General features: G+C 44.3%; 1 protein-coding gene across 1 annotated transcript; it reads left to right on the top strand.

Moving 5' to 3' along the window:
• Positions 1-32135: 32135 nt before the first annotated feature.
• Positions 32136-102539, top strand: LOC126188014 (facilitated trehalose transporter Tret1-like). The gene is made up of 5 exons (XM_049929431.1): positions 32136-32229; positions 37910-38295; positions 70969-71178; positions 92093-92551; positions 98592-102539. The coding sequence occupies exons 1-5, from the start codon at positions 32148-32150 to the stop codon at positions 98937-98939; spliced, it is 1485 nt and encodes a 494-aa protein (XP_049785388.1). The 5' UTR covers positions 32136-32147; the 3' UTR covers positions 98940-102539.
• Positions 102540-144179: the final 41640 nt, after the last annotated feature.

The following is a 144179-nucleotide window of genomic DNA, read 5'->3' as shown; positions in this document are numbered from 1 at the left end:
CCAGTAGTATGTCACATAGCTCCGAATAAATCGTGACATTAAATTAACCAAAGTAATACGAGTAACGAGTGAACAAATGGAATACCACAGGCTAACACAAGAATGCCTAAATGCATGTCATACCTTCCCACCGTGAGACAGACGCAGTTCCGAGGGGAGAGACGAGAACAGAAGCCGAGAGCAGAACCGTGTTAAGCTAGAAGGCCCTACGATAAGGGACGGACACCCACGTCGCCAGCTAACCACCAAGACCACCCCCCAGCCCATGTTAAAAGCTAGAGCCCTCCAGAAGAACAGTATAGATCTTACGATAACACTAAAAGGACCACACGAGCTGCAAGTTTTAGCGTGAGACTTTTTCGCGTCTCTGTTACGTTGCAAACTTTAAAAACATTGCCTCATCACGAAAAGTATAACATTTCTCTTTGTATAGACAGAATTTTTGTAGGTGAAGCTTAAGGTTAACATTGAGACCCTGATTGGTCAGATGAAAACACAGCCAGATAGTTTTTTTTCTAAACCAACTTCGGTAAATTGTAGTAAGGAGAAGTTAGGAGAGAGTTGCTTCCGAGACGGCGAGCTGTATGGAGCTGCGCCGGCCGCCGCCCCCTGACGAACACTGACAAGGTAATGAACGCACGCGATGCTGCATTTTTGAGCGCATAAGGCTTCACTCAGAACTGCAGAAGTCTCATCTGTTACATCCCCTTTTTACGTAATACTAGTGTCGATCGTCAATTGAAGCTCATAGTATTCACATTTGCTACGTAAGTTAAAATCTGAAACGCGATGATTTTTCTGTTATACAATTATTGAGAAGCCACATCAGCCACTGTAATTTACGAAAAGTCAGATAAGTAATTAAAGATAATTGAGGGTCACTGTAGACCATTTTGATAGTTTTCTCTTTTGTGAAACTTAATTTAAACCTAGATTATAGATGTGATATGGCATAGGTCATCCTTCGATTCATTGTAGAATTTGGAAACCCATTCAGGGAATATTCGTTCACATTTTTGTTGAACGCAGTTGGTTTTTATCATCCTGTATTAAAACATTTCCTTTTATCAAATGGTTCAAATGGCTCTGAGCACTATGGAACTCAACTGCTGTGGTCATCAGTCCCCTAGAACTTAGAACTAACTAAACCTAACTAACCTAAGGACATCACACACATCCATGCCCAAGGCAGGATTCGAACCTGTGACCGTAGCAGCAGCGCAGCTCCGGACTGGAACGCCTTTTATCAATAGTGCAATTTATAAACAATGTTTTGTGAGTAGAATGAAATTTCCAATGGTAAACTTAACTGCTTTTCAACGTTATTTTACCAGCTAACTAAAAATAGGAAAGCCTTGAACCCCTTCCACTAAATTTAGTTAGTATTAAGATTCTTTTACAGGGAGTGCAGTGGAGCTGACGCTGAAATCATTAAGTATTTGGTTATATCATCGCTAGTCTCACTGAACTCTTCTGAACTCTACATGTCATGTGTGGTCTGGCGTCTCCTTACCAGCAACAGGTCCCAGGTTCAAACTAGTCAAGTCCCTAAAAAACACGCTCAGAGCGACGTTGCGCGAAAGTGGTAGGGAGACACGACATAGAACAACAGACACCACGCTGAATGTTAGAGTGTGTTCAAGAGACTAGCGCCATTCCGTAGAGTGTTCAGTAGAAGAGTGGACTGATGCTATATGTATCTGCCTTAATAGTGTGAGGTGGTATACTCTAAAGGTGTTTGGACGAAATTGCTATATTATTCTACTCATAAGCAAAAATTCCTAACGTCAGAGCGTGCAAGAGGAAGGCTATCAGCGGCGTGGTGATGCAGCTGTAAACAGCAATAAGACTGTTACATCTGCTTTGGCTATTGATCGTGGTGTTTACTTCCTCGTAAGATGTCGCTGTTTCTTCGTGTGCGTTTTCATGCAGAAGGACGCGCGTGGGAACTCAATGTATCAAGTAACGAAAATATTCAAAAACCGCTACTAGTACTATTGATAAGCACAAGTGACATGGGAAATGAGATCGAGGGTACGTAAGTTTCCGACTTAAAAGACGTATAAAATCGGTAAATTTCCCGAGAGACAGCCTCCCGGCTGCGGCTAGTTGATTTATAAGCAATTCGAGTGGCGGATGTACATCGACAATACTTCTTTATCGAGGAACAGCTTGGTCACTTCCTAGGACACCAGAATAGTCTCCATACAAACATAAAATTCACGATGGAAGTAAAAAAAGGACTGAAAACTACTCTTTCTAGATGTGCTGGTTACAGGACATGGGTAGGAACCTAGTGCATATAACGACCAACACAAACATGTAGCTATACATGCATAAGCCGTCAAATCATCAAAAAGAGGAATATTCAATAAACACTAGACAAATATGTGAGATACAACACCTAGAGAATTTTCTGATGGGCAGTGAGAGCTCCACCCACTGCATAACTCCATAAGAAGCGGCACATCAGAGGAGGAAGATGTTGGGGATAGCCTTTGCCTTTCGTGACCAACGGTGATCGTGTATAGGGGAAGGTAGCTTATAGTCAACACCATTCCTGTTCTGCCCGTAAGTGAGTGTTAAGTGTCCTCCGCCTGTGGGGGGTGGGGACCTACCTCAGTTGTGGGCTCTGAGACACATTTAAAAAAATCTACCAGCATGATGGGTGTCATAGGAAAGGTTGTAGGAGTGATGATTGTCATGTCGGAACTGAGAGGGGGAAATTAGGATCCTGTGAGTCCATCGTCAAAAAACTGATAGCGAGCTTAGATTTTTCAGGCAAGTATTTAACAACAATTCGTAATAAAGTGTTTCACATGTCACAATGCAGGATAGGACATGTGAAAATGACTGAACCACTGCTTGTGACCACCGAAATTTCGTTTGATAATCGATGTACTGAAATACGGGGTGGTTAAATTAAGCTTTCCCTATTTAACACGTTATAAACGGAAACTAATTACCGTACAAGTGCCAAAATTGGTAGCGTTATTGTCAAGGATATGAGGAAGATAAATAATGCGTAATCAACTCCAAATACTTTTAATCTGCTACTACGGTACATCATATCATTACGAACCCGTACCATTAGTGCTACAAAAGGGTCTCAGTACGACGCCTGTCAGTGTCCAGAAGAGTTTGAAATAGCAGGATTGCATTTTACACAGAAGAACGAAGCATGTCGTTAGGTATGCTGGCTGTCTCTCTCGATATGCTGCTCTTCAGATCAGGAAATGTTTGAATGTTCCACTGGTAAACCCTGTCCTGCAGGTAGCCCCACAAACAGAAATCATAGGGAGCGATATCAAGTTATCGTGCCAGCCAAGCATTTGGAAACGATCGGCTGATAATTCGATCGTTTCCAAATGTGATTCGGAGAAACAGGTCAGTTTCACGATCAACGTACGGTGCGACTCCATCTTGCATGAAAACTGTTGAGTTCAATGCGTCTTCTCCTATAGGATGGGAGGACATGCTGGCGATCTCAGTAACGCTGGTCAGTTACACTCCTTGTCTTTTGGTCCTTCAGGGCCAACTTGTTCAAAAAAGAATGGATCAATGATGAAAGTAGCCGTGGAGCCGCACCATACGGTGACACGTTCACCACACAGAGGAACTTCATGCACAGTGACTGGAAGTGAAGATCCCCACACCTGGAAATTCTGTGTGTTCATCTCACCCGTTAGAGAAAAATGAGCTTCATAGAATGGTCCAGGGCCAGCCCTCATTAACTTCAATCCTTGCGAGATAGTGGAGAGCGAAGTCAACACATCGTTGTGCCTCCTGTGGTGCAAACTGCTGCACGATATGGACCTTGTACGTATACCATTTGAGAATGGTCAACGTACCCAACTGCGGTGACAAAGCACGCGCACTGTTTGACGATCGGGAATTGCCCGCGGCGTTGTTTGCCATAGCAACAGTAATTGCATCAGCCACCTGTGGTGCAACCGATCGTTGGACTCGTCCCGGACCGACACCCATTTCTCCAGTTGATTCGAACTTCATCAAGCTCCGCAGAGCAGGTGGAGAAATAGGACCCTTCCATATTCCTTTCAGCCGGCGATATTCTCTAAGTGCAGCTGCAGCATTACTGTAGTTTTGATAATACAGCTTCACCAACAATGCCCTGCTCCGGTTCTCCAAGCTCCTGTTGACACGTCAACAAGTGCACTGCGACTTGTCAGGTGTGAGAGACTATGAATCACGAAGGCTCATCATGTTACCTGGTGGCCACTGTTGGAACAGGACGGTGGGGTTTTGACGCATGGAAATCATGCTCCCTTACTCTGGGCATTAATGCTACCATGTTTGGTACTCGTACGGTAATTAGTTTCCGTGTTATAGCTTATTAAATTGGGGAAGTTTAATTATAACCACCCAGTATGCAGGTGGCTTAACTCCACAGGTATAGGGCAGTCTGGAATACTTTGTGAGCATGTCTGAGAATAAATCCGAATAGTCATGCTGCACAGTCATCTATCTATCAACATTTGTACGCTAATATACAGTAACGATGCCTTTGTCAATAAATTCGTATGTATGACCCGGGTGTTAAGTCTACGATAGTTATGTCTGTCCTCCCGCCGGAGGTTCGAGTCCTCCCTCGGGCATGGGTGTGTGTGTGTTGTTCTTAGCATAAGTTAGTTTAAGTAGTGTGTAAGTCTAGGGACCGATGACCTCAGCAGTTTGGTCCCATAGGAATTCACACACATTTGAACATTTGAGTTATGCCTGTAAAAATACGTAGGGAACGTGTAGCATACGGCTCGAATGTACTAACACAAATTCAACTGATGAACTCCAGCTTGGCCGTCTGAATATAAGACGCCACTGCATTGGCTGGATTTAAAAACAGTGTGAAAGTATCTAAAATACGAAGAAAGGACGGCCTCCCTGTCGTTAAGTGTGGCACGTATGTTAAATAGCGGCCTCTCCTCGATTCTGATCGACTTGACGACCAGTATGTTAAATCATTTCGTGAAAATGGCGAAGTCGGAAAACACTAGTGAGATGTTTGGCGGTGAGGTAATGTTTTTATAGTAGTTAGCCAGACCCCCAGAAGTTACTTTTTCTGTAATAATCGTGTCCGTTTTCTTCAAGCTCTGGTATATAGTCTGGTCTGTCGTGCAGGAACGTACATAATACAAATAAAAGACGCGATAGGGTTTTAATTGTAATTACGTCCTTTATTCCTCGACTGATACGTGATTATGACGAAATGAAGGTAGGTTTTACCCACTGGGCAGAGCGAAACGATACCCATCTGCTGCGAATACGGACATCCATAATTTTTCGGACGCAATACACCTATAAATGGTAATCGGTAATGTTAATCTGTCGGAATATGAAGTTATTGCGGTTAGTGTTCCGACATGTGCAATGAAAATGGCGTGGGCGGTACTTCATATGGTCGTAAAGAAAGCGATTGTGTGTTTTTCTTTTTAATAGAAAGTTCCTCGTAAGAGGTAAGTTGACGTTACATACAACTGCTCCAATAAATTTTCTATCGCAGAACAGCAAACGCAAGCGGATTCACCTGCAGTCGACAGACGATATAGTGCTCACAGGTAAACATCTTAGGGAAAAAATCATGTTTCTCTTCTTTGTGCTGTAGAGTGACTAGTTGTCTCTCTTTGTTCTGTAGTCCACCGGCCTGCTACGTACTCTTGGCGAGAGATCAGGGCCTTCGGCTGCTGGGTGGCTGGGACATCTGCTTGCATCGCCTATGGCAGTGGACGGTTCTTCCAGCCGGTTCTTTTATGTTTCATAATCGCTAGCACCATATACCTTTACACTGGTAAAGCATGACCTGCCATGGTGTACACACAACATCCTCTTCAATTATAGCTTGTTGTGGAACTTAGAAGAATGATAGTGGTTTTTTTTTCGACATGTGAGTTGTATTGCATGAAAACACGTTCAGAGATGACCAAATTTCCCTGGAATTACAACACAAGAGTCTGTTGCTTTTGCAAATGGTGACCTTCACATGTCGGTAGAGGCGAGATTTGGAGCAAATATGTGTGCTGTCAGCACGCAGATCGCGTCTGTATTCGATGCAACGGTGAAATCTTACATTGTTGTCTACTAACATTAGGGAGATCTATTACAAGGCAAGCTCTGACGACTTGTTTCCATGTTTTGTAAACGCCAGCGCCATATAACGTTGCATTGGTAAAATGCATGTGCCATAGTGTGAAAAACAATGACCTTCTTTTGAAATATAGCTTGTTGTTGCTGAATGTAAAATGATTGTGTTTTTCCGACATGTGAACAGACACCTTGAAAGACTGTATTTCCTAATGCTATTTCACATTACTGAAATGTTTGTAATAACCAAGTGCATGACAGTTTATTTACATACACTGATTTGAATGCCAGGAACGCTCTCAAACCATGTAATTTTGTCCATCAAACTGAAAGAAACGGGTTAATATAGATGTTTCGTTAGACTGTATGTTCTTTTTTCTTCAGAGTTTAAATTCTCGCTTTCTCTTTACTCCGATGAAATTTCGAAATAACTAGGAATTGTGCAGTTATCTGTAGTTTTCACAGCAAAATTGTGGAAGGTTTTTCCATTTTGCATAGGGTGGACATGTATAGGAGAGGTGCGGTAAGTTAATACATCTGTCAGAAGTGTTGCTAAAGAGCTTCGACCTCTACAGATCTGTAATCAAAGGCAGTGCTGTAGTCGTTTTATTCGCACTATTGGATACCACAAAAATAACGGGACGTGGGGAGAGAGAGAGAGAGAGAGAGAGAGAGAGAGAGAGAGATAAGGGGAGAGAGGTGTGACTTGTATCCTGCAGTCGAATGTAAAAATGACTGTATAGGAGAACATACTTGCAGCTGCGGCCCATCTCTGTTGGTATTATACACTCCTGGAAATGGAAAAAAGAACACATTGACACCGGTGTGTCAGACCCACCATACTTGCTCCGGACACTGCGAGAGTGCTGTACAAGCAATGATCACACGCACGGCACAGCGGACACACCAGGAACCGCGGTGTTGGCCGTCGAATGGCGCTAATTGCTCAACACGTGGGGCGTGAGGTCTCCACAGTACATCGATGTTGTCGCCAGTGGTCGGCGGAAGGTGCACGTGCCCGTCGACCTGGGACCGGACCGGACCGCAGCGACGCACGGATGCACGCCAAGACCGTAGGATCCTACGCAGTGCCGTAGGGGACCGCACCGCCACTTCCCAGCAAAATAGGGACACTGTTGCTCCTGGGGTATCGGCGAGGACCATTCGCAACCGTCTCCATGAAGCTGGGCTACGGTCCCGCACACCGTTAGGCCGTCTTCCGCTCACGCCCCAACATCGTGCAGCCCGCCTCCAGTGGTGTCGCGACAGGCGTGAATGGAGGGACGAATGGAGACGTGTCGTCTTCAGCGATGAGAGTCGCTTCTGCCTTGGTGCCAATGATGGTCGTATGCGTGTTTGGCGCCGTGCAGGTGAGCGCCACAATCACGACTGCATACGACCGAGGCACACAGGGCCAACACCCGGCATCATGGTGTGGGGAGCGATCTCCTACACTGGCCGTACACCACTGGTGATCGTCGAGGGGACACTGAATAGTGCACGGTACATCCAAACCGTCATCGAACCCATCGTTCTACCATTCCTAGACCGGCAAGGGAACTTGCTGTTCCAACAGGACAATGCACGTCCGCATGTATCCCGTGCCACCCAACGTGCTCTAGAAGGTGTAAGTCAACTACCCTGGCCAGCAAGATCTCCGGATCTGTCCCCCATTGAGCATGTTTGGGACTGGATGAAGCGTCGTCTCACGCGGTCTGCACGTCCAGCACGAACGCTGGTCCAACTGAGGCACCAGGTGGAAATGGCATGGCAAGCCGTTCCACAGGACTACATCCAGCATCTCTACGATCGTCTCCATGGGAGAATAGCAGCCTGCATTGCTGCGAAAGGTGGATATACACTGTACTAGTGCCGACATTGTGCATGCTCTGTTGCCTGTGTCTATGTGCCTGTGGTTCTGTCAGTGTGATCATGTGATGTATCTGACCCCAGGAATGTGTCAATAAAGTTTCCCCTTCCTGGGACAATGAATTCACGGTGTTCTTATTTCAATTTCCAGGAGTGTATTTTGGTGTCAGTTTTGTGGTATTTGTGTTTTTACAGTGATTATTCTCAATTCCCAGTACGTGTGCTGCATTAAGACTCATTGCTTACGAGTGCTGTTTTTTTTTTTTTCACGATAATTTCGACGTGTCTTTAGAACAGTGAAGCATTTTCCATCAGTTGTGGTAGCCTGTGTTGGACTGCCTACACTTCAGTGATAGTTACCTGGCCTATCCCCTCTTATTACGTATCAATGCACAAGATTCGCAGTAGCTACACCAAGGTGACCTCTTGGGGGCATCGGAAGGGGGCGAAGATGTTGAGAAATAAAGATAGCACCGTTTCTAGCACCAGGGATTGCTGTCAGAACTAGATTACCTTGTAGTGAAATTGAAGTAGATAGTCACTGCGAAATAGTATGGATAGAGGTTATACTTGACAATCGGGCTAAACTGTTAATTGGATCGTTTTAACGACCTCCCGACTCAGAAGATACAGTTGCTGAAAAGTTCAAAGAAAACTTCAGTCTCACTTCAAATAGGTACCCCACTCACAAAATTACAGTCGGTGGTGACTTCAATCTACCCTCGATACGCTGGAAAAATTAAACGTTCAAACCCGGTGGCAGGCAAAAAACGTCATCCGAAATAGTACTGAATACTTTCTCAGAAAATAATTTTGAACAATTAGTTCATGAGCCAACTCGAAGCGTAAGTAGATGAGAAAACATACTTGACCTCTTAGCAACAAATAATCTTGGATACATAGGGAGTATCAAGACGAATACAGGGATTAGCGACCACAAGGCAGTTGCTGCTAGGCTGAATACCTTAACATCGGCAACCATTAAAAAGAAACGCAAAGTACATCTTTTTAAAAAAGCTTATAAAAATGCTCTTAACGCATTTTTAAGAGACGGTCTCCACTCCTTCCAACTGATCACGCAAGCGTAGGAAAGATGCAGTACGATTTCATAGAGATATTATCGACGGTAATTGAGAGATATATCTCTCCCGAATAGGCCATGAAGGCCCAACGGTCCCGAGCGACCGCCATATCATCCTCAGCCCACAGGTGCCACTGGATGTGGATATGGAGGGGCGTGTGGTCAGCACACAGCTCTCCCGCCCGTATGTCAGTTTCCGAGACCGGAGCCGCGACTCCTCAATCACGTAGCTCCTCAGCTTGCCTCACAAGGTCTGAGTGCACCGCGCTTGCCAACATCCAAAGGCTAGCCCAGCCCGGCAGCGCTGATCTGATGCCTCAAATGGTTCAAATGGCTCTGAGCACTATGCGACTTAACTTCTGAGGTCATCAGTCGCCTAGAACTTAGAACTAATTAAAGCTAACTAACCTAAGGACATTACACACATCCATGCCCGAGCCAGGATTCGAACCTGCGACCGTAGCGGTCGCTCGGCTCCAGACTGTAGGGTGATCTGACGGGTACCGGTGTTACCACTGCGGCAAGGCCGTTGGCTGAGAGATATATAACGCATAAATTAGTAAGTGATGGTACTGATCCCCCACGGTACACAACACGGGTCAGATCGCTGTTGCAGAAGCAACGAAAAAAGCATGCCAAATTTAAAAGAACCCAAAATCCCTAAGATTGACAAAGTTTTGCAGAAGTTCGAAATATAGCGCGTACTTCAATGCGAGATACTTTTAATAATATCCACAACGAAACACTGTCTCGGAATGTGGCACAAAACCCAAAGAGATTCTGGTCATACATAAAGCACACTAGTGGCAAGACGCAATCAATATCTTGACTGTGCGATAACATCGGTGAAGTCACTGATGACGGTGCCACTAAAGCAGAGTTATTAAACACGGTTTTCCGAAACTCCTTCACCAAAGAAAACGAAGTAAATATTCCTGGATTCCAATCAAGAACAACTACCAAGATGAGAAACATAGAAGTAGATATGCTCGGTGTAGCAAAGTAGCTTAAATCACTTAATAAAGGCAGATTGTATACCAGTCAGGTTCCTTTCAGAATATGCTGATACAATAGCTCCATATTTATCAATTATATAAAACCGCTCGCTCACAGAAAGATTCATACCTAAAGACTGGAAAATTACTGAAGTCACACCAATACCCAAAGAGGTAAATCGGAGTAATCCACTGAATTACATGCCCATATCACTAACGGCGATTTGCAGTAGGGTTTTGGATCATATACTGCGTTCGAACATTATGAATTAATGTGGGTAGAGCAAATAAAGACCGCAATTCTTTGACAGAACACTTACCAGGTGCAACAGGTCTACTAAAGACACTGCTTACACCACGCTTGCCCACCCTATTCTGGAGTATTGATGTGCGGTGTGGGATCCGCATCAGGTGTGACTGACGGATGACATCGAAAAAGTTCAAAGAACGGCGGGGCGTTTTGTGCTATGGCGAAATATGGGAGATAATGCCACAGACATGATACGTGAATTGGAGTGGCAATCATTAAAACAAAGGCGTTTTTCGTTGCGACGGGATCTTCTCACGAAATTTCAATCACCAGTTTTCCCCTCCTACTGCGAAAGCATTCCGTTGGCACTCATCTACATAGGGAGTAATGATCATCACGATAAAATGAGAGAAATCAGGGCTCATTCAGAAAAATTTAAGTGCTCGGTTTTCCCGCGCCCCGTTTGGGAGTGGAACAGTAGAGAGACAGCTTGAAGATGGTTCACTGAACCCTCTGCCAGGCACTTTATTGTGAATAGCAGAGTAATCACGTAGATGTAGATGTAGATGGCTGCAGGCTGTTTGTCGAGTAGGGCACACAGCAATGCAGCGGGAGGCTTATGTAGCGACCTCCAATGTCAGACAGCCAGACACACATGCAGTCAGTAAAAATGGAATGGCGGTGGGCACTCAAAGCCGTCTCCTACACTATGGGCCGACAGGTCATTACAGAAACACGAACAGCTGCAGCTCAGCCAATATTCTCTATAAGTTGTGAAATGCATCTTCAGTCCACCCCCCTGTGCATCACCATTATTTGCTGAAAAGTAGTATCCCTACAATCGTCCATTTTCACCTTCATTCCTCATGTAGATGGTTATGATCACAATCCTCAGCTTATTAAACGCCGAGCGAAGTGGCGCAGTGGTTATCATACTGGATTCACGTTCGGAAGGACGAAAGTTCAACCCCGCGTCCGGCCATTCTGATTTAAGTTTTCCGCTATTTCCCTAAATCGCTTGAGGCAAATGCCAGGATGGTTTCTTTGAAACGATGTGGTCAACTTTCTTCCCTTATCTGATGGGACTGATGACATCGCTGTTTGGTCCCATCGCTCAAATTAATCTACCAACTTATTAAACTGCTTTCTGTCCAGCACCAACATCTCGTTCGATGGACACATTTCCCGTCAAAAATAAAGGTAGTATCTTCCACTCCAGCCTTTTTCCCGCCAATTCACAAGTGGAGCAGAGAGATTTATTTCGATTTGTAGGTAAATGGATCATCCTACGTAGAGTTACTGTTTATTTTGAGTATGTCTGCTACAAGTTTCAAGTGGTATTGTGATATGTGGAATATACATACATACATTTTTATAATATGTATGGATTCGTTAACATATCGAGATATAACTTCTAAATAACATTAAAAACCTTTTAAATTTCAGAATTTCTAACGATAGGTAGGAGGAATAATGGGGTGCAAGGAGTGGCTCATAGGCACTTGACGACGTGCATATATTAAAAATGAAATTATTGAACAGAAGCAATAAATAGGTGTGCAGTCCTAAAGCATCGATTGCACACCCACCAGCACAGCGCCACGAAACGGCATCAGAAACGCGCCGAATCACGCGCCAATGGAATAAGCAGGCAGTGCCACACCTCCAGGGAGATAGAGTTCAGCGCCCCTTGTCAACGCTGACTTGACAAGCCGCTCATTGGTGGGAGGGCCCAGTTAGGTCGCAGACTTCGAGAGCATCAGCACTGTGTAATAGAAAGACAATACTTAGCCTGTGTGCTAAGAATAGTAATAGAACGTAAATGCAATTGCACGTAGGAGCCACATGGAAGCACACTAAGCCACCTCATAAAAAGCAGTTACGTTTTTTCTTTCTTTTTAGAAATAAAGTGTTCTATTAATTTGAAAGTGTTATGTAAAGACCATTTTTGATTCCTGCCACCGGCCGTCACAATTTCTCTCCTTCTTTGTTTGTGTCGGAGCTGTCTCCCACAGTAAGCGACACAACATTAGGTATACACGAACTCGAGTTATAAGGAGGTAGAAATTAGGTCATTTTTTCCATACTGTGTTCATGAAAATCATGGCAAGGACGGAACTTGCGTCGACAGATTGCTTTTTTTCCATACGTTTCACCATGAGGCAAATCAAAATAATCTACAACTGTCATTTTACAATAAATCGGCAAACTGAAAGATGAGGGGCTCCCTCTCGGAAGATAGTAGGGTTATATCTGTAAACTACACCCAAGAAACGTTTTACGAAATGGCATTTTTGCTTTGGTAGCTTTTCAAAGTTAATACTGCCAAATGAAAAGGGAAATCCTAAGAAATGCTCGAAGAAGCAAGCTTTTTCGTAAATATTTTAAATCAACCATAAAAAGTACGAAGTAAAATGACTCTTCCACTCTTCCGGTGGGACCGATCACTGCCTTGCAACGGAACCACAAAAGGATCTCGAGGCAACGGTCAGTCATTATAAAAGTAGTAGACACTAGTCAGACAAGGAGTTTAGAGACGGTTGCGGTGTTGAAGAGGGAGCAGTCGTCTAGGCACGGCGAAGAAGAGTAGTCCAGCACGTCAAGTGACTGATATTTCACCAAAGGTCACGGCGGATAAAATACGTACTATCAGCGTATTTCATTCCAGACAAATCGCGAGTGCCAAAAACATGGATCTCCGAGGTCACGCAGGCACTAGCAGTTTTCCATGCCACGGTGTCAAGGACTTTCCTTGAGTGCCTCGATTACAGAAAAACGTCGCCGTCAGAGTCCACTGCCGTGAGCAGCAGATGACAAAGGTCGCAGTCAACTGTCACTGATTAGCACTGCAGTCAGTCACTCAGTGGACGTCAACAACTTGCGATTAGTCAGACCATCCTTATCCACATTCAGTCAGATTTTGATAAGATTTCGAGTGGTGGAAAAACAGGCAGCTTACTTTAAATGCTCGAATGAAAAATTTGAAACGGGACATTATGTACCGTTTCATTATTATCATTTTGATGCTGCTTGCATACACACAATGTTGACTTTTTTGTTGTGTATCTAACTGCTCAGCGGACCAATGGTCTTTGAAGAAGGAATGGACGGACTTGTTAGATATTCATTGGTACACAACCTTTCCGATACCTGTGTTTCTCTTCTCTGAACCCCTCAATGTATGGAAATGAGAGTATCGTAAGTCTGAATGGTTACAAGGGGCAACTACACATGCATGAGTGGTATAGAAACATTGCCAACCTAACTTCATGGGAAAGTTTAGCAGAGAATAGGAGCCAGAGGACGAAACATGGATATAGGATAGGTTCGAATTTTGTCATGCTGTAGTTGCCCACAGCCACCAGGTCTCTATCTCACACCACTTCTCTGAACGCGAAATCATTTCTCAGCATTCACTATGACAGGCATTCGGTCCCCGATGCGATAAGAGAGCTTAGGCTCTGTAAGAGCGCCTTGCTTGGTTTGTGGATTCAGGAGTCGGAATGTGTTATTTAGCTGTAAAGAAACAATACCTTTTCTTTCAAAGTTTTTGATGTCAGGGAGGTGAGGCAAGGTCACCTAATTGTCATTATGTTTGTAAATTCTCTGGGAAGATTGTAATCCGATGATGACCCCTTTGCGAGAGTTTGGGCCACCAGTATATGCCCAAGTATCACTTTCCTCAGGAGGACCAGTATTTGAATAAGGTTCAAAAAAATCGATCGTTTTATTTTTGTCTTAAAAATTTCTCTGTAGTTTTCAGAACAAGAAAAAGTTTACGTTGAGAAAGTTGCACGTAATAAAGTCCCAAAATTAAGGAATTTAAAAGTATCTGCTCACATGACGACGCCCTCACCTCACACAGACAGCTCTAATAAAAACATAATTTTGTTCAAGTTTTTTATGATTTTCTAGGCTGTAATGTCCTAGTGATACAAGATTATTAGTGAGGTAATTATATGGTGGAACTGCAAAACACCAATGAGAGTTTTAACAACTGTACTTGGGAACGGATACCAAAAACTTTTCTGGTAAGACAAAATACTTTGAACATTAGTGTGCTTGATGCTGTGATATGTTTGAGCGACGGTGCAGTGTCAAGGTTAAAGATTGCCAAATTCATGGGAATGACTTTTGGACTAAATATGCAAACAACTTTAATTGCCATTGACCACAGGAGATTCTACGAAATAGAGCCACCAAAGAAGAAGGAATGAGAAGAAGAAGAAGAAGAAGAAGAAGAAGAAATCTGAAAATGAATATGGAGAGAGAACAACACCAGAAAGAAAATAAATATAGATCTTGGATCCAATAGTGTTATGTAGCGTAGGTAGAAAAACCAGTTTTAACTTTGACTTGTATTTCCCAGAAATTCACTTTTTAATGTTCTGGTACACATTCGCTGAAAACAGTTTAAAGACAGAGAGCCGTAATTTTGTATGCTGCCTTAAAACATACTTAACTAAAAGGCACATTATTCTTATGCTTTAAATTTGCAACTTAAAGACTTTTTAAATAAAAACTATGGGTTAATTACTGAAATTTCTGATAATCATCATTAAAAATTATTTAATGACAGCAACATCTTCTTAAATGTCTGCTTTAAACGTAAAGGAGTAAAGAACTTCCAGAATAAAATTACGCTTTTACTTTGTTTCTGTTTCGAAATATGTATACCTACGACATACATAAATAATTAACGTACTTTATTTCGCTTGAAACACAAATTACAATTCAGAAAAAATTGTGAGAGCAAAAGCTGTGGTTCATACATCAAACTTTTCCCAAAAGATCTGTTAAAAGAAGGTAAGCGTTACCTGCGCTTACAACTCTTAGTCCAAGAGGTACACCGTTTAGAAAACTGACAAATGCTTCAAGATCTACCCATATGTTCAAGAACCAATACCCTTAAGCATATCGGGTTAATATGTTGTTAATATTGGGTTATAGATGGTTCACGTAGGGCTCTGAGTGAGTGGTATCAATTTCTAAATGTGTTTTCTTTGACGCTAGCATGTCCACCTTTGGCTACTACCACCCTATGTGTTCATGGGTCCACAACTGACGAGCTGTGGTACTTTCTGCGTTTAGTTGGTCTCACGAGGTTGAGTGCACCTCGTACCAGTCCTCCTACCAACGAAAAAATCCCTAGCAGTACCGGGAATCGAATCCGGGTCCTCCCCATGGCAGTCAGCCTCGCCGACCACTCAGCTGAAGCGGACTTTCGCAAAGAAGCCATCACTAAAATGAGCTCAAATGCACAGGCAAAATTTACACGATATCTAATATGCGTATGGTATATCATATATATATCATATATACCATACGCATATTAGATATCGTGTAAATTTTGCCTGTGCATTTGAGCTCATTTTAGTGATGGCTTCTTTGCGAAAGTCCGCTTCAGCTGAGTGGTCGGCGAGGCTGACTGCCATGGGGAGGACCCGGATTCGATTCCCGGTACTGCTAGGGTTTTTATCGTTGGTAGGAAGACTGGTACGAGGTACACTCAACCTCGTGAGACCAACTGAGTAGCTACTCGACCGATCAGTAGCGGATCCAACGTCAAGAAACCCGACAAAGACCAGGAGAGCAGTGCGCTGACCGCATGCCACTCCATACCGCATCAAATGACGCCGAGGGTGACACGGCGGTCGGTCAAGCACAGTTAGGCTATCTTGAGCCAGAGGGTGCGATATATTTTACTTCTACTTGCATTTCTGATTGAGCAGACATTAAAGCGAATATTTCGGCATCAGCAGTGTTAGGGATATATGTTGCACTGTGATGCAAATGGTAATATCTAGGAATCACAAAGTCGACACGTCTTTCGTACTGTATCAGCCAAACACCTATGTAATTATGTCTCAAATAATCGTTACATATACCCCGTCAGTAATCAATACTTCTAATACGGTTTTACGAGAAGTATATCCTGTTGGCGAACAGTGCTTCACATCCGCTGAATGAGCAAACAACACTTACGACGTGCATACTTATGTGGAGAGTGATGACTACGTATATATGCCATGTGCTTAAATCTGATGTTACTCTGTTCCAGCACAAATCTACTCCTATTTAAATTAAATTTCGAAGTAGCAACTGCGCGCCTTATAGCATCCGAACGGCTTACTAATCAATAGAATCAGGAGTTTTTAAAAAGTTGGAAGTATGTAGCTGGACCATTAAATGGAGGGTAGAGGAAATTCGTTGTTGTTAAATGTCTTAATGAATAATGTAATATTATCCAAACTTTGTGATATACCAATAAATCACAACAACAGGGCGACGCTGTAATCGCTGACAGCAGTCAGGCGGGGCGTGTGTAGGCTGCCACGAAACTGGGCAGTCGCTCCGTCGGCCTGTAAGTGAGTGCCTATGGGGGGTAGGGGGGGCTTTGTCATTATTTCAAACGGTCATCACCTCTTGTTCTTGTGACCGATTTCTAACTCTTGTTCTTGTGACCGATTTCTACTATCGTAGAATCTTTGCCGCTCGCACTGCTACTGCGGTCCGCCAAAATATGGAATTACGATCTTTGCCGCTCGAAGCGTGAATACAGGTTTTGCTTCTGCATGGGTACTCTATAACATATTGAACACAGACGCATATAATTAAAAATTGGAAAATTGTGGTAAGATCTAATGAGACCAAACTGCTGACGTCATCGGTCCCTAAGCTTAATCTAACTTACACTAACTTACGCTAAGGACAACACACACACACCCATGCCCGAGGGAGGACTCAAACCTCTGACGGGGGGAGCCGCGCGAACCGTGACAGGACGCCTAGACCGCGCGGCTACTCCGCGCGGCGCATATAAGTACCGTTACAATAAATAACGGTGAATATTCAACCCATATCAATGAAAATTTCCGCTGTTACTCTAATAGGTTAAGACGATAAAACTACCGTGACGACTACGAAATTAAATTGAAAACAAATTACAGATAAATTTGCTGAATGTGTACATCTTAGCACGACATGTGTTAGGTACCGATGTACTGCCTATCAGTGGCATATGAAAATTTATGCTGGACCAGGACTCGAATCCAAATTTCCCGCTTATCGCGAACCGTCGGCTTAATCACTTCCGCTGTCTGTACGTATCTGCGGGACTGATCCAAACTTCCATATGTAACACTGTTTGAATCTCGGTAACACAGTCCCCTTACACTCATTGCTTAATGCTCACAACTTTACTCTGCATTCCCTCACCAGTGAGAACGATGCCATGGTGGCCACAAGACGATAATGTCATACATCTAAATACGTTATAGTCTCGTCTTCAGTGATACGGAACTGTAGAGCAAAGCAGGGGGCATTAAGTGACGAATGTAGGGGACTGTGATATCAGGATGCAGACAGTGTGACATATGGAAGTTTGGATCAGTCCCGGAGACACGCAGGGACAGCCAAAGTGGTTAAGCCGACCGCTCGCGATATGGGAGAAATTTAGATTCGAATCCTGGCCTAGCATAAATTTTCATCTGCCACTAATAGGCAGCACATGTGTACCTAACACAGGTGATGCCAAGATATTCACACTCGGCAAATTTATTTTTAATCTTTTTTTTCAAATCTTTGCGAATAGCGCATCTACCTTTGTCCACCACCAGCCCTAGTGCTCATGGATTTACTATTGGGAAGCTATAGTATCCTCCAGTGTGTAGTTTGTTGAATTCTGTGGACCAGTACACAAATCCCGTGTAACATACTAACCGTAGTCTGTTCTCTTTCCTGAATAACAATGTACAGCAGAACTAAATGATCACTTTTTAGAAACTCTGTAATTGTGTCCCATTCCAAAGCATAAGTTTGAATTTTGGCTCAAAGATGCCTACAGCCTACCTCTGTAACGGTGCAAAAGTGTGGCGCCCTGCGACGTCACTCTCTGGCTCGAAGATACTTCAAGCAGAAAGCAGTCGATACGCGCAGAAAAAATGCCAGAGCTCAGAAGGTCACGTGATGTGTAAAATGGGTTAATGGTGTCACACTGATACCAAATGTAACCATTGTTCTGCCCAATGCCACCCACCGTGGACGTGTCACTCGATAGGAAGGTCCTCAGAGCCTCTCTTACATTTTACACTTTCTTAAGACACCTCTGCGATGGAGGTCAGAACCGCAACGCCCAGCGTTAAAATCAAGCGATTTTCTTACGGATGCCCAAGGAAAACATTTCAGACACACCGCCGCTCAGAATTGACACTAAAAGGCCTCAAGCGGTGGCATAAAGGGCGTCTATAAAACCACCGGGCGTTTCACCTCTTCTCTATGGACATAGTAGGGCTGAATCCCCATTGAATGTGATAGCACCCCTTTAGAGGGCAGCGCTACTGCTATTTTTGCTTGGAGTACAGTTTGGAACCACTTGGGACCGTTGAAAACTATTCGACGAAATTTGAACGAAATTGGAAGCAGCAAAGGGTCATTATGCTTTCTCAGTCCTCCTGTTTCATGCTCTCTCAGCACAATCGCATTGAAGCGAGACATTGACACATGTGTTATGAAACGTCCCCTTTGAAAATTTATACAGGACTGTGCTTAAACTGACACACAATATTTTTTTTTAGCGCAACGCAATCTGACTTTCAAAAATCCCTACAAAAGAATGGCCCTGACTAACATTAATCTATACCTTTCACAAATTACTTACCTCACCAAAAATCTCCGTTACTCGAACTACTGCAATACAGCGAGCGCCACTACTGCCAGCTAAATAACAGATTCAAACTACGGAAGGCACTAACTACTAGTAGGCATAGTTAGCAAATGAAAGATTTTAATAGAGAACAAACATTGTATTTACCTTAATATTCATAATATACGAGGGCAGTTCAATAAGTAATGCAACACATTTTTTTTCTGAAACAGGGGTTGTTTTATTCAGCATTGAAATACACCAAGTTATTCCCCAATCTTTTAGCTACACAACACTATTTTTCAACGTAATCTCCATTCAATGCTACGGCCTTACGCCACCTTGAAATGAGGGCCTGTATGCCTGCACGGTACTATTCCACTGGTCGATGTCGGAGCCAACGTCGTACTGCATCAATAACTTCTTCATCATCCGCGTAGTGCCTCCCACGGATTGCGTCCTTCATTGGGCCAAACATATGGAAATGCGACGGTGCGAGATCGGAGCTGTAGGGTGCATGAGGAAGAACAGTCCACTGCAGTTTTGTGAGCTCCTCTCGGGTGCGAAGACTTGTGTGAGGTCTTGCGTTGTCATGAAGAAGGAGAAGTTCGTTCAGATTTTTGTGCCTACGAACACGCTGAAGTCGTTTCTTCAATTTCTGAAGAGTAGCACAATACACTTCAGAGTTGATCGTTTGACCATGGGGAAGGACATCGAACAGAATAACCCCTTCAGCGTCCCAGAAGACTGTAACCATGACTTTACCGGCTGAGGGTATGGCTTTAAACTTTTTCTTGGTAGGGGAGTGGGTGTGGCGCCACTCCATTGATTGCCGTTTTGTTTCAGGTTCGAAGTGATGAACCGATGTTTCATCGCCTGTAACAATCTTTGACAAGAAATTGTCACCCTCAGCCACATGACGAGCAAGCAATTCCGCACAGATGGTTCTCCTTTGCTCTTTATGGTGTTCGGTTAGACAACGAGGGACCCAGCGGGAACAAACCTTTGAATATCCCAACTGGTGAACAATTGTGACAGCACTACCAACAGAGATGTCAAGTTGAGCACTGAGTTGTTTGATGGTGATCCGTCGATCATCTCGAACGAGTGTGTTCGCACGCTCCGCCATTGCAGGAGTCACAGCTGTGCACGGCCGGCCCGCACGCGGGAGATCAGACAGTCTTGCTTGACCTTGCGGCGATGATGACACACGCTTTGCCCAATGACTCACCGTGCTTTTGTCCACTGCCAGATCACCGTAGACATTCTGCAAGCGCCTATGAATATCTGAGATGCCCTGGTTTTCCGCCAAAAGAAACTCGATCACTGCCCGTTGTTTGCAACGCACATCCGTTACAGACGCCATTTTAACAGCTCCGTACAGCGTTGCCACCTGTCGGAAGTCAATGAAACTATACGAGACGAAGCGGGAATGTTTGAAAATATTCCACAAGAAATTTCCGGTTTTTTCAACCAAAATTGGCCGAGAAAAAAAATGTGTTGCATTACTTATTGAACTGCCCTCGTATATAGCAGTTCATAACATCCATTCTTACAAATATCAAAACTCCGCCATTTCTCTCCCCACATCCACCACTGCTGGCGGCTCACCTCCAACTGCGCAACGCTACGCGCTGTTCACATCCAGTTGCCCAACACTACAATGGCAGACAACAATGCAAACTAGCCACAGACTGCACACAGCACAGCCAGTGATTTTCATACAGAGCGCTACGTAACGTTGCCAATAAGAAAACATAAACAGCCTACTTACAGTATGAATAAAACGTCAAAAGTACCCTTTAAGACCACCCACTTTGTAAAAAGCGTACCCGCCCACAATTCTTGAGAATTTTAAAAATGTCGCTTTGCAGAGAAAACCTGCGAAGTAGCCCAAGTGCCTGCAGGTAGGCAACCTCTTGGCACACTTCTGAGGCCAGTTGCCTGCCTGCAGGTTCTGTCCATTTTCAAGAAATGTGGACAGGTGCGGTTTCGCCAACTGGGTGGCCTTATAGGGACCCTTTGCCACTTCGTTCATGTAAGTGTCAATGTCACATTCCTCCATGATCATGACACAGGAAAGTGTGAAACAGGAGCACTAAAAAACCATAATGACCCTTAGCTGCTTCGGATCACGTTCAAATTTCGTCGAATGGTTTTAAAAGGTCCCTAGTGGTTGCACCATCTACACTAAGCAAATATTACGGTCGGACTGCACTCCAAAGGGGTGACATCACGTTCAATGGTGTTGCCAGCCCGCGATGTTCATCGAGAAGGGTTGAATCGCCCAGCAGGTGTCAACAGTGCCAAAGGTTGTTAAGCATGTCGTCCTTTTGCTCATCGCACTCCAAACTGTCATTTTAGACCGCGAAATATGTGGGGATGAACGTCCCGAGGAAAGGAGTGGTTTCATTGACGCCTTTTATTCCAACACCTGAGGCCTTTTCGTTTAGATTTTGAGCGGCCGTGTGTCTGAATGTTTTCTGCGGTCCACTATAAGAAAACCGCGTGATTTCAATGCTGGGTGTCGCGATTATGACCTCCATCACATATAGGTCAAAAGAAGGAGTGAAATGTTGGTAAGAGCAGCTGTGACCTTCCTTACGTGTGACATGCCCACGGTGGCGTTGGGTAGAATTGTTGTGAAATTTGGTGCCCGAGGTCCACGAGAAAGACATGCCGTGGCGCGTACGTCGCAGCAAGCGACTCTTACGAGTACCAGCAGCTGCCTCTGGCGGGGAGCGAGTAACTATTTCAGAGGACTTTAATTTATTCTTGGCTGCGTGTTTAAATAATGCAATTTCTTGATAGTACACGACAAAATTATGACCTTCAGTGGCTACCTTTCCAATTAAATACTGATTTCCCGTACGCCCTGCAGGGAACCGAGCTTTCACGAAGTGTGGCGAACAAGCCGACTAGTGTGACGTCACAAGTTCGTTACATGGCCCGTGTACCTCGTTGGCCCCGATCGGTGCCAATGTGACATCATCGCCGGCCAGTGAGGCCGAGCGGTTCTAGGCGCTTCAGTCAGGAACCGCGTGACCGGTACGGTCGCAGGCTCAAATCCTGCCTCAGGCATGGATGAGTGTGATGTCCTTAGGTTAGTTAGGTTTAAGTAGTTCTAAGTTCTAGGGAACTGATAACCTCAGATGTTAAGTCCCATAGTGCTCAGAGCCATTTGAACCTTTTTTTGTGACATCATCAACACACTTTACACGTCAGATGAACTTCTGAGCTCGTGGCCTTTTTTCCGCATGTGTCGACATTTTATTGTATGAAGCGTCGTCGAGTCCGAAGGTTAAGTTGCAAGGCACCACGCATTTGCATCATTATAGAGGAAATTTTTTAAAAGAATCATTGTCTTTCGGGACGTGCCATACAGACATCTCAAGCATTAAATGTAAGTTATGACGACACGAACATAAAGACAACATAACACTCAGTCCCCGAGCGGAGAAAATCTCCGATCCGGTTGGGAATCGAACGCGATACTATTCGATTAGCAGACCGCCGCGCAGACCGCGCAGCTAACGAGGCGCACCAGAGGAAGGTTTTAGGCACCTTCGAGCCAAAATTTAAACTTATGCTTTGGAAAGGGAGACAATTACGGAGTTTCGAAAAACTGATCCTTTAATCCTGTTCCGCAGTGTATTTGAAGTTCCCGTTCATGGTTGTACGCACTTAGTATGGGCTTCACCCGTACCCGCGATGCCTGTTCATCGTACCAACCCGTCAGTGAGGACCAGGGAGTAGTTTGGGTAGGATTTAAACTTAATTTAGTGAGGTTTCGCTGTGAGTATGCGTCTATCTTAGTAAACCACCGCCCCGCGTGCTCATGTATTCACGGTTAGCAAGCAATAGTTCCCCCATTATGCAGTACATTTAAGGCTGAGTATGCCAATCAGCTAGATGCTATCCAAACAATATTCTCGTCCACGTTACGCAGTTTTTGAGAGCCTTTTGATGTAGATACATATTTTGATATGTGCGTCACTTACCAACCAGTACATTCGCCCTTTGCTCAGCTTGCTGCTCATAGCTAGTAGCACATGCGGTTCCCCGTTGTGTTCAAGTGTGCGAACATGAGCGTGATGTAAGGATTCGAGTCAGTCGCTGGTAACCAATTATGAGGCCAATTACTCTATTACGATTTTTGTACCCCTCATTGTGGAAGGAATGTACGTGTTTCAAGCCGTTATTGTCTAATCCTTGATCTTCAGAAAGAATTTCGATTACAAATGAAACAGAAATCCTGTTGTCCAAGCAAATGATTTCTCATCTCTTAAGCCACTGCTAGTCCCGGGGAAACCATTTTTCTCCCTAGAGATCAATACGTTTATATTGTAGAGACTGATGATTTGCAATGTACTGGGCGGAAACAGGAATCAACTGTGTAGGAAAACCTAGACGCCTTTCTTTCCCTGATAGCTCGCTTTCAATTGCATTTTGCGTTGTGTTATTAACTGTTATTCCTTTTAAATGCTGTGCTGATTTATGATGAGCCATTAAATTGTGCACTTCAAAATGCAGCAATTTTATAGTAAGACCTGGTAATAAGTTCATCCGATCTTACGATCTCCGCTAGGAAAGCTTGTCACCAAAGAGAAACAAAACCATAATACACCCGACCCGTTTCAGACAGAGAACTTCAGAAAACGAAAACTCGTAGTATTCTGTGCACACAGATATCAGCTAATCACAGTTGGAAAAGGTAAACTCACACCAATACCTGGATGTTTCACTTTATAGGACTATGAAATGGAACGATCACATTACCTCAGTCGTAGGTAAAAAAAAAAGCTGGTGACAGAATTCGGTTCAATCTAGATTATGCTCCGCAAGCCACATAATGGTGCTTGGCGGAGGGTACTTCACGTGCCACTAACTGATCTCTCCTACTCTGTTCCACTCGCGAATGGCGGGTGGAAAGAATAACAATCGGTAAGCCTCTGTTTTGGCTCTAATTTCTCGAATTTCGAATTTTCTAGTCGTGGTTATTACGTGAGATGTATGTGGGAGACAGTAATTTGCTGTCGACTCTTCCCAGAAATTCTCTAGAATCTTCAATAGTAAACCTCTTCGCGATGCAGAACGCTTCTCTTGTAACGTCTGCCAACGGAGTATGTTGAGCATATCGATCGGCAACGCCCTCTCGCCGACTAAACGATCCCGTGACGAAACGCAGCGCTCTTCGTCGAATTTTCTCTATCAGTCCTACCTGGTAAGGCTTCTATGTTGATGAACAATACTTATAAGCTATTTCGTTCGTGGATGGGTTAAATTTCCTTAGGATTCTTCCTATGAATCTCAACCTGGCATCTGCTTTTCCCACTACTTGTTTTATGTGATCATTTCAGTTAAGGTCGCTCTGGCAGTTACTCCTGTTTCCATCAGTTTCTTGTCAATGTGTCCTGTACAGTAGTGACTTTCTTTTTCAGTGTACAGATATGCACAATACTTTACATTTATATATATGAACAGGGTCAACTGCCAGAGTCTGCACCATTCATCAATCCTCTGAAGGTCATTTTGCAAGTCGATCCTATCTTCTAGCATTGTTGCTTCCTTGTAGACAATCGCATCATCTGCGAACACACTTAAAGAGCTTTCGACGCTTTCTAATACATAATTTATATACATTGTAGATAGTAACGGCCGGCCGCTGTGACCGAGTGGTTCTAGGCGCTTCATTCCGGAACTGCGCTGCTGCTAAGGTCGCAGGTTGGAATCCTGCCTCGGGCAGGGATGTGTGTGATGTAGTTAGGCTAGTTAGGTTTAAGTAGTTCTAAGTCTATGGGATTGATGACCTCAGATGTTAAGACCCATAGTGCTTAGAGCCACTTAGATAGTAACGGTCCTGTCACTCCGTTGGGGTACTCTGCAAATTATCTTTACATCTGACGATTTTGTTCTGTATTAGCGACGAGTTGAATTCTATCTGCTAGAAAATCCCGAATCCAGTCGCAAATCTGGTCCGACACTCGATAAGCAACTGCTTTTTTTCACTAAACGGGAGTGCTGGACGGTGTCAAATGGCTTCCTGAAGTCAAGGAACACGGTATCAACCTGAGCGCCGTTGTTTACTGCTCTGCGGATCTAGTGGAGGAACAGAGCGAGATGAGTTTCGGAGGATCTCTGTTTGCCGTTTGTTATCATAGAGAAGATTTTCGTTCTCCGAAACGTCATAATTCTTGAGCATAAAAGATGTTCCATAATTGTAAAACAGATTAACGTCAACGATGAACGTCTATAATTATATGAATCTGTCGTACGGCCCTTCTTGAACACGGGAATGACCTGCGCTTTTTTCCAGTTGCTGGGTACCCTTCGTTGCTCCAGCGATCTACGACAAATTGCTGCCAAAAGGGGAGCAAGTTCTTTCAAATAATCTTTGTAGAGTCTTATAGGTATCTCATCGGATCCTAATGCCTTTCCACTACTAAGCTATTATAGTTGTTTCTCTATTTCAGGATCGGTTATCTCAATATTTGCCATTTCGACGATCGTACGATGATTGAAAAGAGGGATTGTGTTATGATCTTCCACGGGGAAACAATTTCGGAAGACCAAATTCATTATTTCGGCCATCTCTCTGTTACCTTCCGTTTTGGTGACATAGTAGAACGTTGCTCAACTGTGTGGGAGTAGTAAAAAATAGGGCTAATAGGGACTAGTGAACGTATATAGAGAGAGGTAGCAAAAATGGCTCTGAGCACTATGGGACTTACCGAGCGGGGTGGCGCAGTGGTTAGACACTGGACTCGCATTCGGGAGGACGACGGTTCAATCCCGCGTCCGGCCGTCCTGATTTAGGTTTTCCGTGATTTCCCTAAATCACTCCAGGCAAATGCCGGGATGGTTCCTCTAAAAGGGCACGGCCGACTTCCTTCCCAATCCTTCCCTAATCCGATGAGACCGATGACCACGCTGTCTGGTCTCCTTCCCCAAACCAACCAACCAACCACTATGGGACTTAACATCTGAGGTCATCAGTCCCTTAGAACTTAGAACTACTTAAAGCTAACTAAACTAAGGACATCACACACATCCATGCCCGAGGCAGAGTTCGAACCTGCGACCGTAGCAGCAGCGCGGTTCCGGACTGAACCGTTCGGCCACACCGGCCGGCCAGAGGTGCAGTAACAATGGTCACAGGTTTTTTTGACCCTTGGGAAAGTGTCGCAGAGATGCTGAACAAACTGAACTGGCAAACAATTAAAAATATATGCACACTATCCCGAGAAAGCCTACTTACAACGACTCAAGAAGCGGCTTTAGATGGTGACTCTAGGAATATACTAATCCCTTGGCATCGCTTCGTAGCGATCGTAAAGATTAGACTAATCACACCGCGCACAGTCTCATTGAAACAATCATTCGTCCAGTGCTCCACACGTGCATGGAACGAAAACAGATCCTAATAAGTTGCGCCGTGGGACGCACTCCCTGCCATGCATTCCCTTGTGGTGTGCATAGTATGGCTGTAAATGAAGATGTAGACCTTCTCCATATGATAGACAGCAGTTACCGCCTTACGCTTGTGCTTACCCAACATCTCTGGACACAGATAGCAAAGCTGCCCGGACCACGCCATTCAACGCTTGGAGAATGCAAAATATCCCTTTGATTTAGTCGCGATGCACGGAGGTACACGTCAACGGAATGGTCCAAAAACAAACAAACAATAAAAAGAATAGGGGTTAACGTCATCAGAGATGGAGCAAACTAGCTCGAATTGGAGACAAATCCACGTGGCTCAGTTGTAAGAGAATAGACTCGTATTCTGTTCTAATCCATGTTCTGCCACCCAGATTTAGGTATTCAATGATTTTCCTAAACAGTTTGGCAACACCCTTGGTACCACCCAGTCACCTTATATGAGCATGTTACAAAAGTAGCTGTCTGAAACTTCGCCACACATTCCGCCTTGCGGCTGCTCTAGCTGTTGGAGGAAGGCAAACAATACTTGAGAGGTGACGAAGGGGTTGCCTGAACTTCAGGCGCTAGGGCAGCCACGACATTCAATATGTGTCGAAGTTTCAGAGAGGTACACTTGTAGCATGCTCATTAAGGTGCATCGGTGGTACACAGGGTGTTGCTGAACTGGTGGAGGCGGGGGTGTCTTAGTGGGACCCTTTGCCGTTTTATCCGTCCCTGGAGGGAGCGGAAAAGCAGGAAACCTTTATCTGCCACGGATCACGTGCAAATTGCGTCGAATGGTTTTAATGGTCTCCAGTGGTTCCATCCTGTACACCAACCAAGAACCGAAGTCGTGTTGTTCTCCAAAGGTGTCGGATTACGTTTAATGGAGATTCAGTCCCACAACATCTTTGCAGAAGGGTTGAAACGTCCGAAGGAATCAGCAATATCAAACGTTGTCAAGAACGTCTTCCTGTTGCTCGTTGCACTGTGGACTGCTGTTTTCTACGGCGAAATGTGTGGCCATCAACGGCCCAGGGAAAGTAGTGGTTTCGTTGACACGTTTTATCGCATCCCCTGAGGCCTTTTCGCGCCTTTGGTGAACGGTGATGAGTCCGAAACGTTTTCCTCGGCCACTCATAAGGAAAACGCGCGATTAGAGTGCTGTTTGTGGCGGTTCTAACCTCCATCGCAGAGGCGGCGAAAGAATGAGTGAAATGTGGGCTGTGACGACCTTCCCGTCGGATAACACATCCATGGCTCTTCTGGGCATAATTGTGGTGATGTCTGGTGCCAATGCGACGTCATTAACCCACCTTACACGTCACATCAACTTCTACGCTGTTGCCTTTCTGTCAAATATGTCGACATATTGCTGTGGGAGTGTCGTCGAGTCCGAGTGTGAAGGCGCTACTCTTATGCACTATTAGAGAGGAAGTTTGTATGCATCTCTGAGCCAAATGTCGAGCCTGTGCGTCAAAACGGGACACAATTAGGGGGTTTCAAAAAACTGATCCTTTAATTCTGTTCCACAGTGTAGATAACGGTGTTCGCACCACGAGAATTGATTTACAGAAACATTTGTATCATTTATGTACGTTAAAACATACGCATCCCCTGAGGCCTTTTCGCGCCTATGGTGAGCGGCCGAGCAAGATAGGACTTTTCCTGTATGTAACTCTACAGAACACTTGCGGTCCGAATGCACTCGCCTCAAACCGGCGCAGCCCGACCATCCCGATTTAGGTTTTCCGTGATCTCTTTAAATCGCTTAAGGCTTGTGCCCCGTCTATAATGGCCTCGTTGTCGACGATACGTTAAAGACTAGTCTCCTCCTCCAATAAAACATAGTTTTTTAAATAAATGTGTTTTTGTGGTGCACAAACGAATTAATCGGTTTATAATCATAAACCTAAGACAATATAAAAACAGTTGGTTAAAAAACCTTTCAGCGTTTCCTCGATTCAGCTCGGTACAACACATTAGACTTGTGGACTGAAGTTTTCTGTAAGACTGTTCTGGTTGCTTCTTCATAAGGTTTTGATAGAAATCTTTACCTGCCAATTTCTATTCTCTCTTAAATTTGCGAGATATTACTAAACTTTCTCCCAAATCGTGACAACTTTTGAAAACTCAATCTTAGATATCGGCGCTAACCTTGAATATAAATATCTCACGTGTGCTAGAGATATTTCTTCCCTAATGTTCTTTAAATGTTGTTTTGAAAAAACCAACTGAGATGTCACAGCTGTCTACTGATTCTCTACAATCTCTTAATCTCCTTTTCCGTTTAGTTCTATGAACTAAACTCCTTCCGAAGCCGCTTGTTTCATTGCAGTATTCGATCACTCACCGCGACGCTCGCTGGTAGGCTTCAAGCTTGGTACCGTCTCCTTAAAAAAAAATGCTTATATGGCCCATACCACCTTATTTTGGCATGACTCACACTTATTAACCTCAGTATGATAATATTATTTCTTAGCTTATAAACCGATGCTGAAAATTAAACCATTCATCAGCTTCCATAGTTAAAGACAAATACAATTGTCTTGCGACAGAAATTCAGCAGCTATATCACTCAACTTATTGCAAATAGATGAGTGATGCTTCCGCTTTATGCCACACACTGGGTGCGTCCACTGTTTCTCAGCAAACCCGAGAAAACCCAAGTAGCCCATATTTTCCGCTGGTCCATATTAACACTTGTTTCCCTAAGTGCAAGGTGAACAAGTTCCTCTTAGGTCACCATGAGCAATTATTCAAAAATTGTACCACCATTTTACCAATTCGTCAACGGTTTGGCAGCTGGTAATGCCGTTTACTTAGCTTGCATTTATTGTAAATCTCTCGCCTAGCGCAAAGTCCCAAGTAAGTGGAAAAAAGATCATATGACTCCATTGATCGTGACCGGACCAAATATCTCACGAAATTATCGTGAAACGAAAAAACTACAAAGAACGAAACTTGTCTAGCTTGAAGGGGGAAACCAGATGGCGCTATGGTTGGCCTGCTAGATGGCGCTGTTATAGGTCACACGGATATCAACTGCGTTTGTTTAAATAGCAACCCCCATTTTTTATTACATATTCGTGTAGTACGCAAAGAAATATGAATGTTTTAGTTGGACCACTTTTTTCGCTTTGTGATACATGGCACTGTAATAGTCACAAACATATGGCTCACAATTTTAGACGAACAGTTGGTAACAGGTAGGTTTTTTAAACTAAAATACAGAACGTAGGTAAGTTTGAACATTTTGTTTCGGTTGTTCCAATGTGACGCATGTGCCTTTGTGACTTATCACTTCTGAGAACGCATGCTGTTACAGCATGATTACCTGTAAATACCACATTAATGCAATAAATGATCAAAATGATGTCCGTCAACCTCAATGCATTTGGCAATACGTGTAACGACATTCCTCTCAACAGCGAGTAGTTCGCCTTCCGTAATGTTCGCACATGCAATGATAATGCCCTGACGCATGTTGTCAAGCGTTTACGGTGGATCACGATAGCAAATATCCTCCAACTTTCCCCACAGAAAGAAATCCGGGGACGTCAGATCCGGTGAACATGCGGGCTATGGTGTGGTGCTTCGACGACCAATCCACCTGTCATGAAATATGCTATTCAGTACCGCTTCAACAGAGCTCGAGCTATGTGCCGGACATCCATCATGTTGGAAGTACATCGCCATTCTGTCATGCAGTGAAACATCTTGTAGTAACATCGATAGAACATTACGTAGGAAATCAGCATACATTGCACCATTTAGATTGCCATCGATAAAATGGGGGCCAATTATCCTTCCTCCCATAATGCCGCACCATACAGGTACATTAACCCGCCAAGGTCGCTGATGTTCCACTTGTCGCAGCCATCTGCTACTGATGTGCGGGTTAGCCGCGACAGCAGCTAAAACACCTACTTGGCCATCATCATTTGTTACAGGTTATGGTTGACGTTTCACATGTGGCTCAACACTTCCTGTTTCCTTAAATAACGTAACTATCGGGCAAACGGTCCGGACACTTGGATGATGTCGTCCAGGATACCGAGCAACATACATAGCACACACCCGTTGGGCATTTTGACCACAATAGCCATACATCAACACGATATCGACCTTTTCCGCAATTGGTAAACGGTCCATTTTAACACGGGTAATGTATCACGAAGCAAATACCGTCCGCTCTGGCGGAATGTTACGTTATACCACGTACTTATACGTTTGTTACAGCGCAATCCATCACAAAGCGAAAAAAGTGGTCCAACTAAAACATTCATATTTCTTTACGTACTACACGAATATGTAATAAAAAATGGGGGTTCTTATTTTAAAAAACGCAGTTGATATCCGTTTGACCTATGGCAGCGCCATCTAGCTGGCCAGCTATCGCGCCATCTGCTTTCCCCCTTCAAGCTAGACGAGTTTTGTTTTTTGTAGCTTTTTCGTTTGATACTTATTTCGTGAGATATTTGGCCCGGTCACTGTCCATGGACCACCCTGCATACTTTAAATTATCTTTCGGACAGGATAAGTGGCAGATGCGACTGTTTGCTGGTGATTCTGTGATGTACGGGAAGGAGTCTTCGTGGAGTGACTGTTGGAGGACACAAGGTAACTTAGACGAAATGTCTGGTTGGTGTGAGGAATGCTAGTTATCTCTAAATGTGGGAAAATGTGAGTTAATGCAGACGAGTAAGAAAAACAAACCTATAAGTTTCGAGTACAGCACTAGCAGCGTGCCACGTGACGCAGTCACGCCGTATAATATCTAGACGTAGCGTTGCAAAGCAATATGAAATGGAATGGGCATGTAAAGTTTGTAGTAGGGGAGGCGAATGGTCGTCTGAGGTTTATTGGGAGAATTTTTAGGAAAGGTGGTTCATTTTCAAATGGGACCGCATATAGGACATTAGTGCGATCCATTGGTGAGTGTCTGGGTTCGAGTGTCTGGGATCCATACCACGTCAGATTAACGGAAGACATCGAAGCAATTCGGAGGGAAGCTTCTACATTTGTTACCAGTAGGTTCGAACAACACGCAAGTATAACAGAAATGCTTCGAGAAAGCGGACGAGACTCACTGGAGGGTAGGCGACGTTCTTTTCAAAAATTTAGAGAATCAGCATTTGAAGTTGACTGCTGCAGAACGGTCTACTTCAGCCAACGTACTTTTCGCGTAAGGGCCATGAAGATAAGATTAGAGAGATTATGGCTCGTACGGAAGCATAGAGAAAGTAATTTCTCCCTCTCTGTATTGCCGAATCGTATAGTAAAGGAAATGACTAGTAGTTGTATATCTAGAGCAGTATACTAGTAGATGTAGGTCGTCGCACTCGGCTAATAGCGGCCTTCTCGCCGCGCTTTTGGACTAGCGCAGGTCGCCAGGCAACAAACGACCCACAGACATTGTTCCTCTTGAAACTCTTTAATTCATACGCTGTATCAAAATTTCAGCTTACAACAACATGGGTTCTGCGGCGAAGGACTCGTCACGTTCTCTATTTTGAACGTGCTCGAAAAGTTCGACGCACGTAAAATTGTTTGAAATACGCAGGTGGCGCCATTTTCGCAAAGAATGCTGTTATCGTGGCAGTCATATGTTTTGCACAGCTCTTTCCGGATCGGACCAGCTGTGAGGCGATATCTGTGGGCAGGCCGGCCACGGTCGACTCACACTCCGCCCCGCGGTGACGACACGTACCCGAGGCCAGTAGTGGCAGATAAGGCGGGCACGCAATGTAGGCCTTCCAGTCGCACAGCGGGCTCACCACCGGCGCCATGGGGCAACCTCAGCACCAGGAGCAGCAGCAGGGGCCGCGCACCGGGTCCCGGCGGCTGCAGTATGCCGCCGCCTTCTCAGGTACGCCTCACCACATTACTAATCACCGCTTTACTTGCGAAGGTGGCTCGTATTAATCATTGCAGAAGATAGGATTAATTACTGAGCTAGTGGCACATGTTGCTGATAAAGTCGTCACTCCCAGAATTACGCACACAATATATCGTAGATCCCTAGAACGAAACAGCTGCACTATTCGATCAAAAGTATCTGAACGCTTCTCTGTGGACGTTATTATGCGGTGTTTCCAACCTCAACTCCTGATATAACAGATCCTATGTGGAGGAATGATAGCTCATTCTTCCTCAAGAGCTGAAGTTAATAATGTTGCATACTGGGGTCTGGAATATCTAAGTACCTCAATGATTTTCTATTGGTTTCAGGTCGGGACTCTGGACGGAACAGACTAGCTCAAGACTGCTGTTGTCCACAGACCATGACCTGTTTATGAAAGATGCCTTGTAGGGCTGATGCAGCTTGTCATCGTCTCCGATCTGCTCCTCTACAGCATGCAGAGCACAATGCTGTAAATTAGTTGGTGTTCTACCGCATTTAGCTTTTTCTTAAGCGCAATAAGTGGACCCCACTATAGCCACAGAAAACGCCCCACAGTTCTCCATATTTCACTGTTGCCACTATACACGATGGCATGTAATGTTCCCAAACCATTCACCAAACCCAAACCCATCCATCGGACTGCCACATGGTACAGCGTGAATTATTGCTCCAAATCACTCGTTTCCATTCATCAACTGCCCAGACACGTCGATCTTTACACCATCTCAAGCGCTGCTTAGCATTGACTACAGAAATATGTAGCATAAGAAAACTGGTCGACCATTCTCACTGATCACAGAAATTGCACTGGTAGCATTTTGGAACTGCCGTGTGAGTCCTTCCGGTGATTCCATGCGATTCTTTGTCCAACCACCTTCCGCAGTGCTCTACAGTCCCTGGTCTGAGGTCTGCCTGGGTCTTGGTTTAGCTGTGATTGTTCTTCTGCGTTTCCACTTCACGGTCGCATCTCCAAGTGTCGGCTTGGGCAGCCTTAGAAGGGTTGAAGTGTTCCTGACGAATCTGTTATTCATATGACGTCCATCACTAGTCCACGTTGGAAGTCCCTTACCTCTCCTCACCGACCCATTCTGCCGTTACCGCTTGTCTAGCGACAACTTAACACTCCCTCCCAATCCTCCACGCCCCCCCCCCCCCCCCCCCGGTTACCTTTTTTATACTGGCGGGATCCGATTCTCATGACATGTAGTGGTCAATTCCGCATTACATAGGGTGTCCGGTTACTTTTGATCCCATATCATATCTCCAGTGGACCCGACTGGACAGCCGCGCGCGTGTAACCACGCCACTTGCGGGTTCCGGGCAGGCGAGCCGATCCCGGTACTAGCCCTCGCGGCGGACTGACGACGAAAGGCGAAGTATCGACCTGCCTGGCAGTGTCCCACATCTGACTAGGTAAATACCGGACTGGTGCCTATTTTCCGCCTCAATTGCACGATTCACAAACATTTACAAGGCGTTCGACTCTTTCCCATGAATAACACTACACGCAGACAATTGACGTATACAAATTCCGTCCCGAGGAGGGAAGGGCGGAGAGGGGGAAGAGGTGGTACAGGCGTGGTGACAGGGAGGGCATACAACCACCGTCTAACTCGTTTCAGTGTTGTTACTGGTTTGACGCGGCCTGCCACGAATTGCTCTCCTGTGCCAACATCTTCATCAGAGTAGCACTTGCAGCCTACGGCCTCAATTATTTGGATGTATTCCAATTTGGCCGGCCGGGGTGGTCGAGCGCTTCTAGGCCCTACAGTCTGGAACCGCGCGACCGCTACGGTCGCAGGCTCGTATCCTGCGTCGGGCATGGATGTGTGTGATGTCCTTAGGTTAGTTAGGTTTAAGTAGTTCTAAGTTCTACCGAACTGATGACCTCAGAAGTTAAGTGCCATAGTGCTCAGAGCCATTTCAAAAATGGTTCAAATGGCTCTGAGCACTATGGGACTCAACATCTTAGATCATAAGTCCCCTAGAACTTAGAACTACTTAAACCTAACTAACCTAAGGACATCACACACACCCATGCCCGAGGAAGGATTCGAACCTGCGACCGTAGCAGTCCCGCGGTTCCGGACTGCAGCGCCAGAACCGCTAGACCACCGCGGCCGGCCTCAGAGCCATTTGAACCACCTGTTCTCTTCTGTTCTGGTTTTCCCATAGTCCATGTTTCACTACCATACAATACTGTCCTCCAAGCGTACATTCTCAGAAATTTCTTCCTCAAATTAAGTCCTATGTTTGATACTAGTAAACCTCTCTTGATCAGGATTGCCCATTTTGCCAGTAATAGTCTGCTTTTGATGTCCACCTTGCTCATCCGTCATTGGTCATTTGGCTTCCTAAATACTAAACTAATCTCTTCCCTAACAGGCCATGAAGGCCCAACGGTACCGACCGGCCGCCGTGTCATCCTCAGGCCACAGGCGTCACTGGATGCGGATATGGAGAGGCATGTGGTCAGCACACCGCTCTCCCCCTGTATGTCAGTTTCCGAGACCGGAGCCGCTACTTCTCAATCTAGTAGCTCCTCAGTTTGCCTTGCAATGACTTAGAACACCCCGTTTGCCATCAGCGCTCGGCAGACCGGATGGCCACCCATCCAAGTGCATGTGGCTTCCTAGGAAGTAGAATTCCTTAACTTCATCTACTTCGTGACTATCAATCCTGATAAGTTTCTCGCTGTTCTCATTTCTGCTACTTCGCATTACTTTCGTCTTTCTCCGATTTACTATCAGTCCATATTCTGTATTCATTGGACTGTTCATTCCATTCAGCAATCATGTAATTCTTCTTCACTTCCATTCCGGATAGCAGTGTCAACAGCGAATCGTATCACTGATATCCTTTCACATCTAATTGTAATTCCACTCCTGAGCCTTTTATTTCCATCACAGGTTCTTCGACGTAAAAATTGAACAGTAGGGGCGAAAGACTACATCCCTGTCTTACACCCTTTTCATCGAGCACTTCGTTTTTGGAGGTCTACTCTTATTATTCCTTCTTGGTTCTTGTAAACTTTGTATATAACCCCTCTCTCCCTATAGCTTCGCTTTATTTTTCTAATAATTTCGAACGTTTTGCACAATTTAAAAATATTTTTCTCAGGTCAACAAATCCTATGAAGGTGTCTTGATTTTTCTTGAGTCTTGCCCCTATTATCAACCGAAACGTCAAATTGCCTCTCTGGTGCTTTTGCTTTCCTTAAAGCCAAACGTCGTCATATAACACACACCAAAACGTATAGTAAACATGCGGGATGGCGATCCGTGTAGGTAAGGTATACAAACAAAAGAAGAAGATGAAGAAGAAGAAGAAGAAGAAGAAGAAGAGAGGAGTAGTTGGAAAATCGCTCAGGTCACACCCTTCTAAGAGAAGGCTCACAGAACTGATCCAGAAAACTACCGCCCAGAATCCTTCGCATCCACATATTGTAGAATCTTTGAACATATGCTGATATAAACGTAACTGTGTATCCGGAACAGAATTACCTGCTCCAGGCCAACCACCATGGATTCCGAAAACAAAAGTCGCGCTTCCCTCACATAGCATCCTAAAAACCATACATACAAGCGTTCATAGTAGGTGCAATATTTATCGACTTCCGAAAATCATTTGACTGAGTGCCACACCTACGCTTCTTATCAAAAGTACGATAGTAACCACGAAGGGTCTATCCCATCCCTCATAACTACGATAAGCACATACTCGTCCAAATCGTATTTAAGCTTCTCCACTGATAACCAATATGGTATATTAATGATATCATCTACATCTAGTGATTACTCTGCTATTCACAATAAAGTGCCTGGCAGAGGGTTCAATGAACCACCTTCAAGCTGTCTCTGCCGGCCGCTGTGGTCTAGCGGTTCTAGGCGCTCAGTCCGGAGCCGCGCGACTGCTACGGCCGCAGGTTCGAATCCTGCCTCGCGCATGGATGTGTGTGATGTCCTTAGGTTAGTTAGGTTTAAGTAGTTCTAAGTTCTAGGGGACTGATGACCATAGATGTTAAGTCCCATAGTGCTCAGAGCCATTTGAACCAAGCTGTCTCTCTACCGTTCCATTCTCGAACAGCGCGCGGAAAAAACGAGCACTTATATTTTTCTGTGCGAGCCCTGATTTCTCTTATTTTATTGTGATGATCATTTCTCCCTATGCAGGTGGGTGCCAACAGAATGTTTTCACAATCGGAGGAGAAAACTGGTGATTGAAATTTCATGAAAGATCCCGTTGCAACGAAAAACGCCTTTGTTTCAATGATTGCCACTCCAATTCACATATCATCTCTGTGACATTATCTCCCCTACTTCACGATGATACAAAACGAGCTGCCCTTATTTGTACTTTTTTGATGTCATCCTGATGCGGATCCCACCCCGCACAGCAATACTCCAGATCTGGACGGACAAGCGTGGTATAAGCAGTCTCTTTAGTAGACCTGTTGCACCTTCTAAGTGTTCTACGAATAAATCGCAGTGTTTGGTTTGCTCTACCCAAAATATTATCTATGTGATCGTTGCAATTTATGTTAGTTGTAATTGTAATCCCTAAGTATTTAGTTGAATTTACAGCCTTCAGATTTGTGTGACTTATCGCGTAATCGAAATTTAGCTGATTTCTTTTAGGACTCATGTGAATAACTTCGCACTTTTCCTTATTCAGGGTCAATTGCCACTTTTCGCACCATACAGATATCTTATCTAAATCATTTTGCAAGTCTTTTTGATCATCTGATGACTTAACAAGACGGTAAATGACAGCATCATCTGCAAACAATCTAAGACGGCTACTCAGATTGTCTCCTATGTCGTTAATGTAGATCAGGAAGAATAGAGGGCCTATAACACTTCCTTGGGGAACGCCGGGTATTAATTCTGTTTTACTCGATGACTTTCCGTCTATTACTAAGAACTGTGACCTTTCTGACAGGATATCACGAATCCAGTCGGACAACAGAGGCGATACTCCGTAGGCACGCAGTTTGGTTAGAAGACGCTTGTGAGGAACGGCGTCGAAAGCCTTGTGGAAATCTAAAAATATCGACTCAATGTGATATCCCCTGTTGATAACACTTATTACTTCATGAGTATAAAGAGCTAGTTGTGTTTCACAAGAACGATATTTTCTGAATCCGTGCTGACTATGTGTCAATAAATCGTTTTCTTCGAGGTACTTCATAATATTCGAATATAGTATACGTACCAAAAAACTCCTGCAAATCGACGTTAGTGATACACGGCTGTAATTCAGCGGATTACTCCTACTTCCCTTTTTGGGTATTGGTGTGACTTGAGCAATTTTCCAATCTTTAGGTACGGATCTTTCTGTGAGCGAGTGGTTGTATATAATTGTTAAATATGGAGCTATTTTATTAGCATACTCTGAGAGGAACCTGACTGGTATACAAACTGTACCTGAGGCCTTGCCTTTATCAAGTGATTTAAGCTGCTTCTTTACTCCGAGGATATCTAGCTAGTATGGTGTCTTGGAATCTTCTTCCAAAGACGCAATTACAAAGTTTGAAGAGCACGCAGTTTCGTTGAAAATAGCTGTACCGATTGCCAGATTTTCGCTCTGTATCGCCAGAGAGAGCCACGTAAGCGCTGTAGCTGGTGTTGTTGTGTGCCGGCAGCGACGCTGGGCTACCTGTCGTTCGGCGCGTTCGCCGGCTGGGCGGCGCCGGTGCTGCCGCGGCTCATCTCCAACTCGTCGCACATCCCCACCACGGAGGACGAGGCCTCGTGGATCGTGGCGTCCAGCTCGCTGACCATGGTCTTCCCCATGCTCTTCATCGGCCACCTGGTGGACCTGCTGGGCCGCAAGCGCATGCTGCTGTACAGCGCCGGGCCGCACCTGGCGCTCTGGGCCATCCAGATCTTCGCCACGCAGCCCTGGGAGCTCATCGTGTCGCGCGTCGTCGGCGCCATCTCGCAGTGCATCATCATCGTCGCCTCGCCCTGCTACCTCGTCGAGATCGCCGAGCTCGAGATCCGAGGCACGCTGGTCACCCTCTACCAGGTGGGAGTCCTACTCTAGCCAAGTGTCTGTCCGCTGCTTCTCACGAGGGCACCATCAAATGTGTTCACCACGGATTTTGATGAGTCTTAATTATGTTGTAGAGGGACCCGTGCTGAGTATCTGGCTAGCGGATTTTCATGCAACGGTCCTTTGTTTACGAGAAAATTGCAGCACTTTTTTGCGAATCAAATGGTTCAAAATGGTTCAAATGGCTCTGAGCACTATGGGACTTAACATCGAAGGCCATCAGTCCCCTAGAACTTAGAACTACTTAAACCTAACTAACCTATGGACATTACAAACATCCATGCCCGAGGCAGGATTCGAACCTGCGACCGTAGCAGTCGCGCGGTTCCGGACTGAAGCGCCTAGAACCGCTCGGCCACCGCGGCCGGCTTTTGCGAATCCCCGTATCTGAGACGTTAATCATATTTTGACTAAGCGAGCGTAGCCCGGGGGCTAAGGTTCAAGGCTGTCATGCTGTTAGAACAGGTTCAATTCCTGAACAAGTGCTTTCCCTCCAGTTTCATCGTATAGAATACCATTAACTAGTTTCTGTATCCGAAAATTACCTCGAGCAATTAAACAGAGAACTGACTCGTGGAGATAACATCTTGGACCTACTGATAACAAACAGACCAGAACTTTTCGACTCTGTAAGCGCAGAACAGGGAATCAGTGATCATAAGGCCGTTGTAGCATCCCTGAATATGGAAGTAAATAGGAATATAAAAAAGGGAGGAAGGTTTATCTGTTTAGCAAGAGTAATAGGAGGCAGATTTCAGACTAACTAACAGATGAAAACGGAAATTTCTGTTCCGACACTGACAATGTTGAGTGTTTATGGAAAAAGTTCAAGGCAATCGTAAAATGCGTTTTAGACAGGTACGCGCCGAGTAAAACTGTGGGAGACGGGAAAAACCCACCGTGGTTCAACAATAAAGTTAGGAAATTACTCCGAAATCAAAGAAAGCTTCACTGCAAATTTAAACGCAGCCAAAACCTCTCAGACAAATAGAAGCTAAATGATGTCAAAGTTAGCGTAATGAGGGCTATGCGTAAAGCTTTCAATGAATTCGAAAGAAAAATTCTATGTACCGACTTGACAGAAAATCCTAGGAAGTTCTGGTCTTACGTTAAATCAGTATCTGGATCGAAATAGCATATCCAGACACTCTGGGATGATAATGGCATTGAAACAGAGGATGACATGCGTAAAGCTGAAATACTTAACACCTTTTTCCAAAGCTGTTTCACAGAGGAAGGCCGCACTGCAGTTCCTTCTCTAAATCCTTGCACGAACGAAAAAATAGCTGACACCGAAATAAGTGTCCAAGGAATAGAAAAGCAACTGAAATCACTCAACAGAGGAAAGTCCACTGCACCTGACGGGATATCAATTCGAACCTACCCAGAGTACGCGAAAGAACTTGCCCCCCCCCCCCCCCCCCCCTTCTAACAGCCGTGTACCGCAAGTCTCTAGAGGAACGGAAGGTTCCAAATGATTGGAAAAGAGCACAGGTAGTTCCAGTTTTCAAGAAGAGTCGTCGAGCAGATGCGCAAAACTATAGGCCTATATCTCTGACATCGATCTGTTGTAGAATCTTAGAATATGTTCTTTGCTCGCGTATCATGCCATTTCTGGAAACCCAGAATCTACTCTGTAGCAATCAACATGGATTCCGGAAACAGCGATCATGTGACACCCAACTCGCTTTATTTGTTCTTGAGACCCAGAAAATATTAGATACAGGCTCCCAGGTAGATGCCATTTTCCTTGACTTCCGGAAGGCGTTCGATAGAGTTCCGCACTGTCGCCTGATAAACAAAGTAGAGCCTACGGAATATCAGACCAGCTGTGTGGCTGGATTGAAGAGTTTTTAGCAAACAGAACACAGCATGTTGTTATCGATGGAGAGACGTCTACAGACGTTAAAGTAACCTCTGGCGTGCCGCGGGGGAGTGTTATGGGACCATTACTTTTCACAATATACACTCCTGGAAATTGAAATAAGAACACCGTGAATTCATTTTCCCAGGAAGGGGAAACTTTATTGACACATTCCTGGGGTCAGATACATCACATGATCACACTGACAGAACCACAGGCACATAGACACAGGCAACAGAGCATGCACAATGTCGGCACTAGTACAGTGTATATCCACCTTTCGCAGCAATGCAGGCTGCTATTCTCCCATGGAGACGATCGTAGAGATGCTGGATGTAGTCCTGTGGAACGGCTTGCCATGCCATTTCCACCTGGCGCCTCAGTTGGACCAGCGTTCGTGCTGGACGTGCAGACCGTGTGAGACGACGCTTCATCCAATCCCAAACATGCTCAATGGGGGACAGATCCGGAGATCTTGCTGGCCAGGGTAGTTGACTTACACCTTCTAGAGCACGTTGGGTGGCACGGGATACATGCGGACGTGCATTGTCCTGTTGGAACAGCAAGTTCCCTTGCCGGTCTAGGAATGGTAAAACGATGGGTTCGATGACGGTTTGGATGTACCGTGCACTATTCAGTGTCCCCTCGACGATCACCAGTGGTGTACGGCCAGTGTAGGAGATCGCTCCCCACACCATGATGCCGGGTGTTGGCCCTGTGTGCCTCGGTCGTATGCAGTCCTGATTGTGGCGCTCACCTGCACGGCGCCAAACACGCATACGACCATCATTGGCACCAAGGCAGAAGCGACTCTCATCGCTGAAGACGACACGTCTCCATTCGTCCCTCCATTCACGCCTGTCGCGACATCACTGGAGGCGGGCTACACGATGTTGGGGCATGAGCGGAAGACGGCCTAACGGTGTGCGGGACCGTAGCCCAGCTTCATGGAGACGGTTGCGAATGGTCCTCGCCGATACCCCAGGAGCAACAGTGTCCCTAATTTGCTGGGAAGTGGCGGTGCGGTCCCCTACGGCACTGCGTAGGATCCTACGGTCTTGGCGTGCATCCGTGCGACGCTGCGGTCCGGTCCCAGGTCGACGGGCACGTGCACCTTCCGCCGACCACTGGTGACAACATCGATGTACTGTGGAGACCTCACGCCCCACGTGTTGAGCAATTCGGCGGTACGTCCACCCGGCCTCCCGCATGCCCACTATACGCCCTCGCTCAAAGTCCGTCAACTGCACATACGGTTCACGTCCACGCTGTCGCGGCATGCTACCAGTGTTAAAGACTGCGATGGAGCTCCGTATGCCACGGCAAACTGGCTGACACTGACGGCGGCGGTGCACAAATGCTGCGCAGCTAGCGCCATTCGACGGCCAACACCGCGGTTCCTGGTGTGTCCGCTGTGCCGTGCGTGTGATCATTGCTTGTACAGCCCTCTCGCAGTGTCCGGAGCAAGTATGGTGGGTCTGACACACCGGTGTCAATGTGTTCTTTTTTCCATTTCCAGGAGTGTATATTGTATACGATGAATAATCATACGATATTGAGCGAGTGTAAAATAGCGAAGGAATAATCGTGTGTGTCCATATTTTTCTGGGTTTCTGTTGGCTACTGAAACTTGGCCATGTGGGTTGAACAGCATTGAAGTGATGTTTCTTGTGCACCCCCATAACGAGTTGATTTGTTGGCGATGTTGTACGTTAAGTAAAATACTCGTGCCACTAGGAAAAGTATCGGATTTTAATGCCCACTGATTTGATAAAGATTTGCGAAATACTCTTCCACCCTGACCTAGTTTTGCTTGTATTGTCTTTGAGGAACTTGTTCTGCGTAATCTATAGTAACTGAATGTAATAACCGAGGGTTTAGGTATAATTGTGCGGTTGTATAGAATTACATTGAAGCCAGGTCTACTCTCCTCTGTCCCATTCCATAATTACGTGGCGAAACTGAACCATGTCAACTAGAGACCGGTTTTGATGATGTACATTGCAAGAGAAATACAACTAGTTGTTGAAATACCATCGGTACTGAATAAATATCAATTAATCTCTGCCCTCGACTGATTATTTACTCCTTCCGCCATAAAGAATAGGTGGTAGTCAGTACCACAGTCGAATTCTGGGTCATGAAAGCAAATAAAAGCTATATAATGCCTATTAAGCCCTGTATAGGTGCCTTCTGCAGTGGTTCAAAAAAATGCATTATCCGTTGCGATCAAATTTCTAACGGTTCGTTAAAACCTTCCGCTAGAAATTATTACGGTAATCTACCTACTTAGGTGGACTTATACCACCACCAGTACTGGAAGGTTACGTTGCACCTGAAATGTAATTTTTTTCTTCTTCTCATCTGGCTTACCTATGACAATAACGCGCGGTCAGCTGTCCTCCGGAAACTGCTGCTGCTGTTGATACTGAAAGCTACTAGAAGGGCACGTGTCGTTTACCGAGCGGCAAACTCATCACAGGTGAACTTAGTGCGCAATGAGTCTACGTAATGTGTCTGCATTTTAAATTCCAGTTGTGAAACTCTATCTAATGAATGACAAAGATTGGGAAATGGACGATGATGTGGTAAATTACATTAATGCTGATTCCTTTAAAAAGGAGTATTGGTAAATTTTAAAAAGTAACTTTTTAAAAGTGTTCTTCATTATAATCAAGAATTGCAAAGATGACAAATCTAAAAATACTTTAAATTTGTCTGTTCAACAGTGTAATGTCCAAAGAATTGCTAAAAATGTATATGTTCATCGCAGATTATAAAAGATGCATTAACTGAATCAGTCATTCCTGAATTGTCGCTGATGTTACCTAATTAAGAAGAGGGGGGAAAGTTCTATGTTGGATACTGAAATGTCGTGTGTCGAGAGCCTCCCGTCCTTAGACCGGTCTCTTGATCAAGTCTTTTTAGTTGACGCCACATCGGTGACTTGCGCGTCGATGGGGATAAAATTATGATGAAAACAACACAACACCCAGTCCCCGAGAGGAGGAAATCTCCGACCGAGCCGAGAATCCAACCCGGGCCCCCTGGCACGGAATGCTACCACGCTGACCACTTTTTTACTTTTTTTGTTCTTTTGTTCGTTAGTGTTCGTTGCATTTGTTCGGGGCGGACGGCCGTATGACAGGCGTTAAAGTTCATCGTTGACCTAGTCACTAAGTTTTTTTATTATTATTATTACAGAGGACAGCTAACCCTCCGACCGAACACGCTGAGCTGCCGTGCCAGCAACACCACTCATCTTTGGAGGCGCACGCAAATAAAGCAAAGAAAATTAATTATTACCTTATTATGGAGGTTTCATCAGATTAATCAAAAAATCTCTCTCTTTCGCAATGAAGATATCAAATACAATATTATTAAAGTAATTTCCTCATTTTAGATAAATTTTATCATTCTTGCCATGCCATTGTATCGGCAGTGGCCCACTTCGCGCTTACACGATTCGGCCTGAATGACTCTGCGAACAACATCCGTGAGTGGTGGACGACGCAGAGATGTTACTGCAGACGCCCAGTGTCGCAGATAACATTGCGCGCTGTCTGAGAAACAGAGTAAGCGCGACTGCCATCCCTGTATCCAGGGTACAATGGAAAGTAATAGTGAACAAATATCAACACCCATTTTACCACGAGACAGATACTAAAGACAGGTCCGTCAACAAAATACTTAAGACTCATTAAGATCTTTGATTATCAGTTTTAATTGTCCCCTGGTCAGTGTCTTCCAGTCTGGGCAGCGCTCGCAAAGCGAGGTGTCCAGTGTGATGGGGTCCTTGGAAAGCATACGTTCATTGGGAAAAATACACTACTGGCCATTAATATTGCTACACCAAGAAGAACTGCAGATGATAAACGGGTTTTCATTGGACAAATATATTATACTAGAACTGACATATGATTACATTTTCACGCAATATGGGTGCATAGATCCTGAGAAATCAGTACCCAGAAAATCCACTTCTGGCCGTAATAACGGCCTTGATACCCCTGGCCATTGAGTCAAACAGAGCTTGGATAGCGTGTACAGGTACAGCTGCCAATGCAGCTTCAACACGATACAACAGTTCATCAAGAGTAGTGACTGGCGTATTGTAACGAGTCAGTTGCTCGGCCACCATTGACCAGACGTTTTCAATTGGTGAGAGATCTGGAGAATGTGCTGGCCAGGGCAGCAGTCGAACATTTTCTGTATCCAGAAAGGCCCGTACAGGACCTGCAACATGCGGTCGTGCATTATCCTGCTGAAATGTAGGGTTTCGCAGGGATCGAATAAAGGGTAGAGCCACGGATCGTAACACATCTGAAATGTAACGTCCACTGTTCAAAGTGCCGTCAATGCGAACAAGACGTGTCCGAGACGTATAACCAATGGCACCCCATACCATCAAGCCGGGTGATACGCCAGCATGGTGATGACGAATACACTCTTCTAATGTGCGTTCACCGCGATGTCGCCAAACACGGATACGACCATCATGATGCTTTAAACAGAACCTGGATTCATCAGAAAAAGTGACATTTTGCCATTCGTGCACCCAGTACACCATCGCAGGCACTCCTGTCTATGATGCAGTGTCAAGGGTAACCGCAGCCATGGTCTCCGAGCTGATATTCCATACTGCTGCAAACGTCGTAGAGCTGTTCGTGCAGATGGTTGTTGTCTTGCAAACGTCCCCATCTGTTGACTCAGAGATCGAGACATGGCTGCACGATCCGTTACTGCCATGCGGATAACATGCTTCTCATCTCGACTGCTAGTGATACGAGGCCGCTGGGATCCAGCACGGCGTCCCGTATTACCCTCCTGAACCCACCGATTCCATATTCTGCTAACAGTCATTGGATCTCGACCAACGCGAGCAGCAATGTCGCGATACGATAAACCGCAATCGCGATAGGCTACAATCCGACCTTTATCAATGTCGGAAAAGTGATGGTACGCATTTCTCTTCCTTACACGAGGCATTACAACTACGTTTCAACAGGCAACGCCGGTCATCTGCTGTTTGTGTGTGAGAAATCGGTTGGAAACTTTCCTCATGTCAGCATGTTGTAGGTGTCGCCACCGGCGCCAACCTTGTGTGAATGCTCTGAAAAGCTAATCATTTGCATATCAAGCATGTTCTTCCTGTCGGTTAAATTTCGCGTCTATAGCACGTCATCTTCGTGGTGCAGCAATTTTAATGGCCAATAGTGTAGCAATCAAGCGACTATTCAATTCAGTGTCTAAAATCTACGACTATGGAGGCATATCATCAGACTTCGGGAGAAATTCTATGCTTACAATTAGACGACTGTGACATTCTATGACAGAACGCTGCTTCTCGTACACCGACAGTCACTTTGCACACCGCCGTGTTACGCGCTACAGTTCGAAGCCCTCTAGCGGCAGAGGGTTGCAACTTGCGCCATCGAAGCGGGAAAGCCGACTGAGTTATGTGCATTACGTGTAATAAATCTACCGATATTGAGAACGGAATAAAAAAAGGCGGCAAAATCATTTTCCTGCTCGCCCTCGTAGAAGCAAATCCTAACCACCACCTTTTGCTTCTGATATTGGTACTGTTCTCGAATTAAATCAAGCGATGCTGGTAGAATTAGATTACGGAGTGCGACACTAAAAGCATTCGTTGGATTTTGATATTTAGGCGGCAAATTAACTGACGATTGCCAAAGTAGAAAGGATGTTGAATGCAGACTGGTAACAGCAAGAAAAATGTTTCTGAGAATGAGAAAATTGTGAACATCTAATATAATATTGATTGTTAGGGAATATTTTTTGAAGACGTTTGCATGGATTGCAGCCCTGTACGGAAATGACACGTGGACAATAAGCCGTTCAGATATGAAGAGAATACAAGATTTTGAATTGTGCTGCTGCTGAAGAATGCAGAAGATTAAATGGAGCCGGCCGAAGTGGCCGAACGATTCTAAGCGCTGGAACCGCGCGACCGCTACGGTCGCAGGCTCGAATCCTGCCGCCGGCCGGAGTGGCCGAGCGGTTAAAGGCGCTACAGTCTGGAACCGCACGACCGCTACGGTCGCAGGTTCGAATCCTGCCTCGGGCATGGATGTGTGTAGTGTCCTTAGGTTAGTTAGGTTTAAGTAGTTCTAAGTTCTAGGGGACTGATGACCTCAGCAGTTAAGTCCCATAAAGCTTAGAGCCATTTGAACCACTTGATTAAATGGATAGATCGGGAAACTTATGGGAAGAAACTGAATCGAATTGGGGAAAAAAGAAATTTGTGGTACAGCTCGACTAAAAAGAAGGGATGGGTTGAGCCTGAGGCACCAGGAAATCGATCGTTTGGTTATGGAAGGAAGTGTGGAGGGTAACAATTGCAGAGGGAGATAAATGCTTGAATACAGTAATCAGGCTTAAACAGATGAAGACTGCAATATTATGAAGTCACCTACAGCGGATAGGTTACTATGGGGAACTGCATGGAATCAGTCTTCGGACTGAAGACCATCAACAATAACGACAACCACAACAAACTTGTACTGTTCTCTTCGTGTTTGCTTAATTTTAACGGTTCTGTTTAGCAAGTACATAACACAAAAATAGTAATTTATTCTGAATATCGCTCGTTTTTTATTCTAACTTTTTTCAGATTCTCTATCTCAAATCTGCTTCATCATGAACTGATTAATTTCTTTGCTTTTTTTATTGAAAACCTACAGAATCTGCCACTGACTGTCAAGGATAGAACATTTCACCCATTGTAATCTACGGAATGGCTAGACTGTCTTCGTCGTCTGTGCATATTCCTGGTCTGACCACAGAGGTCTAGGTTTTCCTTGTATCTTAATGCAAACATCTTTGAACCTGTCTTGGCCGATCGATCTCTTTCCTCGTTCTTTCTCAGTCAGAGTTTTTGTTCTTACTCTGATGTCGCTCCCTCATTGGGACGTTAAACTCAAATCTCTCTTTCTCCTGTACCTTTAGTATCATTTCTATCAATCCCCAGAGGCTTCTGAAATTTCATTTAAAAATCAGCTCAAAATATTGTTTAGTTCCGTCTTCTCTCGTGTTGATGCCTCATGTATATAGTTGAATAAAAGTACCTTCTCGCTTATAGTTCAGAAAACTAGCTTCTAGATAGGGGTATCTTCTTTCAGTTCCAGTGTGTCTGTAGATGTTTGAGGATCATGACCTAGTCTGATTATTCATTACCAGTTCTATAACCAAAACAATTTCAGTACTTTTCATGACTTTATAGGTGAAATGTTACAAGTTCTTTATTACGTGTCAACTACCAGCCTACACAACATGCATCGAGTTTCTGTAATGTTTAAAGGCTTGTACATCGGTTTCATAGCCTTATCACCTATCTGTATGTAAAAGCGGTAGCAGAAAATCCTGATAAATATTCTTAATTTCAGTCACATGTCTGACAACGTAACCATAATTGAGGTCCCCTAAACTAAAGTTAAGATAGTTGGCACATCGTCAACTAGAAGACTGTCACGAGGCATGACAAGTTTCGGCAACGTCACAACCGTTATGATTACAAGTCTTCACGTGGTCGTCTTCAACATAAATTGGCTCCGCAAATCTCTCAGGAGATCAACGTGAAATACCGCACATACTTGTTTCTAGTATCATCTAGCCTCAGTCACTGTCTGATATAATCACAGTCCTTCAGAGTACTCCAAAGATAAAAGTACAACGTCGTTACCTCTTGACATCTTGGTGGATACGTATCTGCTCCTCGTCAGATTATACGACTCCCTACTAATGTGTGACGTAGGAGTGCGTTAGGATCACACAGTGAGTCCGCGGTCTGGCACATGTCGGTAGCCACTGCAAGCAATGAAAGCTAATGTCCTCGGACAGGGAAATGTATCAGTGCATATCTACGAAAGACTAAATTAAAATTTAATATGTTAATCGACATCTAAGAAAGGGAAGACTGCTTATAAATTTGGACACTAGTCAGAAATAACCCACACCGCCCCTCAGTTCATAATCTGCCGTAACGATTCCTCAGTGCTTGTATAGGCTTTCGCCATCCTGATTACGAGCGTTCGCACGTATTTAAGCTGCTCACGTTATCGGTCTACCGAAATCTGTTTACGTAAGTGACCCACTCGATTACCGGAGATAGGCTGATACGGCCAGTTGAAGCTTATCTGGCAAAATATGATAAGCTCTCTCGATTATACAGACAGCGTAAACGCCTGATACTCAGTCCCAATCCGCTGAACTTGTCAGAGGGTTGACAGGTTTTTCTTTCCAACGATAAAATTTCCCTCGCTGCTAAAATATTACAGCTGTTACCATTTACAACATTTACGAGATGACTATACATACTAGTGTGCCATACGATATCAAAGAGAGTCGTGGTGGCCGAAACAGGGGAGACATCAGAAACAGATGGGTTCAGAAGGAAGAAAGTCTCTTCTACAGACGAGCTTCCAAGCGACCACGCCAAGATAAACGGCAGTTAATAATGTTATCACTCTACACTGTACAGATAGGCGAAGAAAATGCTTAACGAACGTGACCTACCGTTTCATGGCGGGCTGCTTCTGGCTCTATCTGTGCTATAAATGCTGTAATATTCAAATACAAGGCAATGGTGCTACTCTGCTATTCACAGTAACATAGTTCTCGTAGAACTTGAGTCCCATTTTGAAATGTTTCCTCACTTGGCTGCGCTGTTCACTTACACTCGTATTGACCTTCATCAGAATGTATGTCACAGACACGTCATACGGGTCTCGCAACTGATTTCTCGGGCGCATAATGATATTTTGCCCGGCACGATAACCACAGAATTCAACTTCGTCTATCACAATTATAAGGTGGTAATCAGCGTACATCACACGACAGAATCCTTTTACGATTAATCCGTGTATTTTAACTGACAGTTCAATCCACGGAAGGTATTTAGGATGTCCCTCTGTTCCGTTCTTCTGCTACACGCACCAACAATTAATTACTTAATACTGCCCAATAAACCTTTTACCACTACGCACTTTACCACGCTCCTACGGACGTGATATTTCCTCCGCGACTTCTCCCAACAATTTATGTATATTAACCATCTTTCTGTGGGCAAAAACGAACAAAACGTCTCTACCGGCGAACCATAGATAGCAAAGTGTACGACTATTCATAGCTTACTACTGTAAAGTCAAACAACTCACCAAAAAATTTCTGAAACTGTATGTCTGGGACACACCATTATCTCCATCTACATCCATACTCCGCAAGCCACCTGACGGTGTGTTGCGGAGGGTACCCTGAGTACCTCTATCGGCTCTACCTTCTATTCCAGTCTCGTATTGTTCGTGGAAAGAAAGATTGTCGGCATGCCTCTGTGTGGGCTCTAATCTTTCTGATTTTATCCTCATGGTCTCTTCGCGAGATATACGTAGGAGGGAACAATATATTGCTTGACTCCTCGGTGAAGGTATGTTCTCGAAACTTCAACAAAAGCCCCTACCGTGCTACTGAGCGTCTCTCCTGCAGAGTCTTCCACTGGAATATATCTATCATGTCCGTGACGCTTTCGCGATTACTAAATGATCCTGTAACAAAGCGCGTTGCTCTCCGTTGGATCTTCTCTATATCTTCTATCAACCCTATCTGGTACGGATCCCACACTGGTGAGCAGTATTCAAGCAGTGGGCAAACAAGTGTACTGTAACCTATTTCCTTTGTTTTCGGATTGCATTTCCTTAGGATTCTTCCAATGAGTCTCAGTCTGCCATCTGCTTTACCGACGATCAACTTTATATGATCATTCCATTTTAAATCACTCTTAATGCCTACTCCCAGATAATTTATGGAATTAACTGCTTCCAGCTGCTGACCTGCTATATTGTAGCTAAATGATAAGGGATCTTTCTTTCTATGTATTCGCAGCACGCTACACTTGTCTACATTGAGATTCAATTGCCATTTCCTACACCATGCGCCAATTCGCTTCAGATCCTCCTGCATTTCAGTACAATTTTCCATTGTCACAACCTCTCGGTACACCACAGCATCATCTGCAAAAAGCCTCAGTGAACTTCCGATGTCATCCACCAGGTCATTTATGTATATTGTGAATAGCAACGGTCCTATGACACTCCCCTGCGGCACACCTGAATCACTCTTACTTCGGAAGACTTCTCTCCATTGAGAATGACATGCTGTGTTCTGTTATCTAGTAACTCTTCAATCCAGTCACACAATTGGCCTGCTAGTCGATATGCTCTTACTCTGTTCATTAAACGACTGTGGGGAACTGTATCGAACGCCTTGCGGAAGTCAAAAAACACGGCATCTACCTGGGAACCCGTGTCTATGGCCCTCTGAGGCTCGTGGACAAACAGCGCGAGCTGGGTTTCACTCGATCGTCTTTTTCGAAACCCGTGCTGATTCCTACAGAGTAGATTTCTAGTCTCCAGAAAAGTCATTATACTCGAACATAATACGTGTTCCAAAATTCTCCAACTGATCGACGCTAGAGATATAGGTCTATAGTTCTGCACATCTGTTCGCCGTCCCTTCTTGAAAACGGGGATGACCTGTGCCCTTTTCCAATCCTTTAGAACGCTACGCTCTTCTAGAGACCTACGGTACACCGCTGCAAGAAGGGGGGCAAGGGTGACTAAAAAAATAACGGATGACAGTTGTTCATTACAGAGAAACTATGAAAGAATCACACTGCGCATGTCACTGGACACGGAAAGGTTCAGAGGTTTATGTTCGCACAGACACTATGCTATACACCCAACGTGAGCACCATGCGTTGTTCGAGAAACATCGTAATGATAGTCCATTTGATTTCACACACGAATCAACAGGTTGCTGTTTGTTGGATAGATAATTTCAACGGTTCGATTTCTCAGGTCTTGAAGAAAAGCTACCATAAGTGCGACGAAGACTCTCTGTTTTATGTACCGCCACAGAAAAAAAATCTCAAGCTGTGAGGTCTGGTGACCTGGGAGGTCAGAGACAATGAACACGATCTTGTTGTCCACCTCTTCCAATCAAGCGTTGTGGGATGGTGCAGTTAAGATAACGCCGCACCTCAACGTGAAAGTGAGACGGGGCGTCGTCACATATGAAAAGGTAATCACTGGAATTTTCGTGGAGTTTAGAAGACAACCAATTTTCTAACATGTCTAGGTATGACATTACTGCCACAGTTTCGTCCGTAAAAAAAAGAAAGGTCCATAAACAGAAACAGGACAAAACACGTTCAGTTTCGGTGAGTCTCTTTCACGTTGACCGCTCAATTACATTACTGACCATTAAAACTGCTACACCACGAAGATGACGTGCTACAGACGCGAAATTTGACCGATGGGAAGAAGATGCTGTGATATGCAAATGATTACCTTTTCAGAGCATTCACACAAGGTTGGCGCCTGTGGCGACACCTATAATGTGCTGACATGAGGAAAGTTTCCAACCGATTTCTCATACACAAACAGCCGATTTCTCATACACAAACAGCAGTTGACCGGCGTTGCCTGGTGAAAGGTCGTTGTGACGCCTCGTGTAAGGAGTAGAAATGCGTACCATCACGTTTCAGACTTTGATAAAGGTCAGATTGTAGCCTATCGCGACTGCGGTTTATCGTATCGCGACATTGCTGCTCGCGTTGGTCGAGATCCAAGGACTGCTAGCAGAATATGGAATCGGTGGGTTCAGGAGGATTAGATTAGATTAGATTTACTTTCATTCCAATTGACTGTAGTGAGGAGGTCCTCCAGGATGTGGAACATGTCAGAAAAACAACAATACATGACAAATAATTAAAACAAAAACAAATAAGCTAATGTACCACTCCACAGATCCCAAGTGGAATGATCGTAATTTTTTAATGAACACTGTATGAGAGAGTAATTTTACAAATACTATTGCACTGAATTTAAATTAAAAAGTTTTTTATTTATTTATAAGGTAATAAACATATAATACAACTACTATAATACTTATTTACAATGAACACATTACTGCACTGAAATGGTGCAGAAGTTAGATTGTACTTACACACACACACACACACACACACACATATATATATATTTACAATGAATACATTACTGCACTGAAATTGTGCGGAAGTTATATTGTACTTATATACTGTATATACAGGGTGTTACAAAAAGGTACGGCCAAACTTTCAGGAAACATTCCTCACACACAAATAAAGAAAAGATGTTATGTGGACATGTGTCCGGAAACGCTTAATTTCCATGTTAGAGCTCATTTTAGTTTTGTCAGTATGTACTGTACTTCCTCGATTCAACGTGATCAAATTGTAAATTTTCACAATCAGCATGTGTGGGCTGACGAGAATACGCACGCAATTGTGCAATCACGTCATCAACACAGATTTTCTGTGAACGTTTGGGCAGGTATTGTTGGTGATGTTTTGATTGGGCCCCATGTTCTTCCACCTACGCTCAATGGAGCACGTTACCATGATTTCATACGGGATACTCTACCTGTGCTGCTAGAACATGTGCCTTTACAAGTACGACACGACATGTGGTTCATGCACGACGGAGCTCCTGCACATTTCAGTCGAAGTGTTCGTACGCTTCTCAACAACAGATTCGGTGACCGATGGATTGGTAGAGGCGGACCAATTCCATGGCCTCTACGCTCTCCTGACCTCGACCCTCTTGACTTTCATTTATAGGGGCATTTGAAAGCTCTTGTCTACGCGACCCCGGTACCAAATGTAGAGACTCTTCGTGTTCGTATTGTGGACGGCTGTGATACAATACGCCATTCTCCAGGGCTGCATCAGCGCATCAGGGATTCCATGCGACGGAGGGTGGATGCATGTTTCCTCGCTCCCGGAGGACATTTTGAACATTTCCTGTAGCAAAGTGTTTGAAGTCATGCTGGTACGTTCTGTTGCTGTGTGTTTGCATTCCATGATCAATGTGATTTGAAGAGAAGTAATAAAATGAGCTCTAACATGGAAAGTAAGCGTTTCCAGACACTTGTCCACATGACATATTTTCTTTCTTTGTGTATGAGGAATGTTTCCTGAAAGTTTGGCCGTACCTTTTTGTAACACCCTGTATGTACACAAATCAGTTGGTTTTACTGAGAAATTCATCAATGGAGTAGAAGGAGTTGGCCAGCAATAAATCCTTTAGGCTTCTCTTAATGTGAATTTCATTGGTTGTTAAGCTTTTTGTGGCTGCTGGCAAGTTATTGAAAATGTGTGTTCCTGAATAATGCACACCTTTTTGTACAAGACTAAGTCACTTTAAATCCTTGTGAAGATTATTTTTATTTCTAGTATCGATTCCATGGCGTGAGCTGTTGGTTTGAAAAACTGATATATTTTTAATGACAAATTTCATTAAGGAATAAATATATTGGGAAGCTGTAGTTAGTATCCCTAGTTCCCTAAACAGGCTTCTGCAGGATGTTCTTGAGTTCACACCACATATAATTCTTACTGCACGTTTTTGTGCCCGGAAAACTTTAGCTTGGCTTGATGAATTACCCCAAAACATAATCCCATATGACATTATGGAATGAAAGTAAGCATAGTATGCCAGCTTTTTCATTTTTATATCCCCTACGTCTGACAAAATTCGCATTGCAAACAGAGATTTGTTAAGACGCTTCAGCAGTTCTGGGGTGTGCTCCTCCCAGTTGAATTTATTATCTAGTTGTAATCCCAAGAATTTAACACTGTCCACTTCTTCTATCTTCTTGTCATCGCATGTTAGACATATACTCGTGGGACACCCCTTACAAGTTCTGAACTGCATGTAGTGTGTTTTTTTAAAGTTTAGTGACAAAGAATTGGCTAGGAACCAGTTATTAATTTCCACAAATATTTTATAAGCTGATCTTTCTAAGACTATACTTGTTTTGCTATTTATTGCAATGTTTGTATCATCGGCAAACAAAACGAACTTGGCATCTGGTAATGTTACTGATGAAAGGTCATTGATATACACAAGAAAAAGTACGGGCCCCAAAATGGAACCTTGTGGGACCACACATGTAATTATTTCCCAGCTGGATGATGCCTGATAGCTTGATACATGTCTCTTCCCTAATAACACCCTTTGTTTCCTGCCAGAGATATGAGATTTGAACCATTTTGCAGCATTTCCTGTTACACTATAATATTCTAATTTACTTAAAAGGATATTGTGATTTACACAGTCAAATGCCTTTGACAGATCACAAAATATACCAGTTGCCTGCAATTTTTTGTCTAACGAATTAAGTACATTTTCATTGTAAGTGTAGATAGCCTTCTCAATATCAGAACCGTTTAGAAATACAAACTGTGACTTTGACAGTATGTTATTTGAGATAATATGGTTATAAAGCGGACTGTACATTACTTTTTCTAAAATTTTTGAGAATGCTGGCAACAGTGAAATTGGACGGAAATTTGATGCTATTTCTTCCTCTCCCTTCTTAAACAGTGGCTTAACTTCAGCATATTTCAACCATTCAGAAAATGTTCCAGCGATAAACGGCTGGTTACACAGATAGCTTAATGTATTACTTAACTCAGAATCACATTCCTTAATTAACTTTGTTGATATTTTATCATACCCACTAGATGTTTTTGATTTTAAAGATTTTATGATGGATATTATTTCTGTTGGGGTAGTGAGGGTCAAATTCATATTATGGAAGTTACTTGAAATGTCTGGTCTGAGGTATTCCATAGCAGCATCTACCGATAATGACAACCCCATCTTTTCAGTAATAGTTATAAAATGTTTGTTAAAAAGTTCTGCAATACTATATAAATCTGTCACCAATGTATCATTTACTCTTAATGCTATTTGTTCCTCTTCATGTCTGGTTCTACCGGTCTCCTCCTTCTCTATATCCCATATTGTCTTTATTTTGTTATCTGATATGACTATCTTTTCCTGTTAATATATTTGCTTTGACGTCCATATTACGGTCTTTAATATTTTGTAATATTTCTTGTAATGTGCTATAGCATCAACATTGGAACTGTTTCGGATTGACAGATACAGTTTTCTTTTTGTTTTACAAGATACCCCTATTCCTTGAGTAATCCATGGCTTCTTTGTAGACTTTGCTCTAACCTTGGTAAGTTTTGGGGGAAAACAGTGTTCGAATAAGGTAAGCACTTTATTAGCAAAAGTGTTATATTTTTCATTCATGCCATGAGCACTGTAAACATCAGTCCAGTGAATGTCTCTGAGGAGTGTCCTAAAATAATCAATTTTTGTCTTATTGATTACCCTCTTGAGCTCAGATTTAACAGATTTTATATCCTGTTCAGTATTAACATTTAACAGAAGGAACTGCATGTCATGGTCTGAGAGGCCATTGACTATTGTTTTTGTAATATAATTTTGTTCATTGGACTTTTATATAAAGATATTATCAATGGCTGTTTGTGAGCAATTGGCTACCCTAGTGGGGAACTTTACAGTGGGAATTAAGTTGAATGATAGTGTTATAACTCAAATAAGTTCTTATTGGGAGAGTCTTCAAGGAAATCTACATTGAAATCACCAGCAACCACTATTACTTTGTTTCTGGATGTTAAATGGTCTAGTACAGCTTCAAGGTGGTTTACAAACAGATTAAAGTTACCTGCAGCTGCTCGATATACACTTAATATAATGAAGGATTCTTTTGTGAATTTCTACTTCTGTTGCACGTGCTTCCATATGCTCTTCTAGGCAAAATTTATGAATGTCTATGTTCTTAAATTTATGACAGTTCCTGATGAATGTGGCAACTCCTCCTTTCTCCATTTCTGATCTACAAAAGTGAGATGCTAACCTAAACCCTGTAACACTTAAAAGTTCTATACCAGTGGTCACATGATGTTCAGAGAGGCAGATTATGTCAGCTGGGTTTGAAGACTTTAATTCATCTATGCAGATAGTTAATTCATTAATTTTATTTCTCAGTCCTCGAATATTTTGATGCAATAAAGATAGCTGACATTTCACATTAACTGAGTTAAAACTGGGTAGAGTTAAAATATCTGCTGACTGTTGAAAATTCTTAACCAATAGCTGTTTATGCTGGTGTAATAAGCTGGAATTATGTTTTTTGATTTGTTTCTCAAACTGAAGGTTTGTCTCAGTTCTAACTTCTCTTAAAATTTGCTTTCTTCTGTCCTCCCTACCCTAAAAAAAGGGTCTCTTCTGAACCCTATAACCACTGGTATTTTACCACTCATGACAGTGCCTTCCCCCTTTAACTCTCCTGCTATTTCCCCAGCCAATTTACCCTTCCCCTTCCTGTTGAGGTGAAGGCCATGCCTAGTATAATCCCACCTACTGAGAGAATCAACAGGAACCACACCAATGTGTGACCCTGCACCCGACATAAGCAGCCGTTCCAGCTCCAAATTAACTCTCTTGACAGAAGAGTTCAAATGAGGTGGGTCATGGCGCCCAAGAACAGATACAAACTCAACACTAGTATGCTTCGATGCTGATGCAGTCTTTGCCAGGTCACACTCTATACTGTACGCAGGATCTCTGTCAATACTGTCACCTGCCCCACCCACTATAACCATGGTGTCTTCCTTAGTGAAATCTTTGCAAAGTGATCCTAAATCTTCTGTCACCTGCTCCAGACCAGCACTAGGTTTAAAAAAATTGGTGACCTGGTATTCTACTTCATCCTGCAAACGTTGGCCAACACCTCTTCCATGGTAACTACCTAACAACACTTTCTTTCTCTTTGCTGACTTCCCTACATTCTTACTTTTCAATTTGCTGCTGAAAGTTTGTTGTGCCCTGTCACCACCTGCAACTGCTTGAGGCTCACCAGCTTCTAATTGAAGCAACAGGTCTATTTTCCACATTCACCACGAAGCTGTCAGACAAAGTTCTAGGCCTGTTCCTCTTGTTGCCTGTTGCCACTTCCCACCTCTCTTTACCCTTCTCCCTCCTTAACCTGTCAAGATCTCTCCTGGCCTTGACTAACTCTGCCTGAAGGGCGCCAATTTTACCCTCCTCTTCTAGTATCTTCCTATCTCTACTACAAATCCTACAAAACCACTGATGACTCTCATTTACTTCCCCTATTCCCACGCCACTACAGTCACCCACAAGGAAAAAACTATAGCACCCATCACACCAAAGCCCCGATCTAACAATTCTACGGCAAATCAAGCACTTTTCACTCATGATAAACGTAATAGTTTATTAAGAATAAGTCAGTTAAATTACGGATAAACACGAAAATATGGTTCCACAAATTTGGGCTATACGCAACTGTGTGTAAACAAAAACAACAGTGCAAAGTTTCTGAAACAGCAACTTAAACTTTACGCTACTTTCCGGAAATGCTAGTTAAATAATAAAGAGGTACGCAAAGAGCTGGATCCCAACGACCTCGTATCACTACCAGTTGAGATGACAGGCATCTTATCCGCTTGGGTGTAACGGATCGTGCAGCCACGTCTCGATCCCTGAGTCAACACATGGGGACGTTTGCAACCCACAACCATCTGCACGAACAGTACGACGACGTTTGCAGCAGCATGGAATGTCAGCTCGGAAACCATGGCTGCGGTTGCCCTTGACGCTGCATCACAGACAGGTGTACTCAACGACGAACCTGGGTGCACGAATGGCAAAACGTCATTTTTTCGGATGAGACCAGGTTCTGTTTACAGCATCATGATGGTGGCACCCTGTTTGGCGACACCGTGGTGAACGCACATTGGAAGCGTGTATTCGTCATCGCCATACTGGCGTATCACCCGGCGTGATGGTATGGGGTGCCATTGGTTACTCGTTTCGGTCACCTCTTGTTCGCATTGACGGCACTTTGAACAGTGGACGTTACATTTCAGATGTGTTACAACCCGCGGCTCTACCCTTCATTCGATCCCTGAAAACCCTACATTTCAGCAGGATAATGCACGACCGCATGTTGCAGGTCCTGTACGGGCCTTTCTGGATACAGAAAATGTTCGACTGATGCCCTGCCCAGCACATTCTCCAGATCTCTCACCAATTGGAAACGTCTGGTCAATAGTGGCCGAGAAACTGGCTCGTCACAATAAGCCAGTCACTACTCTTGATGAACTGTGGTATCGTGTTGAAGCTGCATGGGCAGCTGTAACTGTACACGCCATCCTAGCTCTGTTTGACTCAATGCCCAGGCGTATCAAGGCCGTTATTACGTTCTGGGTACTGATTTCTCAGGATCTATGCAAACAAATTCCGTGAAAATGTAATCACATGTCAGTTCTAGTATAATATATTTGTCCAATTAATACCCGTTTATCATCCGTATATCTTCTTGGTGTAGCAATTTTAATGGCCAGTAGTGTAGCTGAATGGCCAGCGCGTTGGAATGCCACGTAGGGCGGCCCGGGTTTGATTCCCGGCTGGAATGGGAGATTTTCTCCACTCAGGGACTGGGTGTTCTGCTGCCCTCATCATCATTTCATCCGCATTGTTGACGCGCAAGTCGCCCAACTTGCACTTGGCGGCCGAACTTCCCGCCTGGGAACTCCCGGCCACTGACGCCATACGATTATTCATTCTTTCACGTTCGAGGACGACTCTCTAATTCATACAATAAAGCTGTTTACTTTACCCTCTAAATGAAACGTCTATTCGTTCGAAAAGATAAGTCGCTCGGAAAGCCATTTCCTGGAGAACTCAAAAATTGTTCAAATGGCTCTAAGCACTATGGGACGTAACATCTGAGGTCATCAGTCCCCTAGACTTAGTACTACGTAAACCTAACTAACCTAAGGACATCACACACATCCAAACCCGAGGCAGGATTCGAACCTGCGACCGTAGCAGCAGCGCGGTTCTGGACTGAAACGCCTAGAACCGTTCGGTCATAGTGGCCGGCCCTGGAGAACTGAAATGTAAAATTCGTTCCTATGGTCTCCGTGACGCAAATGCTGCAGTAACTGCCGCACCGTTGTTTGAGTAAGTTTAAGTTCCTGGCCTGCCTTACGGGGAGCTCCGTGTGAACGCACCTCGTAAACGCTCGACATTTTCATCAAGACGTGCGTGATCAACCAGTGCTGGTGTCTTTGCATATGCAACCAACTTACAAGAATTTTATATGTCTGTTCATAAACCAGCGTGTGCAGAAGCAGCTTCTTGCTGAATCGACGGCGGAAAGAACGTTGCAGTTGAACAATGGACTGAATTCGTGCGAATTCTAACACACAAAGAAATTTCTCTTGTGGCGAAATTTCCAGGTTGCTACTAACAACAGCGCAGCTGTTTCAAAACTCTATCCAGTGGCACGCGCAATGTGTTTCGATCTTTTATAGTTTTTTTGTAATAAACAATTAAAATCTCTTCTTTCTTTTCGAATCACCCGGTACTATAGCGAAACAGCTAAAGCGGAGAAAAATGAACTGGAAACGTACGAGAGGAATTGCTACGAAGCAAGAGAAAATTAAGGAGCTAAATAAAATACAAAGTAAATAAAATACTGGACATAAAGGTGGGAAAAAAGCTTTTTTACAGTATTTTCTATAGGAAAATCTGGTTAGAGGAACATGCGCAGACGCACTGAAAGGTGCACGGGAAGGGCAGATTTCTAATTACAAGCAATTAGGTGTGTTGTCGTTGCTGTTGTGACCTTCAGTCCGAAGACTGGTTTGCTGCAGCTTTGCACGCTAGCCTCTTCAGTGCAAGCTTCTTCATCTCTGCACAGTGACTGCAACTTACATCTATTCGAACTTGTTAACTGCATTTATCACTTGGTCTCCCTCGATAATTTTTAACCACCACATTTCTCTCCATTACCAAATCGACGATTTTTTGAGGCCGCAAGATCCAGTGCATCAGCTGATTCCTGCTTTTAGTCAACGTATGACATAACATTCTTTTCTTCTCAGTTCTGTTCAGTATCTCCTCATTAGTAATTGGATCTACCGATCTAATCTTCAGCATTCTTCTGTAGCGCCACGCATCAAAAGCTTCTATTCTCTTCTTGTGTGAAATCGTTTATTGTCCGCGATCCAGTCCTGTACACCCCAGACAAGGAAAGACTAGCATTTACATTCGGTACTAACAGCATTCTCTTTTTCAGAAATATTTTTCTTGCTATTCCCGTTCACCACTTAATTTGCTTTCTACTTCGCCCATCATTAGTTATTCTCTTTCAAATCAGCAAAAGTCATCTACTACTTTTTGTGTCTCATTTCCGAATATCATTTTCTCAACGTCATCTGAGTGACTTCTATTATATTCCATTACGCTTCTTTTATCGAATGAAACAACAAGTTTCCTGTTACCAGTCACGGTTTATTTACATCCACAACGCGTTTCAAATGTTTAAACCTCCATTATCAGATGGATTTATATGTGTTAATAAGACAAATGTGCGTGTGCGTTGTGTTACGACTTTGGGTTGGGTTGAGTTGTTTTGGGGAAGGAGACCAGACAGCGAGGTCATAGGTCTCATAGGATTAGGGAAGGATGGGGAAGGAAGTCGGCCGTGCCCTTTGAAAGGAACCATCCCGGCATTTGCCTAGAGCGATTTAGGAAAATCACGGAAAACCTAAATCAGGATGGCCGGACGCGGGATTGAACCGTCGTCCTCCCGAATGCGATGCCAGTGTCTAACAAACGACTTTGGGGTAACGTGTGGCACTGTCTAGTCGAAAGTCAAAACAATATTTCAGAACATGCTTTTGAGGAGGTATTTGACTAAAGATTAAATGAAAACGTGAAAATAAAACAACTAAGATAGAATACCTCCAATGATCACAGGTTACTTTCTCTGTTGTAACACATCACAAATACAAAGTTACATTTTGTAAATAAAGATGGTACCTGGAAATGACTAGGTGTAAAAAACAAACAGCGAAAACAGAAACATTTTTTCGACTTACAAAGAACATTTAACAAAATAACACTATTATCGCAGAGTGAAGTTTTAAAGCGTTTTGGAGATCTTTGGTTAGGTTGATGAATACCTACGGCCTTTTCTGTCAGGTATATATATCGTCTCTTTTGTACCCGTTTATATAATCAGGTGACATGTTACAAAACCTAAGTACAACAATTATGTTGCTAACAGTGGCAAAATTAAAAATAAATAACAATTCTGTCTGGGATTTAGAGACGGAGGGTAAAAGGAGAAAGATACGCTACAGCTGCCTACAAGATTTAACAGATAACTTCTCATCGTCTATTTCCGATAAATTCCGCAGCATGGTCATGGCGTGCTTTATTCTCGGTGGAGCGCACCACTCCTCCAACCCGAAACACCGAAGTTCGGAATATAAATAGTCAGCAGATATGACAACTCGTGGTAATATTGCAATCGCTGTACCACCTTGAGGACGCGCGGCGTCCATCCGTGTCAGTTTACACGCAGAGACAAAGCCATAGACTTCGAAAAAATGATGAAATCTCCAAAACATTTTCGACTCCAAATTAAATGGTTTCAACTACCGCGATCATCATTCGTCAGTTAGGTAGACGTTGAACTAACAACATTTTACCGAAATGATACGTTACACCACAACTTTTTGCTCCCTGTTCTTTATTGCTGCTACGTTCAGAGTTTCCAACGGTATATTCCAGTCTCTCTTGACAAACGTTTTTCCTAAATCTAATAATACTATGAACGTCTGTTTGTGTTTATTTAACCTGACTTCTAAGAAACGTCGTACTGTCAGTATTGTCTTTCGTGTTCCTACATTTATCCAGACTGATGTTCACCAAGTTCAGCTCCTACCAGTTTTTCCATTCTTCTATAAATAATTCGTGTCAGTACTTTGCAACCATTAGACTGACAGTTCGGTAATATTCACATCTGTCAGGTCTCCATCATTGGGAATTTGTGAAGTCACATTCTTCGTTAAGTTTGAGGTTACCTCGCCAGTCTCATCATCTGTCACACCAGGTAGAATAGTGTTGTGGCTAATTCTACCAAGAATCTCATTTGTTCTCAAGGAAAGACGTCTAGTCTAGAGACCTTTTTTCGACTGCACTGACAAATTCTTCTCGCAGCATCATACCTGCCACCTCATCTTCAGCTACTTCGTCTTCTCTTTCTCCAATATTGTCCTGGAGTTAGGTTCCCTCTGCCAGACTCCGATACATTCTGGAACCGCGCGACCGCTACGGTCGCAGGTTCGAATCCTGTCTCGGGCATGGATGTGCGTGATGTCCTTAGGTTAGTCAGGTTTAAGTAGTTCTAAGTTCTAGGGGACTGATGACCTCAGATGTTAAGTCCCATAGTGCTCAGAGCCTTTTGAATCAGACTCCGAGTGTACTACGAACACGATCTTGCTCGTCAGGTGTTCTGTGGGTGTGCAGATTAGACTGATGCTGAATCTATCACTCCAGATCATACAGAATAATAGGCTACCCCATGAAGGTAATAGGCTACTTGAAAAATCGACTGTAGCTCTCATCGGGAAACGTCATTTGACGAGTACCTGAACACGACAGGGGCCCCGCCGGTTGCTTGTCGCTGGACGACCAAAGAATTTCAATTTAATAATTTAATGTTTGCTGTATGTTAGAGTCTAATCCGGTAAAATAATATTTTTTTCAGACAGTGTTCAAAATTACTCACGACTCATAAATATCGAGGTTATAAAACTATATTATGAAAACGATAGATTGCTAGTCACCGTATAGCGAAGGTGTTGAATCGCAGACAAGCACAGGAGGAGGACTACTAAGCACGTAAGCTTTCGCCCGGAAGGCCTTCTTCTGAAATAGAGAACATTCTCACACACATCCGCGCAAACGCAGCTCAGTCTGGCCCCGGCAACCAGAGACAGTCATCATACTTGTGTGAGCTGCGTTTGCGTGAATGTATGTGTGTGTATGTTGTCTATATCAGAAGGCCTTCTGGCTGAAATCTTATGTATTTGGTAGCCCATCTGTTGTGCTTGTCTGCGACTCAACATTTCCTGTATATGGTGAGTAGTAATCTATGTTGTTGTTGTTGTTGTTGTGGTCTTCAGTCCTGAGACTGGTTTGATGCAGCTCTCCATGCTACTCTATCCTGTGCAAGCTTCTTCATCTCCCAGTACCTAATGCAGCCTAGATCCTTCTGAATCTGCTTAGTGTATTCATCTCTTTGTGTCCCTCTACGATTTTTACCCTCCACGCTTCCCTCCAATGCTAAATTTGTGATCCCTTGATGCCTCAGAACATGTCCTACCAACCGGTCCCTTCTTCTTGTCAAGTTGTGCCACAAACTCCTCTTCTCCCAATGCTATTCAATACCTCCTCATTAGTTATGTGATCTACTCTTCTAATCTTCAGCATTCTTCCGTAGCACAATATTTCGAAAGCTTCTATTCTCTTCTTGTCTAAACTATTTATCGTCCATGTTTCACTTCCACACATGGCTACACTCCATACAAATACTTTCAGAAACGACTTCCTGACACTTAAATCTATACTCGATGTTAACAAATTTCTCTTCTTCAGAAACGCTTTCCTTGCCATTGCCAGTCTACATTTTATATCCTCTCTACTTCGACCATCATCAGATATTTTGCTCCCCAAATAGCAAAACTCCTTCACTACTTTAAGTGTCTCATTTCCTAATCTAATTCCCTCAGCATCACCCGACTTAATTCAACTACATTCCATTATCCTCGTTTTGCTTTTGTTGATGTTCATCTTATATCCTCCTTTCAAGAAACTGTCCATTCCGTTCAACTGCTCTTCCATTGTAATCTACACTTTTCATATTATAGTAGTAATCTATACTTTTCATAATATTGTAATTATTCCATCCTGGATTTTCCATTGTCTGAGAATTGAGAATAAATTTACATAATTAAAATGGAACAATGATAAGAAAATGAATGATTGTTAGGGTCGCCACCAGCATGATGCTGGGCAATTGCGACTGAGATGGTGGCCAGACTCACAAAGTATACAAATTACATTTTCATTCATGACTGCAAATCTACACTCCTGGAAATTGAAATAAGAACACCGTGAATTCATTGTCCCAGGAAAGGGAAACTTTATTGACACATTCCTGGGGTCAGATACATCACATGATCACACTGACAGAACCACAGGCACATAGACACAGGCAACAGAGCATGCACAATGTCGGCACTAGTACAGTGTATATCCACCTTTCGCAGCAATGCAGGCTGCTATTCTCCCATGGAGACGATCGTAGAGATGCTGGATGTAGTCCTGTGGAACGGCTTGCCATGCCATTTCCACCTGGCGCCTCAGTTGGACCAGCGTTCGTGCTGGACGTGCAGACCGCGTGAGACGACGCTTCATCCAGTCCCAAACATGCTCAATGGGGGACAGATCCGGAGATCTTGCTGGCCATGGTAGTTGACTTACACCTTCTAGAGCACGTTGGGTGGCACGGGATACATGCGGACGTGCATTGTCCTGTTGGAACAGCAAGTTCCCTTGCCGGTCTAGGAATGGTAGAACGATGGGTTCGATGACGGTTTGGATGTACCGTGCACTATTCAGTGTCCCCTCGACGATCACCAGTGGTGTACGGCCAGTGTAGGAGATCGCTCCCCACACCATGATGCCGGGTGTTGGCCCTGTGTGCCTCGGTCGTATGCAGTCCTGATTGTGGCGCTCACCTGCACGCCGCCAAACACGCATACGACCATCATTGGCACCAAGGCAGAAGCGACTCTCATCGCTGAAGACGACACGTCTCCATTCGTCCCTCCATTCACGCCTGTCGCGACACCACTGGAGGCGGCCTGCACGATGTTGGGGCGTGAGCGGAAGACGGCCTAACGGTGTGCGGGACCGTAGCCCAGCTTCAAGGAGACGGTTGCGAATGGTCCTCGCCGATACCCCAGGAGCAACAGTGTCCCTAATTTGCTGGGAAGTGGCGGTGCGGTCCCCTACGGCACTGCGTAGGATCCTACGGTCTTGGCGTGCATCCGTGCGTCGCTGCGGTCCGGTCCCAGGTCGACGGGCACGTGCACCTTCCGCCAACCACTGGCGACAACATCGATGTACTGTGGAGACCTCACGCCCCACGTGTTGAGCAATTCGGCGGTACGTCCACCCGGCCTCCCGCATGCCCACTATACGCCCTCGCTCAAAGTCCGTCAACTGCACCTACGGTTCACGTCCACGCTGTCGCGGCATGCTACCAGTGTTAAAGACTGCGATGGAGCTCCGTATGCCACGGCAAACTCGCTGACACTGACGGCGGCGGTGCACAAATGCTGCGCAGCTAGCGCCATTCGACGGCCAACACCGCGGTTCCTGGTGTGTCCGCTGTGCCGTGCGTGTGATCATTGCTTGTACAGCCCTCTCGCAGTGTCCGGAGCAAGTATGGTGGGTCTGACACACCGGTGTCAATGTGTTCTTTTTCCATTTCCAGGAGTGTATATAATTCCATAAGAAGGTGTATGAACCCGAACAGAGCAAACAAGGTATCGATGAATAAAGGAATAATAAGAAAGAAACATCTCCAGATGGGTGGCCTCCAATGAGCTAACATAACAAACCAAAACTATGAGTGGATATAAACAAAATCCCTTTTAAAGCAAGAATTAGATTGCAAAAAAATATGGATACTAGTGCGTGAAGTGCTTAGATGAAATTATGAAAACTAAAAACAGAAACCAGGAATTAGCTGCTGTCACTGACACGGTTTCTGAAGTCGCGAGTGCGCATTGCAAATGCGGTCTTACGGTGACTGCTTTAGAGGTCGCTGCGGAGAAGTCGAGGTGCCGCTGCTAACGGTTGTAGTAGCGAGTAGATGTGATGTGATTGAGACTCACGCATCTGATCATGCTCCCAATTACCGGTCGCGGATGTGATTAAGTCCCAAAGAAAAATCTACAAAGAATAGACACAAGTCAGAAGTCAAGAAAAAAACGTACGGGCGCGGAGTCCAGAGCAGAGTCACCAAGTTCGAATCAGACTATAAATGCCAGTCTCAGTTTTCATAGTCTGCCGTCAGATCTGGGACGGCACCGGGTACAGTCTTTTCTAGCCAATCCCAGAAAAGACCTAAAAGCTCTTCCAATCAGAGAACGGGAAGCTCGTTCACTAGCTCCCACCATAAAGTTAAAGATATACCCGCCAATGAGATACGTGTATATGGAAACGGAAAAATATCACCCCATCCCCATACCCAGACTTGTTTGTCGGAAATTCTGGTGGGCTTCGCACAGAGTTCCAACAGGAAGGGCAAACAACGTCTGGAAATTTACAAACGCACGAGTGGCTGCATATTTTCCTCGAGAAACGTGTCTGATGATCACACACAGCAAGATAACGGGAAGCGGGCATCTGAGGACTGCACCCGAAGTTTACTAACCAACCGCGTTCTCAACCCTTCTACCAGTGGTTTCCCGTTCTGCTATTGAGGCCACGAGCCTTCCGTTCCGCCGCTCATTGTTCACGAAAGCTGAGCCAGGAGGGTAATGCCTGAAAGGCTCGCTTGAGTCTCTGTGCGGTCTGCTAGCGTAGGAGCTGCCTTCTGAGTGACCCGCAGCTCTTCCAGAAAGTGCGAAACTGCCTTCTGTTTTCGCTCCAGCCAGATGCTTTTAAGGAACAAACTAATACTGGAATGAGTTGTTAGATTAGGTACAGAGGGGTGGGTTACCTACATGCTACACGCTATCCACTCATGAATTCAGTCCGCAGTACAGATGGAAAGACAAGTAAGAACCGACTCGGAAAGTAAATGAAGCAAGAGAATCTCGTATGCAAATTCATTATGCAAACAGGATAAAATGTGAGGAGGAAGGTCCGAAACATGCCGCCGCCTTGACCTCGATTTTCTGTATATTTATTCCACTTTTCAGCTTTCCCTTCTTTGCTTAGTATAGCATTGCCATATGAACTCTTGACATTCATACAACTCCTTTTTTCCCAAAGGTCTCTAATTTTCCTATTACTTATGCATACTTGTACAGCTTTGTATTTGACCTCTACTTAGACATTTAACACGTTCTTTCAGTCTCATCTTTACACGCCTGTATTCCCCTTCACCTGCTCTATTTGCTACATTCTTACATGTATTCTTTCCGTCAATTAATTTAGTATCTCCACTGACATGGGCAGCATATTATCAAAGATGATAAAATGAGTACATGATAGTTTTTGGAAGACATATAAAACGGAAACGGACCAATTTTAAATTACGCTGTTTTCCAAACGGAGCAACGACTTTTCTTCAGCAGCATTCAAAAAATTTAGGAAAGACGCATACAGGGATAAATTCACTTTTCGCCTTGAAATTTTTGCAAATTTGGCAATAAAAGTGTAAAATGTCATTATATTCATTAACGTACCTCCAGTGTAATATTAACACTCTACCGACTCTCAATTGTAACACTGTATTGTGTTGTATGTTCTTGAAAGAGCTGTCTAATGTCATAAGTAGTACACCATTACGCTAAGAAATCTGCGGATGTACATGTATCAAGTTAGATAATTAAGTTAACAGCACTATTGATCCTCGTTTGGGAATTATCTTTGCCAAAATCTTCGTTTACATATTCTGAAATGTGTATGAAGTAATAGAGATGTCCACTTCTATCAGTTAGCAGTTGAAATCAATGTTATGGCATCCTTAAACCAGATGTAGTCTGCTGAAGCACACAAAGACTGGCCATAGCAAATGCAAATTCTTGTCCCATTAAGAGGGACGTTACAGGTGGCTCCTGACGGAAGATTATAGTTCCCATATCAGTTACCGTTGTTGGACTATCTCTGATGAGCTAATTGGATATTTGACAGCGTTATTTAAGATAAATATCAGTACTAGCTCTCACGCAGCTCAGCATAATCAGCTGCTATCTCGCTAACTGTACGTTTATCTGCGTAATATCTGATCTTCTAGATCCCTTTTTCGCAATTCATGGTTGTCGCCAATAATCTGCGTCGCTCTGTTATCTTCTGAATAGTTTTCAATCTTTTACTCTAAATTACTGTGCGCAGATCAATTAAAGGATGAAGATCACTATCTGTCATTCACAAACCTAACGTTATAGAGATATTTCATTGCTTTCCATACACTAAATCCTTCGATGACTACCATAGGATTATGTGAAAATAAATATAAGTATAGAGGACGTAGTTTGTTAGCTAATGTCTAAGGAATTGTAATGCGAATACGGTAGTTTCTTGTGACAGCTTGGATGTCTTTCCACTGTTTCTCCCAATAATTAAATTTTGTTAATGGATTGAATGTCACGCCATATTTTTTCTCAAAATGTGTAGAGTTAAAATAAGACGACACCTGAATTGGTGGATAACAAAGTTCTCTTCAGGAAACAGTGGCGATAACGAATTAGTATTAGCAAATACCATACGCTGTATTAAGTTCCTCCTTGTGAACTCCAATACTGGACTGTTCTGTCCTGTATGAAGATATGGTGCTCTCATAATAAAGACTGATACGCAGCTGAACGAGACCAAGAGAATTATTACAGCCGTTGAAAAGTTAGTTACTACACATCATTTACCTTATGTTACAAAATTTCCACCCACTGGAACGCAGAGCGGAAGGCACAAGTTTTGAAATAAGTGAAAACCCAATGAGATATAAAACTTCACTTTACAGGATGCTGTGAGATGAAGTGATACACACAAGACAACGCAGTTTACGGATAATTGATTCAGAAAGTACACTATTTTAGTAAAAAATTGAATTAAAATTTCACAACAATAATCATTAATCATTTAATATCCACTGTTGAGTAAAGGACTCATCCAGACTTGTCACAGCGCTATGGAGTTTCAACTATGCGCAACAACGTTGCTACCTCACTTTTCTGAGGTCATCACTGCATCTTCCATTAGGTGATAGTCTTGGACTTTTCTTGTCCCTTGGAAGCCACGGTCAGATCATCATCCCCTCGCCAAGATACATCTTATGCCCACATATGAAGGGAAATTAAAAAGAAAAAAATAGCCAGGTGATATTAGAACTCGCTCTCTACGGGTTCTGTAAAACTTAATTACGTATTTCATATATAGGCGGTTCATCCATCCCGAGAGTCCAGAATCTTGACAATTTTTGCCTGTTACCGACAGTGATACTAGCAAGATAACGGTTACGGGAATCCCAAGACTTTCGAGAATGTTTTAATTTTAAGTTTGAAGTCGAACAACAAATGACAATTTTTTTCGTGCGATATAATTAAAAATTAACAATTTTCTGATTTTCACCCTTTATTTTCACCTTGAAATCTTGCTTCTTACTAAATGTCATAACGTTTAAATGAGTGAGTCTGCGAATATCAAGATATGTGACATAAAAGGTAGTATATTTTGATTGCATTTACTTGGAACCTTAACTTCTTTACGCCGCCAAGAGACCATAGCATTTGACATAAATTTCACTTTGATACGTCTGCTGTTCGTGAGGAAAAGGCATTTTAACAGGCGGACAATCAGAGAGACAGTCGGATAACAAATGACTTTTCTTCGTGTGATGTTATTAAACATATAATTTTCGAATTTTTTCCTTTACTTGTACTGTGAAACCTTTCTTCTCACCAAATTTCATGAATATAGGTCAACGTGAGGTACGCTTTAGGTTAGGACGACGGAATTTTTGAGTATCAAAGAAAGTGTTACGAATGGCCTTATCTTTTGGTTGCATTGACTTAGAAGCTTCAATTCTTTACACCCCAAAGGAATCGTAGACCTCGGTGTGTTTTTCAAATGCCATTTTCTCACCTTCCAGTTTTCGAGAACTTAGATATACTTTTCTGAGGCTCTGAAAGGAGTAATGGTTTGAAATTTTCTAGGTTGAATTAGGCCGTCATGGCACAACTTTTTATAAAGGCTTGAAGCCCCTACCCTTTATTGACACATAGCACTGTATTTATAACGATAATTTTTTTTAAGATTTCCGTCATTCAAAACTGAAAGCTCCAAAAAATGTGGTTTTCAAATATATCTTACAAGGGGGATGTAAACTATAATTTGTAAACGAAAATTTGTAAACGAAATTTTATTCAAAATTTTTCTGCGACCACATTTAAAATGATATAGTTCTGAACTTTTACACAGCTATTAATAATTATTGGCATGGTTATAAACAAAGGTGTAGGGACTTATATAGAGAAAATGGCAGCGCTACACTTACTTAAAAAGAAACTCCTGTCTTGAGTAGGTACACATTACAGATCAACTACTGGAGATATTGCTTTGGTTCTTTGAGGGTAGTAACAAAGTCCATATATTTCAAAAAACACGAACTGTTTAGTGGGGAATCTAGAAATATACTACATCCCGCAAGATATTACTCCCATAAAAATCCCGAAGTGAAGATCAGAGGCGTTTAAGCCAATAGAACGCGAGAAAGCACTAATAAGTGGTACAGTTTGAAGTGTCACGTACTTCACGTTGATTTACAGAGTATCGCTATATATATAGATGTAGGTGGCTTGTTCCGTGGAACTGTGAAACTTACCCAACTTTGGGAGGTGGTCATTGTGAAGCAGAAAGATTACACTGAAGAACTGTAAAGAGGTAATGTCGGGAAATGAATATTAAAATAAATGAAAGATTACTTGCATCATTTATGAAATGGTCTTCGTACTTACAGTTCATGATTTCTCGTGGCTGAAATATTTCCGGTTCAGGATCGCACTTCAAGATTGCTAGAATTCAGCTTACAATCCATCTTCAGAGCTACTGACTGTCATTTTAATCATTTCCGTTTTTCACAAACGAAAGCTTAATTTGATTCTTTGTCGAAGAGGACTCCAAACTGAAAAAGATGCAGACTCATTCTGCAGCGTTGTCTCGACGGAATGGATTCTGGGGTGTGGTCTTTTCATGTTATTTGTCTGTGATTTTGTGCAGGTGATGCAGAACCTGGGCACGCTGGTGGTGTTCTGCGTGGCGCCGTACGTGCACTTCCGCACTCTGGCCGGCATCCTGCTGGCGTTCCCCCTGCTGCTGGTGGCCACCCTCTCTTGGATGCCGGAGTCCCCCACCTACCTGCTGCTCAGGGGGCGCAACAAGGAGGCCCAGCAGTCGCTCAAGCGTTTGCGAGGCACCAGAGTCTTCGAGGTACGTCACATCTCGCTCATCGGGTCACGTTTGCACACTTAAAAAATTTTGGTGTTGGATAGACGTGCTGAGTAATCATGTAAGCTACTCGTTCTCCCCTGATTAAGAAAGTAACGGCTGAGAGCATGCTGTTCAAAAATAACGGATATTTTCCACATACAAACAACATAACTGGATATTCATCTTCTGGATCTGCATCTTTCTTTCCGCATTTTCGGTTTAATTATGGGATATGGATTCCGCCTTTTTGCAAACACACTGCTTTTTCTTTTTACCCAAACATGTTTCAGCACCTCTGTGCCGTCATCAGTGGGTTTTTGTTTATTGAAAGAAGTGATTTTACGTTATATGGTTTTGCAGGATCAATCACAACAAAACAAGACAAGCTATCAATGCAGAACACTATAGAGCTGGGCCGGCAAAACCGCATAATGTAAAATCACGTTTTTCTGTAAACAAAGAACTCACTTATGATGGCACAGAGGTGCTGAAACACGTTTGGTAAAACGCTTAAAATCAACAAACGCACTTAAATATTTCAATTATCTCTAACATCATGTCCTGAAACTAATTTCTGAAACCTGAAGAAAGAAGTGGATCATGACATGAGCAAAGGACCTAAGTATCGCTCCGGTCGTAACTACTGGAGTAACACCCCATCATATTAAAATGTCCATCCTGCAATTAACACAAGATATTACCTGCAGAGCAGGCCGGAGTGGCCGAGCGCTTCTAGGCGCTACAGTTTTGAACAGTGCGACCGCTACGGTCGCAGGTTCGAATCCTGCTTCAGGCATGGATGTGTGTGATGTCCTTAGGTTAGTTAGATTTAAGTAGTTCTAAGTTCTAGGGGACTGATGACCTCAGAAGTTAAGTCCCATAGTGCTCAGAGACATTTGAACCATTACCTGCAGAAAGAAATGTTTTATTAGTATTGCAACTTAAATATTCCACAAGCTTGCCATGTTGTAGATGGCTTATCATTTCATAGTACTAAACAGAGTACACCTGCTCCGTCTAACCACCAGTGCCTCCTCTCCAGCAGTCCTCGGTCCGTAGTTTCTCTAACCCTCAGTTCCTTCCACTTCCAAGACAGAGGAGGAGATGTCCACCTAACCAGGTTGTCCAACTGCGGCTGATGGAACCTCACCGCCCACGTCTTTGGTTTCTTTTACCAAGCTGCAGACTATCGACCTAGTAAACTTTCAACTTCATTTGTAATATCTTTACCAGACCCCATCTCACTAGCATAAAGCTCATTCACGCAGCTCCAAACATGCAAAAATTTTAAAAAAATTAAATTACTGAATGAGGGCACTGCAATGAATATCTTAGGAAGTGCACACATACGTAAGTGCTTAGTGTAGTGACAAGTGTACTTTAGATCGCACTGTCAATATGACTCGATACCAAATGGATGTTACATTACTTGAAATAGTTGAAACAGAACATGCAGATCCTTTAAATATCAGCTCGAGGCGGTTTCACGGACCATGTCGTTCGATTCCGCCGACATCCTTTCTTTCTGAAATATCGAATAATGCATTTCCTAAGTTGTAGTTTAACGTACGGAAGCCACGAACTAATCCTTCTTCGTATCTTGGCTGAGATATTTAACCCAAGTTTTTTTATCTCCTCTTCCAGACCGCTGCCGTCCAGTATTAGAGTGTTTAATCGGCAAGCGCAGCGTCCGAGAAAGGTTGTTTGCTTCATATGTCTCGAGGCTATACAGGGTGATTCGCGAAGATATGCAAATAAAGCGGCTCTGAGCACTATGGGACTCAACTTCTGAGGTCATTAGTCCCCTAGAACTTAGAACTAGTTAAACCTAACTACACTAAGGACATCACACAGACATCCATGCCCGGGGCAGGATTCGAACCTGCGACCGTAGCGGTCTCGCGGTTCCAGACTGCAGCGCCCAGAACCGCACGGCCACTTCGGCCGGCGATATGCAAATATTTTAATATGTTATTCTACAAGTAAAACCAAAAAAAAAAGGTCGTACAAACATAGTTACGAAGTTACGGCTAATAAAAGATTTTACTTGAAATTTAGTAACTTCGCTAGTATGAAGCCATCGCAAAACTGTACGAGGTTGAAGTAAAGCACGACTTCTATTTATTTTGTTATTATTGATCTGGTGAATCTAATAAAATATGTCCCAGACGTGTACCTGCAGCGGTTTTCCAGAACATCCTGAGAAGCAAAGAAGTAATTTGTTAAAATTAATTTATTAACTAATTGGCCCAATTTGTTTTTTAAATTCCAGACAATTGCACAAAGTTTTCAACAGAAGTTGTAGAGAATTAAATGATGGTAATAACGTTAACTGAAACTGTATGAATGAGTCAGACAACATGTTTGAAACGTGCATGGCTCGCGCTCGTGCCATCTCTTATTTTACATCCTGTTTTTTTGGTGTTGCCACCTCGTTATGTTAGTTTCAATTTCTGTTGTCACTGAGTTCCTGCTTTGTCTGCCCGTCAGCGGCAGCAGCAACGCCTATCAATATAGCCCTCACGCTGACTGCTCTTACTTCCCCGGTTGTCGTCTGCCGATGGTGAGTTGGAACGTGCCAGGAGGGCAGTTCGGACCTGCCAGTCGTGCAGTTGGATCGCGGCACTAGTTCAGTCGCGTTGGAGCAGCACTGAGGCCTGGATGTCCATGGCTCGCCCGACCGTTGCCGCCACGCATCACTTGAGCCGGGGACGGTCTTCGTGGATCGTCGGTCGGTGGTCCTACTGGACGACGTGAATTGGCTGGCCCATCGCTTATGGGTTGGCTGTGTGTGTGTACCGACTCCTTTTTGTATCCCGCCTGGGAGGCGGCGCGTGGGTAAGGAACATGAAAAGGTGAAACACGTCGGTACTGCTGTATGAATTTACATCCCCTTTACTCAAACAATAAGAATACATAACTTGGAATGAGGTGCGAAGCTCAAGCGAGTGTCCTGACTGGCTGCACCTGATGAATTGGGCTGAAGCAGTCTCGGAGCTCGTAGACCTCGACAGCACCGGCTAGAGGGCGCTGTCGTCCGTGTTGAGAAACTATTCCGTGGCATCGTTGCTGTCGATACCACACTCCTGATTAGTTTTCGTGATTGCACAGCCACTGCTGAGTGTCATTCAAGTCTTCGTGCATGTGTTTGTCAAACTGTGTGTGTAGTTGGTGTCATTTCCACTGACAACTTGTTTTAAATGTTGTCGGCGTACTGGCAGTGAATCGGTCTGTTGGAGCAAGCAAGTCTCCGCGCGGAGCAGTCGGCCGGCCCGCTGGCGATCTCTATGCTGTGTCGGAGCGTGTGCGGGCTGTTCCGAGTGCTACGAGGTTCGTGGCTCACCGACTGAGTGAAAGTTGACTGGTGATTTGATTACCGAAGCCACGTCTGTTCACGTTGTCCCCTTGATTGGTGGTTCGCTGTTGGTGGTATTCCTGGGAGCAACAGCGAGTGTTCGAGTTGGTGAAGATTTAGACATCGTGTAGTGGAATTAACAAATCTGTAGGTTTGAAATTTAAGTGCACCAGCGGAATTTTCTCCCTTGTGGCCGTTGGTGTTCCAGTTACCTGCCCTGGTCGCTGACGTAAATTCAGGTAGTGTCCTTTCCTCACCTGTTGTCGCTGTCTAACTGGCGTGTAGTTTCTGACAGTTTAATGTATTTTTGGTTGTGGGCGGCTATGTCTCTAACGTTTTGGCTTTGGAATTCTCGTATACTGGTCGTTGGTTAGCAAGTCGTCTTGTCGGTGGGTCCCTGACTGTCTCTTGGTTGTGTTGCCGGCGGATCGAGTATAGTTGGGCCGACTTCTTCTCTCACCTAAGCGAACGTTAACATTTCAAGGGCAGACCGAGCCCCCTGGAAACTTCTGACCGCCGTTGTCTATGCTGCCTTTCTTATTGAAATTTAATTGTGTGTTTTTTTTGTGTTTTTTTTTTTTTTTGGCTCACAGCCGATGGTTTGAATTTGTATGCTTGTAATTGTGTTTTTAAAATCAAAGGCTTTATGCCTGTTGAAAATTTATCGTATTGTTTTTTAAAAGCATCGGCTTTCTGATGGTTCAAATGGCTCTAAGAACTATGGGACTTAACATCTGAGCTCATTAAAACTGCTACACCAAGAAAAAATGCAGATGATAAATGGGCATTCATTGGACAAATATATTATACTAGAACTGACATATAATTACATTTTCATGCAATTTGGGTGCATAGATTCTGAGAAATCAGTACCCAGAAAAACCACCTCTGGCCGTAATAACGGCCTTGATACACCTGGGCATTGAGTCAAACAGAGCTTGGATCCCGTGTACAGCTGCCCATACAGCTTCAACACGATACCACAGTTCATCAAGAGTAGTGACTGGCGTATTGTGACGAGCCAGTTGCTCGGTCACCATTGACCAGACTTTTTCAATTGGTGAGAGATCTGGAGAATGTGCTGGCCAGGGCAGCAGTCGAACATTTTCTATATCCAGAAAGGCCAATACAGGACCTGTAACATACAGTCGTGCATTATCCTGCTGAAATGTAGGGTTTCGCAGGGATCGAATGAAGGGTAGAGCCACGTTCAAAGTGCCGCAATGCGAACAAGAGGTGACCGAGACGTGTAACCAGTGGCACCCCATACCATCATGCCGGGTGATACGCCAGTATGACAATGACGAATACAAGCTTGCAATGTTCATTCACCGCGATGTCGCCAAACACGGATGCGACCATCATTATGCTGTAAATAGATCCTGGATTCATCTGAAAAAATGACGTTTTGCTATTCGTACACCCAGGTTCGTCGTTGAGTACACCATTGCAGGCGCTCCTGTCTGTGATGCAGCGTCAAGGATAACCGCAGCCTCCGAGCTGATAGTCCATGCTGCTGCAAACGTCGTCGAACTGTTCGTGCAGATGGTTGTTGTCTTGCAAACGTCCCCATCTGTTGATTCAGGGATCGAGACGTGGTTGCACGGTCCGTTACAGCCATGCGGATAAGATGCCTGTCATCTCGATTGTCAGTGATACGAGGCCGTTGGGATACAGCACGGTGTTCCGTACTACCCTCCTGAACCCACCGATTCCATATTCTGCTAACAGTCATTGGATCTCGACCAACGTGAACAGTAATGTCGCAGGCCTTTATCAAAGTCGGAAACGTGATGGTTGGCATTTCCCCTCCTTACACGAGGCATGACAACAACGTTTCACCAGGCAACGCCGGTCGCCTGATGTTTGTGTATGAGAAATCGGTTGGGAACTTTCCTCATGTCAGCACGTTGTAGGTGTCACCACCGGCGCCAACCTTGTGTGAATGCTCTGCAAAACTAATCATTTGCATATCACAACATTTTCTTCCTGTCGGTTAAATTTCTCGTCTGTAGCACGTCATCTTCGTAGTGTAGCAATTTTAATGGCCAGTTGTGTACTTAAACCAACACACGTCCATGCCCGAGGCTAGATTCGAACCTGCGACTTTATCAGCAGCTCGGTTCCGGACTGAAGCGTCTAGAACCGCTCGGCCGCAACGGCCGGCTTGACTTTTGTCTCCTTGCTATACAGCAGTCAGCCACCTCAATCAGTTAGGCCAACCGAGAAAGCTTCTAGCACTGATTCGAGCATTTAAGGGGAGTACGTATGGCGGTATTAGTCAAAAAGTGACATTTTCGGATTACTATCGCTTATCTATATTTGATCTCTCCTGAATAATTTGATGCATTATTTGTCGAAAAATTCCAATTGGAAGTGTAGTTTTATCATTTCAGAGTTAATAGTGCGTGTGTAAAATTATCCGGTCGTTCTGCACTGATTTGCCTAAGTGTCTCTATCTCTTGAACTATTCAATCTAGAAGGCTGTGGTTTTCAGCTATTTATTCCTTGATATCATGTTAATGTTCGTGTTAAGACGTTGGATGCACTGTGTAAACAGAAATGGCGGTATAGCACATGCACAGAGCAAAGGATATAACGCAGGACAAAGACTTACCATGCCATAGGCGTTTAAATTAGCGGAACTGAACTAATTGAAATGGAATGAATGCAATCAACAGCAATGAAATCAATGGAATGCACAGTATAAAATTACATTAACTGTTTAGAAATGCCGAACCTGGTACGTAATCAGTACGTCTTTGCAAATAAAAATTGCTGCAAGATCGGAATTCGTAATGAGTCTTCGAAGATTTTTACGCAGTAGTTTCATGTCGCCACGCTGTAACCGTTCCATGAGTCATATTCTTCATGACGTTTGCAGATAAGGTTACGAGGATATCTACCAGTGAGTGATACTACGACGTATCCCCTGAGTGTCTCGCCACGTGTGAAACTCAAGATAAAACGTCACACTCTTGCAGTGTATAGAGAGTGTGATTCTAAGAGGCATTCTCTTGTTAGATGACCCCGGTATTGCTACCGAAGGAGAGTGAAATGAGGCGTCAGGACGACAGCAGATTCGTTTAATTAACTTCTTTATTCTGGCCGTCGGCCGTAGCACATCAGGAACAGCTTGGTGGAGGCGTCCAGTTGCCGCTCATGTAAAACAACAGACGTCAGGCACTGCCGACAGCACAAAGAGCGGGGACGAGCTTGGTATCACTCGAATGCCACTGTCCCTGACACCTCTGGCTGTGACATTGATGACAGCGCGGCAGCGCATCTGGCGATACCACGGAGGCGGCCTAAACCTCCGTCCAGCGGCTGGCGGCTCTCTGCTCCAGCAGCCGGTACTCTCCTGACCCAGGGCCGGCTGCCCCGTTCCGTGTTCGAACAGCGGAACCTATCCTGCATTCCGGAATGTCGCTCTGGGTGTCACAGGCTCGTGATGTAGGCTGTGATACTGAGACAAGAGTATTTTAGTACACAAATGGCAGAGTACTTACACGCTACAGTGTATGTTCGTTTAGGACTTAAGTGAGCAAAGGCTTCATCCCTTCCGCTAGCGTACAGCAGGGTCAGTTGCTGCTATACCACGTCCAGTTGACCGTGCTTTGCTTCGCAGTCCACAACACTCACGCCTACCTGCGGCTGGCTCTGTTTGAACTTAACTTCTGTTCTGGCGTACTTTCTCACCGAATATGTTCGATATGCTACATTGCCCTCCTTTTTGTCAAGACCCTGTCCCTCAGGTCGACCAAACTAGATTATCCTTTAAACTAGAGTTCCTGGCGACCAGCCCTTCTGGTCCTGTTCAATCTCTTAAGAATTATTCTAACAGTTGGTTTCCTTAACCCTAACATTTTATCTTCCACATTTCCGTAGGACCCCTTACACTGCTTCTTAACTCAAAACTACATGGAACTTGTTCATTACTAGGCTTCTTGCACGATAATTTCCTCTAATCCCAATTCACAAGCTAAAAGGAATCAGTTGTCCTTAATACTACCCCATTGTGCGTTCGTCTTCCTTCTGCTGCTTTTATGCTCGAGATATCCAATCCACTGGAATCTGGACGACGGCTGGATCTGAGCTCAGTCTTGCGCCTCGTCTTCTACATACCAAAGAAAGGACTACACTCAGCAGAACAAGTGTCGCTGTGGTGACTGTTATGACAATACTCAATGTTATTTCTTTCCGGTGCTGATTTTCACAATATAAATTTACATGCTCCACTAAAGTTTTTAGGAAGACTCGTCCCTCCTGCTGGTTCAAAAGCTTGTTTATAGACTGCATTAATTCTGGCCCTAGAGTTTGATTTAAGCTGGTTAGATATGCGGGAGGTTGCACTTCCGCGGGCTTCTCTGGCAAATACAAACGAGGCTGCGAAATATTCAATTGAATTATCCCTGAAATCGCGGCTGGTAGGTGCAAAATAGACCCCATTATCTCGCAAGCTGTTTCATTTAATAGCAAACGGCTCCCGTTTAATTCTCGCCTGTTTGCTGACGTAAGCTTCCCCTGCTCGAAACACCTAGCCACTACTACCATATTGTCAGAGGTAGAGCACAATCAATGTGCCCCGACCTGAAGAAAATACGACTACGACTCGATCACTTCTTTATTGTATTCCCTTACTTCCTTTTGTCCCGTTACCTATTTCACTGCCTAGGAATCCTGCCCCTCTCTTATCACCATATTCGGACAGACTATGATTTCATCTCAGTAGCGTCTTTGTAACTTTGCTTCCTCCTCTCTTGTCTTTTTCAATTAATAATAGTCACTGCGTTTTTTTCTCTTACAATTTCTTCTTTATCCCCCACTTGACAGGATACGCATGAACTATGTAGCAGTCGTAACTCGCTTGTTTCCCTGTACAGGTATAAAAACGGAAATGTAAACTTTCGCTCCATCAGCTCTCATCGATGCTACGGCTACCTTGAAATAATAATGTATGTTTTTGTGCTCGGATTCTAAAACCAACTCCAACTCCGGTGTTTTTTCATTCTCCTTAGACCCTCTAAATACTGCTCAGGCAACAACAAGTTTACTCCCACAGTCTGCTGCATAGCCTTCTGTAGTTCCTTTAATTTCACTTATGCTTACCAAATACTATCTTCTATGGACTGCGACCATTTTGTCGTTACTGCTGCCCTAAGCAAACTTCTACTTCGGTTTGTAGTTCACTGTATTCTGATTAACTGCCTCTTTTGTAGCTCTGAGATATCACATTACTTCTCTAGTCAGTTGTCATAGTAGTCGTGTGTTATTCGGTGTGTCCTTCTCTAAACTTGCAATCTGCGTAGTGTGCCAATCATTCACGGCTTTGTTCCCTTTTGCCCACTGCTTAATCGCTTCTATGGTGTCATTACCCTTTTAATGTCATCAGCAGTGCCAAATATTGTTTTCAGCGTCGATTAAACCCCTCTTGCTTCTCGTGTATGGAATAACCACAGGTTCATGGCTCATCTCACTTCTTAATTTCTCGTACGCTCCATGTCCTCTCTCATATTCCCCGGCACTTCCTTTGAGTATCCAATGTATTTCCGTTCCCTGACGGAATTTGTCGAGAGTTTGTTTCAATCTTCTCACCTCGTTACGCATCTCCCATGCGTTGAGTACCACCTGTATCACAAGGAGATGACTGGTGATCACTACGTATTCCTTCTGGCGAACAGGTCTCCCTCTTCCAGTTGCTTGTTCTGTAATGCTTCCACCCAGACGAAAATCTGTAGTCCCGCTATGAACCGCATCATCTCGCCTTCTCTGCACCTCACCTATGGGCAGGAATACCTAGCACTTTCCTCCACCTTAAAGTCACTGCTAGCCGGCCTGTGTGGCCATGCGGTTCTAGGCGCCTCAGTCTGGAACCGCGTGACCGCTGCGGTCGCAGGTTCGAATCCTGCCTCGGGCATGGATGTGTGTGATGTCCTTAGGTTAGTTAGGTTTAATTAGTTCTAAGTTCTAGGCGACTGATGACCTCAGAAGTTAAGTCGCATAGTGCTCAGAGCCATTTGAACCAAAGTCACTGCTGCTCCGCAGCTGCTTGTGCTAATTACACTATAACTATACCTAACCTAACAGAAATTTTAAATGACTATCTACTATGCCATAATCTATACGGATTCCTCGTTACTGTTCCATTCACAACCTCTTGTTTGTCTCCCTATACCTTTCTCCTCGCTCTCCCTTTCTGGTCCTCATCTCCTATCCCTGGAACAACTTTCGGATTCCCTTGAAAAGGTTTCAACTGCCCTACATGCCAACTATCGTTCTCGTCGTAAACAGAATCTTGATATTTACTGGTGAAGTAGTCTCTACCACTTGGTATGGCCCTGATACTTTGCAAAAAACTTTTTTGTGTTTTCCTTCGGCGCGTACGAAGTTGATAGCATCATCCATTGACCAACCTTATGCTGTGGCAGTCTCGCCGTACGGCCCACTGGTTTTCGATGGAATTGTAGTAAGTTCCTATGGGACTAAACTGCTGAAAGCATCGGTCTCTAGGCTCACACTCTACTTAATCTAACTTTCACTTACGCTAAGGACAATACACACACCCATGCCCGAGGGGGGCTCGAACCTGCGACAGGTGGAGCCGTACGAACTGTGGCAAGACGCCCGAGACCGTACGGCTACCCCGCGCGGTCACTGCTTCTTCCTGTCTCTCGAGCGCTCGGGTAATTGACCTACGTACTCTATTCCAAATTTCTCTAATCGCTATGGAAAATTCCTTGACAGAATTTCCAGTCTTCCCTTTCTCCGTTTTCAATATGTCGAACAGTGATGGCATTTTAGGACCATATGCTACTTCATCTGGCGATAATCCTGTATTCGTATGCTATTTTGAGTTGTAGGCGGAGACGAAATACTTCATAGATACATCCCACTTGGTGTGACGTAAGTCAGTGTAGTATCCAATCATCTTCTCGATCGTCCTATGTACTCTTTCAGTTCTTCCATGGCTTGTGGATGGAGAGGTCTCGTCCCTAACTTCTTCACATTCAGTAACTTACACAATTGGTTGTATAGATCTGACATGAAGTTCGTTCCCTGGTCTGTTAATATTGTTTCAGGCACTCCAAACTTCGGTATCCAATTATTCACAAGTGATTGTGCCGCTGTTGCTGCTTGCTGGTCCATTTCTACGTATCTTGAAAAATGATCTATGATTGTACGTACTTATTCCCTGCGTATGTTTCATTGAATGTACCTAAAACATCAATCCCCAGAAATTCAGCGGTGTTAATGATTCAGGTAATCTCCACAATGGTACTCTTGTTAGACACAAATACCCTCTCTGTGCGCACTGTACGCAATTCCGCACATACTGGTTTACGTCCGTCTACCTATTCATCCACTAATACCTTTCTGCTACTCATCTGTTGGTAAAAGTGCAACCTCCATGACACGCTAATATGCGATCATAAGCTTCCTGTTGCAATCTATTCCTTAGCTTGGCTGGTACCACTTCCCGTCGTCCCAACTTGATTTCTCTGCAGAGTAACCAATCCTGTATACAAAACTGTGACTGCGTGAAATACTGCTTACGTTCGTCATCCGCTCTCTGCGCAGTTTGCCATTCTTTATGCCCATTACCCCCAATATTTAATACTGCTATTTTTAAATTTAATCCATCTGCATTTCCATGCTTCTTCCCAGGTTTATGCATGACTTCGAAATCAAATTCACTCAGTCTTACTGCCCATCACGTCACCTACTAGAAGGATCCTTTAGCCCCAACAGCCATTTTATGCTGCATGATCTGTTATTACTGTAAACTTTTATCCTTACAGATAAAATTTGAAATATTTGATTCCATAAATAAGGCTTACCATTCCTTTGCCCTTCGTGGAATAATTTCTGTCTGCGTTTTCATGTGTAAGCTACCGGATAATGGTTCAAATGGCTCTGAGCGCTATGGGACTTAACTTCTGAGGTCATCAGTCCCCTAGAACTTAGAACTACTTAAACCTAACTAACCTAAGGACATCACACACATCCATGCCTGAGGCAGGATTCGAACCTGCGACCGTAGCGGTCGCGCGGTTCCAGACTGTAGCGCATAGAACCGCTCGGCCACACGGCTGGCTGCTACCGGATATTCCACGCCTTCTACCTCTTGTGACACAGCCAAGTGCATGGTTTGATGCATCACATGATAAAATGTTATGTCAGTAATGACTGAACGTTTGCCACTTCTTTCCTTATCCTGCACATTTGTGCAGCGATCCTTAAAAGCCGTCACTTATTTCCGTACCATTCCATCGCTCACAATATTTTCCCCATGTACTTCATTGATCTGACGATGAAATTCAGGCTCTTTCACGCCTTTGGAACAATAAAAACGAATCACAGCTCATATTTAATAGTCGGCGTGATTCTCAATCGAAGAAGGCATTTCAAATGCTCACAAACAGATGTAAACAAGCCTAATATTGATGGGAAATATGTGGAAAAGTATATTAAAATACTGGATTCCACGTAGAAATAAAATTGCAAAGACACGTCTGTATGTTTTATTTTTATTTCAAAATGGCACTTGCTTAAAAAAAACAAGTCTAGTAAAATAAAACTACAATAATATTGTAAGTAGGCTGTTTAGGTTTTTATACTGGTAACTCCACGTAACGCTCTGTATGAAAATCACTGGCTGTGCTGTGTGCAATCTGTGGCTGGTTGGCATTGTTGTAATATTCGCTATTGTAGTGTTGGGCAGTTGGATGTGAACAGCGCGTAGCGTTGCGCAGTTGGAGGTGAGCCTCCAGCAGTGGTGGATGAGAGGAGAGAGATGGCGGAGTTTTGAGAGCGGATGATCTGGATGTATGTCCATCAGAGACAGTAAATTTGTAAGACTGGATGTCATGAACTGATATATATATATTATGACTTTTAAACACTAGTAAGGTAAGTATTCCCGATATCTGACCTTTTTTGGTCTCTATTGACTGGGCTATTACGCCATCAATATAATCGGCTACTTAGTTAACATTATTGATTTACCCTGAGGGTAAAGAAAGAAAAATAACTTCCGTAAACTTTGCGCAAAAAGTAATTATGTTGACAATTCTATACAAACTTCATCCTTACAATCACAGTAGCTCCATAGTCAGAATGCCTGAAGAATACAATAATGTAATTTTTAATTTTATATTTTTAATATTCACAAAATTTTTAGGTGAAATTACGCAAACATCAATCAAACAATCTGTTAGTACTCAGCTAAGTCGGTGGCGTAATAAGGCCAGTCAGTGAAGACCAAAAAAGACCGAATGTGAGAAATAATTCGTGCAGTCGCATTCTTTTGTACAGTGGTAGGAGGGTGTCATAGACAGCATACTAGGAATCCTGGCCGGCGGGGGTTGAGTGTGGGAGTGGGAGTGCGTTTCAAGGTTACTTTTGTACGTTTTTCTTGTATAGCTCGAATAATACGTAGTATAGGTAAAACATACACCAGCACAATATTTAACTACATTAAATTTCCTGGAAAAAAAGTACTGTTTCTTCTCCGTAGGATTAACAGTCTGCGCGTAACGAGCGAGAGAATATGAGAATATCGGACGTGGTTTTAAGGACAGATATAGATTTGCTGGCCGCCTAAAGTCACTTCAGTAGTAGCAGCTGAATTACCCTTATACTTGATGTGGCTGTATGTGGTGCGACAAGAGCTCTGTTTCTGTCTGGTAGTTGACATCCTGTAGCAATCCAGTCCACTGGTACAGTAGATCGCAGAGTTCCGGAACGCTTCGCTAACGTTACTGGGTTGCCCAACTGCAAAATAATATATATGGCAAACCCGCACACCCCTTGGTTCGCTGCTGTGACCTGCCTGAGACCAACGCCGCAATAATACGAACTTGACTAGACACTGAGATTTCTTCTGTGGCGTCCACAATTTTCGAGAAAGGAGCACGTGGAAAATAAAAAAGCTTTAAGAGTTACCTTACCACTTTTTGAGAAACACTTTTTACTATCTGTAGGTGATGTTTTGTGGTTTCAGGCCGAAGACTGGTTTGATGCAGATCTCCTCTTTACCTCCGAGCAACTACTGCAACCTACATCTCTCTAAATCTGCTTACTGCACTTATCTCTCGGTCTCCCTCTACTATTCTTATTCCGCACGCTTACCTCTAGTACTGTATTGGTGATCTCTTGATGTCTCAGAATGTGTCCTATAAACGGATCCCTTGTTCTAATCAGGTTATGCCACAAATGTCTTTTTTTTCGTATTCTGTTCAGTGCCTCCTAATTAGTTACGTGATCTACCCATCTAATCTTCGTTATTCTTCTGTAGCACCACATTTCAAAAGCTTCAATGTACAGATTAAATAACATAGGGAACAGACTACAACCCTGTCTCTCTCCCTTCTCAACCTCTGCATACCTTTCATGTCTCTCGATTCGTATAACAGCCATGTGGTTTCTGTACAAGTTGTGAATAGCCTTTCGCTCCCTGTATTTTACCCCTGCCACCTTTAGAATTTGAAAGAGAGCATTCCAGTCAACATTGTCAAAAGCTTTCTCTAGGTCTACAAATATAAACCTATCTGCTATTAGAATTCGTAGGGTGTTCCTACATTTCTCTGGAATCATTTCTGTGGAATCCAAACTGATCTTCCCCGAGGTCAACTTCTACCAGTATTTCCACTCTTCTGCAAAGAAGTCGTGTTAGTATTTTGCAACAGTGAATTATTAAACTAATAGATCGGTAATTTTCACACCTGTCTGCACCTACTTTCTTTGGAACTGAGCGTGACCGCTACGGTCGCAGGTTCGAATCCTGCCTCGGGCATGGATGTGTGTGATGTCCTTAGGTTAATTAGGTTTAAGTAGTTCTAAGTTCTAGGGGACTGATGACCACAGATGTTAAGTCCCGTAGTGCTCAGAGCCATTTGAACCATTTGGAACTGAATTCTTTATATTCTTCGTGAAGTCTGCGGGTATTTCGCATGTCTCATACATCTTGCCCACCAGATGGAAGAGTTTTGTCATGCTTTGCTCTCACAAGGCTATCAGTAGTTCTAACATAATGTTGTCTACTCTCGGACCTTGTTTCGACTGACGTCTTCCGGTGCTCTGGCAAACTATTCAGTAGTATCATATCTCCCATCTCCTCTTCATCTACGTTCTCTTCCATTTCAATAACATTGTTCTCAAGTACATTTCCATTGCATGGGCGCTTTTTATATTCTTTCCACCATTCTGCTTTCCCTTCTTTGCTTAGGATTGGTTTTCCGTCTGAGGTCTTGATATTCATAAAGGCGTTTCTGATTTCGCCAAACGTCTCTCTAATTTTCCTGCAAGCGGCATCTATATTTCCCGTAGGGATATATGCATCTAAATCTTTACATTTGATGTCCAGCCAGATGTCCATTTGATTTGTATTCCATTTCGCCTGCTTCATTTTCTGCATTTTTATATTTCCTCCTTTCATCAATTAAATTCACTATCTCTTGTGTTACCTAAGGATTTCTACTGGCTCTCATTTTCTTACCTGCATGACCCTCTGCTGCCTTCACTGTTTCTTCTCTCAATGCTACTCATTCTTCTTCTACTGTATTCCCTTCCCCCGTTCTTGTCAATCGTTCCCTAAAACTCCCCCTCAAACTCTCTACAACCTCTGGGTCTTTCCGTTTACCCAGGTCCCATCTTCTTAAAGTGGCTACACCGGTTCCCGTGAGATCACCGAAATTAAGCGCTGTCGGGCGTGGCCGGCACTTGGATGGGTGACCATCCAGGCCGCCATGTGCAGTTGCCATTTTTCGGGGTGCACTCAGCCTCGTGATGCCAATTGAGGAGCTACTCGACCGAATAGTAGCGACTTCGGTCAAGAATACCATCATAACGACCGGGAGAGCCGTGTGCTGACCCCGCACCCCTCACATCCGCATCCTCTCCTGAGGACGACACGGCGATCGGATGGTCCCGGTAGGCCACTCTTGGTCTGAAGACGGAGTGAGTGCATCTTCTTAAATTCCTACCTTTCTGCAGTTTCTTCAATTTTAATCTACAGTTAATAGCCAACAAATTTTTATCAGAGCCTACATCTGCCTCTGTAAATGTCTTACAATTTAAAATCTGGTCTCTCTTTCTTACCATTATAAATTCAATCTGAAACCTTTAGTTGTCTCCAGGTCTCTTCCATGTATACAACCTTCGTTCGTGATTCTTAAACCAAGTGTTAGCTATGATGAAATTATGTTTTGTGCAAAATACTACGACACGGGTTTCTTTTTCATTCCTTTCCCCCCAGTCCATATTCACGTACAATTTTTGCTTCTCTTCCTTTTCCTACTGTCGAATTCCAGTCCCTCATGACTATTAAATTTTCGTCCTCATTATCTATCTGAATAATTTCTTTTATCTCATCATACATTTCTTCAGTCTCTTGATCATCTGCGGAGCTACTACTGTGGTGGGCGCGGGCTTCGTGTGTATCTTGGCTCCAATAATGGGTCAACTATGCTGTTCATAGTAGCTTATCCTCGTTCCAATTTTTTTATTCTTTATTAAACCTGCTTCTGTATTACCCCTATTTGATTTTGTATTTATAACCTTGTATTCACCTGACCAAAAGTCCTGTGCCTCCTGGCACCGAACTTCAGTAATTCCCACTATATCTAACTTTAACTTATCCTTTTCTCTTTTTGAGTTTTGTAATCTACCTGCCCGATTAAGAGATCTGACATTCCACGCTCCGATCCGTAGAACGCCAGTTTTCTTTCTCCTGATAACGACATCCTCCTGAGTAGTCCCCACCCGGAGAACCGAATAGGGGACTATTTTACCTCCGGAATATTTTACCGAAGAGATTGGCATCATCATTTACCGATACAGTAGATCTTCGTGTCCTCAGGAAAAATTACGGCTGTATGGTTCAGATGGCTCTGAGCACCATGGGACTTAACTTCTGAGGTCATTAGTCCCCTAGAACTTAGAACTACTTAAATCTGACTAACCTAAGGACATCACACACATCCATGCCCGAGGCAGTATTCGAACCTGCGACCGTAGCAGTCGCGCGGTTCCAGACTGTAGCGCCTAGAACCGCTCGGCCATCCCGGCCGGCAATTACGGCTGTAGTTTCCGATTGCTTTCAGCCGTTCGCAGTACCAGCACAGCAGGGCCGTTTCAGGTGGTGTTACAAGGCGAGATTAGTCAATCATGCAGACTGTTGCCCCTGCAACTACTGCAAAGGCTGATGCCCCTCTCTGGGAACCACACTGTTGCCTCACCTCTCAACATATACCACTCCGTCGTGGTTGCACCTAGGTACGGCTACCTGTATCGCTGACGCACGCAAGCCTCCCCACCAACAGCAAGATCCATGGTTAAGGGGGGCGAGGTTACTAACTAACCTACTATATAAAAACAAGTCGTTGCTTAATGTTGTTACAAACAATCCTGGAAAGTACTTGATCAATTTGCAACAGATTTTTACACGATACTCTGATGAACATTCGGAAGAGCATAGGCAACATATTTTTCACTATATACAATATTTAAATACATGTTCAAATGGTTCAAATGTCTCTGAGCACTACCGGACTTAACTTCTGAGATCATCAGTCCCCTAGAACTTAGAACTACTTAAACCTAACTAACCTAAGGACATCACACACATCCATGCCCGCGGTAGGATTCGAACCTGCGGCCGTAGCAGTCGCGTGGTTCCAGACTGTAGCGCCTAGAACCGCTCAGCCACCCCTGCCGGCTTAAATATATGTGTGATAGGTAAAATGAAATCGTTGTTGTCAAAAATCTCAAAAAATTCTTGATCGATTTACTTCAGATTTTTAGACTATAATGAACATTCATATGTACATATGTATTATATTTTTTTAATACATACGATATAAAACAACAAACGTGATACATAAAAGAAACATGTTGTTACTCGAAATCTCGAAAAGCTCTTGACAGGTTTGTTTCAATTTTTTTCAAGATACTTTAATGAACATTCGAACCGTTATAGGCTATAAATTATTTTGATATATAATATTCGTGTTACATAAAAGGAAAACGTTGTTAGCAAAAATCTCGAAAACCGGTTGTCTGATTTACATAAAATATTCAGACGATAGTATAACGAACGTAGGCTGTTATTCTCCTTATATATAATTTGAAACAAAAATTGTACACACAACGATGTGCTGTTTTGTGTTCTTCCTTGACGTCGATTTTAGAGAAAGAAGGAAACGTGTATTTATGGCTTATCGGTTTCTGATTGGAATAGGTCTACTGCTACGGAATCTGAATCGTACGAAACTTTGTAATGCTACCCATTTGCAGATTGAAAACCATGCGAAATACAATCATTGTTGGTACTATCCTCACAGATCCAACAGCTGAGCTGTCTCTCTCATACCTCATACACCAATGGTCCCAAGCAATTTGCTGATTCATTTGAAGTGAATTCAGTTCCCAGTGATGGTTTCGTTTGCAGTAACAACAAACAAGGCTCAAGGTCAGGGAGAGGAGTAAGAGAACAGAGAGGGGGATGGAGAAAATGGAGGGGAGGAGGTGATGCACAGAGGGAGAGAATAGACAGGAGAGATATGCGAAGAGAGGGGGAGGGGGAGATGGGCAGAGAGAGAAGGGGAAGGGGAGTAGAAATCCTCAGTTCGCATACATATTTAGCAATTGAAAAGCATTACTGGGCTCGCTAGTATAGTACAATTTTTAAAGTTTTTGAAGTCTAAAGTCATAAAGGCACACTGCTGGCCTTCAAAAATGCAACACCCTGAGGGCAACCTCCAAATCAGGTGAAATTTGCAGCACGACTTTTGCAGGCGATCAGAGATGTACACGATTAGCAGTTCAGCGCGGTTGCACATCACGGGCGCAATACCGCCACCTGCAGGCGCTATATAAATGGGGAACAGAGGGCCGTATGGACGTACTGGAATCGTTCTTTTGTGCAGTTGTTTTGCGTAAGCAGCTTCAGCATGCCTCGTAGAAGACAGAGAGCGTCTTTCGAGCACGTTTCGGAGTTCGATCGAGAAAGAACATTTGCCTACAGGATTGTGAATCATTCTTGAGAGAAATCGGTGATTGTGTCTGAAGGGACCAACAACTGTGATTCGAATGTGTAATCGCTGGCTGCAGGAGGGAACGAGGGACCGACGGGACCGTTTGCATCCACCTCGGTGCACCACCACACGAAATGCCGGCCGGAGTGGCCTAGCGGTTCTAGGCGCTAAAGTCTGGAACCGCTACGGTCGCAGGTTCAAATACTTTCTCGGGCATGGATGTGTGTGATGTCCTGAGGTCAGTTAGGTTTAAATAGTTCTAAGTTTTAGTATACTGATGACCTCAGAATTTAAGTCCCATAGTACTCAGAGCCATCTGAACCTCACGTAATGACAGACACATTGTGCGCATCGCATTGATGGATCGCTCTGTCACATCAAGGACCATGTCACAAAAGATTTGGTCCATAGCACGACAAACAGTGTTTGCGTGTTCCATTCAATGCCGTTTGCATCAGTGTGGACTGGCCGCAAGACATCCGTTGCTGCGTTTACCACTGAGTTAACGTCATTGGCGTTTGTATCGTCAATGGTGCGATGAACAACGGACACAGACATAGACAACCCCCCTCCCCCGACCCCTAGTATGCATTGCCGGTACACTAACCAGCTAGCGATACATCTGTTATGTGTAGTGGTCGTTCCATACCTTCAGAGTTTGCAGACAGCCACATTCCAACACTATATTGCGCGTCCACACGTGGCGCGCAATTTTCAACACTTCTTTGTCGCTCATTGGATTGCATTGCCACCTTGGCTTCCCTGTTCTCCCGATCTCTCGCCTATCGAACACGTCAGGTTGATGATTGCGCTATGACTAGTCCGGGATACACCACCCGCTCCTACACCGGATCAACTTTGCCAATACGTGGAAGTAGCATGGACTGCTGTACCTCAACAACAGATCCGAAGCTTCTTTTATTCAATGCCCAATCGTGTAGCAGCGGTTATAGCCAGCAATGGCGGCAACACTCAATGTCAGTTTCACTATCTTCCTTCTTCGTGTTGCATTTTGGATGGCCAGAAGTGCAATTTACACTACTGGCCATTAAAATTGCTACACCAAGAAGAAATGCAGATCATAAACGGGTATTCATTGGACAAATATATTATACTAGAACTGACATGTGATTACATTTTCACGCAATTTGAGTGCATAGATCCTGAGAAATCAGTACCCAGAACAACCACCTCTGGTCATAATAACGGCCTTGATACGCCTGGGCATTGAGTCAAACAGAGCTTGGATGGCGTGTACAGTTACAGCTGCCCATGCAGCTTCAACATGATACCATAGTTCATCAAGAGTAGTGACTGGCTTATTGTGACGAGCCAGTTTCTCGGCCACCATTGACCAGACGTTTCAATTGGTGAGAGATCTGGAGAATGTTCTGGCCAGGGCAGCAGTCGAACATTTTCTGTATCCAGAAAGGCCCGTACAGGACCTGCAACATGCGGTCGTACATTATCCTGCTGAAATGTAGGGTTTAGCAGAGATTGAATGAAGGGTAGAGCCACGGGCCGTAAAACATCTGAATTGTAACGTCCACTGTTCAAAGTGCCGTCAATGCGAAGAAGAGGTGACCGAGACGTGTAACAAATGACACCCCATACCATCACGCCGGATGATACGCCAGTATAGCGATGACGAATACACGCTTCCAATGTGCGTTCACCGCGATGTCGCAAAACACGGATGCGACCATCATGATGCTGTAAATAGAACCTGGATTCATCCTAAAAAAGGACGTTTTGCCATTCGTGCACCCAGGTTCGTCTTTGAGTACACCATCGCAGGCGCTCTTGTCTGTGATGCAGCGTCAAGGGTAACCGCAGCCATGGTCTCCGAGCTGATAGTCCACGCTGCTGCAAACGTCGTCGAACTGTTCGTGCAGATGGTTGTCTTGCAAACGTCCCCATCTGTTGACTCAGGGATCGAGACGTGGCTGCACGATCCGTTACAGCCATGAGGATAAGATGCCTGTCATCTCGACTGCTAGTGATACGAGGCCGTTTGTGATCCAGCACGGCGTTCCCTATTACCCTCCTGAACCCACCGATTCCATATTCTGCTAACAGTCATTGGATGTCGACCAACGCAAGCACCAATGTCGCGATACGATAAACCGCAATCGTGATAGGCTACAATCCGACCTTTATCAAAGCCGGAAACGTGATGGTACGCATTTCTCCTCCTTACACGAGGCATCACAACAACGTTTCACCGGGCAACGCCGGTCAACTGCTGTTTGTGTATGAGAAATCGGTTGGAAACTTTCCTCATGTCAGCACGTTGTAGGTGTCACCACCGGAGCCAACCTTGTGTGAATGCTCTGAAAAGCTGCTCATTTGCATATAACAGCATCTTCTTCCTGTCGGTTAAATTTGGCGTATGTACAACGTCATCTTCGTGGTGTAGCAATTTTAATGGCCAGTAGTGTATGTGCAACCTACTTGGTGAGAGCACTGGCACAGTATTGAGAGAGCGTTGAACTTACTCAACCGGGAACGTGTTGTTGTGCAGGACGTGGAGGAGGAGTTCGAGGCTCTGCGGCGCTCGGTGGAGGAGCGCCAGAGCGAGCCGGGCGCGGGCGACGGCTACATGGCGACGATGCGGGAGCTGGTGTGCGACTCCGTCAACCGGCGCACGCTGCTCATCTCGGGCATCCTGATGCCGCTGCTGCTGTGGTCGGGCTACCTCGTGCTCATGACGTACGCCACAGTGTTCTTCCAGCGCTCGGGCAGCTCCGTGGACCCCGACGTGTCGTCCATCACGCTGGCCGTCGTGCAGATGGTGATGAGCGTGGTGGCCTCGGTGGCCGTGGAGCGCTTCAGGACTCGCCGCACGCCGCTCATGGTGTGCTTCGCCGGCGCCGCCCTGGCGCTCGTAGCGGAGGGCCTCTACTTCTACCTGCTGGACGTGGCGCAAGCTGACGTGGCCGCCTTCAGCTGGGTGCCGCTCGCCTCACACATAGTCTACTTGGTGAGTCTGTGATACACTGGTGGGAAGAAATCATGTGGACTAATAAAATGTCGGGAATACATTTCTTCAGGTAACATATTCAAGTGCTTAACACTGCAAGATCACAGGTTAATGCAAGCGCGCGGCAAGCCATTTCAGATGTGAAATGCTGGTGCATTAATAACTGGTGCAATCGCCAATACGTTGAATGCAAGCATTCAAACGCGCACGCATTGTGTTGCATAGGTGCTGGATGTTAGTTTGTGGGATGGAGTTCCGTACGTGCTGCACTCGGTCGGACAATACAGGGACGATTAATGCTATTTGTGGATGTTGCTTTAGTTGTCGTCCGATGATGTCACATATGCGAAATGAAAGCAGCTGTCAGAAGGAAAATGAGAGATCCTTTTAACGAATTTTAAAGCACTATTTTATCTGCAGATTCTAAAAATAACAGCAAAATACTTTGGTCGTACGTAAAATCTATGAAAGCTACAAATAATTCAACACCTTCTCGTGCTGACAGTACGGGTAATTTAACTGGTGATGATAAACAGAAGGCCGAAATTCTAAACCTAGCTTTCAAAAACTCTTTTACGATAGAGGACTGCAGCACCATTCCCCCTTTCAATTATCGAACAAACGCAAGGATGGCTGCCATAGTGTTTAGTGTATCTGGAATTGTAAAACAGTTAAGATCCTTAGACGCCAGGAAGGCATCTGGCCCAGACGGTATCCCCGTAAGATTTTATGTTGACTATGTTACAAATATAGCACCACTCTTATCCATAATCTATCAGAGATCATTGGAACAGCGAAAAGTTCCACGGGACTGGAAGAAGACCCAGGTCAGAGCAATCTATAAAAAGGGTAGAAAATCGAATGCACATAATTACCGGCCAATTTCACTGACATCGATTTGTTGTAGAATCATGGAACATATTTTGTGTTCAGACATAATGACCTTTCTAGACTCTGAGAAGCTCATCTGCAGAAACCAGCACAGTTTGAGGAAGCAGCGGTCATGCGAGACACAGCTGGCCCTCTTTGTGCATGATAAACAACAGGCTCTAGATATGGGCTCCCAGGTTGATGCCATATTTCTCGACTTTCGAAAGGCGTTCGACTAAGTTCCGCGCTGTCGCTTGCTCCAAAAAGTGCGCGCTTACGGTCTGTCCGATGATATATGCGGTTGGATAAAAGTTTTCTAACAGACAGGGAGCAGTATGTCGTCTTCAAGGGGGTGACGTCAACAGAAACAAGCGTAGCTTCAGATGTGCCCAGGGCAGCGTAATAGGTTCGCTACTTTTTATGATTTACATAAACGATCTGGTTGATGGTATTGACAGCGGCATTAGACTGTTTGCCAATGATGCTGTAGTCTACAGGAAAATAGTATCACACGAAAGTTGTGAACAAATCAATGAGGATTTGCAGAAAATAAATGCGTGGTGTAATGACTGGCAGTTATCTCTCAATTATAGTAAGTGTAACCTACTGCGTATAACAAGGCGTAAATCCCCATTAATGTACGAGTACAAAATAGATTCCCAGTCTTTAGAAGCGGTAACATCCGTCAAGTATCTGAGTGTGACTATTCGAAATGATCTGAAATGGAATGATCAGTTTACAGAAGTAACGGGTAAGGCGAACTCTAAATTGCGGTTTATTGGTAGAATCCTGAAGCTATGCAGTCCTTCAATAAAGGAAATAGCTTACGTTAGTTCGTCAAGTCTTAAGAGTATTGTTCGTCTGTGTGGGGCCTTTACCGTTTGGGTCTGATTCAAGAGATTGAGAAGGTCCGAAGAAGAGCGCTAAGATTCGTGATTGGTACATTTAGCCATCGCGAGAGTCACAAATCTCATAGAAAACTTGAAGTGGGACACACTTGCAGATAGACGGCGCGCTAAACGAAGGGGCTGCTCACTAAATTCCGAAATCCGATCTTCAGCGAGGATGTAGAGCATATATTATTACAACCAACTTTCAAATCGCGCAATGATCACCACTCAAAGATAGAGAAATTAGAGCTCGTACTGAGGCGTTCAGACAGTCGTTTTTGCCCCACGCGATCCGCGAGTGGAACAGTGGAAGGAGTGGGGGGGGGGGGGGGGGGGTAATTTGACTTTGGCACGAATTGTGCCCCCCGCCACACATCGCTTGGTGGCTAGCGGAGTATATATGTAGATGTAGATATGTCCTCGATTGTGGACAGACCTGGTGATCGAGGAGACCAAGACCACATATCGACACTCTGAAGAGCATACTGGGCTACAACAACGGTATGTGGGCGAGCGTTATCCTGCTGGAAAACACTCCCTGGAACGCTATTCATGTATGGCAGCACAGCAGGTCGAATCACCAGATTAACGTACAATTTTGCAATGAGTGTGCTTGGGATAACCACGAGAGTGCTCCTGCTGTCATACGAAATCGCATCCCAGAAGGTAACTCCGGCTATAGGTCGAGTAGCTGTAGGTCCAGTATGTCTAGGGCGCAGACAGGTTGGTTGCAGGTCCTCAACTGGCCTCCTTCTAACCAAGACGCGGCCGTCACTGGCACCAAGGCAGAACCGGCTTTCGTCAGAAAACACAACATACGTCCACCTTGCCCTCCAACGAGCACTCGCTTGACACCACTGAACTCGCAAATGGTGGTGGTTTGGGGTCAGTTGATTGCACGCTACAGCGCGTCTGGCTCGGAGCTGTCCTTGAAGTTGCCGATTTGTAACAGTTCGTTGTGTTACTGTGGTACAAACTGTTGCTCAAATTGCTGCTGCAAATGCAGTACGATGAGCCAGAGCCATACGTGATACTCGTACATCGTGTTCTTCCCTCTCGGTAGTGACATGTGGCCATTTGGAGCCCAGCCTTCTTACGATCGTTCATTCTTGTGATCACCGCAATCGTGTACATTAGCTAAATTCCTTCCAGTTTTTTCCGCAATATCGCAGAAGGAACATCCAGCTTCTGTTAGTCCTGCCTGTCCCAGTGTACAACAGACAACCACAATCTTTGTGACAGTGCGACAGATTGTACGCTGCAATACGTGCATTGAGACTGGCGGTCGTTGTCTGAACAGTTACTACGAGCTACACTGTTGTTATGTGCTGCACAGCTGTACGCTATGTATGTCCGTAACACAGTAAATATGAATTTCCAACCATTGCTTCCTTATTTCAATATAATAGGTTGTGGACGCCTATGACCTGTTTCGATTTGACCCATATGGTTTGAGACACCCTGTATTGACGTTTGCAGTGTCGATACTGAGCACCTGTAATATGAGATAAGAACTTAGACAGATGCTGTATCCACTGATCTGTGCTTGTTTTAACACATGGCTCGCGATCGCAAACGCCCCGGCATATACCACGATCGACGCAAGACTACGTTCCTATATAATTAAATTATATAATTTTGTGATCACCAAGGAGTTCATTTCCTCTACACTGAGCTGACCAGTGGGGATATAACAGTCACAAGTGTTTCATTCCAATTTGGGCACTGACGAGTATTATTACTCATATACATTTGTTTACAGTACACGCGTACTCACTCTTGACACGCACAGTTATTGGACGTCTCTGAAATACTCTAACAATACTGGATTATTGCAAATCAGAAATTTAAAGCAGTCATGAGCTGAAATTATGAACACTTATCAGGTTCGAATAAGAATTGTGTGTCTGTTCCCAGGTTATTTAACAAGTACTATACAACAGTACAAGATATGCATCATTTAAATTTCACAGAATAAATATTTTTTGATGGAATAACATTCTCTGCTGATACCTTCGAACAAATACTCATATTTTTCATCTCACCTGAATTGTCAGAAATCTTAGGTTGAATATTGTAGATACTTAGCTTCCAGACAAACAATTCAACTATCCATATACCGCTTCCTGCTCATATATCGAATAATCAATCCTTCGGCTCACCCCAGGTACATGCACAGCGTGGCGCTCAATAGTACCAACATAATCAGTATGCCACAAAGTTGTTAGCAAGTAAGAATGAGAAGGAAGCTCAGATTCTAGTCCAACGACCAGAAGTGCGGCTCGAGGTTACTTTTGTACTTTTTAGGATTCCTTGCCTCAGTCTGTAGAAGTGGAACCCTTAAGGATCGTTTTGTTGTCCATCTGCCTGTCTGTTTTCCCAGCAATCAGTAGACATATCATGTTCGAATTTACATCACATACTAAGGCCCTTAGTCAGTTGGTGGCATAAAAATTTTAAGCTTTTAAGTCAGTGCAATCAAAAGATAGGACTCTTTATGTCACATATTTTGATACTCGAAAACTCACGCATTAAAACCTATAGGGTACTTCAAGTTGACCTAGAATCATGAAATTTTGCCACAAGCAAGATTTCACAGTACAAGAAAAGGAAAAAGTCAAAAGTTGTTAATTTGTAATTATATCACATGAAAAAAAATATTACTTATGTCATTTGTTATCTGACTTCAAACATGACATTAAAAGATTCTCGAAAGTCTTGGAATATGAATGTAAATCTGAAAAGACTGAAAAATCAGCCAACCACTTGCAAACAAAGCTTTATTAGCCCCTGACCTAGGTTTCGATATTTATAAAAAGTATTTGTCAGAAAGAGTGGGCCTTGTTACATCACATGATGGTTCACTACATTAGATGAAGCCGGACGGTTCTTGTCATATATAAAATGACAAAACAAGAACTATCCCAAGCAATGGCTTTAGGTAGCAGCCAGATTACACATAACGTACTTCAGAATGAATTCTCACTAGTAAATGGCCACAGATAGAGGCTTTTGTCAACGTAAAATTTTAATAGGAATCTAATGATAAATTATTTGCATAAGTTACGTGTACATCATTTTTTAACTTCCTGTCAGATTAAAACGGTGTGCCGCACCTTTCGCGGGCAAGTGCTCTACCAACTGAGCTACCCAAGCACGACTCACGCCCCGTCCTCACAGCTTCAATTCCGCCAGTACCTCGTCTCCTACCTTCCAAACTTCACAGAAGCTCTCCTGCGGAACTTGCAGAACTAGCCTCCTGGAAGTGAGAATACTGCAGAGACATGGCTTTGCCAGCGGAGTGTGCGCTGATATGAAACTTCCTGGCAAAGGTCCCGAGTTTGAGTCTCGGTCCGGGACACAGTTTTAATCTGCCAGCGCTCACTCCGCTGCAGAGTCAAAATTTCATTTTTTTTGTTTTTTATTAAATTCACGTAAACAGGGCCTTTGCAACTGCCGAGAAACCTGAAGACACTTCTTTTAAAGCATATGCAAGCTGATGTCTTTCATTTTGTGTTCAAATGTTTCGTCTCTTCAATTTTCGAATCTTTGGGGGGGTGGGGGTGGGGGGGGGGGAGACGAAAACTCCTTCTTTCAGCTTATTCTCTGATAGCCTTGGAAACTTACTTGCCGCATGTTTGAAAGTGTCACTGTCTTTTGGTAGGGCTATAATAAGTAGCATCATAATTTCAAGTTTTATGTGGGATGAAGGCAGGAGTATTTCTTTGGGTTCACAAGAGAACCTAATACTACGTTTTTTCCTCTAACTTTTAGCATTCTGTGTGGCAAGAGTTTCTGATTCCTTTTCTCACTGTGGCTATTTATTCATTAAACTAACGGCTATTTATTCATTACATTAACGCCAGCATCGTTTTGTGATGATTTGCAATGTAGCGTGCTACAAAAATTTGTTTTATTTTGTAGGCTATAAGACAGCTACCACTTTGTGGCACAGTCGTTTTTCTTCGATTGTGGTACAGAGAGGTAGCTTTGTTATAGCCTATAAAATGAAATAACTTTTTGTAGCAATTTACACAGTGCTGGTGTTGGTGTAATCAATAAATAGCCACATTTTACATGTAAGTAAACATTTTAAGTACTTGACCTGAAATCAGCACCCAAAAATACACCAGACAACTGTATAGATTTAAGAAAAAAAATTGCATTGACGACTAGCGTCATCAGCTGCACCTTAACATTAACTTCAAGTGAGATATCGTCGAAATATCATTTAGGCGCCTCATTGTGCCCTAAAGCTAATTCATGTTTCTGATCGACAGATATGCATGACGATGGGTCCAGGCGCCCTCATATGGACGGTCTGCAGCGAGGTGTTCCGTCCTCGCGTCAAGGGCATCGCCATGTCGGTGTTGTCCATCGTCAACTGCGGATCGGCTTTCGCCACGCTCAAGACATACCACGCCATGTCCATCCACTTCGAGCTGTACGTGTCCTTCTGGATGTTCGCCATTTTCTGCGCATTCGCCGTGTTCTACGTGTGGAGGTTCGTTCCCGAGACCAAAGGCCGGCTGGCCGAGGAGGTGGCGTTGGAGATAGCGGGCATCAAACCTGGACGCACTGAAGACGAGACCGCCACCAAAGAGGAGAGGGAAAAGATAAAAGTGTGAGCCTGCGCTCCGTGGCACGCCAGTACTCTACAATATGACAAACTCTGATGCGCCCAGTATTATGAAAAGTGTCGCCTATCTCTTGACTGTGATAGCCTTTCGACACTCTAGACTTTTCGGTGCTGCTGAAGAAGCGTTATCATTCGCATTATATATTTCACATTCATACAAAGTATCAACCATACCACTTTATTGTATTTGATGCAAAGAGATTATTTATTGCAAGAGATCGTAGGCTTACCTGGCCGTCTCCAGTGAAAACATAAGTTCCTCAATTTTTATAAACGATCATTCTACAAGGTGATATATATGTATATAAAGAACAGATCAGCAGGGACTTATGTTTACTCCTGATGCTTCACCCGTTTTTGGCCTAGGTGAAGAGGGCTCTTTCATTGCTACGACTGCTACTTAGTTTCAGTGTCTTAGCAAAAAAAAAAAAAAAAAAGAAAACTTTCATCACCAGTGGCAATCTACGAAAGAAAGTCTGGATCATCTTGAAGCAGTTTCTTAGGTTCTTTGCAGACTTTCTCGCAATATCCTTCTGATCGTCTTGAAGCAGTTGTGGCACAAATTTCTCCGCAATACTTCTCATGTTCAACTTTTCTCATACAATACGTTAACGTATACCATAACGTATTCCCAAGGTGTTAGAGAGGTCTTGACAGCCTGTCTACGAACTTGCAGAATCAGATCCTCCATTTGCCGAACGTTTCCTGGAGTGATATCAGTTGACGGCCGACTGGAAAAGTCCTCGTTGTCACTAGATGTTCGCCTGTTTTGAAACGCCTATACCAGTCGTAAGTCTGTGTCTTGCCAAAGCGTTGTCTCCAAGTGCTTGCTTCAACATCTGGTGCGTTTCTGCAGCGGTTTTCCAGCTTTAAAATAAAACTTTACTTAAATACGCTACTGTTTCATGTCAGCCATCGCAAAGCCACCAGCTGTCGGAAACACAACAGTGGAAATATGTTCACCAAGAAGCAGCCAAATATCACTGAGATCACAGACACTTGACACACTAAGTCAGGGCAGGTGTGTGAGGGGACAGCTAGTTGTACTCCAACGTCCTCTTAACCATTAGCGGGAAAAATCAAATTTTGGGAATATTTTTATACCACATTGCATTAAATTTCTGTTGGTGTTCTGAAGTATTCTACCAGAGACTGGCTCTTCCTGCAGTACTAGACCCATTTGAGATGAATTTTCTCTGAGTTGATATTAGTATCGTTATCGTAAGCCCGGCACTGCTAATCACCGATATGACTGATAACTACGTAAGATAAGGTATTATACGCCGGCAGCAACAGGGTGCGAGGAACCTGTTTCATCAACGAGGCGTGCAACTTCAGAGCCCACAGTGTGACACAGAGTTAAGGGAACCTGTAACTGATATCTGTTCCGCTTCATACCACATGCTTTATTTTGCACGCAAAATTTCCGCCTTCATATTGTTTTTTTTTCTGAATTCCTCAGTCAGGCTAGTGATTTCATGTCACACACACACACACACACACACACACACAATCATATGTGAAAACTATTATCCTACATTTACACTCGTCCTTCTGGCAACGTCTTCTTACAGGAACATCATCTGCGGTAATCTGCAAGCACATTGCAAATCGTGGATCTCTTCTTTTTTCTTTGAAAAAAAATTCTCAAAAAATGAGCAATAATCAGTGGTGCACCGCACGGACCGCTTGTGCACAACTTCTTTGGTATACGCCCCACGCTTCCTTTGGAGACTCCTAACGAACTGCGTTTGACAGTTGTCTTCTCCTTTAGGTCATTCTAAATGTTATTATTAAATATCATGACCTCGTCGTGATATTTGCGTATCCTGGACTTCAGTGCCCATTGAACTTCTTATTTTCGTTACCAAATGTAATTACGGAACTTCTTTGGAGGTACATTTAGTTTTCTTGATATCGAACATTCCCTACGAAGCGCCCCGTCAGTTCAGAGGCGTATTATTCTAGTCATAAATCTGGTAGAGTGAAATATAGTAGAACACAAAATCCTGAAAATTCACACCTGAACGTAAGCCATTCTTCCAACTGCCATACAGTGGCGCAATCACTAAGGAACAACGATTGCAGTCAGTTAATCACAGTTTAAGCAAGTCGTAAGCAGTGGATTCTGTGAGTCATAACCTTACATGTTATCACAAGTAATTTCTCAAAGATTTTTTTCTTCTCATTCTACCGTTGAGACATGAACCATATGGGAACAGTTATGCTTCCTGCTATTACGACTGTTAGATGGAACGTAAATTTTCTCTCATCGTACACTATTTCAGCCATTCAGTGCCCCTCCATTTGTAGAATATATATTTCCCGTAACATGGAACACATTGTAAAATTCTCAGCATCAGTAATTTAGTAAACTCGTATACTAAAATCAACAGCTCGTCAGATCGTTACGAAAGTATACACTCTGATTCATTCTCATATTTCCTCAGTGCAGAAATTTAATGCCTGCTTCAGCCACACTTCAACTAATCTGAAGATAATAGTAGCCATACCTTGATCAGTTCTTCTAATCCGTAAAGAATACACTTTTTTTATTGAGACCTATCTGAATTCAGACTATGTTCTCCTTTAACCTTATTTTCTGCATGTCAAACACAATGTATACTATCCCCTTTAAGCGCTAGTCCCTCTAACAATTACAATCGGTTTATTTTTCATTGGCTCCATTTCTTGAAACGTTAACTTGAAGAAATATGCCGTGAAAAACTTGCTTAAAATAGAGATCGAATGAGTCAACAGAAAAATGCTACCTGCTGCCATATGACACGACCGCGTTGCATCCACAGCCAGAAAATCCATGAACTCAACTGCTTACATAAACTACACTCGCGTTATTAATACCATCTGTAAGCCGAATTGGATACCAAATCAAATAAACATCTTTTTCTACATACATTTTCACAGTAAATTAATTTTAACTCACTCTCAGCAAGCTCCTGTCGTCTGAGCTTTCTACATCTCCTGAATTATCTTCATCTCATAATAGTGTCTTACGAAATGCTAGAAAGGAAACATATTCTGTCTTCACAACACTAAATGTGTACTTTTCTTCTGGATGTGCACGATTACGAAAAACTGGGAACAGACTAATTTGTCTTGCAATAAATCAGAGACAGAAATACGATTGCATTTTCGTATCTCTTCGACATATCCTTGACAATGAAGTCTCAGTTACTCCAAAAAATGATAAACTAGTCATATTCGTGGTTCGCCGTATCAAGAAGGAAAAACTGCAAGACAAGAAGACTGAAACAATAACGAAAATTATACGACAAAGAAACATTCGAGAGGAGGCGGAAACTGGGACAGTATTGCGATAGCCATGACACAGGCAGTATGCTATCTACATCACGAAGCCTTTTTCCCTGTATTAATACCAGGCAGCCATATACTGATCTTGTATTGCCGTAGGTTAAGAAAAATGTTCCTAAAAACTCTTTTCAGCCTGACTGGTTTACATAGTGACATTATGTGTACCACCATTTGACCGTGTCTATGTTCCTATGAGCTGTTTTTGTATGGACAGTATACAATTTTCTGTAAGATATTAAAGCCAATAAAATTCGTTTTTCATGAACATTAAGTTATAGTAGGGATTATTTTCAACGTCCTCACTTTTTGGAATGAATAGCAGCAAACGTTTTAAATGAAAACACGTCTTATGACTGCAACTGTTTCCTTGACGTTATTACATCACTGCTAGCAATATGCATCTTCATCCTGCTAATGAATTACCAGTATAATCTTTGGGAAAAAGAGATGATAACCGAAGTATGAGAAATTACATTCTTGTGTTGATTTTTTATTTAAAAACTGTAAAACTGAATTAAGATGGTTGTTGACATAACATGTTACACATCTTTTTTTCAGTGTCAACTATGTAAGAACACAGCTACATAACTGTAAATTCTAAACATAACTACATTCACTGCGATATCGAGACACCTCACGAATAGAATTAATAATATATTAACAACTTTTAATGCACATGTGGTGAAATTCCTGGTCTGGAGGTACCGTGGGGCAAAATTAAATGGAAATAAAATGTAATCGTTACATTAAACTTGATGAGGTCTGAATTTTCTTGGCAGATTAAAGCATTGTGCAAGATCTAGACGAGAATGAGAGTTTTTGCCTCTTAATAACTGAGTTACCTAGACATGATCACGACACACCCTCAAAGATTTAGTTCTACAAGTACTTACGTATTGTGAATTCTGAAATTTTCCCGGCGTGTTTCTTCTTCCAGTAATTTTCTGGTTTGCAGCCGGATCCCATCAACATTCTGCCACGATATTTCGGCCCAGAGACGTCCGGCCATCCTCAGGTGAGCAGACGAAGTACTGAAGAGACCTGATGCAGTCATGGTATTTATAGCGAATTCCGCGCATGCGAATCTTACTGGCGGTTTACGGCGCATGGATTAGGAGGTGACACGCGCGATGCAGCCAAGTTGTGTGTGCTGCCCTTAGTGGTGAAATAAGAACAATCTAATCGCTAAGTATCGATTCCGTTGTGAACGCATAATTATAATAATTGGATCCCAATTTTTATCCAGCTGAAAGCCATTATCATAATTCATTAAATTATCAGCAAGACGTATTTCCACGGATTCTTTAATTACAGAGTCCCAGAAGCTGGAATCCGGTGCTAAAATTTTGGTATTATTATATTCCATTGAACGTCCCATGGAAATGCAATGCTCTGCTACTGCTGATTTTAAAGGTTGCCGCAGACGGGTGTGTCTTTCGTGTTTTACACAGCGTTCCTGGACCGTTCGTGTGTTCTGAGCTATATATGCAGAGCTACACTCACAGGGAATTTTATAACACCCGCGTTCCTCAATTGTAAATCGTCTTTAAAAGATCCGACTAAGGCCCTGCTCTTTGCTGAAGCACGGAAGATGACATTAATATTACTCTTCCTAAGCAATCTGCCTATTTTAGAAGACGCGTTCCTGGCATATGGAAGAAAGCATTTTGTAGAGAAATATCTTAGGGTTTGTATCATTCACGGAAAGAAGAAAGATTAAATTTTCTCACTCTACTAAAGAAGAAATAAAAGCTGAAATACAATCTCATGTTTGAACAGTCTGTGGAAGGTAATTTTCAGAGAAATCATCTTGGCATTTCCCTTCAGCAACTTACATAAACCGCAAAAACTGAAATCTTGATGGCCAGGTATGGATTTGAATTGAAGTCCTCTGAATTTATCCGGTCTCACTACCACATCGCCTCATTTGGTGCACGATTATAGAATAATATTTCACTATGTACAGCCTAAAACAACTAGATTAATTGTTAACAACTTCAAGTTATAAATTACACAAATAAAATGACGAAATAGAGAAAACATAATGAAACCCTCCTCCAAAAACAGCCACAACAAGTAAATCAATCATTCCAGAAGAAATACAGTAACCATTAACATCAAAACAACAATAAGAACTAAATTATTATTATTAGATATTGCGTAATAATGTAAACTAAAAGAATAAGAAGCAGTGCAGGATATAAAATATTTCAAAAATTAAATAGTTACCTTATCTTAAGCAACAGTTTTAATAATCAAGTCCTTTGAGTAAACTTCAACCAATAAAGGTATATTGCAAAATGATAAACCACAAGTGTCAAAATAAATCGATGTTAAAGTTATGAAATTAACAGCATATCCTATAAAATGAATATTCTTTAACTGATAACTAATAAAATGTGTGTACAAACATAATAAGTCCTTAAAAAATGTACCATTAATGGAAAAAAGGCAAATTTTGGATACCTTGTAGCCAAGATAGTTATTTTGAAATGTTACGCAAAATGATTACCGTAGTAATTAGATTTATTTCAGAATAATGCATTATGAAATCACAAATGTAATGTCCACCATCAAAATTAAAGATCCAAGAACTAGAAATCAGAACATCATCTATATGATTTGGAAATCAAGAATGAGTAACTAAACCTAAAGAATTCTAACCAATTATAAATTCCAAGTGAATTTTGTCTCATCATTGAAAAGTCTGTCTGAAGTAAAAGTACTAAATATTAACAACAAGATGTACACTCATTTCACCACATATATAGACCCCACTTTCATAAATAACTAATTAAGGATTATGTATCTAAATATATGTGAATAAGAGATATTCAGTCATTTATTAAAGCCATTACTAGTATCAAATTAACAAGTTCTATAAAGATTATAGATACCAAATAAAAATTAAAGTTACTGGTGTAACAGGAAAGGTGGTACATCGGATATTCTCATTAATTCGCCGCTCAATCTCGATAATCCAGTGCACATTGCTTTCATGCTTGACGATATCACGGGGTGAACATGGGATCACATAAGGTTTGTCCGCTGTGCGCTGAGCGGTGGGCTCCGAAACACTCGTGCGTGCTCCAGCGCTGTACTCTGTCGTCAGATCTGCCGCAAATCGCCGCCTATCCTGCTTTACAGAGCGGTCAGATCACCAATCTTCACGTTCTGTGATAAGGCGTGATGGGCGTGTCCAGATACGCTGTCATTCAGGAGAAGGGCTGCTCGAAACTTGCACTGCGACATGTGCTGAGGCCGGCGGTGGCAGCGTTATGCTATTAAGTGGGGGGAGGGGGGGGGGTCATTCAGCTTGTCATCCATAGGACCTTTGGTAGACCCTAAGCCACCATGACAACTGTGAAGTAAGTGAGTATCATTGTGAACCATCTGCATTCCTTCGTGCTTGACGTTTTCCCGAGGGCGATGACATCTTCCAGCACGACAACTGTCGCTGACACAATGCCAGAATCGTGTTACAGCGGTTTGAAGAGCCTGAACTCATGCCGATGCCTTAGCCAGTAAATTCTCCTGATCTGAAATAGTTGGAATATATTTGGTATGCTATCGGGCGGCAGCTCCGCGCCCACAGACTACCGGCCCGTAATTTACGGGCATCGCGTGACCTTTGCTTAGACACGAAGCGTCACATAGCTCTGGAAAGCTACCAATGAGTTGTTGAATCCACGACACTCAGAATCGTCGCTGTAATGCGTTCCAATTCGGAAGGGGCCGCTAGTGGGGAGCTGGTGCGGTAGGGTGCTAGGAAGTGAAACTTGGCATTTGCATCAGAAAACACATTTATTTGAAAATATCACTTAAAATTAATTATCATAAAATTTCACATATCCCACTTCGAATTTTATTACAAAACTCTATCTTATGGCAGAAGGGCGAATGACTTAAAGTTCACAGAATTTTTTAAAAAATTGAAACATTGAGAATGCTAGTTAGTGAGTAATAATAATTTAGCACAAAAAAGTTCTCTGTTAAAACAGTATTCAAGCAAATGAACAACAATTTAAAAACGCTGAGATAGCAATAACATAATTACAGGAGATGCATAAAGGTGAAATTTAATGGTTGTAGTCTTCGCTGCTCCTGGTTCAGTCTATATCACACAAACAATACTAAAAAATTACATTACACATATTGGTATGAAGCAGCATTCAAGAAGGATTAGGAATAGGGCGAGATCAACAAGTGAGGCGTGATAGTCAATGACTATAAGAACAAGTGGGCACAATACAACAGACAAGTACGATCAAGAAAATGGGGCCCCAGCTGCTGTGCGAACAAGTGTGCTCAAGATACTGAACTTCGATCAAATTCCACACCATACATTCAACAACATCTTTTCAATAACCTTAAATTTCAAGTAAATGCCCAAATTACGCCAAAAAATATTTAAAATGGCAATTACTAGGCAAATAAAATTTACTCTAAAAAAGAGATTTTTAAATTTAAACACTATTTAAACAAACAAAGAACAGATTAAAAAGGAGCCACTGACTTAGAGCCCGAAAGACTGAACTGGCTCTTGTTTAACAAAACCCTTTTACCTCGTCCAGCATACGTAAATATGGCCAACAAGACGAGTTTGCTGGGTATTTAAAAAACAGAGTAAGGACACTAGAACCGTGAGCTCTCCCGTGGATTATACAATGCGGGCGGACACTTATTATGCTAGTTGTACACCTCCCTTGGGAGCAGGTACACTTAACAACTGAGCACAAGCACGCGGGAGGACCCAACAAGATGCTAACCGAACAAATCCATATGCGTCTGTGCCTCCACTCTGCCCGTTTACTCACGGACCGAGCACCAGAGACGAACCAGTGCCCTGTTGGAGCTAGAGCGTCGTTTTTCTCAGACAAGTGAGCTTAGTAATCCAAGACGCGCTCACAAGACAGCTCAGTGCCGATAAATGCTTGTCCGTTTACAAGCCCACCGAATGACTACTTGTGGCTGCTCACAACTCCCTTCTCCTGCTAACGGCAAGACAAAACTAATCAAGAGCCAAAGCAGCCCGGCGTTAAGTCACCGCAGCCGATCATGCGAGACGACAGGAAAGAGGCTGCTTAGTGATTGCCAAAGGTGCAACTTCGCGCTATCAATGAGTAATCGATAGTAAGTACGGATCAGTAAAAATGTTCTGGTTGATATGTCAATGTAAAATGAATAAAATAAATAAGTAAATATGAACAGGAAGAAGGAGCAGTAGCAGACAAAGATTAGAATATGTAATTAATGTATGAACGAGGAAAGGTGTAGCAGGTGCTTGGGAATGAAGTTCATTGCCCAAGGTAAGAAGAGGCTAGTGCCATGATTAAACCCGCCGAGCGATGGCATAACAACGTAGCGCCTTCAGCAGCGGCAAACCGTGGAACGCCTTTGTAAAGCGTGCGGCTAACTCACCGCGGGTCTCACTGGACTCACCGCCGCAGTTAAGCTACACTATTACACGTCGCTTCCATGCGCAGTAACATTTCGGATGAAAAAAAAAGACAAGCGGTAAATTAAAAATTGGTCCAGCACTCCAAAAACGTGTATTTCACAGTACGTAGCCTGTTACCAGAAGTTAGAGATAACTCCTCACTATTTCATAAACGTCGTTTACAAGTGTGTGACGAAAGATGCTCGAATAGTGGCACAGAGGTTTCAAATAAAGAAATAAATGGACACTGTGTGATTTCCTATGGAAAATAAAGAGAGAGAGAATCTCTGTGGAGATGGAAACAGTTAGATCTTACCATCTGTAAAACCAGTTCTCAATACGAAGAGTAATCATAAAGTACTAATTATTATCTCAAAAAAAGTTACGTAATTAATTTTTTGTTTGCACGTGCATGACTGCAGTTCCGGTGTACATCGAAATCTCCGTACTGTAACACCGTAACACGAAGGTAGAGCAGCAGAAACAAAATGGAGCTGCCCATTGATAAAGTAGGGTGTTATGCGGTCATTTGTTTTCAGCAGCAGCGGAAATGAATTAGGACAACCGAGACAACATCTGTATCCGTCTTCCATTGTATTCAACAGTTACTGTTTTATACTTTTAAAGTAGTTAATAAGATGAAACACACTCCATTTCAGACAACGCCGTCCAGAACCATTCCAGTATATCAACTTCCCACTTCCGTTAGTAAGTGTGTACTCAAACACACTCGTAAATTTTACTTGTAAGTATTAGCCCGACGAGATGCTCTGTATCCATTCATTTTCTTTCAGTTCTGAAGAACTCGTTCGTCCTCTGTTAGAATATTGCTGCGCGGTGTGGGATCCTTACCAGGTGGGATTGACGGAGGACATCGAAAGGGTGCAAAAAAGGGCAGCTCGTTTTGTATTATCATGTAGTATGGGAGAGAGTGTTGTAGATATGATACACGAATTGGGATGGAAGTCATTACAGCAAAGACGTTTTTCGTTGCGGCGAGATCTATTTACGAAATTTCAGTCACCAACTCTCTCTTCCGAGTGCGAAAGTATTTTGTTGAGCCCAACCTACATAGGTAGGAATGATCATCAAAATAAAATAAGAAAAATCAGAGCTCGAACAGAAAGGTTTAGGTGTTCGTTTTTCCCGCGCGCTGTTCTGGGGTGGAATGGTAGAGAGATAGTATGATTGTGGTTCGACGAACCCTCTGCCAAGCACTTAAATGTGAATTGCAGAGTAGTCATGTAGATGTAGATGTAGATGTAGATGTAGCTGTGGATTGAAACGCAGCAAGTGTTCAAGTATTGGTAAAAAATTCTATCCAGACTGAACTGACATATACCGAGGGAGGTGACCCAGTATTAGCACACTGGACTCCCATTCGATGGTTCAGAGCAGTGTCCAGGTTTTCCGTGATTTCCCTAAATCACTCCAGGCTAGTAGCCGGATGTTTCGTTTGAAAGGGCACGGCTATTTCCCTCTCCATCCTTGACACAAACCGACCGTACGCTCCATCTCTAATGACTTCAGTGTCGACGGGACGTTAAAATCATTATTCCTTCCTTCCTGAACTGACGTATGGATTACCCGTAATGACATCCTAGTGTATACTGCAATCTTCGTAAAGCTTTATCATGGTGGTTCTGTATACTGTTCTGACGGGTAGAAGTGTCACGTTGCTAAGAAAAAGTTCGCTTTCAAACTGTTCCTATAACGTAAGAAGCATGAAATTACGAAATTTGTATATTATCACTGCGTTCCTATTGTAATCGTGCAAACGAAGGGTTCGAGATAAAAGCAGATAATACAGCCAGATGGGAATATAGACTTTCTCGGCGAATATCGATGACGAGATCTTGTCAGGTTATCAGCCGAGTCAAGGCGTTGTTCTGCGAAAACTTTCCGACGAGTTTCCTTCTTTTAATCTTCAGGCGACATGTTGGGTTCATTTGTTCGTTGCATGATGAGCCATTCATTGGCTCCAGATGTTTATAGTTCACGATCATTATGAGCGACTCCTGCTGATTCTTTTGTTGGTCGGAGTTTGGTGACGTCTCTTTGATTGACTGGCTTTATGTTTACCTGAAGTTAAAAGAAAATGACGTACTACTCTAGCTAACGATGGTGGTGACGAGGCGATGGATGAGGTGTCAGTTATTTTTGTCTAGTGCGGAGAACATTATTCTATCAGTAGATTAGGTCAGCGTGTGGTCGGCCTGCGTTGTTGGTGGCCCAGGGCGTGGTTGCGGCGATTTCGGGATTATCCAGACTTTTCGTACAAAGCACGTGACATTTGCCGGAAACTGTCCTGCAAAAGCGAGATACCTGTGTCTTTGTGCAGCAGACGAATTGGATACAGCCATCGGAGGAGCAGAGTGAGTTTGAGAGCTCGGTTCTGCACCTTCTGCAGTGCTCCGATGCGCGAGTCAGCCAAATATCCCCACACCACGGCTGCGTACTGCAGCCCTGGTCGGACGAGCTTTAGGTACAGCGTTATGCGGGTGCGGCAGGGAGTGCAGAGCACGAAGTTACCCTATTGCTCTACCTTCGACATTACGAACGTGCGATTTCCAAGTAAACCGCTGCTCCAGGGTTACCCCTAAGTAATTCGCCGCCATTCTCCATGTGATGGCGCCTGGAGGTAGATCGTCGGCTGGAGGTAGATCTGGCGGCAGCTGTCTTCAGGTGAAGATTACTGCCTGCCTCTTGACTGTGTTGAATTTGAATCGCCACTTCGTCACGCATGCTCCCATTGCAGCGCACTCGAGCTGGAAACTGCGTCTCACAGGACGAACGTTCATGCCATGGGTGAACAGTACTGTATCGTCGGCGTAAAGCACGTACTTTACGTTCCCCATCTGTGGTGCATCGACTGTGAATAGTGAGTACAGCACTGGGCCGAGTATCGGCCACTGCGATATCCCTGCTCATATCTGCCAATCTGCGGCCGTTCCTTAGTCTTCTCGGACGTGGAAGGTATTCCCTTCGAGGTAAGACCGGAGAAGAAAGACGGTATCCCGCGCTCAAAGAGCTTGTGCACGAGGCCGTTGTGCCACATGGAGTCGAAGGCCTTAGACACAACGAAAAACACTACCCAAGGGATGTTCTTACTTCCTGTGCTCTCATGACCGGTGCCACCAACCTCAGCGGTTGAGCAGTGGGGTGGCCACTCCGGAACCCAAACTGTTCGCTTGGCATGAAGTTCTCCTGGGTGACAAGTTGTTTCAGCCTTCCCACGTGCAGCGTTTTGAAGACTTTCGAAAGGAACGGTGGTAGTCTGATGGGCCAGTAGTTGGCCGCCTGTCCTGGAATCCTTGTTGGTCTTCGGAATGACCACTACCTCAAGTGTTTCGACACGGTGGGGTAGAACCCCGAGAGCAGAGTCTGATTAAATATATCCGCCAACGGCCGGTGGACCGGCGGTCGCAGGTACTTTAGCAGGTGTTATTGATGCCGTTACTGCCACCTAACCTCTTGCTGTCGACGCAAGACAGTTGTGCTGCGGCCGGCCGTTGTGGCCGAGCGGTGCTAGACGCTCCAGTCTGAAACCGCGCTGCTGCCTCGATCACGGATGCGTGTGATGTGGTTAGGTTAGTTAGGATTTTCTAAGTCTAGGGGACTGATGACCTCAGATGTTAAGTCCCATAGTGCTCAGAGCCATTTGAACCATTTGAGTTGTGCTGCGACTTCCTTCTCGGTGACCGGTTAAATGATGTCGTCATCAGCTCTTGCTGCCAGGAAAATGGCCAGCTGCTCTTCGAAGAGACAAACGTGATCTTCGTCAACGATGTCAGTAACTTTCGTATAATTTTCTGCAAAGGCATCAGCAAGTACGCTTGCAGATGAGGTCCTGCTCGTCCTGCAGCGGCGTGATGCGTTGTCGGCGATGCAGGAGTTTCTTGACGACTCTCCAGGTGCTGCCGTCATCAGGCTTAAGTGTGTTCACTTAGTCGCTCCGTTATGGTTCCTGTGCTCCTCGACGGCCACATTGATCTCTCTGCTCATGCGGTTCATCCTGTGTTTTGTGTCTTCTTGCTGGGTGATCTGCCAATCACAGAACAGCCGGTTCCTCAAAGTGATTGCCTCGACGATGTGTGGCGATAGTCTGCTGCCCGGAGTGTTCTCCGCTTGAGGAAGGCCAAGGTGCATCGGCACCCACTTCGTCCACGTCAGGAACGTGTTGGAGCAGGAGGAGCACTTCCACTTTGTAGCGCTCACTGCTCAAGTTTCGATAATTTGGACGGCCGGGTGGCAGTGCTGCGCCAAGTACGTCCATGTCGAAGATCACAGGTACGTGATCTGAAGATAGGACACTCCGCGTCGTGGGGGACATGTGTTCACCAACGCCTTTCAGTAGGACAATGTCAGTCACGTGCGACCGGTCCCGCCCATCGGGAGGAAAGTGCGTGACGTTGCCCCAGCACGATTGCACCGTTTCTCCGAACAGCACAAGAAAGGTGACACCCACTGGTGTTGGTGAAGCGAATATTCCACTCCGTGTTTTTCACATTCCAGTCCGCGGTAGTAAAAAGTCGCCGCCTCATGGACATCAGGTTGTTGAAGTCTACTTCCTGGATAACGAAGGTGATCTGCCCAGCCGAAGTATTTACGGCCACCCCCGTGGCTCCGATGTGTCTAGCTAGCTCTTGGTGGTGCCGCAGAGAAGTCTTGACGTAGACGGTTGCTCCGGGGCCCACCGTCGGCCTGTTGGTGTGGTAGCAGCCGTAGTTGACTGCCCATACATTCACCCCGAATCTGAGCAAAGACTCAGTTACGAGGCAGAATTCTATTACCTCGTCCCTGAGGAATGGACGAAATTCGCCCATTTGGGTTCATAGACTCCTTGCATTAAAGGTACAGATGGTTAGTCCATGTATGTGGCCCTTATCCATGTCGGGTGTAGTTGGTGACGACGATGGCCTGAAGGAGCGTTGTGAAAGCGTCACCCAGAGAACGAAGCTGTCCCATAACATCTCCCAGTGACCGCGGAAGCGATCTGAGTTCCGTAGTTTCCTTTCTCGCGGCTGCCTCCGGAGCTGTGGAGGCGGGCCGCGTGCGGGCGGGGACTACTGTTCGTGCTCCATCATGATACAGGTGATACGGACGCATGGAGAGACGCTCTCTCTGTCGTCCGCGCCCGTTCTGTGGTGCCCTGCTGGCTGATTCTTCTGCTCGATTTTGAACATTGTCGACCAGGACGACTAGAAACAGAGCACGGTCCTGTGTGTCCTAGGTGATCTCATCGGGCCCGCGGTTCGTATCGGGAAACCCAGGTTCTCGAGTTCCCTCTTCAGGTGGTCAGGTTCCATCTTCATTGAAAGATGTCTGAAGACCACCTCCAGCTGCTTCAGAGGTTAGGCACTGTGGGTGAAATAATGCAGCATCTCATCTTTCACCTGCTCCATGACCTTCTGATAGTTCAAATGGTTTAAATGGCTCTGAGCACTATGGGACTTAACTTCTTTGGTCATCAGTCCCCTAGACTTATAACTACTTAGACCTAAGTAACCTAAGGACATCACACACATCCATGCCCGAGGCAGGATTCGAACCTGGGACCGTAGCAGCAGCGCGCTTCCGGACTGAAGCAGCTAGAACCGCTGGACCACAGAGGCCGGCAGTAGCGTCTTCACTGGGGTCGTGGGGTGAGGGGGGAGCGGTGGGGGATGGGGGCGTGAGTTCCTCAGTAGTCACTTCCGTATGCTATCATAAGGGTTTACAGTCTCGACCGGTTGCGGCGGCACGTACTGGAGCACTTAGCTCGGACAGTTCGCTTCTGACTAGGGATGACGAAGTCGTCATCTTGGTCTTGCTGAGGCTGCGGCGCTGTTTCCCTGCACTGCATCTTCCTCTTCTGCTTGTGCGAACCGGCTAGGGGGAGAGGAGTTTCCCATGTGAGTAGCGGCAGCGCGCTTCCGAGAATTTTGGGTAACCTCCTTAGCCTCGCCATATGGTGGAGGGTTTGTTCACCCCATGCAGAATTTCCCGCAGTAGTTACGTCGGATATGGTTACACTTGTCATTGCTGCTGGGATATTTACAGCGTTTTGACCAGCGATGAGGTTGTCGGCTGTCAGGATCTTTTTCCTCCTGTCTGATGTTTTGCTTCATCAGTCTACGTGAAATGAATAAAATAAAAAAGGAAATGTGAACAGGCAGACGGAGCAGAAGCGAAGAACTTACGTTCAGACAAAGATTAGAATATGTAATTAATCTATAGACGATGACAGATTTAGTAGGTGCTTGGGAATGAAATTAATGGCACAAGGCAAGAAGAGACTGGTGCCGTGATCAAACCCGTCAGACGATCGCAGAACAACGGAGCGCCTTCAGCAGCGGCAAACCGTGAAACACCTTTGTAAAGCGTGCAGCTAACGCAGCTTAGCTGCACTTTCAGAAGCTGCTTCCACACGAAGTAAAAATTTGGGTGCAATAAAAGAGAAAATGCTACATTAAAAAGTCGCCTACTACTCTAAAAATTTGTACCGCACAGTGTGTGTCGTGTTATCAGTAGTCAGAGGTAACTGCTCACTATTACAAGTGCGTTATGAATGGTGCTTGATTAGTCGTAATCAGTTTTCGAATAAAGAGTTAAATGAAAACTTTGTCATTTTGTATGGAAAGTGCTAGATCATACCATTTGTAAGGATAAGTCCTAATATGAATGGTGGCCATAAAGTATTAATTGTTAACTCGAAAAAACAAAGCCGTCTTTCATAGAATCAACAGTTACTGTTTTACACTTTCGAGGTAGTTAATACGATGAAAAACACTTCCATTCCCGACAACGCTGTCCGTAACTATTCCAGTAGATCAGCTTCCCACTCCCATTAGAGAGTGTTAATCAAACACACTTTATTTTCTTTCGTTTCTGATGATACGAACAGTTGTGAAACAAAACACATAATGTCTTTAAGTATTAGTGAAATGTCGTTTGGCGAGGGCCTCCCGGCTGGTAGACCTGATCGACTGGTGCAAGTCTTTTGAGGCGACCCCACTTCGCCGACTTGCGCGTCGGTGAGGATGAAATTGGGGTGATGCACACGACACAAGCACCCAGTCCCTAAGCGGAGAAAATCTCCAACCCAGTCGGGAATCGAAACCGGGTCCATAGGCAAGACAAGCCGGCGCGCTGTCCACTCAGAAACGGTGGCGGACTAAGTATTAGTAATAAATGGCTATGCAGATTGAACTGATATACGAATTATCCCTAAGAATATCCCAGTGTGTGTGTACTCAACTGGGGCCCTAGAAACGACAGAGAGGCTTCGTCCCGCCGCAGCCCTCAGCGGTTCACAATCCCACCACAGGCCACAGCAGTCCACCCACCTCACCACCGCCCCACACCGAACCCAGGGTTATTGTGCGATTCGGGAAAGAGTAATTATGGTGTATGCCTACTAGGAAACAGTGTTGCACAGCAATCGCCGACATAGTGTAATTGAGGCGCAATAAGGGGAACCAGCCCGCATTCGCCGAGGCAGATCGAAGACCGCCTTAAAAACCATCCACAGGCTGGCCGGCACACCGGACCTCGCCACTAATCCGCCGGACGGGTTGGTGCTGGGGACCGGCACGCCTTCCCGCTCGGGAAGCAGCGAGTTAGACCGAGCGACTAGCCGTGTGGGTGCATATCAAAGTGTACTAATGCAGTTTTCGTAAAGCTTTATCGTGATAGTATTGTATACCTTTCCGAGTGGCAGAATTGTCTCGTTGCAAAGAAAAAGTTCGCTTTAAAACTGTCCCTACAAGATAAGAAGCGCTCTATTAAATCATTTTTTCCATTAACAGTGCGTTGTTGTCGTAATTGTGCAAACGAATAGTCCGAGACCAAAGCAAATAACACACCTAGATGCGAACGCAGGCTCTCTCGGCGAATTTCGATGATGAAGTCTTCTCGAGTAATCAGCCGAGTCATTGTATAGAGTCGGGTTCATGTGCAATTCGCATCTTTATAGACAATGGACTGCAGACAGCTCCGCCTCGTCTGCAACGCTTGGGCACTTCTTGCACATCAGGAAGGGGTGCGCAGACGATGGTGATGGAAGAAGCGCAGACGGTAGTGTGTCGGGGTGGACTCACGCAGTGCTAGAATGACATCCGAGAACACGAGGACTGTCAACAGTTTTGTGACGTCACGCTTAGCGGCCCACGTAAACTGCTACATCGCGAGTCCTGCTGCCGCTCTTTACTCAGTCGCGAAACACTACAAGAAATTGCCACTGGATCACCTAGTCACTGCGCTTTTGTCTTCATTTGGCAGTGAAAATTTATACTTAATGACCCACCTTCCGTTTGACAGTTCTTTTTTTAAAAATATATCAGTGGCGAATTACTTCATGGAAACGCAAATGGTTCAAATGGCTCTGAGCACTATGGGACTCAACATCTTAGGTCATAAGTCCCCTAGAACTTAGAACTACTTAAACCTAACTAACCTAATGACATCATACACACCCATGCCCGTGGCAGGATTCGAACCTGCGACCGTAGCAGTCCCGCGGTTCCGGACTGCAGCGCCAGAACCGCTAGACCACCGCGGCCGGCCATGGAAATGCAGTTTTGCTTGTTAACGTGAAAGATACTGATTATACCCACCCCTCAGATTTTAGGTACTACCTATGCAATCAGAAAGGGGAACGAATGATGAACAACGAAAAATTTTCTCTTCCCTTAGACAACTAATTTCTCTGAGAATCAACATACAATACTTATTTAAATTATCCACTGCCAGCAATGGAGGGGGTGGGGGTGAAGCTTTAACATCGCCAGCCACTGATGCTGGGGCGAAACGCGAGAAAAACCATCAAACAAATGTCGGCCGAAAACCCCGAGACAGAAGCCAACAGGCAATACGTCAACAAGTGGCTAAGAAAGCCTTGACAATTTTGTATTAAAAAAAAATTCTGATCGTTAGGTGGCCTGGGCTTTGCAGCTTGACATTCAAGAGAAATTGTACTTTCTGTTGAGTATACTGGAAGTTCGAGAATATGGTATGTAGTAAGTAATGTTTATCAAGCATTAAAAGGGAATTTTGCCTCAGATGTGCCCGGAAACTTCGGACTTCCTGTTTCTTAACATTTTCAAGACACTGTGCAACACTTACATTTCATTTTACACTTATTACTGAGAACAATATGCATTGCATTATTCATTTAACGAGTAAAAGCGTTTTATTATGGGTGCATCTGGGGCTAGTGACAGATAACTAGCAATACATATTAAGCTATAAAAGATTGTGTTCTGAAACTGTGTCCTAAATATTTTGTTACTTAGTATTTTCCAGACAATGCACGGCACTCAGGTTTGAATTTACACTAAAAGTATTATGATTGCATGAGAGAGTAAAAACATTTAAATTGGTGATATGTGGAAGGCAGTAATAACCAATACAGATTAAACAGACAAAAATAAAGAAAATATTTCAAATTGTGGCACAGTGTTTGAAGTTTGCTCTTCTTATAGCTTGAAGAGACGGCACAGATGTTTCATTATTTTTCTTTTTCCAGTAATTATTCATTACAGTATTTACGGTGGTGCATATAATTATCTTACAAATTTCTGGTATAGTGTGCTTTCACACATAATATCATTAGCTATAACTACTTTCAAAACGAGTTCAGCTGCTACTGCTCCCTGATTCAGCAGCTTCAGGAAGGAAGGTATTACCAATAACTTTAGCAGAGTCAAATAAGTACTCACCTCAACAAAAGTTTGGACTATCATTGAGTTTACTGCAGTGACTTCTTATAATACATCCATTCAGGTTTTTACAAAACTTTATTAACAAAATAAACATAATTCGATCTGAAAACAAGAAAGATTTTGATTAGTTACAAAAAATCATTACAAAACAAAGCAGGCTCTCTCTTAAATGTACATTTTGAAACAAAAACAGTGAAAATATTCACCACAAGTTGATTATCAGTCTTTAGTAATGAGTATGTCCTTCTCACACACGGATGTGTTCTTTCATTCCGCGGGACATCCTCTGGATGAGACCATCAAGTTCATCTTGGGATATGCCGTCCCACTCACTACTCAATGGTAGCTTCTTTGAAGTTATGAAGATTGTCAGGTGGATTCGGAAGCTGTGCGGTCACCTTCAACAGGTCCCATGCAAGCTCAATTGCATTTATATCTGGGGATTGTGCTGTTCAAGGCATTCGGTTCGTCTTCGAAGATACTGAGACCTTCCATTGTAATCGACTAGGATGAAGTTGTCACCGCCTTCACGTCTGTCTGGCCTTACAGTCGTTTTTGGGACCTCTTGGAGGCATCGGAGACCAGTCAGATTGCCGTTGATGGGAATTAGAAGGGTCTACGTCCCATAATTGTTGCCGCACAGAACATTACACTTCCGCCTGCAAATTGATCGACTTTCAATCCATATTGGCGTTCCTGGAGTGGTCTAGCACCTCTCCAAACTCTAATACGCCTAGTGTCCGGTCGCAAACCGATCGTGGTCACCTCGACGAACACGATATTACTCCATTCTGCAGCGCTCCAACGTTGACTTGCAAGAGCCCAGGTCCTTCGATAGCGTCGGTTCCTTACTTCAGTACAAAACTTCTCTAGAATGAATATGAATGTTCAAATGTGTGTGAATTCCTAAGGGACCAAACAGCTGAGGTCATCGGTTCCTAGACTTACACACTACTTAAACTAACTTAAGCTAAGAACAACACACACACACATTCATGCCCGAGGAACAACTCGAACATCAGGCGGGAGGGCCCGCGCAGTCCGTGACATGGCGCCTCAAACCGCGCGGCCACTCCGGAATGAATACGAATTCCTTTTGTTCGGGAGAAGTTATTACCATTCTTTCCGGCAGTTGATGTTGGGCGCCTGCGACCCAACGGAGGAAACGATCCTGCACTGGTTTTGTCACACTGCGAGGTCTATCGTTCACATTTCTCGTCTCTCTGTACTTTCTCCACACCTTAGATACATCACTTTGAGTGACTAGTAACCGATCGGCAACATCTTGCTATGTATGACCTGCGAACTGATGAAAGTAAAGTCATTATGCTGAGTCTATCAAAGTGCTGTATGCCTCTACATGGCATGTTAATGCAGTGCTGAGTACAAACTGAATGCAGCTGTTGTTGATACTGCACTGCCCGTGGCGTGCCGCTGCGGCAGCGGTATGTTTACGTGACTGGGAAACGGCCATAAAGCATTCCAGTAGCAAACATCACCCAGTATATGGGCTGTAAATGGATAATGCAAGAAGAGCCTAGGTCAGTGAAACGTCTAGTATCGTAGACTACATTTTATGATAGTCTTCCAAACTTTTTGCTCAGCAGTGTATATGTAAGTACTGTCACAGGAAATTCACGTTTGTGTTTAATCATCTCATGAAATTAAACTGCTTATCGGTTGTGATAGGCTTATCAAGGGTAAAATAATCTGTGCACTCTGTACACTGATGTTTCCTTATTAATGAGTGGCAACAGAAACCAGCAATAAATGTGAAATCCGGGAAAGCAGATTCAACAAGTTTGAAATCATCATTACTGATACTCAAACTAAAAAATGAATCACTAATATCACACACACACTGCTATCAGCAAATTCATCATAACTATGAATTTCTACAGTTCTCAACTTCTTTCGTGGGTGCAAATTTAGTTGCAAGATACTAATTAATCCTAACTTCTTTTCAGTTTCCAACAACTGCCTAAGTGAGATATGACAACAACAGCCTGATTATTGTCTATATAGACCAAACCTTTCTTCCAATGAATCAGTCTGAAACTTGCCTCGCAGGAAATATGACATATTGAATTCTTTCTTACAGTATTTAGTTACGTGCATTAATGCATATGTAAGAAGCTGAAGTGCTCTGTGTATTTTTAGGGGCAGTTTCCCATTCTCTGAGCTTAAACTTCTCCATTTATCTAACCAAGTAAGAAATTTATCCAGGAAACTATACCACACGTCTCCTGCTTTATTGATCAGAGGCGTTTGCATTTTTTCTTTATAATGAATTCCTTTCAGACGTGCTTTAACATTGACAATGTACCACCAGGTCCTAACCAAATCTATAAATTTGGCCGTACCCTCTCAGTTTTCTACATTGCAGACTGGCCGATACTCAATCAAGCTTCTTACAACGTAGTCGCTGAACAGTTTAACACATTGCCTTTCTAAATATGAAGGTCACAGAGATTTCACTGACTACATTTTAGTAGTTTTTGACTTTCTGTATCATATACTTCCCTAACTGCAGTAAAAGATGAATATCTGACAGTATCAATATAATCTATGAATAACAAAATGTTTGCCGATAGTTCTTCATATTTATCCAGTTGTTGCACATACACTTAAAAATGTGAACAGTGTCATGAGGAAAAAAAAGAGGTCTTTTACTATCCTTCGGAGACAGGTACACAAAACTGGCTTCTTGTGGATTTTCATAACGTGCAACTTATTTTCTATTGATGGTATTGTTATCTGCAATAAACTAAACAATCTGAAATCCAACAGCTTTTACATCTACTACTACTGTCCTTACCACATTAAACAAGCTTTCTGCATTCAGTTTCTTCACAGGCAGTACACACACAATCTTTTAGAAAGGGAAGGAATACTCTGAACCGCGAATGCATGTGCACTGGTTGCTACATCAGAAGTCTCCCAAGTCAGTTCAGTAATATTTTCTGCCTTCAAATCTACATATGGCTTGATATGAATCTCATCTAGCATAAAGGTCACAACAGTTCATGGGGTTCCAAACATGAAACTTCATCCTTCAAATGACTAAAGAAATTAGAATTACTCATGTTCACATTTATATTGTAACTAAGCTTCCTTAATGAATTAGGAAGAGGTATAATGACAAAACCAGATGATTGCAAAAACATATAAGCATCTGGAGAAATAGTAAAAAATATACAACAAAGAGTGAAGACCTCTGCATCAAATTGCTGAGGACCCTTGGAGTGAAGAGACTGTGTAGTTTGTGACTTCAGGAATGAAACAACCTTCTTCTTACCTCCTTTAAATGGTAAAGTATCAAGAAGCGAGTGAATAACTGGCACGCATAGATCACTCGCTCTGTCAGTACTTACGTCTGTACATAACTTCAGAACATTTTCAACTTCAGTTACACTATTAACTGTCTTTGGAAGTGTGTCCGCAATAATATTTACACCCTTCACATACAATTTAACACTGAGGATTCTACAAACAGTTCTATATACGCAATATCATGAGGTGTTTTCTCAAAACTGACATACAGGAATAGTATATAATCTGTTCCATTACGTTTCTGGTGTGCAGCTGCAAGAATTCTCCTTCTTCTAATATTTCGGCTGTATAACGATCAGCCATCTTCAGAGTGAGCCGCAAGACTGCCGCTCCAGTTTTTTTTTTTTTTCTTTATTGAATTTCAATTCCCCCCGAAGGGGGCGGGCTGGCAGCAGCTTAGTATGCCGCTCCAGTGCTAGCTTCTTCCCTTTATACTCGTGTATCGCGCGACTGCGCATGTGGCCACAGATACAAATGCGCCAGAGACGTTCGTCGGCAGCAGAGACGTGCACAACGCGCGAGTTGCATCTATGACTCCGTAGTCGATCTGTGTTGGCATGCCGATATATCATTGTGAGCTGCACTGTGGCGACGTCTTTGTGAGTTTATTACAGCAAGTGCCGGATTCCATGATTTATCAAGGTTGAAACCATTACCTCTATTAGTTAAATTCCTCGTCAAGCGAATTTCAATTGCCCACTTCACAATCGAGCCCCAAAAAGATGATGTAGTTGCCAAAATTTCGACGTTGTCATACAGCATACTGTGACCAGTGTCAATACAGTGCTCTGCCACTGCCTACTTCTTAGGTTGTAAAAGTCGTGTGTACCTCCGGTGTTCTGTACATCTTTCTTGGACAGTACGAGTTGTTTGTCCGATGTAAGAAAGGCCACATTCACATGGAATTTTGTAAACTCCAGATTTTCTCAGCAGACACAAAGTAAAAGTGATTTTTCGTCCTCCAACCAAGACAGCTGCACTCGTGGACTCCGTCAAAGATGATTTGCTGCTCCAAAAATCTGGAGTTTGCAAAATTCCATGTAAATGTGGCCTTTCTTATATCAAACAAACAACTCGTACTGTCCAAGAAAGATGTACAGAACATTGGAGGCACGCGACTTTTACAACGTAACAAGTCGGATGTGGCAGAGCACCGTACTGATACTGGTCTCAGTATGTTGTACGACAACGTCGAAATATTGGCAACTACATCATCTTTTTGGGACTCGATTGTGAAGGAGGCAATTGAAATTTGCTTGACGACGAATTTAATTAACAGAGATAATGGTTTCAACCTTGATAAATTGTGGACTCCGGGACTTGCTCTAATAAACTAACAAAGACGTCGTCACAGTGCAACTCACAATGATATATCGACATGCCAACATAGATCGACTGTGGAGTCATAGATGCAACTCGCGCATTGTGCACGTCTCTGTCGCCGACCAACGTCTGTGGCGCATTTGCATCTTTGGCCTCATGCGCAGCCGTGCGGTACACGAGTATAAAGGGACGAAGCGAGCACTGGAGCGGGCCGACCTCAATATCCACAGCCGTGATCCTGCCGACCTACAGCTGTGGCATCGGTTTATCACCACCCTCCATAGAGATCTGGTTCTCCTCCCCCAGCACACCCGACCCGAATCCGACACCACTCCCGATGTGGTCCTTGCCTCTCCCAACCGCCTTGGGCGCATCACCGCAGATGTCCTTGACCTCATTGGCAGTGACTTTGCTCCTGTTCTCCTCACTATCTCTAGTGGTAGCCATCCCCGCCCCTCTCCTCACCCTGACATCACTCCTAAACTTGTCCATGATTACTCCTGTGCCAACTGGGATGCCTACTGGGACTCCATTCACACCCAGGTTGAAGGCCACGACCTTACCCTCCAATCTCCGGATGACATCTCTCACGATGCTGCCTTCCTGCACCAGACCTTGTGTGACGCCATCGCCACCCATATCCCCACCAAAGCCATCCACCCTCACCACCCTGCCCTGCCTCCACAGGCCATCCTTCTCCTTCGGGAGTCCCGCCGCCTCTACCACTCATTTCTCCACACTCGTGACAGGGACACAGTTACCCATCACCGGCAATTACGACACATCCACAACCTGCTCACTGCGAAGAAACGCCGCGCCTGGCACCGGACATGTACACAACCCAATACCACGCTCCCAATACACTCTTCCAAGTATTGGTCTGCTTTCCACCGCCTTACTGGGAACCGCCCCACCCCACAGTACTCTCTCCTCCTTGACGACCGTCCCTTTCCTGACAATCTCGGTAAGCCAACTACTTTGCCTCTCACCTCTCTGACGTTTTTTCCACACCAGATGATCCCCAATTTGATTATTCCCTCTACCCTGACATCATGGACAGTATGAATACTTCTGTTCCTCCCCTTGCTCCTAGCTTCCAGTACTTGGGCCCACACCACCATCACTACACAGGACATCAGCCTCACACTCCGCACTAAACGCAACACTGCTCCTGGCCACGACTGCGTTACCTACCGCCTCCACAAACACTGCCCTCCCTCCTTCCTTTCAGCCCTTGCCACCCTCTACAATGTCATCCTTGCCGCTGGTTTCTACCCCGACCTGTGGAAAACCTCCCATATCCTGATGTTCTCCAAACCCAACAAGCCTCCATCTGATGCATCTTCCTATCGTCCTATCTGTCTCACGTCGGTGTCCAGCGAGCTCTTGGAACCCATCCTTATCCGGCACATCCATCACCACCTCCACCAAAACCACCTCCTCCCCAACACCCAATGTGGCTTTTGACCTTCCTTCTCTGCTGATGACCAACTCCTCCACCTCACTCATCTCCTCTCCCTCCAGCTTAACTCCTGTCGCTCCGCCATTTTTGTCTCCCTCGACCTCAAAAAGGCCTATGACCATTGGCATCCCAGTCTCCTGTTTAAACTCCAAACCTATGCCCTCCCTGTCAACTACATCTGTCCAATGGTCTCCTTCCTCTCCAGCCGCCCCTCCTACGTTACCGTCCATAATGCCAATTCCCACACCTCCGACTCCTCTGCAGGTGTGCCCCAGGGCTCTGTACTCTCCCCTCTCCCCTATCTCCTGTACACGGCAGATATGCCCCAACCCCCCCCCCCCCCCCACTAGAGTACACCTCTTGCAATATGCCGATAACACCTCATTCCTCGCCCTCGCTCCTACCCTCCAGCGGTCCCAACGCCTTCTCCAGAATCACCTTGACCTTTTTTCCACATGGTGTAACCAGTGGCTCCTGACAATGAATCCTTCCAAGACCCAGGCAATCATCGTAGGTCGCACCACTCACTCCTTCCGGCTCCTGGATTTCTCCCTTACCGTTTGCGCCCGTCCTGTCCGCCTCTCCCCCACTCTCACCTACCTTGGCCTCACCATTGACCGTCACCTCACCTGGATCCCTCATCTCTGCTCCATCCAATCCAAAGCCCACAATTGCCTCCGACTCCTCAAACTCCTCTCTGGCCGGACATGGGGGTTGCACCCCTCTACCATCCTCCACACCTACAAATCCTTAATCCGTCCCATTCTCTGTTATGCCAGTCCCGCCTGTATATCTGTCCCCCCCCCCCAAATTCTATAAGTCCCTCCAGATCCTTGAGCGTCATGCACTCTGCCTCGCCTTCCATATATGCCTCCCTTCCCCCACACGGATCCTCTATGACCTCATTCCTTTCCCACATCTGCTCCTATTCCTTGAACATATCTGCATATCTACACCTCCCACCGCCTTGATACCCCTCACCCCCTGGTTGCTCCTCTCCTCTCCTGTCCCTGCCCCCTACCACACCTTCACTGTTGTGTCCCCCCTACCCTCCATTTCTACACCCTTCATCTCCTTTCCCAAGGTGACTTCCATCAACTCCCCCTCCTGGATGATGCCCTCTCTCCCTCCATCTATCCCTGCTATCACCTCTGATCCTCACACCCCCTCCTTTCCTCCGCCCTTCCCCCCCTTCCATCCTGTTTTCTCCCTGCCAAACCTCTCCCTACCTCCCTTCTCCCCCCCCCCGCCCCAAGTCCTTTTGTATTCCCCTCCTCTGCCTTCCCCACTCCCTGTCGCGTCTGCCCAGCACCCCCCACCCCTCTTATGGGTCCTCATCCTCCATCGGCTCCTTTCCCCCTTCCCCCCTTCGCTTTTCATCTCCTGCCCCCTCTTTTTTACTTGTTCATCATCTGTCCAGTTTCCCCCCACCTGCTCTCGGCTGTGGTATGTCACATTTGCCAACTTTTTAGTGCATCGTTCCAGTGAATGTTCAGTGTTGTTCGTCTTTCTTGTGTTGCGAACAGAAATCATGCTGTCGCTGGGTGTGCTTTTATGCTGTCGCCGTGTTTTTTTAATTGTCTGTCTATTATTTTACCTGTCCGCTTTGTATGTATTTTATTAGCATCATCACCCCTTTGTTCTATGTTTTAATTTCCACAATTTTTTATCCTTGTTACTATTTAAGTCTCCGATTTTATCACCTGTTTTTATTATTTATTCTCTTCATCTTATTCAAACAAAATCTGTAGGTTGAAGAGCGGCATACTAAGCTGCTGCCAGCACGCCCCCTTCGGGGGAAATCGAAATTCAATAAAGGAAAACAAAAAAAACTGGAGCGGCAGTCTCACTCTGAAGATGGCTGAACGTTATACAGCCGAAATATTAGAAGAAGGAGAATTCTTGCGGCTGCACACCCGAAACTTAATGGAACAGTCTTTGCGCAGCCAAAACCTGAAGATTCACATCAAATATATAATCTTTTTTCACAACTTTACTCCATAATTCCTTCACTGTAACATTTTCGCTTTTTCTCACAAATTAATCATAATCTTGAAAACTTTTTTATTATTATTGCAGAAGCTGCCTCTGTACTATCTAATATAGGTGTCATCAAAGCTTCTACTTCCTGCCTCTGTCTTCTTTGACCTGCGGGTTTCCATAGAACATCTTGTTTTGAGTTCAAATAACTGGGACAGTTTGGTAATAAACATGGCACTACACTTTCTTCCTATCTGGGTTTCTCCAGAGGAAGTGGTAATGTTATCCCTATTTTCCAGTCAACTGTAGTGCTTTGGACAATCAGATCGCTGGGAATAAAGGGTTCTTGACAAACCTGGAACGGAAATGAAAAAATATTATTCCAGAGAAATTTTCAAATAATATTATTCTACTGTACTTAGACATCATCTTCCTAAGATTTCACAGGAGTAAAAGTATGCTACACATATTTTATTGCAAAACGAGATCAGTACATTTCACTACCTTAAAAATATTTTGTTATTCACTACGCGGAAAATGCTACTCATAAAAAGAAAAAAATAGGATCAGAACCTTTAGGATGCCGGATTTACATTTGTAATTACTGTACGGAGCTTAAATTAAGTAAATTGGTCACACTGTCGCATATAGTTTACTGTAACTTATACACTATACAGTTAACACATACTGAGACTATCTAAATCTGAACATTGAAAGTCATTTGCAAAACACTTTCAACGAAACTGCACATTTATAATATAGTCCTTGTCATTATAATTTACAGTTGCGTAACACGCGTGTAGGTACACTGAAATTAACTTTACTATTTTGTTATGAATGAATGCCGCGCGGAGTGGCCGCGCGGTTTGTGGTGCCACGTCACGGATTTCGCGGCCCCTCCCGCCGCAGGCTCGAGTCCTCCCTCGGGCTTGGGTCTGTATGTGCTTCTTAGCAAGTTAGTTTAAGTAGTGTGTAAGTCTAGGGACCGATGGCCTCAGCAGTTTGGTCCGTTAGGTATTCACACACTTCGTCTGTTATGAATGTAGTACGATAGTGCTTACCAAAGAACGTTCCGATGGACTGAAATTTCCCGTTGTATAGCATGTCAATTTCTTTCTCACTTCGGCGTCCTTTGGAATTTGAACACAAATATCTTTTTCTCGGTCTGGTAGTTGCCAGTGCAGGGTGCAGTGCATGGGTGATGGAGAGCACAGACTCAGAGGTGGTGATGTAGATGTATAGAAATAACAACACTTTCAGCAACTCACAGCTCGACACCTATCCACTCACAGGAAAACGCTGCCGTCATATTGATAATGTACTCTCTAGCTCTCAGCCGTTTGGCGTGTGATTCTGGCGTCTTCTTTTGGTGCTGCCTGTCTACTCCATCCACTGCCTTCGCAGCTTTCATATCAGAGCTCTGTTGATGTATTCTTTCTAGTGCTATATCCCATACGGAACTCAGTTGGAAATCACTTTTGCATCATGGACTCTTATCTCCACTGCCTCTTCCATGATCGAGTCCCAGAACCTATTCGTCCGGCACAACACTTCTGTTCAAAATCAAACATACGACTTCGTTTAAGCTGTGTTCTGGCATTGTAGATTTGTCCGTTTGGCCGAGACGAACGCTTCTGACATTTCTGAGCGACACTCCGAAGCGCAACGGTGTGCCTGGACGTTGTATTGCTTGCCACATTCGCAGCTGGTGCTGCAGATCCCAGATGTCTGTAGTCCTTGTTTGTCCTTCATTGAGACGAGCATATTTTTTATTTTAACCGATGAGTGGAAAATGGTTTTAATGTCGTTTTTTATCAGTATCTTGTGAATCTTGGCTATTGTTCTAGCATACGCAAGGAGCGCCAGATGCTTTATGTCTTGTTTCGAATCTTCTCCTTTCTTCTTCTTGGTCGGCTGGAAAGTGGGAGAGTGCTTCTTATCTGTGTCTCCGAGTAGCCGTTCTTGAGAAAGGTTTCCCTCAGATTCTCCAGTTCGGTAGGTGGACTATCCCAGTCGCTTGTGTCTCGTGCTCTGTGCGCCAGGGTGGTGAGCACAGGTTTGTGCTGTGCTGGATGGTGGCAGCTCTTGGTGTCTGGGCACAGGTCCGTGTGTGTCCTTTTTCTATAGACAGAATGTGCCAGCGTGCCCGACATTTAGCTTGAAGATGAGGAGTAGGACACTTGACGAAACGTTGTTGCAGAAAGACGCTGATGTCCCGAGAAGTCATCATCGAAATTCGACGAGAAAGCCTGCATTTCCATATAGCACACCTCTAAGGGAAGGACATCCAGCGCAGCTCCAAGATGCTGTTGAGACTTCCCGTCGAGAAGACAAGTTTGCCTATCAGGCTGGCTTTCCTTAAGCGTTGCCCGGACAAGGACGTTGTGCCGCAATTTGCTCGCCTGCGGCACCCCATCATACACGACAAGGACAAAACACATTTTACAGCGTGCTAGTTCACCCTAAGAGTACGCATCGCAACGATTCAACTAGACGGAATTGGACGTACTCTACACGCATGCCACCTGCGACTGGCATCCAGTCTCTCGCTCTGTTCGTGGGAGTGGGTGGATGGAAACCCGTTCGAATCCAGTGAACTCTGCAAGCGTAAAGCTACCTTGAAATAACGCAACAAGTTACACCTATTTCCAGAAGCTCACAGGCAGATCATCGACACCAAGGATTCGAGGATTATCATCAGTTTGGAAAGGAACTGGACGAGGTACAACATCTGTGCTGTCAAGAGGATTAAATTTGGCACCAGTTCCAAAACATTACCCAAACGGAAGAACAAGCCATTCGGTGGCTTCTCTCTGATACTACCGATGAGATGAGAAGGGACACCTACAGAACGCAGGGCGTTGCACGACCTCCGAAAGGAGAAAGAGTCTAGAAGTAATAGATTAACATCTAAATTGGACTGAGCACAGACTTGTAATGTGCAAGAAGACATCAGCATCTCTCCATGCCCTACCAAAATAAAAAAAGCTCTGCTCTCTTGACCTGAGAAAGGAACTTGTACAAACACTTATACTTCTAATTATTGATTGCAGCAATGTTATCCTGCAAGATCTTTCTCAGGAAAACTCACGGTACCCGGAACTTGTTATGAATGCCTGTGTCCGTTATATCTGTGAAATTCGCCTCTTTGATCATTATTCGTCATCATATGCACAGCTATCATGGTTGCGTGCAGACAAGCGAGAGATTTTCATACCCTCTGACTTCTCTACTCGACCTTAATGCTCTTACGTGAACAACACCCGTTCCCACTGAGTATAATCGTTTCTATCTCACTCAATCGGTTTACCGCTTTCTCGAAGTATTTTCCAGTAGCAAAAACCCGACTTTGGAGTAACCTCTTGCATTATATTAGAGAACTGAATAACATCTTCAGCTTCAGAAGACAGTTAATGACGCATCTACCAGAGCAATAATTACCATTGTACCTGAAACTTCCTGGCAGATTAAAACTGTGTGCCCGACCGAGACTCGAACTCGGGACCTTTGCCTTTCGCGGGCAAGTGCTCTACCAACTGAGCTACCGAAGCACGACTCACGCCCGGTACTCACAGCTTTACTTCTGCCAGTACCTCGTCTCCTACCTTCCAAACTTTACAGAAGCTCTCCTGCGAACCTTGCAGAACTAGCACTCCTGAAAGAAAGGATATTGCGGAGACATGGCTTAGCCACAGCCTGGGGGATGTTTCCAGAATGAGATTTTCACTCTGCAGCGGAGTGTGCGCTGATATGAAACTTCCTGGCAGATTAAAACTGTGTGCCCGACCGAGACTCGAACTCGGGACCTTTGCCTTTCGCGGGCAAGTGCTCTACCAACTGAGCTACCGAAGCACGACTCACGCCCGGTACTCACAGCTTTACTTCTGCCAGTACCTTCCAAACTTTACAGAAGCTCTCCTGCGAACCTTGCAGAACTAGCACTCCTGAAAGAAAGGATATTGCGGAGACATGGCTTAGCCACAGCCTGGGGGATGTATCCAGAGTGAGATTTTCACTCTGCAGCGGAGTGTGCGCTGATATGAAACTTCCTGGCAGATTAAAACTGTGTGCCCGACCGAGACTCGAACTCGGGACCTTTGCCTTTCGCGGGCAAGTGCTCTACCAACTGAGCTACCGAAGCACGACTCACGCCCGGTACTCACAGCTTTACTTCTGCCAGTACCTCGTCTCCTACCTTCCAAACTTTACAGAAGCTCTCCTGCGAACCTTGCAGAACTAGCACTCCTGAAAGAAAGGATATTGCGGAGACATGGCTTAGCCACAGCCTGGGGGATGTTTCCAGAATGAGATTTTCACTCTGCAGCGGAGTGTGCGCTGATATGAAACTTCCTGGCAGATTAAAACTGTGTGCCCGACCGAGACTCGAACTCGGGACCTTTGCCTTTCGCGGGCAAGTGCTCTACCAACTGAGCTACCGAAGCACGACTCACGCCCGGTACTCACAGCTTTACTTCTGCCAGTACCTTCCAAACTTTACAGAAGCTCTCCTGCGAACCTTGCAGAACTAGCACTCCTGAAAGAAAGGATATTGCGGAGACATGGCTTAGCCACAGCCTGGGGGATGTATCCAGAGTGAGATTTTCACTCTGCAGCGGAGTGTGCGCTGATATGAAACTTCCTGGCAGATTAAAACTGTGTGCCCGACCGAGACTCGAACTCGGGACCTTTGCCTTTCGCGGGCAAGTGCTCTACCAACTGAGCTACCGAAGCACGACTCACGCCCGGTACTCACAGCTTTACTTCTGCCAGTACCTCGTCTCCTACCTTCCAAACTTTACAGAAGCTCTCCTGCGAACCTTGCAGAACTAGCACTTCTGAAAGAAAGGATATTGCGGAGACATGGCTTAGCCACAGCCTGGGGGATGTTTCCAGAATGAGATTTTCACTCTGCAGCGGAGTGTGCGCTGATATGAAACTTCCTGGCAGATTAAAACTGTGTGCCCGACCGAGACTCGAACTCGGGACCTTTGCCTTTCGCGGGCAAGTGCTCTACCAACTGAGCTACCGAAGCACGACTCACGCCCGGTACTCACAGCTTTACTTCTGCCAGTACCTCGTCTCCTACCTTCCAAACTTTACAGAAGCTCTCCTGCGAACCTTGCAGAACTAGCACTCCTGAAAGAAAGGATATTGCGGAGACATGGCTTAGCCACAGCCTGGGGGATGTTTCCAGAATGAGATTTTCACTCTGCAGCGGAGTGTGCGCTGATATGAAACTTCCTGGCAGATTAAAACTGTGTGCCCGACCGAGACTCGAACTCGGGACCTTTGCCTTTCGCGGGCAAGTGCTCTACCAACTGAGCTACCGAAGCACGACTCACGCCCGGTACTCACAGCTTTACTTCTGCCAGTACCTCGTCTCCTACCTTCCAAACTTTACAGAAGCTCTCCTGCGAACCTTGCAGAACTAGCACTCCTGAAAGAAAGGATATTGCGGAGACATGGCTTAGCCACAGCCTGGGGGATGTTTCCAGAATGAGATTTTCACTCTGCAGCGGAGTGTGCGCTGATATGAAACTTCCTGGCAGATTAAAACTGTGTGCCCGACCGAGACTCGAACTCGGGACCTTTGCCTTTCGCGGGCAAGTGCTCTACCAACTGAGCTACCGAAGCACGACTCACGCCCGGTACTCACAGCACAGCACAGCACAGGTAGGAGACGAGGTACTGGCAGAAGTAAAGCTGTGAGTACCGGGCGTGAGTCGTGCTTCGGTAGCTCAGTTGGTAGAGCACTTGCCCGCGAAAGGCAAAGGTCCCGAGTTCGAGTCTCGGTCGGGCACACAGTTTTAATCTGCCAGGAAGTTTCATATCAGCGCACACTCCGCTGCAGAGTGAAAATCTCATTCTGGAAACATCCCCCAGGCTGTGGCTAAGCCATGTCTCCGCAATATCCTTTCTTTCAGGAGTGCTAGTTCTGCAAGGTTCGCAGGAGAGCTTCTGTAAAGTTTGGAAGGTAGGAGACGAGGTTCTGGCAGAAGTAAAGCTGTGAGTACCGGGCGTGAGTCGTGCTTCGGTAGCTCAGTTGGTAGAGCACTTGCCCGCGAAAGGCAAAGGTCCCGAGTTCGAGTCTCGGTCGGGCACACAGTTTTAATCTGCCAGGATGTTTCATATCAGCGCACACTCCGCTGCAGAGTGAAAATCTCATTCTGGACCATTGTACCTGTACACACTTGTTATCCTTCAGCATCCTCCTTTGCAAGCGGATCTTCCTCATTTCTCAATAGTCAAATGTTCAAATGTGTGTGAAATCTTATGGGACTTAACTGCTAAGGTCATGAGTCTCTAAGCTTACACACTACTTAACCTAAATTACCCTAAGAACAAACACACACACCCATGCCCGAGGGTGGACTCGAACCTCCACCGGGACCAGCCGCACAAACTGCTAAGGTCATGAGTCTCTAAGCTTACACACTACTTAACCTAAATTATCCTAAGAACAAACACACACACCCATCCCCGAGGGAGGACTCGAACCTCCACCGGGACCAGCCGCACAAACTGCTAAGGTCATGAGTCTCTAAGCTTACACACTACTTAACCTAAATTATCCTAAGAACAAACACACACACCCATCCCCGAGGGAGGACTCGAACCTCCACCGGGACCAGCCGCACAAACTGCTAAGGTCATGAGTCTCTAAGCTTACACACTACTTAACCTAAATTATCCTAAGAACAAACACACACACCCATCCCCGAGGGAGGACTCGAACCTCCACCGGGACCAGCCGCACAAACTGCTAAGGTCATGAGTCTCTAAGCTTACACACTACTTAACCTAAATTATCCTAAGAACAAACACACACACCCATCCCCGAGGGAGGACTCGAACCTCCACCAGGACCAGCCGCACAAACTGCTAAGGTCATGAGTCTCTAAGCTTACACACTACTTAACCTAAATTACCCTAAGAACAAACACACACACCCATGCCCGAGGGTGGACTCGAACCTCCACCGGGACCAGCCGCACAAACTGCTAAGGTCATGAGTCTCTAAGCTTACACACTACTTAACCTAAATTACCCTAAGAACAAACACACACACCCATGCCCGAGGGTGGACTCGAACCTCCACCGGGACCAGCCGCACAAACTGCTAAGGTCATGAGTCTCTAAGCTTACACACTACTTAACCTAATTATCCTAAGAACAAACACACACACTCATCCCCGAGGGAGGACTCGAACCTCCACCGGGACCAGCCGCACAAACTGCTAAGGTCATGAGTCTCTAAGCTTACACACTACTTAACCTAAATTACCCTAAGAACAAACACACACACCCATGCCCGAGGGTGGACTCGAACCTCCACCGGGACCAGCCGCACAAACTGCTAAGGTCATGAGTCTCTAAGCATAGACACTACTTAACCTAAATTATCCTAAGAACAAACACACACACCCATCCCCGAGGGAGGACTCGAACCTCCACCGGGACCAGCCGCACAAACTGTTAAGGTCATGAGTCTCTAAGCTTACACACTACTTAACCTAAATTACCCTAAGAACAAACACACACACCCATGCCCGAGGGTGGACTCGAACCTCCACCGGGACCAGCCGCACAAACTGCTAAGGTCATGAGTCTCTAAGCTTACACACTACTTAACCTAAATTATCCTAAGAACAAACACACACACCCATCCCCGAGGGAGGACTCGAACCTCCACCGGGACCAGCCGCACAGTCCATGATTGCAGCGCCTCAGACCGCTCAGCTAATCCCGCGCGGCCCAAATAGTCTTAGCTAATGCAGTCTCCTTAAATTTCCTTTCCCCAGCATTCGATACATCGGAAAACACCCAGAAAATTACGAGCACCGATCTCCTGTTGATATAAACCAGTCCAGGGGATAGCAGTGTCACCTGACGAGGACTGACTGCTAGTCACACACGTACGGAGCACGTAGTATGAGTGAGGTGCTGTCCGTGTGCAGAATGGGATAGGCGTGCGATCTGTCTGAGTATGGCCGAGGGCGGATTGCGATGATCTAAAGGCTCGGCATGAGCATTTCGTAAACTGCGAGACTTGTCGGGTGTTCGAGAATTGCTGTGGTTAAGGGCTTCAAGACGAGGTGAAACTGAGGTGAAACCACGTGCATACGTCGTGGGGTTGGGCGGCCATCCCTTATTACAGATGTTGGATGCCGCAGGCTGGGCAGACTGGTAAAATAGGAAAGGCGCCGAACTATGGTGGAACTAACATCAGACTTAAATGCTGGGCAGAGTACAAGTGTGTCTGACAACACAGTGCACCGAACACTCCTAACGACGGGCCCTCGCAGCCGATGACCCATGCATCTACCAATGTTAACTCCACGACGTAGGCAAGAGTGACTGAAATGCGCACGTGACCATCGGCACTGAACGTTGGCGCAGTGGTAGAGCATTGCATGATCTGATGAAGCCCGATACCTACTTCATCATGCCGGTGGGAGGGCGTGAAACCGTCGACTTCCAGGGGAACAGCTCCTTGATACCTGTACCGCAGGACGGAGACAAGCTGGCGGTGACTCCATTATGCTCTGGGGAACATTCACGTGGGCATTCATGGGTCGATCGGAGCTCGTGCAAGGCACCACGACAGAGAAGGAGTCTCGCACACTGGCTGCTGACTTACACCCCTTCATGAAAATCATTTCATTCCCGACGACAGTGGAATTTTTCAAAAAGATAATGCGTCATGTCACAAGGTCAGGAATGTGATGTAGTGATTCGAGGAACACCGTGGCGAGTTCCAATAGAAGTGCTGCCCCCCTAACTCGCCAGGTCTGAACCCGATCGAACGCATTTGTGATTTGATTTAAATTGGCCTCAGACCTATCACCCCCCTCCGAGGAATATATGGTAATTAAGTGACTTGTGTGTGCAGTTGTGGTGCCAACTCCCTACAGCAACTTACTAAGGACTCACCGCTTTCGTGCAACGATTTGTCCCCGCTGTTGTCCGTGCCAAATGTGGACGTACCGGCTATTAGGCAGGTAGTCATAATGTTCCTGCTGATCAGTGTATTTTGTACACATATAAATTTGTTTTATGTCTGACACGATCATTATGTAATTATTGTCATTATTATTATTATTGTTATTATTATTACCAAACTTCCGTCTGTGAAAAGTGCAGCACCGAGAAGGAATTACCCGAATAGCGCCTCACTTGGTGGAAGAGTTGACGGGTATTCAAGCAATACGTGATACGTTTTGCAGTGTGATGGATTACACGTAGGCGGAGCAGAGACCTCTCGTGTTGGTCCCATAGGGTCGGTGATGGGCCTAGTGTAATCAGTGCAGAGCTGTCACACAAGGTGAAAACAATACAGTGGGTGCCAGTATGCCTCGTAGACGTCAAAGGTAGCCATACCGGCATGTGAGCGAGCTCGAATGTGGCAAATGATCGGTCTCCGGAAACGAGGCTATCATACCGTGACATTTCGGCTCGCACAGGGCATGCTGCTACGCCAGTGATGCGTGAGTGGGAGCAGTACCGAGCGAGGTGGCGCACTGGCATTCGGAATAACGACGGTTCAATCCCACGTCCGGCCCTCCTGATTTAGGTTTTCAGTGATTTCCCTAAATCGCTCCAGGCAAACGCCGGGATGGTTCCTTTGAAAGGGCACGGCCGACTTCCTTCCCCATCCTTCCCGAATCCTATGAGACCGATAACCTCGCTGTTTGGTCTCTTCTCCCAAACAACCAACCAACCAGTGGGAGCAGTGGATAGAGGAAGGTCGTACGCAACAACGAGCGGGAACTGGACCACGGAACCACAGCACGGGATGACCGTCATCTAGTCTGCATGGCCATTACGGACCTTACAGCGTCATACACAGTGTTGGCTCGTCGCTGGAGCACTGCAACAGGAGTGAACTTGTCTGCATCGACGGTTCGTCGCCGTCAGGTTCGACTGGTTGCACGCATGCCATTACGTCGGCTTCCATTGTCCAGAAACCACAGCTCCTCCGACTGCAATGGTCACGTGAACACCGTCATTGGGGTGCTGAGTGGCAACATGTAATCTTTTCGGATCAGTCCCGCTTCAACGTGTCCTTCAGTGATAGCCGCAGACGTGACCGGCGGTAACGTGGTGAGCGCAACCTGGAGGACTGCATTGTGGAGCGGCATAGCGGACAAACACCAGGTTACAACAACCGATCTCGCCTCGAACGTATTTCGGCCACTTTGAACAGCAACCGGTACCTAACGGAGGTTGTGGAGCCTGAGGTACTCCCCCTGCTTCAGACATCTCTACAGGCCACATTTCAACAGGACAATGTGCGGCCACATATTGCGAGGAATGTACAGGCCTTCTTCGAAGAGCGACGGGTACCATTGCTTCCTTGGCCTGCCCGTTCGCCAGACATGTCGCCCATCGAACATGTCTGGGATATGGTAAATCGCCACCTGGTGCGTCGCGGTCCTCCAGTAACTGTTGTCACGGATTTGTGTGCTCGGATACAAACTGCGTGGAGGGAAATCCCTCAGGAACGTATTCAGAACCTTATTGATTCAATGCCACGAGGTATAGCAGCTCTAACTGCAGCGCATGGTGGCCACATGACATACTGAATAGTAGGACTCAAAGGTCATGAACAGATTTGAAAAGGTAATCATTTGTTACTTGTCATGTGCCTAACCTGTGGCATTAAATTAATTGAATTCATACGTTTCCTTCCTGGTGTTGCAATTTCCACAAACGGTAGTGTATTATCACTATTAGTGGCAACAGCAGCAGCAGTAGTACAAGTACTTCTAGTATTAGCTTCATTAGTTCATAGTCACTATTATGTTCTCACGTTGTCACTATAGACACTCAAATTATTTTAATACTATTTGTCGTATTAAAATTGTTGTTTCTTAGGTAACTAAGATGTAAGAAAGATACTATATGTGTGAGGCCCTGGTCCGATGTAAGACAGGTGCTGATGGCAATGATCAGATCAGTTTAATAAATAAAAATTTAAATTAAATATGAGGAAGTATTCTGACTTATGCCAAGAATAGGCCTAATTATTTACATTGAAACCGTCAGGTTACTTGTGTGAGTGCTTAGCATAGTATTTTAGCTAACACGTCTTTTTCTGCAGTTATAAGCCTGCTCAGGACAGTTTTACAACATCGATTCCTTATGCTTATCTTATAAAGTGTCAGTTGTTATGAGGAATGGGAAACTAGCATTGGAGAACATACTTCAAAATTTTGGGCACTAATTCGACACCCATGTATACACACATCAAAAAAAGTTTTGCATCACCCCAGTTCACAGAACTCCTGAAGATAGACGTTGATTGTGGATATTGTATCACAGACACAATCCCTTTGACTGTTCAGAGATGTCACTAAACCCGCCCAAAGGTGTAAGCAACGACGCACGAGCAGCACGTATTAAGCGGAGGCGGTGCGACAGCCGATCATTTCCAGTCATTCCACCAGGTAGGAGGTACACGGCTCGTGTTGTCTGTAGTTCAACCATGCCTAGACGGTCAATACGGCTGTTCGATCGCGTCCGCATTGTTACTTTGTGCCAGGAAGGGCTCTCAACAAAGGAAGTGTACAGGCGTCTCGGAGTGAACCAAAGCAATGTCGTTCAGACATGGAGGAGATACAGAGAGTCTGCAACCGTCGACGACATGGCTCGCTCAGGCCGTCCAAGGGCTACTACTGCAGTGGATGAGCGCTACCTACGGATTATGGCTCGGAGGACCCCTGACAGCAAAGCCACCATGTTGAATAATGCTTTTCGTGCGGCCACAGGACGACGTGTTACGACTCAAACTGTGCGCAGTGGGGTTACATGATGCGAAACTTCACTTCCGACGTCCATGGCGAGGTCCATCTTTGCAACCACAACACCATGCAGCGCGGTACAGATGGGCCCAGCAACATGCCGAATGAAAAATTGTTGATCTGTAACGTGATGCTGCAGTAAAAATAAAGAAAACCATGCAGTTTAACATATACTTCTAGAAAACACAAGCGTTGTCTGATGTACAAAAGTATATCAGACATGGCTTCAAAACTGGTCGACCTTACACAAAACAAGTTTCTGTTATTCACAAACAACTTTCACATTTACTGATATAACAGGAAACTCTTTCCTTTGATAATGATAAAGAACGTTCTGTTGAGTACAAAATAACGACAATAATTATACATAGGTTTTTTATGTTTGTGCATGTAAACGGTACTTGCATCAAAAGTAATTCCATTTGTTACATAAAATCTTAAAAAACATGTGATCAACTAATTTTTAGTACTTATAAAATGCAATATATTTCTTTAAGGATGTAAAATACATAATCGATTAACACTGCATGATGTGTGGTTCTAAATATGTCGAAAGCAAAACAAAAAAATAAATAAAGAGAAGTCTTCGGCTCCCAGTTTCTCTCTTACTCATTGATTTATGTTTCAAAAAATGGTTCAAATGGCTCTGAGCACTATGGGACTTAACATCTATGGTCATCAGTCCCCTAGAACTTAGAACTACTTAAACCTAACTAACCTAAGGACAGCACACAACACCCAGCCATCACGAGGCAGAGAAAATCCCTGACCCCGCCGGGAATCGAACCCGGGAACCCGGGCGTGGGAAGCGAGAACGCTACCGCACGACCACGAGATGCGGGCTCATTTATGTTTCTTTCCCTACCAATGCTACCAGTACTACTGACAGTCCTACCATTAACTAAGTCATTTATGTACTGCACCAAAACTGCCGAACCGTCCTCTACTGAAAACTAACATCAACAACCAACTGGGTAACGCGTGAGAAATTAAAGTCGGTATTAAAAAAGTTCTGTAAAATTTTAATTCGATCAACAAAAATCAATTTAAGGTTTCTACGTTGCTACATATTGATCATCCTTTTCTATTGACCGGGAACTTGAACCTTGAGAAAAAAGGCGGGCAAACGACTTGAGGCATCTGAAAAGTTGATGAGAATGCTAAGAATGGTATGGACAGATTAGATTACTAACAACGACATTCTCCGTAAAGAAAAGAAAGAAAAAGAAAACTCCAATATCTCGGCCGTCTAATAAGGAATGGAAACAGGTATAAACTACTACAGAACGTTTATCAACGAAAGATACCTGCTAAAAGAGGACAACAAAGAAGGAAAACCTTTTGGCCCGAAAGCTTAAGTTCATGGAGTTCACATACGAGCGAGGAACTTTTTCGAACAAGCAAAAGTGATTTAGCTATTGTGGACAACAACATCCAGACCAGATAGGCTCTAGAAGAAGAAAACATACACGACTGTTTGGAAAAAGTGAAACACCAAGACCAAGAGATGTGATCACAATGAAATTTATTCCACCAATTATGGACATGACACTACACAAATGGTTAGCATTACAGACCTGTACATGCACTATGGCTGTGGAAATTCGGTACGAAGTAGCGCCATCATGTGCTGCATTCAGGCCGCTAGACATCGTGACATTGAATCAAATAGTGCCTGAATATGGTGCTGCGGTATATTCTGTCATGCGGTTTTAGGCGCGTCCACAAAGCAGGAGGACCAAGTTGCCGACCGATCATATCCCAGAAATGTTCCATGGGCGACATGTCAGGCGAAAGGGTAGGCCAGGGAAATAGTGGTACACGTCGTTCTTCAAAAAAGGCTTGCACATTCCTCGCCACATACGGCTGGGCATTGTCCTGTTGAAATATGGCATGCGGAACGGTCTGCAGTAGGGGCTGTGCCTCGGACTGCAAAATCTCCCTAATTAAGTGGTAGCTGTGCAGATTCCCCTCAAAGCGTAGGAAGCGAGATCGTTTGTTGTAGGCAATAGAGCTCAAAACCATCGCACATGGCGTTTATCCGCTATGGCGCTCAACAATACAGTCTGCCTGTTGCCTTCAGCAAGGCGGTGTTGAACGCATATGCGGCCGTCACTGTAGAACAAGTTGAAACGTGGCTCGTCCGAAAACACTACATTTTGACACTCAGCACACAAGAGTCAGCGTTCACGTTCCCATTGCAGTCTGCGGCATTGGTGGGTTCTGGTCAGTGGAAGCCGACGCAATGGCATGCGTGCCACCAGTCCACCCGCAGAAGACGGCTTCGAACCGTCGACGCAGACATGTCCACATTAACGTCGCGCCAACGCTGTGGGTGAAGCTGTTTTGGCTGTTACGGACCGGTGGACAACATGGCGGTCATCTCGCCTGTGGTCACACTGTGTCGTACAGTACCCCATCGGCGCTGTGTACGGCCCTCTTCTCTTCACTGGTTCCGCATATACCTCACTGTTGAAGCAACGTGCCCTTTACCAAACGGAATGTTACGGAACGGTATACCCGCCTCCCAGAGATCAAGCCTTCTGCCCCGTTCTAAAACACTCAGATGCCGATATCCTACACTGTGATGTCGGCGAGGCACGGAGGCACTTGATTACTTCCACTTCGTATGACCGCTCCGCCCCAACTGAGCGTTGCGGAAACTGACCTACCCGGTCACATAAAAGAGGGCACTGATGCGCGTACGTACACGCCACCTCTCTGTTATTTAGATTACCTATTATAGCTCCGCTATTCTACGCGTTCTTTTGTCGTCGTGAGTTACAGACCATTACTCCTCAGTGTTTCACTTTCTACAAACGGTAGCGCATTTGTGGATGGTTGTTTTCCTCCTCGACGATTCTCAATTCAGTAACAGCCACAGAGTTGGACAAGATTCAGCATGTTAAAATAACAGTGATGAGTTTGCCGAAAGATTTCTCTGTATAATACCAACTTTTCTGTTTATAACTTTTAATGTTAAATGCGTGAGTTCACATTAAAATGCATATCCGTTTTTCTTTTCTCCCTGTAAGTAAATCACATAGATCTGATTTGTGTCGTTATCATTCTTATCCAAAACCTGGCAGCACATAATTCGAGTTTGTTCTTTCCCTCGATCCAATGTAGTTCTCTTTTTCACATCAGAAAGATAACTCTAAGCAGGAAGATAATTACAAACAGAAAGATAACTTAAGTATGGGCTCAATGACAAGGTACTTTTAATTCATTCCATTACTGATTACATATATCGAATCTTTATCTTGTAGGGTAAGAAAAAGTGTTTGAAAACTGAAGGGTCTAAAGTTGTGTAGAAGCTAAGTGGTACAGAAAATAGGAAACGAACTATTGAACGAAAGAAGAAGAAGCTGTTCAAATTAAAAGATATTGCAGATGTTTCTTCCAAGAGTGAAAATGCAAATTTTAGTTGAACCATAGCTAGGAGTAACATTAACAATCAATGTGAAATTTTAACACCATTTAGTGAAAGAGTTAACGTCGGTGAAACGAATGACGACAGTAGTTGTAGAAACATTAGCAGGAGCTATATTGTTGGTGTTGTAGGAGCTGAAGGGGCATTAAGGACGGGGGCTTATGATGGGAGCCTGCAACATTTGCAAACGAGAAAGTAGAAGAGAACAGAACTGGTGACAAGAAAATTCGTGAAGAGTGTCATTAAAGTCGAAAACAAAGGAAAGGAAGAGGGGAGGGAGGTTGGGAGACGCAGAAAAGTCGCTGGCAGGGGCGTCGCCGTCTATAAATCCGGTCCTGACTGCGAACGTCCGATTTAAATGAAAAAAACAATACATCATTAGTCACGATTCTCATTAACTCGACATTAAGCGAAGGAGAAATGCAAAGCCATAAATACATTGAAACAAAATACACTGAAAGAGAGCAGTGTCGTCAGGTCACAGCAATACGTAATTACTGGCACTATCGAACATAATGACAACCGAAGACATCTGTTGCAGGTCCGCGTGGGTGAAAAAATGGCTCAGATGGCTCTGAGCACTATGGGACTTAACTTCTGAGGTCATCAGTCCCTTCGAACTTAGAACTACTTAAACCTAACTAACATAAGGACATCACACACATCCATGCCCGAGGCAGGGTTCGAACCTGCGACCGTAGCGGTCACGCGGTTCCAGACTGTACCGCCTAGAACCGCTTGGCCACTCCAGCCGGCCCGCGTGGGTGAAGGTCGCCCGCAAACTCTCAGCTGATTGGCTGCTTGAGCCGTATCGCCACAGCGCCTGCAATCTGTTAACAGCAGCGACAGCAAGGATTTTCCCAGATTTGCTATGCTTATCAAATATCTCTTTGTTACTGGTTTTTTCCATACGAGTTGCATACCGCAGAGGGATTCTAAACTATACAGCTGACGCACTCGCAAGTGCGAATAGTTATCTTATCATATATTTGACGGAATTTACCAATTTGTCGACAGTATTTCGCTATCTGTTACATTTCCATTTCTGATGTATACATGCAGACTGAAGCGACGAATGAAAATCTTCACCAATGCTGTGATTCAAACCCGATCCTCCTGCTCAGTGTGCAGATGTGCTAGCCACTACGCCACCCTGGCAGAGTGGCTTTGCACACTGTACGAACTATCTTAGCACACCTCCTTCCTCAGTCCAAAGCCCCAGTCACGTCTTAGCCAACTCTACTTCTATTGAGCAGGGATATGTGCTAGGTTGGTCTGTGCAGTTGTGCAGACCCACTGAGGCAAACTGACGTAGTGGTTAGTACGTCTGCCTCCTGAGCACTCTCAGTTTTGGTACAAATTTTCATTGGTCGCTTAAATCTGCGTGCAACACCGAAAATGACTTATGCGCCATCCAAAATTTTTCGCCGGTTAATATCTGGGGATAAATTCTTGTTGGTGTTGTTGTTGTTGTTGTGGTCTTCAGTTCTGAGACTGGTTTGATGCAGTTCTCCATGCTACTCTATCCTGTGCAAGCTTCTTCATCTCCCAGTACTTACTGCAACCTACATCCTTTTGAATCTGCTTAGTGTATTCATCTCTTGGTCTCCCTCTACGATTTTTACCCTCCACACTGCCCTCCAATGCTAAATTGGTGATCCCTCGATGTCTCAGAACATGTCCTACCAACCGAGCTCTTCTTCTAGTCAAGTTGTGCCACAAGATCCTCTTCTCCCCAATTCTATTCAATACTTCCTCATTAGTTATGTGATCTACCCATCTAATCTTCAGCATTCTTCTGTAGCACCACATTTCGAAAGCTTCTATTTTCTTCTTGTCCAAACTATTTATCGTCCATGTTTCACTTCCATACATGGCTACACTCAATGCAAATACTTTCAGAAACGACTTCCTGATATTTAAATCTAAACTCGATGTTAACAAATTTCCTTGCCATTGCCAGTCTACATTTTATATCCTCTCTACTTCGACCATCATGTTATTTTGCTCCCCAAATAGCAAAACTCATTTACTACTTTAAGTGTCTCACTTCCTAATCTAATTCCCTCAGCATCACCAGACTTAATTCAACTACATTCCATTATCCTCGTTTTGCTTTTGTTGATGTTCATCTTATATCCTCCTTTCAAGACATTGTCCATTCCGTTCTACTGCTCTTCCAAGTCCTTTGCTGTCTCTGACAGAATTACAATGTCATCGGCGAACCTCCAAGTTTTTATTTCTTCTCCATGGATTTTAATACCTACTCCGAACTTTTCTTTTGTTTCCTTTACTGCTTGCTTAATATAGAGATTGAATAACGTCGGGGAGAGGCTACAGCCCTGTCTCACTCACTTCCCAACCGCTGCTACCCTTTCTTGCCCTTCGACTCTTATAACTGCCATATGTTTTCTGTACAAATTGTAAATAGCCTTTCGCTCCCTGTATTTTACCCCTGCCACCTTTAGAATTTAAAAGAGAGTGTTCCAGCCAACATTGTCAAAAGCTTTCTCTAAGTCTACAAATGCTAGAAACGTAGTTTTGCCTTTCCTTAATCTTTCTTCTATTCTACGGAATTCAATCTGATCTTCCCCGAGGTCGGCTTCTACCAGTTTTTCCATTCATCTGAAAAGAATTTGCGTTAGTATTTTCAAGCTGTGACTTATTAAACTGATAGTTCGGTAATTTTCATATCTGTCAACACCTGCTTTCTTTGGGATTGGAATTATTATATTCTTCTTGAAGTCTGAGGGTATTTCGCCTGTCTCATACATCTTGCTCACCAGATGGTAGAGTTTTGTCAGGACTGGCTCTCCCAAGGCCGTCAGTAGTTCTAATAGAACGTTGTCTGCTCCTGGGGCCTTGTTTCGACTCAGGTCTTTCAGTGCTCTGTCAAACTCTTCACGCAGTATTGTATCTCCCATTTCATCTTCATCTACATCCTCTTCCATTTCCATAATATTGTCCTCGAGTACATTGCCCTTGTATAGACCCTCTATATACTCCTTCCACCTTTCTGCTTTCCCTTCTTTGCTTAGAACTGGGTTTCCATCAGAGCTTTTGATATTCATACAAGTGGCTCTCTTTTCTCCAAAGGTCTCTTTAATTTTCCTCTAGGCAGTATCTATCTTACTCCTAGTGAGATAAGCCTCTACATCCTTACATTTGTCCTCTATCCATCCCTGCTTAACCATTATGCACTTCCTGTCGATCTCATTTTTGAGACGTTTGCATTCGTTTTTGCCTGCTTCATGTACTGCATTTTTATATGTTCTCCTTTCATCAATTAAATTCAATATATCTTCTGTTACCCAAGGATTTCTACTAACCCTCGTGTTTTTACCTATTTGATCCTCCGCTGCCTTCACTATTTCATCCCTCAAAGCTACCCATTCTTCTTCTACTGTATTTCTTTCC

Source organism: Schistocerca cancellata, chromosome 5 (genome assembly GCF_023864275.1).
Source record: "Schistocerca cancellata isolate TAMUIC-IGC-003103 chromosome 5, iqSchCanc2.1, whole genome shotgun sequence".
NCBI lineage: Eukaryota > Metazoa > Arthropoda > Insecta > Orthoptera > Acrididae > Schistocerca > Schistocerca cancellata.
Note: the sequence above shows the minus strand (reverse complement) of the source record. Positions and strands in the feature narration are given on the sequence as shown.

Bases quoted from the DNA above. Each gene is read 5' to 3' on its own strand.
- LOC126188014 (XM_049929431.1), top strand. From the start codon at position 32,148: ATGGGGCAACCTCAGCACCAGGAGCAGCAGCAGGGGCCGCGCACCGGG. The intron at 38,296-70,968 runs GTGGGAGTCCTA...GATTTTGTGCAG, and splicing joins CGCTGGTCACCCTCTACCAG to GTGATGCAGAACCTGGGCAC. The intron at 92,552-98,591 runs GTGAGTCTGTGA...TCTGATCGACAG, and splicing joins CCTCACACATAGTCTACTTG to ATATGCATGACGATGGGTCC.